The sequence below is a fragment of the Perca fluviatilis genome, chromosome 6, assembly GCF_010015445.1.
Source record: "Perca fluviatilis chromosome 6, GENO_Pfluv_1.0, whole genome shotgun sequence".
NCBI lineage: Eukaryota > Metazoa > Chordata > Actinopteri > Perciformes > Percidae > Perca > Perca fluviatilis.
In genome coordinates this window covers 27416128-27554576 of record NC_053117.1, presented here as the reverse complement: position 1 = coordinate 27554576, position 138449 = coordinate 27416128, and the positions used below count along the sequence as shown (strand labels likewise).

Here is a 138449-nt window from a genome sequence, read left to right as displayed (position 1 = left end):
ATAAAGCCAAATTGGGGCGTATTTGTTACTAGCAGAAAAATGAAAGAGAGACAAAACATTCAAGGGCGATGCCTTGCAATAGTGCATGAAAGTGTTACTAATCTGAGGAAATGGAGTGTAAATTGTAGAAACATTATTCTGAATTTGTGAGTTTAATTCCCCTAAAAGCCCAGCTTCATTTCCACTTGAAATCAGTGCCAGGCCAACCAGGTACAGAATGACTCTAAATTAAATAAAATGAACCAATCCTGGGGGGAAAAAAATAAAATATATCAAAAAATGAACAAGGTTCAGCATATTAATAAACAGCATTGCCTGGCAAAGGAACCTTGTTTGTCATCATTGCTTCATAATTTTGCTAAGTGAGCCGTTAATACATTCCCAGCGTAAAACAATCTCTTTAATTTAATATTCTGTCATCAGGTTTTTCTCCTCATCAGCAGGAAGCTATTGATCACACTCAGGGCTGCTTTCACAACAAGACAGCTGCATTTTCTCTGCGCGTCAGTCAAATCAGTATGTGTATTTACATTTCCCTGCTCGTATAGCCGTGATTTGCTATTTGACTGAGGTGGAGGAAAGTTTGCAGAAAGCATATAGCACATGTAGGAACTTACACAGGTTGTTTTTTTTGTTCAACACAGAACAGTAGACTGAGCCACTGGGGTTTTCTAGGTACATTTATGTTGTTAGAGATGCAGGAGGTCTCTGTCTCACTCTGTCATTTCTGTGTGTTTTACTCCTTCAAGTCAATCTCTGTGAAGCTGCCGCTATCTTCAGTTTCATTTGTCGACAGGTCTGGCAGCAGGGAGGGAGGGGAGGAGGGCGGTGGTGGAGAGATGGATGGAGGTGGAGAGAAGGAGGGAAAGCAGTAATGTAAGAAAATTGGAGGATTAGACGGCGAGCCCTCTTCCTGTCTGCTGCAACCCCCCTCATCCTCCTCCTCCTCTTCTTCCTCCTTCTCATGCCTCCATCCAACCCTCAGACTATAATAACACAGCCTGACATATCCCCCCGCTCCTCTCCTCCCCTCTCTCCGTTACCCTAACAGACCTGTCATACCTCCTCTTTCTCTTCAGCTTCATTTTCCTCCTCTTTTTGCAGGTCTGAAACCTGGACTTTCTCCCTCTTACTTCATCTTTTTCAGTTAAAAGCAGGATTATGCTGTACTTGTGCCTCCCTCCATCTGTCTGTCATTCTCAATTACTTTGCTCCCCTCCTGCCATCATCAGTTTCTCTCATCTTTACCAAGACCTTGTCCATGCTATAAAGGATGTGTAGGATCTGTATATCTAAGTTTGAGGTCGATTGTCATTGTCACTGTGTTTTTACATGCGAGTACCAGAGCAGAGAGATGTGGCGCTGACACAACACAAGGCAAAGCGCTACTAGTGGTGATGGTGGAGGTGGAGGGGGGATGTGAGCAATGAGTTGGAGTTTCAGAGTGTACGTAGAGGGGTCTGAAAGGGCCTAAATGGATCTGCGATTGGACTCTCTGAGGTCGTCATCAGCCCAGATTGGAAGCCATTAGGGCCTATTTAAAAGAATTACTTCCAGGATGCAATCAAAAACCCTGATAGGTAATCAATGGCAACCAGATCACGGCACAAAGGCAGTCCATGTGTCTCAATCAGCCACCATTCAGCAGGACAGGGAGATCAGTACTGGCCAGAAACTGCGTTCACTTTCTGTAGCACATGCACACACATGCTGCGCATAATATACAACACCTGAGACACATGTACGCATGCATGCACACAAATACACACAGTTATAAAAGCGTACACAATCACTTGGACAATACTATGCATTGCCAGAATATCCGCACGCACACACACACACACACACACACACACACACACACACACACACACACACACACACACGTCAGTAAGTTGATTGATTTGCAGATGACCATGTTACTCTGACCTGCTCACAGACAGTGATTTATCAGGAGGCACATAATGCCTCCAACACCACCCCCTGAGCTTTAAAAGAAGAATTACAGGACATAAAGGAGAGAGATGGAAAGAGCAATGGAGGAAGAAAGAGAGAAAAAGGAAGCAAAAAGGCGAGTGGGGAGGAGTAATGGGGTAATAGGTAAGAACGAAGGAAGGGAGGAGGTTGTGGACAGACAGTTTGATGTATTAGACCTTCTAGTTAGCGGAGCCCTCTACACATGCACACACACATACTGTACACACACACACACACACACCTGCAGCATCCAGTGAGAGTGATGAGTGGGGAAAGGTTGGTAATGCTGCTCAATGATGCGTATGGCATTTAGTTCAGTCTGAGTGCGCCCCTTTCTCCAGCCATGCAGGCTCACAATATGTCCCGGCAGGCAGACAAAGAAAGAGAGACAGAAGGAGAAGGAGAAGGAGAAGGAGAAGGAGAAAGAGAATAGAGAGAGAGAGAGAGAGAGAGAGAGAGAGAGAGAGAGAGAGAGAGAGAGAGAGAGAGAGAGAGAGAGAGCACCAAGGCCACAAATTTGGTCAATATGCCTCGTTCATAAACAGAGCAAAACCCTCAAAGCACTCTGGCACAGTGAGGGGCAAAATTAGCACCTACATCCGAGCTGGAGGGACTTCAGGGTGCACGTAAACATGCACATATGCATATGCAAATAGAGGCAGTTGCTCAAGAATGTGCAACAACTTTATTAGATTATATACACCAGCGCATATAAATGCAGAAACACATATACCAATAGGAACAATAATAGTCCTGACATGATAAAACACCATCAAGAAGGGGATATGAAACACACAGCGCTCCCTGCAATAAGATTACAGGCTATCAGCCCTCAGTAGATTTGCCAGCGGGAGTCCCCAGTATAATAAAATCAGATTAAAGGACAATCACATTTATTTCTAGTATATACAATATATCAAGGTTGCTCAGTAACTCTTATTGTGATAGGCTGTGAAAAGGCGAGCCTCTGTGTACTCTCTTTCTTCTAAGTTGACGTTAGGCTGTGTTTAATGAGCTTCAGGTGTCAAGGAGTGGGAAATGTAACAGGATATGTTGGTGAGGCTTATTGATTTATTGTTTTTCAAAGAAGTTTTTGTACTTTTATTATTGCCTGGCTGTCACCGGTAATGTCATTTCACAATCATTTCAGGTGAATAAAAGTTGAAGGACGGTGTGTAATTGTGATTGCTCTGCAGCTAGATACAATATTAGAAAATAAGATGACTTGGAGAGGTTAATGTGACTTCTGACACAAACAGATCTAGCGCTCTGGGAATAGGAAGAGGTGTGTGAGTATATGAAAAGATTTAAATTTATAGATATTCAGAATAGAGGCATGGGAGTGAATTACAAGTCTTAGTTAGTTTTACCTCCATTATTGCGACCAGTGAAACCACAAGTTCTGCTTCTGCTGTCAATGCTACTACCAACACCAATATACAATCACAAGTATGGAGAACATATCATACCATAAAACTACTTATAATGATCTAGCATATTTAGTAGCCTACACTTCCATAAGCTGTTTACAGGGGGGATGTTTTTTGATCATGCACAACAACACAAAACATGCAAGAATTAAATCCCCCTTGCGATACCATGAATATGGTGCCACTCGGCCAGGCATGCCAAACACTTCAATATGCACTTCAATATTCAATGGAAAATACAACGCTTTCAAGCCGGAGAGTGGAGTTCACTTCACGGCAAAAACGTAATACTTTCACCCAGGAGATGGTCGTTCGTTCCTCGGGAATGTCTTAATCCAAACCACAATCTTTTTCCTAAACTTAACTAGTCATTTTGGTGCCTAACCTTAACTATAATCGGCACATGACAATAACTTTTTCTGGCTAAACTCCACTACCATGGCCCCTGAAAGGACCGTCATCTGGCGGTGCCTGCAGCCGGCTCACAGTCACCTATTGGCAGCTAAACAACTGCCGCTGGTAGCCGGCATCCCAGAGCTCTATAGCGGCAAAATACAACCAGCAACTGCCACTCAGATTTTAACGTTCTATCGCACTATAAATTGTTTACATTACAGCATTTTACTTAGTTTAAAATACTTCTATTTTAGGCATATAATGGTTTATTGGTGAAGTAGCATTGATCACTCTGAGGGGGTTACATTTTGTCCCCACCAGGGATAAGAATAATCCGCTACCCGATCTGGCAAACTTGCATAGTGCAGTTTTAGCTGATAAAGGACCACAAAGCGAATGCAGAAGTGCCGTTCACCCTGTTATGAGTTGATGAACCACTTATACGATTTTGGAAACATTATTTTAAGGTACAAAATAATGTTTGGTGTTGCTTTAACTCTCTTACTGTGTGTTTTCACTTCATCAAAGTTAATTGGAACATTTTGGTTGCCTGAATGTCTTGTTCAGTGTTCTACCAACCAAACAAGCTAGCTAGCTCTAGCGTTAGCTGGTAACTGAAAGGAAAGTTTGCCGATTTTCTGTAGTGCCGTACATGCAGATGAACGGCGGAGGTCTGCGTTTACCAGCTGGTAAATCTCTGCTGGATGACTCGCTTTCGAAGGGTTGAAAAAGCAGCAACTCTCCCCCCTTTAGTGTTTAGCTTAGCGCAGCGCCATTGCAACCATAAATAACGCTGGTTTGGCCGTGTCATCCTCCCCAGCTCTACCCTCTCATCAAAAATCGTCCCATCCAGTTGCAAAAAAACAATATGCCTGTATCGCCAAACTCAATGCTTTAAAATAAATAGTAATAGAAGTAAAGTCATTAGGCAACAACAAAGGACTACAATATATATTATAATTTAGAAGATGTATGTGTATCTTATGAATTCCAAAAGATCTTTACAAAAACAGAAATGATCCTGTCTTGAGTTTGAAAGCTGTGTTTGTTTTAATTTTGTTTTAACTTTAAATGCTAGAGTCATTGCTCATTTGGCAGACACTGAATACATAAGCCAAATCACATTTCAAAAAGATATTTTCCTTTAGTTTACATGCTTTATCAGTACATCTCCATTAAAACTCTCTCATGAGCCAGAAGAATAGGCAGTATGTATGCAGTCTTGGTTCATCACTCTCATAGAGGTCACTTTGCACCATAGCATGCACTTAATTTGGTACCTGTCTCTTGACTGAGAAGCTCTTTTCCCTCCATGCTTTTGCCTCCGCTGAACAGAGGCTCTGTGCACTCTGCCCCCAGCCAGCTTTGTGCTTATGCAACCAGCTGTTTGTCTGCTTTGCTCATTCTGTCCAGGGAAAGCAACTGTCTAAACAGCACTTGTATCATTGGACCGTAGAGGTTGTTATCAGAGCCTGATAATACAAAGAAGGTTAAATAGATTTGACTGATTCAACCAGAGGTAGGGGCTGCTTTTTTGCTTTTATGTTTAAGGTTGTTAAAAGAAATTATCTATGCAGTAACTGCAGTATCCTCCAGCATCTTTGTCAGATTTTACTGTCTGGATAAAGGTTGCTTAATAGCTCTCTGTGTGGTCTCGGGGACTGAAACCATACTTTTCTTTTTAAGCTGAGTACCTGACAAACCCAACTATCAAGAATGATTTAACAAAAATGTGAGATAGACTGAATACCAAATGCAGTATTGCGGTCTGTAACGTTGTTTAGTTAATTGGCAAATTAGAGGGCACTGAACAAATTCTAACACACGTCTTTCAAACTTAAATCTCTCTTATGTGATGCCATCCATCCATTCATCTTCTTTAAAAGTATCATGTTCGGGGTCTTAAAGGGCTGGAGCTCTCATCTCTTCACAATGGAAATGAGGTTTTAGAGCTGACTGCTGCTGGTAGAAATGATGCAGATGAGAGCGGTGAAAGAGAAACCAAACAGTAAAGCTGCAGTCTGAAAAACCAAATCAGTGGTGATGCTAAAATGCTCTGTAGAGCTGAGGTGAACTGCTGAGAGGGTGATAATAATCTGTGTGGGTTCAACACTACGAGCGACCCCTTTGACTACACATTGACATTTAATCCATTGTTACTATTGATTACAGCAGCTATACATGTGGATTGTTTTCATGGTGTTTTATATGACACCAAGGCTTTAGTTTAGTTTGCTGCACCTTTAGTTGAAAAGGTTTTTCAGGATTATTTGCAATTACAACAAAAAGTATTGTATTGTATTAATGTCAAAATACAAGCTCCATCCAAGCGTGTATTTATATTTGAACTCTTTTTTTACGATTAGGAAGATTGCAACTGTGCCTAATTATTCTCAAATAACAGCCTAAAATGTAAAACTGGGAGGCTCAGACTTTTCAGCGGTCCACTCACCCACACGACGATATGTCCCTTTCCTCCTTTTCCTTCCTAAATGCCACACAATTATGAGTGGCTCCAGGTTTGGCAGGCCAAGATGGTTGAAGGTTGTTGAGGAGTGAGATTGCATGCGTCAGTGCACAAGCGTTTGTGTGTTTGTGCGTGTGTACATTGTGTGAACAGAGAAATCATCTTATTTACCCACCTTGGTGTTAGGGGTGGTCATCGCCCGCCCAGCTAAATGCCATGCAAATGCTGCCGCTGCCGTCAAGCTGCCAATCACGACGCTTTTGGCATTTACGGCATGCCGCAGGAGCATTTACAGCGTCTGTGATCTTTACTAAATGAGAAATAACCCTAGCCTGTCCAAGCTGGCGACGTTTAAACAACGCTATCCCCAAATTCCCACTGAAAAAAATGCTGTGAAGTGAAGACATCAAATTGTGTCAGAGGAGTGATAAAGAAAACAAAGGGGGTGGAGGGGAGGTTGGTGGATGTGTGGGTGGTAAGGGAGGTGTCTCACTCCCATAGTACAGCCTCATTATGATGATGTGATTTGCTGGAATGGCAGCAGCGGCTCTCGTCACTAATACCAGCTCCCCTGAGCCACGAAACAGCGCTTTATTAAACTTTATGAAAGGCTTAGTTGTCCAATTTATGAGCCTGCCTGCTGAGGACATGAGCGTGCAGAGACAGAGGAAACACTGCAGCACTACATCAGATGAGATTACACAGAACAAAAAGTTTTACCCCTGACAGTACTTTTTCTCTCATATTATTCTGAAATGCAAACACAAGACATTGTGTTAGATTGTGTTCTTACAAGAAGTGAAGGAATCGGATCGGCTCGCTAACTAAAAGACCTTCCTATCATCATGTATTTGTGGAAATACTCCAAATTCAGGCTTTAATTAAACAATTTTAATAAGCTTTTATAGAAGTAGAATCGTAAGACAAAATGTGTCAAAGTCAGCATAATTTATAGGATGATATTATCTGCATTTATTTAATCTAGTAATGATGTTGTGAGACCTTATTTATTCTGCTATTTGGTTTACAATTAGTTAGAAAATGTTCACTTGGATATGTGCTATTTGAAAGTATATAGAAATATACAATATATTGTAACTGATGTTTTTTACTTGTAGTTTTGCCTCACGGTAAAAGGCATTTTATATATATTTTCATGTTTGTAATAAAATCTAACTGACTAACTATTAGCAGAAGTTGTATGACCCAAATTTCACTGTGTATGTAATCTACACATCAGCCCAAATAAGACAAATTAGGATTTGTCTTCATTCAGATGGAGAACGTGAACAAATAATTATTATTTTCTGTTAGCTTCACAATACTGCAGACAACCAAAATTGCACAGGGTAAACATGTACTAAACAGTATGCTGTCATCAGCATAACAATTAAAAGAAATACTGTGATTGTAAATGTAAATAGAAGGGAACCCAATACAGAACTTTGAGGAGCCCCACATTTTACCCTGGACTTTTAGGTACAAGATGAATGCATTTTATGAAATGCCGATGACAAACAAGAAACCTAATATACACAAGTATGATTTGTAAATCCCTAAAGTACAATATGTCCATTGTATATCCATTTTATTTGTAATGATCAACAGTTATTTTATCAGATACACAGATTTTAGTTTTAATGTAGTTACTAATCATACCTTATCAAGCTGTTCTGCGGTGGAGGACAGGTTTTACAAGCAGCTTTTTCAAAGCTTCGTTCTTAAAAACGCAATAATCCCCATTATTTTCATAGTATGGTTACTCCCTATTATCCACCTTAGACACCTAAGAAAACAAGATGGTGATGATTGTTTAATCATGATAAAATGAGGCTGATATCTGGGATTGCAGATCTGTTATTTTTAGCGAGTGGATTGATAGTTTACTGTACTGATGATGAATTTGATAATCTGTTCTGATACTCTGCACGACTGCACAGATTACTCATGTCTCAGTCATGATTATACACAGAAATAATACCCACAGAGCTGTGTGCAACTTGCTCAATCCACTCCTGGTGGCAACTGAAGCCCTCATTAACTCCTGTGTCTTTGCTGACATTCTGTTATCACACACTGACAGACACACACAGATAAACATGTGCATTAAATATTCACTTAAGTGTTTATGTTGGCAGAAAGACAGCCAGGCAAACACACACACACACACACACACACACACACACACACACACACACACACACACATGCACACACTCATGCACAAACCTGAACACAGATCCCCAGGCAGCAATTAGTCCTGCCCCATAAGAGTCCCCCCTCTCATCTCACTGAGCTGTAGGTGCAAATTAAATTTGTCTGCATGCACTGACACTGGTCTCTCATCATACATAAACTTGTCAGGGTCACACACAGGCAAAGGCAGGTGCACTCACTCACACTCACGTACACATTGTAGACGACAAAAAACATAATTAGAGGGGATTTTATTTCTCAAGAAGAGATTGATTTTCTGTGTGTTAAGAGCTGACAAACACTGTCCGATTAATCACACAACTGAGCTTATAGTGAAGCTATAATGTGTAAAGGGCAAATGGAAGATTTTAGATACATTTAGAGCAATAATTTAACCAATTTAGACAGCCTGTCCACAATTACAGACATGCAGGATATATTTAATCAAAATGTAAATGTCTCTTCCAGATAAAAAGCAACTTATATGATTTAGGGAAAAATGCTGAAGTTCATTGCCAAGTATTAAGGGCCACAAATAATAATAATAATAATAACAATTATTATTATTATTATTATTATAAGGTGGTGCCTGCAAAGTTTATAAGGCTACTTTATCTAATCATTTCAATAGTTACTCAAGGTGGATTTTACTTTCAGGTCAGCAATTATTTTTTGAAAGTGTTTAGCAACAAAGTGTTACTTTTCAAACTGATTTTAAGGTGCTATCAAGACAAAATATCAGCCATGATAAAGATAGATGGAGCAAAAACAGACAGTTCAGAGTCTAACTGATAAAATGCACCGAGCAAATTTCATACTGTATTAATAATGTTTACCAGGAAGAGAAACACAATGATGTACTGTTTTATTTTAGAGCTCAAATTAAGCTACAAAGCAGTATTCTCAGCAGTCACCTGTGGGACTGATTCATTGCATTTGTGCTAATGTTATTTACTGGGATCCTAAACAAATTTAACATGTTTAGCATGTTCAGCAATAATCTACTGTGCACTGGCATAATTTTGATCCATTGTTGATAAAAAAAATATTGATTACAGCAGCTATAAATGTAGATTATTTTCATGGTGTCTTATATGAACAAGGCTTTAGGTTGCTGCACCTTCAATTAAAAATGTTTTTTTTTTCAGGATTATCTGCAATCACAACAAAAAGGTATTGTATTATTGTCAAAATATACAAGCTCCATCCAAGCTAGTATTTATATTTGACTCTTTAGATTACACAGGCAACTGCAAAGGTGAATCAAAGAATTGCAAGCACTGTCTCTATCACACTGCAGGGAAAGGAAGAATCATGAACAGAGTAAGCCTTGAGAAAAGTCTTTAGCTGAGCTTAATTTCAATCAGGAGAGACTAATTGAAAGAGCTTGAAGAATCTTTGCGAATTTATTTGACATATTGTGTAAAACAGAATAGACATACTGTATGTGAGGAGTGTTTGGTGATTAAAACCCCATCATGACATCAAATGGGGTCTAATTGATTTGAGTTAAGGATGCAGTTAAAGGATTTAGAGGGAACACAGATTACCCTCAGCTCAAGAGCTTTCTAGGCATATTTGCATTGCAAGACATCTTACATTAACCAGGTTTGCATTTGCATGACCATGCCCATGAAGGGAAATGTTTCCCTGTAACATCATTGGAAATGTTGAGTAATCAGAATAAAATAAATGCAATTACCTGATTTCTTGCATCACTATAACCCAATTCATCGCAGTAATCTGGTTTGTAAATGTAGTCAGTGACTCAGAAAAACCATAAAAAACAAATGTGAAGTGATTCCATGCCATATGGACAAGTTAAGCACACTTGTATCACCGCGGCGCTGAATGAATGAGTGTCAGCGGTGGCAAAATGACAACGTAACACTAAAATCAATGGCACTCTGCTGCTAATGAATGACAAGGCTAATTGCGGGAACGGCTTGTTGCTCTTTGGTTAAGATAAATACTCCGACAAGTGAAGTGCTGTAATTATCCCCAGTGTGTTTGTGCCTGAGCGCCGTCGCCATCGTTGCACTCGAGATGCCTGCCGAATGAGACAAGCTAATTAAGAGTGATTTCCCCGCTCCCCACTCATTAATAACACAACATCAATTAAGAGGAGCTAGCGGAACATGGTGCATTTGGTGCTAACAAGATTAGCCTTGTGGAGCAATGAGTTTACGAGAGAAACAGACACACATATACACACACACACACAGAAAGAGAAAGGTGAACTTGGAAAGAGATTTAATTAAGAGACAAAGATATGAGGTGTTGAAAGGAATTGTGGATGTAAGGATTTAAATGTGAAGAGAAATGAGACAAGAGGGGAAAAGGAGGCAGAGAAAAGAGGTGGTAGTAAGGAAAGGACAAATGAAGTTAAATGAGGAAGAGAAGTACGAGGAAAGTGCAGAGGAGGAAGAAAGAGACAGAAGACAGAATAGTTGTATGCTGTTAAATTCTGTGGTTTAAATACACACAACCTGTTTTTTTTTTCCATTTCGCTGCCTGAATCAACAGAGTGGCCTTTAAATGAGCTGTTGCATAAAGGACATTCAGTTTCATGAGCTCAGTGAATAAAAACAGAGACTGTGCACCTCAGATCGTGGCAGCATTTAATTACTAACAATACTTGAGCCTGTGTTAGAGAGATTATGGAGGCAATAAACAAATTAAGCATGTAAAAAAAACAAAATGCAGTTTGTAGGTTATGTTTACACTCAGGTACCAGTCTATTACATTTGGGTACAACAATCAGTTCATGGAACATTAAGATGGGGAATTAGATCACCTCTACAGTGAGTCACAAGGCTGTGGTTTGCTTTAAAAACCTTCAAAAGTTCAAAGGGTTCCTTTACAACTAAACTAAGGAATATGATAAGTTACATTAGGAGCCTGAGTGATTTGGAGCAGGATATAACTGTTGAAGTTAATGAATCTCATGGGCAAATACTAAGGCTGAATCCCATTTCTCTGTCTTCAGAGTCTACAGCCATGCTAATGTCTTTATGAGGCTGCATAGCGGTGCTTTAAACTAAATGCTAACGTCAGCATACTAACATGTTCCTACTAGCAATGCTAAAGTGGTGATGTTTAGGTATAATGTGTACAACATTCACCATCTTAGTTTAGCATGTTAGCATGCTAAGATTTCCCACTACTTTACTCCATAAACACAAAGTACAGTTGAGGCTGATGTCGTTAGCTTTGCAGGTACTTCATAAACCAAAGTCCTGGACAATTTTAAGTTTACATTAAGTGATCACCAAAGTTATAACAAATCACCCCCTAGCGAAGTATGAATGTCTGATTTCATGGCAGTTCATCTAATAGTTGTTGAGGCATTTCACCCAAAGAAAACTATTTGTCAACCTCATGATGGACCTAGAGGAGCAGTGAGGGGATTACCAAAATCATTGAAATTCAAGTCTGTGTAAATGTTTATGGTAATCCATCCAATAGTTGTTGAAAAAGTCAAAGAAATACCAAAGTGGTGGACTAACCAAGCGACTGACATTGCCATGCTGCTAGAGTGGCTGAAAAAGGAAAATTCCACTCACTTCATCATTATACTTATAGTTATATTTAATTTGCCCAGATTTTGAAATAAATAGAGGTGGGTGGATTTGTTTTATGCCCACAGGATCAAAAATAGATTTAAAAATGAAATTCCATTCATGTCTATCTAAGTGGTGGCAGAAGTCAGAGCATTTCAACACCACCGCAAACAAAACCAAGTGGAAAACTATTCTTTTGGTAAACTATCCCTTCAGCTACTCCAAAACTACAATTTCAGTCTAAAATAATGATAACAATGGTTCTCTGTATATGCTGCTTTTGAGATTTCAAACTTTGCACTTTGTAATTTAAGCATAAATCTGTGTTTTGTGCTAGCCCTGACCTTGTTGTGGCACCGTTGAACAAACTAGCTCATTTACAGTATGCAGAAATTCTCAGGCACAAAAATGTCTTTCCTGCCTGTTGCTTCTGAATCAAACAAACTGAATCAAAGCAGTCTAGTGTGTTCATAAAATAAGGCTTGCAATAAAAGATTTCAAACAAAGAACCATCCTCGGCTGAATATTAATGCTGTGGCTGCTACAAGCAAGTTTATTGGTCTCTTGGTTCCGAAAGAGCTTGTTTGGCCAATTTAAAGCTGCATTCATTAATATTTGTATATTTAAATCAATTGATGCAAGTTTAATGATCAATTCACTAGGAAGCTAAATAAAAATAAAACAGAAATACATACATTTTGGATAATTGATCTATACCAGCAATAATGTCAAACAGGGTACACTTAATCTGCATGTCCCATATTCCACTTTCTATGGAGCTTTTGTATGTAGCAGTTTTGGAGGAGAAACACAATAATATTTTTCTTAATTTTCTGGAAAAGTGTACTAAATGCTCTGTAACGTACACTGAGTGGTTCCAGGGAAAAGGAAAAAAATAGTTCAAGGATAAATTCGGAATTGAGTGATCTTTGAGCAGACAGTATACATTATCTATAGGAAACAGACTCAGAATAGGAAATGCAAACTGTGTGCATGTTGAAATGTGTACACGTGTGTGTGTTTTTTTTTTTTTTTTTTTTTTTTTTTTTTTTTTTTTTTTTTTTTTTTTTTTTTTTTTTTTTTTTTTTTTTTTTTTTTTTTTTTTTTTTTTTTTTTTTTTTTTTTGTGTGTGTGTGTGTGTGTGAAATAGGCTGTATGAGGATGTCAGTCACAGTAACTTTTCATGCTGCAAGCATGAAGCTCTTGACAAGAGACTCAATCAGCAGCACTAAAGCCTGCCTCTGCCTCTTCTGCCTCTGCCACCCTACTTTTGTCTCGACTAATCTCCACTGTAAGATGTAGAGGAGCCATTTGATATTGTCTTCCCCGGTGTTTTTCATTATCACCGTCTTACTGCAGCCTGCCGGTGGCATTACCTTGACATTAGTGGGCTTGACAGGACGAGAATCACCACACAATCCTGTCACAACCTTCCATCTCTGCTGTAACCCTACTCACATTTCAAAGCCCCTCTGCCTCTTCTTATTTTTCACTTGCTTTTTTCTGCTATGAGGTAGATCTGCAGCACGGTCATTGACAATATTTTGGGGAAATTGCTGAGAGATTAGGCAGTTTGTCGGAATCCAAATTGCATTTAGACAGAGCGTAGAGTAAAAGAACTTGTCATAGAGAGACAAGAGCAAAATCTCCATTGGAAAAATTGAAAATACAATGCATAAAGCTCTATACTATTTCCTCATATTTTCTCCACAAATACCCCTCTTCTCACATTGTTAAAATTAATTTAATTTCACCACTATCTTAACTTATTCTAACAAGATTTTTTTCCAAACTGGCATCCGCTTTTTAATTGACCGCCATGAACTCACACTGCACAGCCTATTTCATAGCCACAAGCACAAACAGGAAGGCTTGTTCAACACAGTCATGCACTCACAAACATTCACAAATTGTTGACAGGCTTGTTCCAATTAATGCATGACTCCTATCAATTATTTTGCCCTCCAGTGGCTGTTATAACCCACAGCAGCAGATTTTTTTAAAGGCAATGTACAAGTTCTTCAGCTTCATCAACACTTCTGAGTGATCTGAAATCTAGAAATCTGCAGATATGAATGTAAAGAAATGATGAGGCAATCTCTTATCTTTCTGACAGAAAACTCATTTGGCTTAAAGCAATACCTGAGCCTGGCAGAACATTTTTACCTTTCAGCACACAAACCGCAGCAGGTCCAACATCTCCCGCTCTGGGGATCCACAGTCAACACCAGCATTCAGACGTTCTCCCCTGCTCTTGGTATTGATATTTGCTAACAGCCAAAATTACTTTTTGGAAAGAAGCATCCAGGATGTTATATAAAATAATAACTCCTGGATCAACTTTACCTTGTGTTTCATTACATTTCAAAATGAAAGTAAGAAAATAGCTATTATTTTTTTCAGACTCAAAAAGAGTTTGTTACAGAGGTGACACTTCATGATCACCTGCCATCTATAGTTTTCAAGAGGCATATTAAATACATAACTTAATATCACTTAAAAAGGATCTTGCTTCTACAAAAGTGAGCTGCAACATAATAGCCTACAGACACTACCCTTAAAACGTTTAAAAAAAAGGTATATTCACACTTATTCTACCCATACAACCATTCATGCACTGATAGATTTCTGAAGGATGCTAAAGGATGCAAGCGAAAAGTGTGTGTGTGTGTGTGTGTGTGTGTGTGTGTGTGTGTGTGTGTGTGTGTGTGTGTGTGTGTGTGTGTGTGTGTGTGTGTGTGTGTGTGTGTGTGTGTGTGTGTCTGCAACATGATTTAATCAAAATGTAATGCCATTAAAGCCTCATTGAATGTGGTGAGTCAGACTTGATCACCTCGACATACGCTACTTGATGAACACTTCCACCTAGAGGTCATTTGCAGCAAAAACATCTTCTAGTTTAATTTTTGTTCAAGCTTGTTAGCCAGCCGGTGGTTGAGTCACTACCCTTTTGTAAACATGTTTTTTTTTTTAAACATAGGCCTACTTTTATTTGAAAGTTTATCTTGATTTTAATCAAGCTTTTCTTCTTTCTTTTGAAGGTTCATTTTGGCATTTTTCAACCTGGATCCAATTTCTCAATGATATTGTGTCTAAAGTGACTAAACCAGCTGCCGCGAACCGGGCTGCAAAGTAGCCTATAGAGCAAATGCCCGTATGTAGCCTACGTCTGCATACCATGCCATAAACGCACCGCTAATGTATGTTCACTAAAAGTGCTTGTTTTGCCACTGACATGCTCAGATTTTTATTATAAGTATCTGACTACATTATGGAAAGATGGTAAAGTTGCCGTTATCCTGACCATAGAAATAAAATATTTCTATGATCCTGATTTCATGCCTTGCTGTAACTTACTGGTCCAGGTCAACACAGTAACTTTAGCCAATAGCATTATCTTACCTCCGTTCTGTATATATATACAGTACAGGCCAAAAGTTTGGACACACCTTCTCATTCAATGTGTTTTTTTTTTTAGACTATTTACATTGTAGATTCTCACTGAAGGCATCAAAACTATGAATGAACACATATGGAATTATTTTTTTGATAGCGCTGCAAACCCTTGGTGTTCTCTCAATGAGCTTCATGAGGTAGTCACCTGAAATGGTTTTCACTTCACAGGTGTGCTTTGTCAGGGTTAATTAGTGGAATTTTTTCCCTTATTAATAAAAAAGCAAAGGGTGGCTTTTTTAAAAAAAAAAAAAAATTTTCGTTATTTCACACTTTTTTGTTAAGTACATAATTCCATATGTGTTCATTCAAAGTTTTGATGCTTTCATTGAGAATCTACAATGTAAATAGTCATGAAAATAAAGAAACACATTGAATGAGGTGTGTCCAAACTTTTGGCCTGTACTATATATACACACATACATAAGAAAGTAATCCCTGCTAAAATTGTCAAGGATAGGATTGAACTACACTGTTAGCTCCCACTTACCAACTTCCTGTCTTCTAACACCATAGCAACTTGGAGATGGAAAAATATGAGTGCTGTTGGCAGGTTTGTGGTTGGTCATGACACTCGCATGCAAAGTAGGAGAGAGTCACACAAAAAAGCAGACACAGACCATAGTTCACATGAACCCCTCACAATAGACATTTTCTCTCCGCTAAATGTTCCAGCTATTGTGAGCCAAACCTACATAATAATGTATTTTTAGCAGCCTGTAAGGATAAATGTCAGTGATCCTTGTAATGAAATTCTCATTTTGTCGTTTTGCTTTTCCTCAAGAGAGGTCAAAGGTCAGGGTCAGATACACTGAGTGCTCCTGGAGCTGATACGGCTGCAATGTCTTGCTGAAGAACAACCGCAGCGGGATGAAGGCAGCAGGGAACTGGCCTCTGGACATCCAGATGGAGGACGGTCTCCCTCACCATGAAGCCATCGTGCCGCCCTGCTGATGTTATGTAGACCTGTTCACTCCTACATACTGAGCTGTTTCTGCTGTCAGCGGGCAGTGAAGTAGAAGGAGCGGACTGCCTAACCTCACAGGCAAAAGACTGTGCTTGCAAAGTTGTGGTGCATATTATTATTTAAGAGCAACACCACAACAAAGCTCAGCTTATTGATTCATTACATTTTCATTAACGTCAGCACCACAAACTAAATTCCATTCCCCTCCATTGTTTCTTGGTGTAGGCAGAAATCTCAGACACTGATGTCTAAAAACCTGGACCTGTCTGCGTGGCTAAACACCACAAGAGAAAAATGAGAAAACATGTTTTTTGCATGTTTGGTGAACCATCCTTTAATGGTATATTCATTTATATAACCACTACAGCCAATCAGATTGGTGAGGGTCCATTTATACAGCAGTGAGTCCATGTAATGTGACTATTCTTAACAAAATTCCTCATTATAACAGAAACCAGGCCAGCATCGCACAGGTCAGTTTGGTTGTGTACACTGCCTCTCTGTTCACAGAAGTGATAAATGATAACTCATTGACATTGGTTCATAATGGTTTCAAACAAGAAAATCAAAACAAGAAATAGCACTGCAAAATGCAAGTATTACCAAGTTAGATTTACTGGAATGTAAATATATTTTTAAGGTGTAACAAGAATAACCTACAGTATGTACATTAAAGCACTGTTAGTCAATAAATTCATTAAAATAGTAATTCTATGAAACAGATGTAATTAAGACAATACTGGCAACTGTAGTGGTTAAAGCTTATTAGGAACAATGAACAGTTTTACAAAACGTGTCTACAGGTGCACCTTCGCGATCCCCTGGATCTCAACTAGAGGTAAACCAGAGTTTATTGGTGCTCTTTCAGGAATTCTTTCATATAGGTGGCCAGGGCTTCCGTGTCCTCCAGTGTTACAGCGTTGTACAGAGATGCACGAATTCCTCCAACTGACCTGCAGGAGGAGACAAACCGTCATGTTTGAGGTCTGCAAACAGAGTCATTACAAGAAAAGAAATACATTATGCATCCAACTGCTGGTGTCCATGTCCAACTTTACTGGTGTTAAACTTCAGGACCCAGTATTCTCTCTAGTAACCCATGAAATATAGCAATAAAGAAGGAGGAGTGTGTTTGACTAACCTGTGTCCTTTCAGCGATATCATTCCACGTTTGGAAGCGCCTGCCAGAAACTCCTTTTCCAAGGCTTCATCTCCCTCCTTTTTCCCCACACGAAATGGTACATTCATGCGGCTTCGACAAGTCACGTCTACGGGACACCTGGAAAGGTGGACACAGCAGTAAGTAGTTCAAAGTTACATTTTTTCCCATCATTACTTAAATCAGTTTTCTTCATTGTTAAAGCCATGGTATACTAAATTACATTTAGTTTGGTCTAGTAGTCTAGACACAAGTAAGTTGCTGTTTTTCACATTTATGCATCACATAACTCTTTTCTTTAAGGCATATTTTTTCCCTTAATGAAGGACAACTCTTATTTTGAATGTGACATGCAGGAGGCTTAAATTGAAAAAATGGCAAGGAAAAAATGGCACCTGGTCGATAAGGGCACAAGCTTTGCCAGTATTTGGTTTCATATTGCGTTTCATATTACCATATCATATGACCGCATCTTTCATTTAGTTTGAAAGTTAGTGTGTGTAAGATAGCAAGACTGCTTTGCTCACCTGTAGCCCTCTATCAGAGACATTTAGCCAAGTTAAAGATAAAGAGTGGTACCTTATGACTGGAGTATAAAGAGTAATGTATCATCAGTATGAGGTTTATGATACAGGACCTTTAGGTGTGTGGTCTAATGTCACTTGAAGAATTCTGTTAGGATATTAAATGATGGTAATGCTTTTATTTTTTATTTTTCCTTCCTAAAACCTTGGAGCTACAGTATTTTTGTGCATTTCATTCTTCATACCTTTTGTAAAGCATCAGTTAGGCCATCATTCAGCCAGGGATGCTAGTATTCCATGCTGATACAGGTAGATTCAAGTTTAAAATCTTAAAATAGACTGTGGGCCTGGACTGACGGTTCAGTGTTTAACATTCCCAGGAAGTTTCTTATTTTACCATCTGTAGCTGAAGTTTTGTGATACTTACTCATAGAAACCATTAGAGGCGTTGATGATGTCATAAATCATGGAGGACTTCTGCTTGTTGAGCGTCTCCATGGCAGCGCTGCCGCCGTTGTTCTTAATCCACTCCAGAACCAGACCCATGATGTAGATGCTGAACCGACAAAATTAAGTTAGGAATAATATTTTACATACATTTTGAAATGTTTTTTAAAATCTCTTTAAAAAGTTCAATATTTTGGTAAATGTGATCGAGTGGTATCGGTTTTCTCATCTAACTCTCAGCAAGAAATGAAATAAATGCATTTCCCAAAATGCTGAACTATACCTTTAAAACTTGTCTGGTGGAAAATGCAACCAGTAATTCCAAGGAGACGCATATAAATCATTAAAAAGTCAAGCATGATTTTTAAAAAAAGGTTGTGAAACATGTATATTTTGCAAATGCATTTTACCTAGCTGACAATATATCTTTAATCCTCTATTTGTAGGAAACATAGGTGCTTCCAACAATAAAAACAGAGGCTTGTCTGTACCTGAAACATGGCGGGGTGTTGTAGAGGGAGTTCATTTCAGCCTGCACCTTGTAGTCCAGGACAATGGGACACTCTTTCAGAGCGTGGCCTAACAAGTCCTCTCGCACGATGACCACAGTTACCCCGGCACAGCCCACATTCTTCTGAGCTCCGGCGAAAATCAGACCAAACTACACAATGCGAGAGGACAAATATTAAAATACAACTTATAACCACTTTTTTTGCCCCATTGACTTGTGGGGCAAAAACTGTTAAATTTGGCTGTAGGGTACCAACAAGAGGAAAGGCTGTGTTTTTACCCAAGTCAAGAGGGATTATCCTCTGTAAATGTAAGCATGCTACTAGCAGGTCATCATTTGTCTTTTCCTTAAATTTTCTCTTATTACTTTATCTTTCTAATTTTTTGAAATAATTTAAAAATAATTTTATCTTGTATATCAGACTGATCTCATAAAGTGGCGTATGTATGACACGCCAATTCGTATGACATTTTGGCGTGTTATCAACACTCCGTTTATCAACGCCGTTTGGCGTCCATTGATCTACATTATGTGTGAATTATCGCTATAGTGAGTAGTATGAAAGGACTGAAGTCTGCAGAGGGAGGGAGGTTGGTTGGTTGGTTGGTTGGGGTGGCGGACGGGTAACAGGACTTTCACCTAGGAGAGCCGGGATTGCATCCCGCATGTGGTGTTTATTAACCGTTTATTAACCAATTAATAACCAAGCTCAAAATGCGTACAGATAACACGCCATTTGGCTTTAGGAAAGTGGCGTGTGTGTTTACGCAAAGTCACGATGCCATGTTGTGTATATTTATTTATCTTTTGTATTTCTTGGGTCTTGTTTTGATTAATACATGGGTGCTGAAATAGGAGCGAATTTCTATTTACAGTTTAGGGATAATAAAGGTTTTCCTGACAGTTGATACGATCTACATGGGAATTTGGGGAAGCCAAAGAGCATCATTCTTGTCCTCACCTTTGATACATCCACAGGTCGAGACAGGAAGTTGGAGGACATGTCAGCGACAAGGACCACCCCGTTTGTTTCAGGTGTGAAGCTGAACTCCACGCCGTGGACTGTCTCGTTGCAGCAGTAGTACACGTAGGAGGCTGAGGGGTTCAGGGTCCAGCTGCCAGGGTCGGGGATTTCTGGAGGGAGCAACAACAGAACATTCTTAAATCAGATTAAAGAGTCTGCAGCCACGCTGCATGGCGCCGGTTGAGAGCAGAGTAGTTTGGAAAAATAATTTTAGAATATTTCATGATTTTGAAACAAAAGTGCCACCTAGTGGCTGATTTGCTCCATATTTGAGGAGCATCTTGCTGCAGGAAGGCGCGGTTTGACATCAAGCCCCGCCCACATCCAAGTCAGCCATGTGGGCGACAGTTAATATTGATGACAATGTTTGAATACATTGTCATCAATATTAACAAGCTTTAAAATGACCCTAGCATAGAAATCTAGACGCACCCTAGTGGCAGCAAATTTATTTTGCAGTCAGGGGGGGTCTAGGCACTCTCCATTGACTTGCAAGCTGGAAAAAACAAATTTTGGTCAGGCCAATCACATCGTGTATAGAGTCGGTGGGCGGGGCTTATGGCTGCTGCTGCTGGGAACAGCGGTCTTCTGGAAGACTTGGAGTTAAGCTTTTCTTTGAGGAAAGAATAAAGAACGGCACTGAAATCATTCTTAAAAAAGGAAGATGTGTTCGGAGTTTTGCCGACCGGATACGGCAACAGTTTAATCTATCAACTAGCTTCGCTACCTTCTTCGTTGCTCTGCCTGGTTGTAGCGCTATCCTATTGCGTGCAGAGGGAATTTGAAAGACAACCGTTTATCCCGCCCCTCGGATTGAGCTCCGTCAATGGTGAGTTCCCAGACCCAACATCTTGATGTGGGTCTGGCTTGTCAGGCTAAAATGACCCATTTTTTTCTTCAAATTTGGATATTGTTTCAAAATCGGAAATCAAATGAACAAAAGAGTACACGGGCCCAATTACAGTAACTACATGAAAACTTCACTGTTGTTGCATGAAATGTCATTTGTGTCAAATGTGAAACAAGAGGCTATATCAGCTTCGCTACCAGGCTGTCTTGGTCCGTTCAAGTGTATGGGCAGTGACGTAAGCAAAAAAATAAATAAAAAATGGCTGACTTGGATGTCAAGCCCCGCCTTCCCACGGGCTGCAGAGAGATGTACTTGCCATATTTTGCACAAATCCTCAGTGGAGTCAAGTTTTGTGTTAATCGGAGTAATTGTTGCATTATTTTGAGGAATAGCGCCACCTACTGGGAAATTGGCACCGCACTTTGCACAGAGCCTCAGTGGAGCATGGGGAACAACTGAGTCAAGATTCGTGATAATCGGAGTATGTGTTGCCGAGATACGCAACACTTCCTGTTTTGACTTCAACCTCTAGTTCCTCTAGAAAAAAAATACAGATTGAAAATGAGACTCATCTTTCTGGTGAAGAAGGCACAACATATTTTTTATTACATATCTTTTAATAAATGTGTGTTTAATTCAAATGTGTGTTTTTTGTTGTTTTTTTAAATGGTAAAACTGCGTCCAAACACTACGATGAACAAGAACTCCACTACAATCCCCAAATCAGACACAACCATGTGGAAAAGGCTGCTCGCATACCAGAGTCTTTCATTGGTAGTCGGGCCTTTTGTTTATTATTAGGTAACAGCCTGGGTGCACAGCCAGGTTTCGCAGACTGTCCTACTGCAGCGTGAATGACAATGACCAACTCATAAGAGCGGAAACTATTTTTTGATGTGATAATTAAATTGAACTCTAAAACAAAAAGAGAAACAAAGAAAGCCGGGATTCGTCATGTCATCCTCTGAAATAACGACATGCACACAGACTTACTTGTGTAACTCTCCAGCTTCGGGTGGACAATGTTGACCTTGCCGTATTTCTCCGCTTCTTTTGCTGCCTTTGATGACCATGTGCCGGTCACTAGGTAATCGGCGCACATGCCCTCTTTAAGGCCAATCAGGTTGAGAGGAACAGCACTGAACTGTCCAGACCCGCCGCCCTGTAGGAACATCACCTTGTAGTTGTCTGGAATGTTTCTGTGAAGAGAAAAAGGTCACTGTGTTAAACACAGTGCACACAGACCTTACACTGATCTTACCTTCTTTCAAAAGGTAAAGTAAATGTCATTATAAAACCAAGATTATTGACACCATTTCAAAAGCAGATTAAAATTGACTGGATGTTGTCTATTTTTTTTTTTAAACAAGAATCTGCCATTGAAATTGTCATAAAATGTGTTATCAATTTCTCTATAATTACGATGAGATGAGATGAATACCTACGTTTTCTCATGACCACAAGCGCTAACATGCACGTGCGGCCAGACCGGCTATCAAATCCCATCATACTTATCCCATTAATCATATTTTACTCTGATATTCTTCTGTGTGGCAATGCTGGTTTTATTCAAGTTTCCAATGGTACACAGTAAAGGCCAAAAGTTTGGACACACCTTCTCATTCATTGTGTTTCTTTATTTTCATGACTATTTACATTGTAGATTCTCACTGAAGGCATCAAAACTATGAATGAACACTTAGAATTATGTACTTAACAAAAAAGTGTGAAATAACTGAAAACATGTCTTATATTTTAGATTCCTCAAAATAGCCACCCTTTGCTTTTTTTGATAGCGCTGGAAACCCTTGGTGTTCTCTCAATGAGCTTCATGAGGTAGTCACCTGAAATGGTTTTCACTTCACAGGTGTGCTTTGTCAGGGTTAATTAGTAGAATTTCCCTTATTAATACTTATTAATAAAAAAGCAAAGGGTGGCTACTTTGAAGAATCTAAAATATAAGACATGTTTTCAGTTATTTCACACTTTTTTGTTAAGTACATAATTCCATATGTGTTCATTCATAGTTTTGATGCCTTCAGTGAGAATCTACAATGTAAATAGTCATGAAAATAAAAAGGAAACGCATTGAATGAGAAGGTGTGTCCAAACTTTTGGCCTGTACTGTATGGTGACGTTTAAATAAAAAGAAGTCACCCCAGAATTCCTGGGTATGATGGTATTTGTTTTCAAAAAGTGTATATTGTTGGAAAATATAAATTAACACTCTAGGTTGGAGTGTTGTGATGATGCTACACTACACTATGGAGAAAGGAAAGAGGAGTGAAGGAGGAGGATAATGCAGTAGAAGCCATGTGAAACAACAAAGGCAGCACTTACACCAACTCTCGCAGGAGACTCTCTGTTTTGTTGAGGATTTTGTTGAAGTCTGCTGATCGGTGACTCATCTCTAGTTTGAACAGAATCAAAAACATTTGAAATTAATCTCATTGTCATTGACATTTACCCTCCTTTTAGCAACTGTTGATGATTATTACATTTAATTACTGGCACACCTCTATAGAAAAGATTCCAGTGAGTGAGGAATCAGCACTCATGAGGGCAGATAATACTGTTGATACACTGCTTTGATTTGATCACTGAAGTTATCGTGAATCTGGACACATGTCAAGTGGATATCTTCCAAGGTTACAGTCTTTTCAGTACAACATTCCTCCACTTCAGTTAAACAGGGGAACAAAGAGGGAATGTTATACTAAAAACATTGTAACTCAAGCCTAATATTAGCTTCAGATGAACATTTTTGCACACCCTGAGGACTGTGGATTTTGTCCCTAATCTTTTCCATTTAAAGTACATTATGAAGGGATCTCTTAATGTCCAGTGAGAACAGGAAAAATAATTACAGCAAAAAAAAAAAAACAGTAGTTTTGTGTTGTAATAACTTAAATGCAACTCATCTGTAGTTCTACTTACCGAGAACGCTAATACCAATGCCACTGTAGCTGAGGAACTCCTTCTGTGCTTGAAGCAGCACCTGCAATATAAAGCACCACATATTTAGTATTTACTTAAAAGGCTTAAAACGGTATCACAACTGATGATGGACTGTCAAAAGACGGTTTAAAAGATGAAGTGTGAGCAGCAAAAAAGCAGTTAATCAGTCAGGTCCAAACCGCAGAGGCAAACTGGAGGAGCTGATGTGTTTGTTCTTTGCCAGTAACCAATAGCGACATTTTACCACAGAAAACAATGAAGCTGTATTGTTCCTCTCTTATCCATAGTGCTCTTTATCAAAATAAAGATTATGCAGATTTTAATGTGATTTGTTTATAGTTTCGTGATATTCACTGTGGTTCACTGCAGTTCAAAAAAAGCACTAGCAATTTCTCTTTTGCTAATATAATTAGTGAAAAAAGCATGCACAGCGAATATAAACAGATTATTCAATACTGTAGATTAGTGGGATTAGTTATTATTCTATGTTAAAGAGGTTTACCTGTACAGTTTTCCACATTTATGTTTTTTGGTATTTTGATCACCAAAGAGTCAGTCCTCAATAGGTTTATTGGGATCTACAAAATCTCAGACTCAGCAGTACAAATATACCTTAACAATAAGTTTTATGCAAAGGACGAAACACAAATGACTAAGAGCTGAATGTGGCTGTATTTAGCAGAAGGAGCCTGTCAAACCCAAGTCTGGGACTGCTCTTTTTACTCATAAAAACACAGAAAAGGGAGCACCTTAAATACAACATTGCTTTTATCTGCGTGTTTGTTTTACCATAAAAATATGTTCGATAACTGTGATTTATTTCTCTGACATGTAAGGTATTTTTCTGCCATCTAGAGGCTACGTCTGCTGCTGCCCTGCAGTGGAGCACAAAAGAGGTTTCCACATGAATGAATGAGGCTGATGCAACTCAACGCACAGTTTTCAGCCGACAGCAGCACTGAAACCAACAGTCATCATGTCCAATAACTGCGTGCAAGTCTCTGTCATTACGAGGGGGGAGAGATCATAGATATATGGCCGACTCATTCACAGTGAATATATTATGCTGCAGTTTTCAATGTTGCACTTAATAACACAGCTCGTTTTTGCAGCTTTTTCTCATAGGCTACGTCACAAGCAAATTGAGGATCTAAACTTACGGATTGGGGGAGTTTTGCAGGTCCAGCGCCAAAGTTGATTGTTTGTTTCTGCTCCATGATGTAAACAAGATTTCCTGTTGGGTGTTTGATTTAGCGATGTGAACGATTTCCCCGTCAGCCTCGGCTGTACTTCTGCTCGGTGCTCGCCTCCTGCACTGACTCGGTGTGGATGCCAATCTAGCAGTGTGTGTAAAATGTTGCGTTCACGAACTCCTCGTAAACTCGTATTGTCGACTGACAAAGTTAGGTAGAGTCGTAGTCACTAGTGGGAGAGCGGGGTAAGTTGTCACATGGGTAAGTTGTCACACTGCTCATAACTCCACCACTAGAAGCTCTATCTCAAAAATCAAATAGCCACTTTGTGTGACTTCTTCTTCTAAAGGCAACTTCCTGTTCACATGTGGTCAAGGTCGCTCTAATCTGAGGTTAGCACAATTTTCTTATTTTTCTGCTTAAAAAGTAAAACAATTGCACTTAAAATTTTATGCAATACAACTTTGTTAGATATGAATGTAAAAAATAATTATTTTGCAAAAAATAGAGGAGACAATAACGTTTCTTTTGATACTTTAGCTGAATTGCTATGTTGAGTTTACCTTGAGATTAAGTCAACATTAGCACACCTGTCAAAAATTATACAAGAGTCATCATCAGATGATGAAGAGTGCTTCTGCCTCGTCTGTGTGGAGCCATTTTCAAACAGTCGTCCAAAAGAGACCTGGGTAAAATGTGTAAAATGCAACAAATGGGCCCATAATGCTTGCACCTTAGGCCAGGCAATTTATGTGTGCCAGAATTGTGACTCTAAAGATGAGCCTGATTAGTCAAATACAGGGAATCTGTTTAGTTCAGGTTAAACATGTTAAGTTAAGCAAGTTATCTGCAGCTTTCCATTCAGTTATCATGAATCTGTGTGCAAGCCAGAGAACGTTAGAGTAAGTTCAAAGTAAAATGGTCTTGCCACTTAATGTGTTGATTGAAATGTGTTTTGTTTTTCCAGATTCTCTAGGCATGATAGTTTACATTTCCAGTTCTGGAAATCAATATTCACAAATTAGTTGTGTTCTTATTTTTAGATAATCTAGTGTGACAATTTACCCACCAATGGGGCAAATTGTCACAAGTGTACATTCTCTATTTAACAGTCTACAACTCCATAATGAGATAAGATATGAAAATGTTATGAATACAACATATGTTCCCAAGACTTCCTTCTTTCATTTGATATGACATTTATACTATTGTGATGTATGGTGCTCAGTAAATGTTAGACAGTGTGAAAAGTGTGACAACATACCCCACTCTCCCCTAAATAGGCTTTATACTGTACATATTTGGGCTTATACAATGAAGATAAGATACATGTTAACACCTTTTATCTTGTTAGTGGTTAAATTGGTTAATCTAAAGATTATTGCTTTGATTAGTTAGCAATTTTGCACATTAGCAGATATCTTTATTTTTTTTTAATTACATGCCATTTATCCAGAAATGTAAAAACCAAGAGCAAGCTACGGTCGGTAACACACGTTAAGCCGAATTTATGTTTTATTTTGTTTTTTAATTGTTATTATAAATACATCAACAGATGATCAGAGTGTAGGCTTCTGGCCAAGTTTACACATAGGGAGGAATTCTTGTGGGACATGAGCAGTGTCAGGGCTGCTACACAACAATAAGACAGAGACCATAACCTAGGTTACGGCCACCAGCCTTTGTTATGTGCAAAAATAACATCAAAGTTTATCTGGAGCAACTCAGATTCAGCAGTCTGGGTTAGATAAATCAAGTGGGCGTGTCCAAAGTGACATGATTACAGCAAGAAAAACCTGTTTCAATTATGTTCACATGGGTATACCTTCACTATTCACAGCTGTTCACTTTCTCAGTTGATAATCCAGGCTTGGGTTGTCACATGTTGCACATGTTGGGGTGTCACCATTGACAGTAAATAAAAGGTTGTCACATGTTACACTGTTTATGTGCACTCTACTATGTTTTGTAAATGTTTTCTGCATCACAAGGCCCACATTGTCAGCCAGCCACCCCATTGGCTGGGACTTGTCTGTTAGGTAAACGGCTGTCATTGGTGACCATAAATTTAGCTCTGGACTGATTGGCTCCACTGTCACGCCACACAAATGTGATCGCACGCGAGACACAAACGAGTCAGACAGACGAACACTTTTAGTGCAAAGCAGCTTTACATTGTCAACTATTAATATCACAGTAAGCAATGTAGTATCACTAAAGAATGTTTATTGAACCAAGACTAATGTCACTGTATTACAAATAACTGTAGTGAAGGGATGAAACCCTGCAGCAGATGCACCTGTTTAGACTATAATGTAAGTTGTTTATATTTTCCCTTTATCTAAAACTTTCTTTCTTTTACAAGCAGCCTATGTTTGGGAAAATACAATAGTAATAACATTTGGCTGTTCTTTTTACAATATCTCAGTTAATCAATGGGCCCTGCAGGGATTTGAACATTTCAAATCAGTGATGGTCAAAAAGTGAAATCACTTATTCTCTGATTTAATTTTAATGAATTCTTTTATTCCATGTATATTCTAGGGTGTAAATGCAACACTGCTTCCTACTGCACACATTAACATTATCTGCATAATGCAGACTCACAGACAAAGAAGCATGTTTTGGGGCTTTAGAGGAAAATTGACTGTATCCTATCCCACTCCCACTGAGGACAGATCAGCACAGCATTAGACAATAAAATAAGGAAACAATTTGCTAGAAACAGTGAAAAGTGAATGTATGTGCATGTTGTTCCACTCTTTTCAAGATGGCTGTTCACAAAGGATGCTGTTGCTACAAATGTTGAATTTAACCAGAACTGTTTTACTAGAATAACTAGAAACTGTAGCCAAAGATAAAGCTCCACTAATGGTCCCAAAATAAACAATTCAGTGCAGTGAAACCTGCTGTTACTCAAACACAAAAACAGGACACACTGGAAAAAGAAAAAAGAAAAGAAACAGGAGATAACAGTGAACCATTGAAAACAGAACAGACCAAGCAGAATTTGTATTGTTTGGAAAATGTGTTTAACCCAGAACACTTGTCCTACACACTTTTCTTGAAATTGTGAAGATACAACCAGGAGCTCCAGCAAACTGATTGCATCAGTACAGAAAAAAATGTGACAAAGATAATTGTGTTTCTGCAGCTTGTGAGGGTCACGAGAGGCTCGTGATTGGATTGGTTTATCCTTTTAAGAGGCAGGTTTTGCTCCTCATTGTGTGTGTGTGTGTGTGTGTTGAGAGAGAGAGAGAGAGAGAGAGAGAGAGAGAGAGAGAACGAGAGCAGACTGCTCTCATCTCCAGAACAAACTATAAATAAACAATGAGCGCACAGTGTCCAAATGCCCAGCATGACCTTTAGGACCCAGATGAAAGAAATTGCATCTCTGCTTCTCCCTTGGGTTCCTGGCAATCCGTCTCTCCCCCATCCTCTGCGTCCATGTTTCCCACCCTGACTCTCGCCCTCGTGCGCCACAGATATATGGCGGGGAAGGCGTGCTTGAAGGCCTTTCTGAAGTTGTTGCCCATGAAGGCGTAAACCAGCGGGTTGACGGAAGAGTTGGAGTAAGACATGCAGTGACCCCAAATCTTCAGCTGTGGATGCAGAATTGAGACAGACTTAAATATAAGGCATTGATCTGTAGCACAGTTTTTGAAGCAACAGCATCAATTTCTGTCACCACACCTGTCATTCACTGCCATTGCTGGGAAGAGCTAAACTTAGACTGTAGATCCACACCTTATCTCAAAGAATAATAAAAACTCTAGGTATTTTCAATTTCCGGAAAGTATTTTCCCCCGTTTTGTATTACCATTTCAAGTTTGAGTGTAGCGGGGTTGAAATTTACTGCAAAATTTTGGAATATCTGTGCATATTTATTTGTGTACACCCCCTATCCCTACCCCTACCACCTACCTACCTACAGCATCAAACATAATGGAGAGTAGGTCACCTTGTATAGGACGTAACTGCGGAGGCCAAAAGCTTGCAGGAGGATGCAAACCTGGATGGGGCCCCAGCAGATGAGGAATAGGGCCACCATCACCGCCACCATCCGGGAGACTCGCGCCCGCACTGCTGCTGCTCGCTCTGCATGAGCCTGAAGCTGTAATGATCAGAAACACATTCTGTTCTTAGTGGATTTAATAAGTGAAAAATAAGCAACTCCATATCTTTCTCTTACTTGGTAGCTGCTGTCGATGGGATTCACACTCGATTGCCCCATGCGCTTGAGCATGTAGGCGTAACAGGCGGTTATAGTGAGAAGAGGCAGCAGGTAGACAGCCAGGAAGCTGTAGATGATGAAGGCTCTTTGGAGGCGGGCCGAGGGGAATACCTCACTGCAGTACGTCTGAGGACCAAACCAGTATCCTGCCTCCAGACGCTGGTACATGGCTACTGGGATCGACAGAAGCAAGGAGCCTATAGGGTGGGCAGAGGACATGACTGTGTGACTCAGAGCACGATGTTACACAGTAAGTTTCACGTATTGCCACTAGATGCTGGCTCCAAACCAAAACACAGACAATGTGAAAAGCAACTGGGAAATCTCCAATTGCTCTCTAGTCAATTCTTTCTGCAAATGACTAGGGATGGTTTGTTTTGTTTTTATCACATCAAAAAAGTCTGCAAAATGAACTGCTTCAAGTTTTCTGACTTCAATTTAACGCAGGGAATAATTAACATCAAAGGGAGGGTTATTCAAAGGTAAACAGAGGCAATACGTTGTTCCCACTGTCTCATTGCCAATGTGTGTATAAGGTTATGAATGTCTGTGTTTGTGTGATACCTATCCAGATAGACACAGAGATGGCCAGAGCCATGCGTGGGGTGCGGTGTCGCAGTGACTGCAGAGGATAGACGGTCACGTAGCAGCGGTCCACACTCATAGCTGACAGAGTGATACATGTTGCCTGAGCAGTCACCTGAAACACGAGGAAGGTTTGTGTTCGAATAATTACATTATGAAAGGATAGACGGAACCACTGAAGTTATATCAAAGTTCATTTTTTACTTGTGAACACAACAAGGAGCCAGTCGCCGCACTACAGAAAAGTACAGACAATGACTATCATAAGCCTCAAACACTAGCTTATTTATGTGTGAAATACAATCATAATACAGAGTTTGATGTCGTCAGTTATCTTGTCAGAGTCGATGACGTCTCCCTTATCTAGTCAGGGAGCGCCTGTTCTTTAATAATAACAAGAGAAAAAGGATGTAAATCAAAATTTTTCGAACAGTTTGTTTCTGTTTGACACTTTATACGTTCACTGTGCAAAGGAACCTTTCTCTTACATTTTCAAGTTGGACTTGTGTTTTGTGTGTTGAGTTTATTTTTTGCATTATTTGGGTAGCTGTACATCTAATAGTAGTTATTCTTCAGATAGTATAATGTCCATAATGTCTCATGGGACTTTTTATTATTATTACAGTATTGTAGCATGATGTTTCGGTCACCATGCCATGATATTACTAGTACCAGGAAGCAGTTCCAGGCCTGTTTGTTTGTGTGTTTGTGCGTATCTCACTTGCTGAAGGTAGTTCACCAGTCGGCACATAAACTCTCCAAAGATCCAGCTGGGCAGTGGGTACAGTGTGGCAGTGAAGGGAACGCAGCAGATCAGAAAGAAGATGTCGGTCGTGGCCAGGTTTACTGAAAGAGAACAAGAACAGTGATTCCTAAACAGAGAAATGTAAAACAAGAGATGCATTCAAAGTGGCAAAATACCATAAGTAACTGTATTAATACCAATAACGCTGTAGGTGCTGAGGTTTCTGGCTTTCAACAACTAACCTGTGTTCTCGCTTTTGGACTTTTCATCTGTTTTTCAATGCTTTTTCGTATTTTTTGTCATATCTATAAAGTTACAATGTCGGATGTTCATGTCAAATGTTGCTAAAGCTTTAAATAATGAAGTGAACGTATTTCAGAGAAATCCCCATGAGCAAAAACCTCAGATTTCCCACTGTTCTGAAAGCTCCGGTTTCAACAGTTTTACTTACCAATGGTCCAGATAGACGTCCAGATATGCTGCAATATGCCAGCAAAGGCAGGGAAGAAGACTGCTAGCACGTTATTATGAATCCCACTTGGTTTTTGGAAAAGACCCGCCCTGCATAGCAGCACGATTAGTTGAGGTCAGGCATTGACTCGATTAGTTTAAGGTCAGGATAGGCCATTTGGTCAGGGGATAGGACCTGAACGAATCGGCTTCCGGTACCTCGCATGAGCATGGGTGCCTGGCCTATCCTCGTGCTTGAATGCTAAGCAGAGCGGGTCTTGCCAAGAAACCAAGTGGGATGATTAATAATGTGTAAACATGTATGTAAGATAGATAGATTGATAGATAGATCCTTTAGTAATCCTTTAAAGGAAATTACAGCACCACAGCAGCTTCAAGACAAACAAAACACAACACATTTCCCCAAATATCTTCCATACCTAATAAGTTTAAATACAAAAAAGAAATACTACTGCCATAAGTGCAGAGTTATTTTTGTGCATTAAAAAACCTTATAGCTGCTGGTAAGAAGGACTTCCTGTGTCTCTCGGACTTGCACATTGGTGCAATCAGTCTCTGACTGAAGGTGCTGCTGTTAATCTCCTTCAGGTAAACAATTCTGGATTCAAAATACTCGTGTTTTATGAGGAAGAAAAATCACTCAACACGTTTGTTAGACCCTAACCCTAACCCCCACACAATGCATTTTGGTGAGTAACACCGAATGTAAATAAAACTAAAATGTGTTAGTTTACAAGAAGGCTCCACAGGGCAGCTTTCATTTGATTTATTACATCTCTGTCCTGCAGAAAGAGTCCCTTCATCTAAGTTTTCTCTTTTTTCTTTGGGAAGTCACAATTTCCTTAGGAATTTGTTTTATTGACGTCTGTGTGGGGCATCCTACTTCCCATATTTATTTTACTGGACACACTGAAAGGATTCCAAAAAAAGAGTCGGCCTTATTGCGCTTCAGAAATCTTACCTATGTAAAAGTTGGTGACGGTCTTCATCTGCTGGTGCTTGGTGACCACATGGATGACCAGCGAGTTCCCGACCAGGCCGACCAGCATGATGAGGCCGAAGAAAGTGGGGACCAGCCAGGCGTCGAGCAGCACCGGTGGCCCCTGGCCCTCCAGAGCTGCGGACTCGTTGCACACGGACCCACAGTCTGGACTGTGATTGGCTGCTGGTTCCAGTATCATCTTCACAAATCAGTGCCAGGAAAATGAAAATGGTACATGTAGAATGTATCTGAATTTGGTATCTCAATTAATGTTACTGTAAGTGTCTGTTTTACTGTTAGCATTGTTTCTCTAAGACAATGCAAATCTAACACAAAAAATGACAACATCAAAGTATAAAGACTTTTTTTTAGATACATTTAAATATGTTCATTATTTATAATTTTTTAAGTTATCTAAATCATGACATGCTAGTTTGGATTCATGACATCACACAAAGCCTGGTGAAATAAGTAAGCATTAAGCAAGCTTTTTTTTCCTGTGTAATAAGCTTCTCTTACCTGTGTTGTGTCTGTTTGCCACTGCAGTGTTCCTCTCTCGTCTCTGTAAAGGAAGCGTGGGTCAGTGATGGGCTGCTGTTCTCTGCAGGTCTGAGATGAAAGCACTGTTATAGACCAACATAACTGGGGAGGGGAGGGAGAGTTTGGAGGAGACGGGGAGTCAATTGGCTTTGTGAGCCTTTATGTGAGAGTAAGAGAGAGAGAGAGAGAGACTGAGGTGGCAGGTGCTTTCAAACTAAATCTCCATCATCGCCTATAATTATCAAGGATCTGGTGCCCTGTAAAATGACTGCAGCTTAACATCCAGAAGCTGCAGTCAATGTTAGCTTCAGCTCAAATTGTAGATGAACCTAAGTACAGCTGAGCTGAGCCAAGTCTGGAAGAGTAGAGTCGGAGTGTAACGTATCGTCAGACTTGGATGTCACAAAAATCCCTATTTCTTTTCAATTTTGTATTTTAATTACAGTCCATGCATTTTCTGAGTCCAGCAACTGTGTGTTGTTGGGCAGAATTTAAAAAAATGACTTTCACATGTAACAAGGTCAACGCATGTCAGTCTACTGAAATCATACCCACAGCCCACGTTTTATTTTATCAATACTACTTTTTATCACTTATAATAACTGGAAAACCATGACTGGTTCTTACCTGCAAATCAAAATGAAAATGAATAAACCATAGAGGCAGCTGGGGGTCGTGGTAACAGTACAGCTTGACCTCCCACGCAACAACAACAAATTGTTTTTAAAGCTGTCATTACATCCTTCATGGCATTCGCTGCAAAGTAGCAAGTGGCAAATCTTGCCAATTGCACAGCGTGACACAGGTGAAGATAAAGTAAAATGGTGATGATCGTTTTTTTTTTGCAGTTGCTGATTGACATAATATTCTGGCCATCAAACAGAAAAATCATTTGACTTTCTTTTTTTCCTGGAGGTCAAATAAATGAAAACTAAACTGGTATTTTAGAGGAATTATGCCATGTGTGCAACAAACAAATATATGTTGAGCTTAAATATGCTGAGAGAAAAATCTGATATCTTTAGGATGTGTTCAGGGCTTCTTTTTATTACAGTTGCTCCTGTTTTTCTCTTTTGGTAAAAAGAAAAGAAAAATGGGGGTAAAACAGGACACCTGAACAGGATTTTGAAGCGTCATTGGATGGTTCATCTTTTTTTGATCACAAAATAAATGTTGGTCTTTTCTGAATGCATCACTGCCAATGAGAAGGAAGTTAGATATCCAGACAGCTTGCTAAAAGTGCTCCCAGTTTGGATGTGTGTTTTCAGACATCATTTTTGTCATCTTCTGTATGCTGGCTATCTAATATTTGAACATAAGTGATCATGTGTAAAGAGTCTCTTGTTTGTGTTTTGTTCTTGTCTTTGTAAGTGCTGCAGTTATGATCTGTCACACACGCAAGTGCTATGTAAAAAAAACAGGCAAACTATTTGCTGGTTTCAATTTGATTTTATCTTTTCTGTGTCTTTGTCTTCAACCGAGTGGTAAAGTTGTGGGTTCTGATGAGTTTTCCTAGCTGTCTGAGAGTTTCTTGGGGCTCCCAGATTTCTTTAAGGCACCTGAAAACAGCTTCCTCTGGAGATCCACCAAGTCCTCAAAGAACCATTCACTGGTTGGCCCTGGATCAGGATCAATTATTACAACAATTAGTGAAGGATCCACTATTGATCTACTTATTGGTCTGTCTATGTACCAAAATTATGTCTTTTTCTGTGCTCGACAGTCCCTGTGACCATAAAACATTTAACAAGCTTTGTTAACCATGATCATGAAATTATTACAATGTGATCACATTATTGAGAAGAAACTAAAAAGTGAAGATCTCAACAAAACAAGCAAATTATCAGATCACAAATTAGTTTCCTCATTATCCTGAAAATAATATGTTCTCTGTGGCTTACAAATGTCAGAGCGCCAGGTCAAACAGCTATTGTGCTGCTAGTGTGACATTAAAGGTCCCATGGCATTCACGTTATGAGTTTTTTTTTAACATTAATATGGCTAGAAATGGCGATAGGTGTAAACCGAGCCCTGGGTATCCTGCTCTGCCTTTGAGAAAATGAAAGCTCAGATGGGCCAATCTGGAATCTTCTCCTTATGAGGTCATAAGGAGGAAGGTTACCTCCCCTTTCTCTGCTTTGCCCACCCACAGCATTTGGCCAACCCATGAGAGAGAGACATCATGGCTTTCAAAAGAGCAAAGTGGCAGTTGGTCAAGGCCACACCCCCCCCTTGCCCCCCCCCCCCTCTCTCCTCCTCAATAGCTACAGACACAGAAGTGGCACATACTAAGGAAAGCTCATTGTGGGACTGGCTCTAGTGGCTGTAATTCTGCACCAAGGCTGAATTTCGGGAAAGAGACTTCAGATACAGTATTAGGGGACCACTAAGGTCTATATAAAAGCATCCAAAGAGCACCATGTCATGAGACCTTTAACAGGCACTTCAGCAGGGCAGACATGTCAAATAGGGCAGAAAGTGGTAAGCCATTGATGCCATGGGTCATCATTTTTTTATGTTTTGCTTTCTTGTAAAAATTAAAATATTTGCATATGGGGAATGTATATAAAGAGTTTTAGTAATGCTAATCTATCACTGATTAATGCTTTATAGCATTAATAACGTGGAGAGTCAGTGGTTATACATCCATTTATCCGTCCATAGTTACAACTTGTAAACCTTATGAAGCCATCTAACCTCTTTAAAGTGTGCCTTCTTAAAATCTTAAAATAATTACTTTATTACCACATTTATCAATTTTTCATTCAAATACATCACAAACTAACTACAGCAGTAGAGTAGTAACTGTTAAATAGGTATGGCCTCTCCAGCCTACAGTAGAACCCTGACATTAGTAGGATAGTCTCGCTTTGCCAGACCTTCCTCCACAGCGCTGCGAAGGAGGGTCCACACAGCATTCCAGGATGGGAGAAAAACGTGCTCTGGTTTACTGGCATTTCTTTAAACCAATCACAATTGTCACAGGTGGCATGAGCCGCTGCAAAAATGCCTCGGGAAGGAACTTGTTTTAGTGGAAGATTTACAGTACAACGTACTGTAAATCGTATTACTGTAAATCGTTGTATTAGTCGTGTGAGAGAAAACTCAGATTGGACAGATAGTCTAGCTAGCTGTCTCAATCTACCCTGCAGAGATCTGAAGAGCAGTTAACCATAGTCCTCATAAATCCACCCGAGTTTAAAATTCCAACACAAAGAAAGTGGAAGGAAAGGACATCGGCGAAAAGACAAGCATCCGGCGGAATTTCCTGCGGCACCGGAGCAATCCCGGAAGTGGAACGTCGAGGATATAGACTAGTCGAAGGATGTGTTCCTAATCGTGAGTTTGCTTGCTAGTTGTGTGGAAGGAGAGCAATAAGGTATCTATATGTGTTCATGAATGTAACGTGTAGTTGTTTGTTTACCAGTCTGGGGAAAGTGTTCAGGCAGCGTCCTCAGTGGGTCACAGAGCTGCTGTGTGGTTAAAGCCTGCACACCCAGGATGTGTGGATGCATCTCGTGCTCTCCTACCATAGAGCAGACCGAGTCAGAGGGCTGCATCAGATGTGCAAGGATGACAGGATTTGAGGATGGTACACTGGGATGCAGTTGTCCCTCCTGAGAGGAGGCCACTCCAGTGATAGGGGCAAGAACAGGTACGGAGGCAGGTATGCTTTCCCTTAGGTGATCCCGCCTTTTAAACTGACACTTGGACAACTGGCTGATGTTTTCAGGGAGGAAGGCTCTTGATCTAAAAGTCCCATTAGTGTTAGAAGTGCCTGTCCCCGTGTTCTGTAGGGTGGAGCTGATGTTTCGTGGGTCAATAGTTGGTGATTTCCTGTTAGCCAAAGCCTTCAATAACTCAGAAATCTGAAAGAAGTAGCAGAGACAGGTAGCAGAGAGGGAGTTTCACAGAAAACTGACACAGAGCTGAAATATTTATGAAGATTCTGCCAAACACATCATCCTTCACAGTGACTTTGCTACCACAATTCATACAAGATATGAATCCAGTGGGTAGTTATCCACTTACACTCGTGTTATTTTAGTCAACACTTTGTATACATACTGTACTTTTAGCACAAATTGTCGAAATAAAATCACAAGAAAGAAAAAATGACATAATCAAGGGGAGGCAAAACAAACATGAGCCCCATCCGTTTATGTTTAAAACTGTAATTTGCTCAACACCAATAAATGTAAAGCTGCGATTATCAATATTTTTATATTAGCAGTGGATCAAAAGATGTGTAATGTAAAAGGGGTCACTTCTAGTGAAAAATCCACAGAGAATGAGCACCTGACTCTGCAGTTCCCCTCAGCTCAACAGAGCTTTTTACCATCTTTCAACTCATTGTTTTGGCTTTCCGGCTTCAGCTTTACGGTCTCACCTTTTTACCAGCGAAGTTTCTGAAAGCATCTGTTTTCAACGCAAAAGTTCTAGTAACCCCCACATACACTAACTGCCCCAGCACTAAAACAGCCGACAAAGTTAGTGAACATAGTGAAGCTTTTAGCTGCTATAGATAGAGCTAGATATTTTCCTCATGAGTTTGGGGAGACCAGTAATATTACTCAGTTGCTGCTGTAAATAGGTAACGGTTTGCTAACATGTTTGTCTTCACACCTTTGGGTAATAACATGTCAGTGTTGTATTTACAGCTTGTTCTGTTGCCTCATAGCCATTGAAAGCAGTTTTTATGTGCATTTTAATTTTAATTACTAGTTTTAAATTGTTTAAGATAACTATAGCTACTATAAAAGTCAGTTTGTCCCTTTGGGATATCTTTTACACAGCATTCAAAATCAACTTTATTTCAGAGTGAAAATGTGGCAAATTTGTTCTGAGCTATTTGTAACAATAAATACTGTATCATTTTTCACTACCTTAAGCCCATAAGACTCGCTGTCAGAATCTCCATCCTTGTTTTGATTGTCCATAACCTCAAAAGGACCCTAAATAAAAAAGATTTAAAAGAAAATCACAGTGCCCATTTCAGTAATGTGAAAACCCTACAATATGGATTATTTAAATACATCTTTTAAAATGCATTTACCTCCTTCTGCCTGAACACATCGAAGTCAACAGAAAAGTAGTGATGACAGTTCAACCTGAACTCGATGATGCAACAGCGAATCCATCTGGTTCTGACAATTATGCCATCACCATGACAACTGAGACGACGATTCTAATGACAACTGAGCCATCTCCATGACAACTGGTCTAAGTTTGTCATTTCAGTTATGATGCAACAATCATCCTGGCACAAATCCTACAGTCAATTTGCAAAAACATAAAAAAAAGTGGCCACACAAATTCTTATTATTAGATTCAGCCATTTATTATTTCATATGTACACAGACATATTGCACAGTACAAACACAGAGTCCTGGCTTTGATCAAGAAAAAAAAAATACCCAACATAAACGCCATGTACTCATAAGTGAGGAATACATGTTTTGTGCGTTACTTTTTTTGTGCGCTTGCGTGGTTTAAGGGAGATATACATTCTTTATATTTACACACCGAGATAAATATACATTTTACAAACTAATAAAGCAGTTACAAGACACTCAAACTCTTCTATTTTTGCATACTGCTGGGTGCATGACAATGGGTGATAGCACACTGTCTTACAGTGTGTTTATCAACAGCGATGTTGGTTTATGGATTTTGGTGGATAGATTCAAACTTAAAAAACAGAATACTTAACAGTATCATGCTTCATCCTGGTAGCTTGTCCAACTTAAACCTGAACAACTCTTCAGTGAGCATGTTCCTAGGCCATGTTATACCATTTCTTACTGCATACAAGTCATGGTGAAATTTGACTTTTGAATTTCTGAAAATAATGTGCGTATGTGTGTGTAAAATGGCAGCCAGTCACCAAATTAAAAAACTTCTTGCTTTTGAGGTCCTTCTAAAGTTATTTAGATGCATGGCCGCGTATACAAAAGCAGTTGCCAAGATCAGAGGTATCGGAACTTAAGATCAACATGATGAGATAGTTTCAACTACACAGACTATTAAAACCTTCCTCTAAGCTTGAATTTGCATACTTGGGCTTCACAAGTGCATGTACGCGAGTGGTCTGCAGTAAGAGCTGTGGTAGGAACGCAGGCACGTCCATATTGCAAAGATTTCCCCATGTTCGTCTTCCTCGTCAACATTCAGTCTCTCTGTCTTTACGGATGGGACAGGGTTTGGAGCAGGGAGGTTGAGGGAGGACGGACGGAGGCTCCATGATGCTCACATGTTGAAGCTTTCCCCACAGCCACATGTGCCCTTTATGTTGGGATTGTTGAAGACAAATTCACTGGACAGTTTAGACTCCACAAAGTCCATCTCAGTTCCCAGAAGGGTCAGCTGAGCCTTCTTCGCTATGAACACCCTCACGCCTGCAAGACAGTCACAGTAGAGCGGTCACTACTCCCGAGTTCTCCTAACCTTGGTGTCAATACTCAGCCAGAATATTATGTTGCAAACTGTGAAACAGCCCTTAAACTCCAACAAAAAAATATAATAGTTTTATTAAAGCCACTATGTGTAGAAATCTTTAGCATCCCTGCATGGTAGTATCAAAAAAGGTTGCTGTGGCAGACAGCAATGCATGCTCTGAATCATTCTCAAAAAAGGGAATTCATTTATATATTATTTTTCCTGGTCTCCATATCCCAAACATTCAAATTATTTTTACTACCAGGAAAGCACAGAAATAAGACATAGCTTACCATCCTGCAGCACTTCCTCATCAGATGTGTCTTTATCCTTGGTGTAGTCCAGCGTGTAAGTCAGTCCATTACAGCCACGTGTTCTCACTCCAACCTTCAAACCGATCTATGAAGAGCCAGACGGATATTACAATTCATTGTCACTGGGAACTATGGGCAAATATGGATATGGATGTTACTGTTCAAAATGGAAGTATATGAACAACACTGAAACTGAGTCTGCTGCTATAACTGTTTTTTTGTTTTTTTTGCTGTAGCATTATCAGAAGACACACTGGATGTTAGCATACAATATGTTGCATTATTCTCCTGCCTTTAGATATTACTTAAAAGGTCCCATGACATGGTGCTCTTTGGATGCTTTTATATAGACCTGAGTGGTCCCCTAATACTGTATCTGAAGTCTCTTTCCCGAAATTCAGCCTTGGTGCAGAATTACAGCCACTAGAGCCAGTCCCACAATGAGCTTTCCTTAGTATGTGCCACTTCTGTGTCTGTAGCTATTGAGGAGAGGGCAGGGGGGGGCGGCAAGGTGGAGGGTGGGGGTGTGGCCTTGACCAACTGCCACTTTGCTCGTTTGAAAGCCCTGATGTCTCTATCTCATGGGTGGGCTAAATTCTCTGGGCGGGCAAAGCAGAGAAAGGGGAGGTAAACTTGCTCCTTAAGGTTCCAGATCGGCCCATCTGAGCTTTCATTTTCTCAAAGGATAAAATGAAAGAGCAGGATACCCAGGGCTCGGTTTACACCTACTGCCATTTCTAGCCACTGGGGGACCATAGGCAGGCTGGGGGAATGCATATTAATGTTAAAAAATCTCATAAAGTGAATTTTTCATGCCATGGGACCTTTAAGATTTTCCTTAGCGCACCTTTAAATTTCAGTTCAAGAAATCTGTTGGCTAAAAACAGAGGACGTTAGCAAAGGAAGGACAAAGGTGATTGTGCTGCATAATTTTTTCCCTTAGATATTGGCTTAAGATAACATGTTCTTATATATTGATAAAAGTTAACTTTTTAATAACCCAAAGCAGGATTAATTGTTTTGATGAGATATACCTAATTTATTGAATAGTTAAAACTCAAAACAACACAGCACCGTGATTTAGAGCAGCACTGTCTGTTTGATGACACAGTGTTTTAAGGTTGTATCAGTTACTCACATATTCCGGCTTGCTCTGTAACAGCAACCTGATCTTGTTCACAGCTGCTGGAGTCTAAAGAAAACACAACAGAAGATAAAAAGGTTATGTAAATGCTGGATTCAGGTGGAAGCTATGTATTTTGGCATTTGGTATTTTGGTTTCAAAACACACTGAGCAAAAAATAATGCCAATAGAGAAAAAGACTAGGGTGCTTTTCCCACTGGGAAAAGTTTCTGTTGCAGGGGATAGTGTTGCTTTCGTCAACAAAAATTAAATATCGTCGTCAACGAACCTTTATCACGTGACAACGAGACGAGACGTAAACGCTGGTCATGTGATGATGACTATAATTAAATGTAGAATGCAATATTGTTGAAGAACAAAAACGAGACTAAATGTTGTTTACAAAATGAAAACTAAATGTCTCTTCATTTTCGTTGACCAAAACGAGACGACGTCACTTCCTCAAGCCCGACGCGCGTCATTATTTAGAAGATGCAGCTGCGGTGAGTTAGCGTAAACGACTACTAACAAACTAAATGAATAGTCTGACACAGAAAAAGGGACCGATGGCCGGCCAGCCGGGTTTCGTCTTTGGGAGAAAAAGAAGAAACAACATTACATAGAAGTGGAAAAGAAAATGGAATGTGTTGGGGAGAAATGCGGCCGCAAAATCACAGGAAAAAACACCACGTCAAGACATTAATGTAACGTTACTTTCTATTTTAGAAAGCTCATGCCAAATCATGAGGCTGTGGTTAATGGGTCTCATTTTAACGTTAGCTTTAAACATTAGCCACTGGAGCTGAAAACGACTGAGACAAACGTGTGTGACTAGCGTGTGTGTGTATATAGTTGTTTGAGAGGGAGTGTAAAGTGGGTTAACATGTGACTAGTGCGTGCATGCGTATTTGTTTGTGTGAGAGAGCATAAAGTGGGTTCTTAGTTCCTACCCGACTGACTGACTGACTGACTCCATGTGTAGCCTACTAAGCATCCCTTGTTAAATGGTAAAATAAATGTTGTAAATTCAAACCAGAGCTTGTTTGAAATGGGTTTGGCTAAAAGAAAATTTTGGTTTCGTCTATACTAGGTACTTATACTATATTGACTGGGTTAAATAGAATTGCATTACTATAAAGAGACTAAAATACAATTTTCATTGACTAAAACTAGACAAAATGTCATTAGTTTTCGTTGACTAAAACTAGACGAAAATAGTCATGGATAATTCTGACTAAAATAAGACTAAAATGCTCAGACTTTTAGTCGACTGACAGCTTGACACAAAGACCAGAATAAAACTAAAATTAAAACATGCTGCCAAAAACAACACTAACAGGGGCTAACACTTGAAAGAAGCAATTACCTACAGTATAAAGATTGAACCTGCACCCCTTTAGCTCCTGCTGTTATTGAGTGGATGAAGGTGCAGAAAAGTGTTTGGGCTCTCACATGGAGGCATTTGAGAGACTGAGGTGAACCACATTATCCACATGGTGTTAATCCCTTAAAGCCGGTGCGTTCCTCTGTATTTCTGCAGCTACTGATGCCAAATGTTCAGTTCATCCTAACTGTGTCACAGCCTGGAGTTGTTTCATGACTACACTGTCAACCAAGTGTAAATTGTGAATCTCCTTAATCTCTTAAAAAAAAATATATATATATATATATATATATATATATATATATATATATATATATATATATATATATATATATATATATATATATATATGTTTTACTTGTTGGCCCTTGGAATGTACAGTTAATAGATACATATAGTTAATGTAATACAAGTACTACAAGTATTTTGTACTGGATCTTCAATTCTTATTTCTATTATCTTAATTTATAAAAAAGGGTATGATGGCTATTCTGCATTTTAATATGAACTATTATATGAAGGTTGGGCTGGGCAATATATCAATATAAGTCAACAGACATCGTCTTTAATTTTGGATATCGTAATAAGTGTTGTCTTTTCCTGGTTTTAAAGGCTGCATTACAGTAAAGTTATGTAATTTTCTGAATTTACCAGACTAACTAGCAGTTTTATTATTTACTTTTACCCACTTAGTCATTATATCCACATTATTGATGATTATCTATCTAAAATCTCATTGTGAAAATATTTTGTGAAAGCACTAATACTCAACCCTACAATATCACCACAATATTGACATTGATGTATTTGGTCAAGACTATGTGATATTTGACTTATGTTTATAATTATCCTTAGTCCCTGACAAGAAAGTAACTACAGCAGAACCCTTTAATGACACATCATCTGCTGTTGCCTCCGCCTCGAGCGCACTCTTTATCATCTCGGACCACCATACACACACATTATCTTGCAACAGCACCCTTAGCAGAGCTCGTCAGGCTGATATTCACCATCAGAACAAGTTTATCCCGCCCATAGTAACAATACCACGACTCTGCACTGACAGCTTGCCACAGTGAGAGTGCTTTACCACTAACTGATTCTTTTCTGGTACATTTTCCTCTATTAGACAGCTAAAAGAATATTTGGGAAGAGATGGTGACATGCAACGGATGTCTCAGTACAATAAATGCGACGACATCACAGAATGAGACGTGACAAATTAAAAGGAAAAAAAAACAACACAACGTTTTTTATTAGGCGTTGGACCACAACAAGCCTCCATAATCACCAACTAGTGTTAAGATCTGGTAACTGGGAAGACTCTTCTCATTTTTCTTCTTCATTTCATCTGATCAATCAAATACACCTAGAGCTGTCAAAACTAGCCACAAATGACCTCTGTAATGTGTTCTTGTGTCTCCATTTTAAATTGTTATGTTCTTTTTTAAGTCTGAAACCATGTTAACTGTGCTGCTACCGGCCTGGACCAGGACGCTCTTGAAAAAGATTTTTAATCTCAATGAGTCTTATTCCTGGTTAAATAAAACAACTACTTGAAAATACATTTACAATCAGTCCTGCATATTACAGTTCTTCCCTCATAAATAAAGACCATTTTAACTTGTGTACTGTTTTCAAAATTGTAATAGACGGTTAACTTACGGCTTGACACGGTTGTATGTATTTTTTAATATGCAGTTAACTGTCGTTATTAAGGAACAGAGCAGTCGATGGAACATTAACAAACAGCTGACGTTAAGCCTAGCAACGTGCCTTCACTAGGAGTAACATCTAGTTCAGCCCAGGGCAATTAGAACCTTACGGCCGACCTTGTGTGCATATCAGCTGATACAAGCTCATCAACACGATGAGATGTGACGGGAAAGCGCCGTAAAAGTAGGAACCGAGATGTAATGCGTGTAACGTTCAAGTCCTAGATGATTAACGTTAGCTAGCTTAGCTAACTTTGGGTCACGTAACGTTAACGCTACATAAGGGCCGATGGTCGTTCACAACTAACTTTCCGAGTAAACATGTTCTAAAGGACAGAAAAGTGTTTTATGTGAGTTTATAACCACAGTTTATGACTTACCAGTGTCAGTGCGGCTCTTGTTGACAGTATCTTTCTTTTGCTGACGGCTCGGACGGTCGCTCGCACCACGGAGGCAGACATGTTGCTTCAGTTAAAATCACAACATTGAATTGCGCACGCGTGTGAGAAAATTGGCAACCACCATAAATACTAAGTCTGTTCAATGATTGGCTAATATCACGACGGATGGGCGCGACAGCCAATGGGCTCACGGATAAAAACCTACAAAGATGCGTATCAGTTCCTGTTGCGTAACCCAGTTGTTGCCAAACTTTTTCCACGTCAAAGACCACTAAACTGACACAAATTAGACCATGGAACCCCATTTGACAAGATTTTGTCCCAGGGTCCACCATCTGATAGGATTTTAGCTTTTAGATATTTTATTACAATGTGTATGAAACTTATGACAAAATAGTCATACATTGTCATTGCTTTACTTATAAATGGATTTATAGTCAAACTAAATAATTCCCATTTTTGCTGGGGACCCCCTGACCCCACTTTAAAAACCACTGGTGTGACCTACTTGTAATAATACTCTTAAACCTTACAATAATTAATATATGCTTCTGTAATAACACTTGTGAGGATCATTTTCATTTAATTCTTGTCTAATGTATATAGATTAAAAAAAAATATATATATATAAAAACAAAAAGCACTTCCAGCCCTTTCAACTACATCAGTCAGCTTTGTTGGTCAAACCAAGGTCAATAAAGAACTTTCACGCTCCACTGTGCTAGATTATGTGGGCCATACAGTTCTTATTGTAAAGATAACAAAAACACACACAGCGAGTTCAGTTTCTTATAAAATACTATAGTACAGTTGTTACATTTACTGGCTACTGTATTGGCTAAAATGTATTTAGCAAAGACAAAGAGGGGAATAAATTCTAAATAGTTACCCATAATTTCAGCATTGTCATGTTTATTACAGGAGTCGCACATCACTGATAACCAATACATTGTATGAATGCACCAACAGTGATATCAATAAACATTGTTTTGGAAAAAAACAACACACTGGGATTTGATTCAGTTTAATGAATTATTAGAGACAAAATGGATTGCAAGCAAACCTTTCCTGGCAGGATCGGGGTTCCTCATTAACTAAACCTCCCATTTTAGTTCAACAAAAGAAATGGAAATAAAGCTGGCATTAAAACAAAGCTACTTTAAAATAAGAAATGTGATTATAATACCATCAACAACACATTTAGTTTAATAAAATCCAGCCATATTAGGACAACAATAAAGCCAGACAGTCCATATTCGAAGTTGAATGATAAGCAGGTCTTTGAGACATTTAACTAGCAGCAACATAATTAAAAGGGGTTGTACCCTCACACAGTGCAGCTACAAATCTGTGGCACCATTACAACAAAATGAAGCCTTTGTGGCAAATAAATAAATTTATCTCTTGACTGAGATCACCTCTAGTTTAGGAGTAAATTAACAGTGTTTGCAGCAGCGTAAACTATCAGCTGGAACAGTTATTTGTTTAGTTTTTTTGGTGTGTAAACCTTACCAGTTTATAGTCCAATATTTTCAGCTAAATGTTTTTGTACTATAAACACTTAGCATGTGTGGAGACCCATATAGGTCAGGGAGTGCCATTTCACTGTCCTTCTGTACACACATAGTTGAGGGGCAGTATGGATCTATGAAATAGGGGTGGATCAGCAGTCTCAAAAAAATAATCCTATGATCCTGAAAAAAATATCTACAGGGTGGTTTCTCTAATACAGAGACACACAAACATAGTGTAGGTTGAGCTGCTTTCAAGGCTGAAGGAGAGGCGGACTGCTGGACGTCAGTGCAGAGGACAAATTAAACAGGATTTAAAAGAAATTTGATTTTTTTAAAACAATGTTGGCCATTACGTACACTGCCATTCTAAAGTTTCGGAACTAACTACACTGTCTTTTTTTTTTTTTTTTTTTAAACATAAATTGGAAATTCATCCTAAAAAAATCTTGTAATTATAAAATAAAGACTAAGTGAAGTGCCAGTGACTTCCTGGTTTAATTTGAAATGGCCTTCATGTTGAGGACTCTGCCCTCAAGTCACTTTAAAGTAGTAGACAACACACCATACCATCGCTGCCTATTTGTCTTACAGCTGTAGTAGTGTTTACAAACACTTTGTCTTAACAGAGTTGAGCCAATAGTGTCAAAAAGTAATAGCATCAAATAGAATACAAATATATAGTATGTTGTCTGCAAAAGATACCCTATTATGGTGATCAAGAGCAAAGTTATTAACGAACACATTTCTGAATTACTCACTTTTAGATGTGAGGAGTATTTATAAAAAAAAAAAAAAAAACCTTGACTGGCAGTGTAGGTAAACAAAGACATGTGGTGCATGCATAATCGCTTCTCTTGTTAAAATGAATGCTTTAAAAAGCTCCTCTAATGAGGAGAGCTTGGGAGGGGGGGAGGGGGTGGGGGGAGACAACAAACATAAAAAGGCCCTATTTGGCTTCAAGTCAAGGCGTCCTGGCTTTGGCTTTTAAAAGGCTCCCATTAGCCAAACAGTCCCCATTCAGATTCAATGGTTTCTGGACTTTGGGTTGCTGTCTGCCTGGACAAGAGGAGAACCTTGTGGTTTGTGTAGCCATAGCTGCTGCTCATTCCACTGGGCTCTTCCTGTGACCAGTGCGACCCAAATTTCGGCAGGCTAAACTACCTGAAACGAACAAGAATGCAATTGATTGCAAAACATTTTTAACCTGCAGTGGTACACTTTTATAAATACTACCCATCTTATCAGGCTAAATAACCAAACAGAGCAGACTGCCTCATCCTGATAAACTGACCGCTGTATTTGCTTATTTATTTATTTAAAATCACTCACAAAATGTTTTACTATATAGAAAACAAAAGAAAAAAACAGGAGCAAAATGCTAAACGTTAGCCCTAACATTAGCAAACGTGCAATCCTGAGCCCAGAGAAAGATGGAAGAACCTGAAGCGAACATTTCTTGCTCTCATTCTCTCTCAGCAGCCCTAAGACAAGACAGTTGACGCCCCGAAAAGAAAAAAACATCAACTGTTTTTACCGAGACTAATTATTCTGTACAGAGCAACCCGTCTCCCTGAATTATAGACCTATGCTTGGCTCAAACAAGTTGTTGGGGTTTGGCATATGGGAAAAAGATAATTTAATATTTGTTATGATAGGTGAGGTGCAGTATTTTAAATCACGTCTTATATTCCAGGAAGTCATTTAAATTAAACAATAGGTACTATCAAAGAATTTCTAATATAGGAAGAAATAATCCATGTTGAACTTGCAAAAACTACAATCAAATCTGAGGTTTCTCAACGACAATCAGGCAAAAGAGCCACATTTAGCCGTCTAGCTCCATAAAGTCCCATTCATTTTGCACTGGACCGCGATCACCCCCAGTGGAACTCTGGTGGAACTGCAACCAAATTCGGTACAATGGGGCTGGATAGGGAGTGGAACGGATTTCCATAGACCGGCTTTGGTACTATAAAGTACCTCTCGCCGGCCCCTCCCCCAAAATGGCCATTGTCCAATCACGCATAGCAACCGTTACTATGTGAGCAGGTCAGACAAACATTGACTCCAAGCAAGATGGTGAAGCCAAGGGGGTAAGCTTTGCTTCAGAACTCGAGCCATCTATGGTGCCATTTTGTGGCTACCTGGCCATCACCTCCCGTTAGCATTCCTCTGACCGCCATTTTTCTTTTACGTCACTTGACAGAGAATAACTTTACATCTGAAGCGTTTAAAGACTATTTGTCCGTTGTTTATTTCTAAAGAAACACGACAATGTATAAAAGGCTCCATTACCTTGTACCTCACGTTATGGCTCCGTAGCAGGCGTTTTTGTAAAAATAGGCTAACGATTGTATCATAACCACAGTAGAGGAATTACCGTATAGTACAGGAGAAGCTCGCAGGCAGTTTGGACTTACGTTAGCTGTTTAGGTTTAATTACTAATGTTAACTAGCGTTTTAGTTAGCAATAATTAGCCTGTGCCTATGTTATCTCCTTACATATACCTACACTCTCTGTCTCTGTAAGATTGGGAATGATTGAGATTTCTCTTGGCACAGCTACCAGAAGACTTACAACTTTCAGACACGTTGCTCACGTCACATTTACGTTGTCTCTGTCAGTTGGAGGCTGCGCAGTAAAGCTGTCCATCACCGGAAAAGTGCTTCTAATAGCCTTCACCGGTCTCCGTCCAGAGCAACGGGGTCTATTGGTCCATTTTATATATGTCAATGCGTGAAGCGGTGCGCCCCGTTCTCTTAATACATCCATGGTGCGCCCACGGCTTTTGTAAATCGGACACTAGATACCCCGAGAGATTGTCTGGAGGAGTTGTGTTCTTTCCATTCCCAAAGCTGAAAACACAACGTGAGCGGTGCCTACAGTGGATAAAACAGTGTGGACGGCCCCACTCCCAGTTAAATGTGTCGAACATTACGAAGCATAAATGTGTCGAACATTACGAAGCATAAATACGTCTGCTCAAAGGTAGCTAAAGCTAACAGCTAACGAGTTACAGTGTTGTCTAGATCTACTAACTAGAGGCAAGAATACAAATTGGACCAAAGTTATGATTACCATGGATATCATTGCCAGAATGTTAACCTACTCTCTAAGCTAAGTTTAACGAGCCCTTTAGCTTTAGCCAACAATTAGTTAACATGTTAGCTAACGCTAGCTACATTAGCTGCTGTTGTGTTGGGTCTTTGAGCTCCCCAACTTTATTTTTCGTCAGTTTACAACAAAGTCGAACATAGCGCCCCAACTAGCAACTTTAAATAATTTTGTTTTTATCTTTCATGTAGCATTTGAGGTACAGGTCATGGGGTTTCTCAGATTTTGCTTGAGACCGGTAAGCATTAGCCTCGATAGCAGTCGTGTCTCCTTCATTGCGTCATTCATATATTTTGAATATATCCCTCCACTGCGTACTGTAACCCCTTTTGCCTCTATCTGGAGGATATCGCAGAGGTATTGCTCCAAAAAAGGTCACTGACACGCACGGGTATACCTCTTCCCGTCATGGCAATCTGTCACGCTGGTCGTGTTTGACTATTTGTTTGTCGGACGTAGCAACAGTAACTAAGGGGGGCCGGCGAAAGGCTAGGTACTATCAAAGCCGGTCTACGGAAAGCCATTCCACTCCCTATCCAGCCCCATTGTACCGGATTTTGGTTGCAGTTCCACCAGAGTTCCACTGGGGGTGATCGCAGTCCAGTGCAAAATGAATGGGACTCTATGGAGCTAGACCAGTGTTTTCTCAGCGGTGATTGCCGCCCCGAAGCGTTCAGAAGATGATGGGGGCGTTGGAAGCAATATTTTGGAAAGGGGGCGTTGAGGTGCCGTTGGGGGCGTTTGTTTGAAAGCTAGTTTAAACCAAAGATTCACAATAACAATACATGTTTACACTTAAAAACTACTAAAGAATAAGTAGTCTGCAACATTAAAAGCTGCCAGTTTACAGCACTGCGACTGGACCAGACGGTTATCTTCTCTGTGCTTCTGTCAGCTTTGTTTGGTGCAGCTCCGTGCTGCCTTCATGGAAACGGGCCGTCAGAGTATCGTCTTAAATGAGCTCTGTAGCTACTACGTGAAGCTGCGTTCAGATAAAGAAAAAGCAATCGCTCGCGACGTCCTGTTGTATTCTTTAACTGCCCAATGTAGCACACCACAGTAACAGTTTTTCGTCAGATGGTTTACACAACGTTTCCTACTGTACCTGAATGCAGCTTCATTTCACGGAGAAAGAGAGAAAGAAAAGAGCGTGCGAGAGATATCGACTGTGCTTTGTTGTTTGGCAAACAGTCAGCTGTTCCATAAACTTCGCGGGCAGTTCAGGGCTTATATTTTGTGTTTTAAAACTTTTTATGGAAGCGATAGAGGAAGTGATGTCACTGTTTACTGTACGGGACTCTCACACCTCCACAAAACACACGCGATGTGGGGGTGCGTTTTCTCCAAACGCGTTTTTTCTGCTATTTACTCCCAAGACGAGGCGTAGCAAACATAGCTAGACTCTTCTAAGCATTAAAACACGCCTCTCACTAACTTTCAAAGGTTGTAAACTTATTTCCATTCGGCAGTAGGTGTCGTTCTTTTCAAGTCGTTTGTCATCACCCAAAATGCGGTGTGTGTGTGTGTGTGTGTGTGTGTGTGTGTGTGTGTGTGTGTGTGTGTGTGTGTGTGTGTGTGTGTGTGTGTGTGTGTGTGTGTGTGTGTGTGTGTGTGTGTGTGATCCTTCTGCTTTACCCCCTTGATAAGTGCCAGCTTGTTTTCCGTTGGCACAATTCGATTTTAGATTTGAATGAAAAATAGATTTGAATGTTAAATTGCTAGCTGTTTCTGATTGGCTACTGTTAGTGTTTGTAATAATAATAACAATAATAATAATAAGCATAATACATTTTATTTAAAGCTAATTTCATGACACCCAAGGTCACTTCAAATTATAGTCCTCTTCTAAAGGTGCTGAGGTTCACACCATGCAGCAGGTCTTTTGATAATACCTATTTATAGTTTGAATGTTACATATCTAGTCGTTCTGATTGGCTGCTGTTATTTAATTTGAATGTCAAATGGTTGCATTTGACATTTAAAAAAACCTGTAAATATATATAATTTCTATTCATGTGTTGATTGTCATTCAATGATTTGATTTTTTATTTTTATGATAATAATAGTAACAACAATAATAGGCCTATATTAGGGCGTAATCATTAATATTCGGGCATTTAGCCTACATAATATTTGATGGGGCGTTAGGGACCTGGATAATGGATAGGGGCGCTGGCACAAAAAGGTTGAGAACCACTGAGCTAGACGGCTAAATTGGTCTCTTTCGCCTGATTGTCGTTGAGAAACCTCAGATTTGATTGTAGTTTTTCTAAGTTCAACATGTGTTATAGGTCGAAAGTTGAATGAACGAGTACTTATGTCCTTTTGATTTCTTACAGGGTGAGTCGTTGTTGCCCATAACACGCTAGCATTCTGCTAATGAATGCTGATTGGTCAGTGAAGGAGTGATTACGATCGGAGATCCATCTTGACGGCATCCGAAGCAGAGCCTGAATATCAGAGTGAATATTTCGGTGTGGTCTTTAAAACATTAGCAAACCTCTTTCTAGCACATGTATTGACAGGGAGAGCCTAACCTGTCAGCTGTGTTGTCGATGCCTCGAGAGAACAAAGGAAGTGACTCAGAGGTTGCCGTAAAGCAGTATCTCTGGCCGTATATGTGTATGACGTCATTGACATTTTAAAAGGCTTTTTAGAACAAAAAAGTGACTTTAAAAAAATCTAACACACAGCAGTGTGTATTTTTTTAGCCTCCCCTTTCGAATGCAACATTCAAATTACTAGACAAAAAATTATATCCTGAGAAAAGTGGGTTTTGAGGGGTATAGCTCCATAGAGTCCCATTCATTCTGCACTGGCCTGTGAGCGCCCCCTATATGGAACTCTGGTGGAACTGCAACCAGTTCAGAACCCGGAAGTAACGAGGGAGTGGCACTTCTTGATATATTAGAAGTTCTTTGGTACTATCACAATGAAACATCACCTAAGGATTTTAAATTCAGGCAAAAAAGTACAGTAAATGTACATACCAGCTTGTGGACTTAATATCACATTTTGTTGCTTTCTCTTCTTCTCTTCTTGTATAGGTGAACCCTAAAAAAAAAAAGGAAGATAAACAGGATCTAAGGTGTAGCAGTGTACATAAACGGTAGGGCTGTACAATATGAAGAAAATATTCAAATATGATAATGTTGTTGAATATTGCAATAATATGACATGTGATAAATAAACATTAAAGTGAACTCAGTTTTGCATTTTTGCTGCTTTCAGTATTCTGCTAAAATACAACAAATCGCTTGTTGAATTTAAAACAAATGAAAGGAAATAATTTCCAACATTCTTTTATTAAACAAATTGGACAGTGAATTGAATATAAAAAGGCACAACTAAAAAAAAGAAGAAAGTTACATTTCAAAGGGCAGTTCACTACTGAAATTTTATTTAAACTAACAAAAAAAAAATAAATAAATAAAATAAAAGTGTTTTTCGCGATATGTCACAGCCTTTTGCGGCAATTAATATCGCGATGAAGATAAAAAAAAAAAACATTGTGCAGCCCTAATGAGCGGTGAGATCATACCTGTCTCTCCTTTTCTCTCAAATTCCTCAAGTGGGCTGAAGGGGTGGAAGAAAAGCCATCCATCTTCACATTTCCTGCCAAATGACAATAACATGAAGGAAATAAGTCAGTTGCTTCCTTAATCTTTATGAATAACATCAATGCATAATAACTTCTTGTACTTTATATTTTTGATGCACTAGAATATAAAGGAAACTATGGAGTTAAAAGAAATCTTTAAGAAGGGCTTAATGTAATTGAGAGAAAAAAAGAAAAGAAAAAAGAACTGTACAGTACCTGCAGGGCTTCTGTACAGCTGACAGTCCCTCTTGATGTGGGAACTTGATCCACAAAGGTAGCAGCAGCGCACCTCTAGTGTATCTCTTTTCCTCCAGTGCTCACTCTTGTGTCTGACCTGATCCTCTGCTGTGTCTCGCAAGTGCTCTGGCCTTCTCTCAGAGTCCCGCCTGTGTTTGGACCTGGGCCAAAAATGTAAACAATATGACAAACATGTAGCCCGATACATGGTGCAGAGACTTTTATCTGCAAGTACACACTGCGACAAATTCAGAAATGTATTGTGATTATACTGACTTTTTACGCATGGGGCAGTCTTTCATGAAGTGGCCGATCTTGCCACAGATGCGGCAGCAGCGATCATTGGGAGCCACTTCTCCCTCAGTGAGGACTTCAGGATCGAAGAAATATTCCTGGGACAAGTAAAGACAAATCACAATTGTAATGCTTGGATAACGTCACCACAATGTGCAAATGTGGTGTTTAGACAGCAAACACGAACCATCTGACTGGGGTACACGGGAGGAAAGGCTTTCACTGGTGTTCCAAACACTGTTCTGCCATTGATGAAAGCCTTCATGATGAAGTTAGTCACTGTTTTGATGACAGGAGACAAGAAAATATATTAGAAAAGACACCATGGACAAAGGCAATGAGACAACACAAGATACGGACTAGGGCTGTGCAATTAATCAAAATGTAATCGTGATTATGATTTCGGCTCCCAATGATCACAAAAACAGAATTATCAAAAACTATTATTTAGCTCATTATGTTTTGCAAGTAAACTCTTATTTTCTCTTGTGTTCTGAATGAAAAAATAAAGTTTAAATAGGAAAAGTATTAAAGGCAAATTTCACAGTTGTAGGTGTTTTTTTTTTTTTTTTACTGTTGATTTAAAACTTTTTCCACATTTTTTTTAAGTTCAATAATTGCAACATCTTTCCAGAAGTCAACAAGTAATCGTTTTAAATTATCATCATTTCAATTGACCGAATTAATCGGGATTATATTTTTTCCCATAATCGAGCAGCCCAAATATGGACAGAAATAATCATACTTTTCCTGGAAAGACCAGCACCAAGATTATGATTCAGGTCGAACGGATCTGGAATATGAACAGAGAAGAAAAAGCAAGACAAATTAACAATGACAAATATTTCAGAGCAGCCATACACAGTCATTTTGATTCAGAAAACAAAACTAAACATTAAGAGTGATATACATTTATAAACTGGATGGACAGCAGCATGTTATAGTACCAAAACAATTTTAAAATAGCCTTTGTTGTTAGATAAGTTTAAACCAGGGGCCTGTTTCACAAAACCAAGATAAGGGATTATGCTGGGATTTCCCAGTTATCCTGGATGAATTTAGCCTTTACTCGGTTTCACGAAAGCGGAGGCACATAAATCCTCATGGAAATTTATTCTGTGCAGCTAGCCTGCTCCCGACCAGGCTAACAGACAGGATTTATTTAATCCTGGAGCCTTTTCTGATCACCCAGCAGTGGTTTTACCCTATTGTTATCAGCCTGGATTAAAATACAACAGGTGCATATTGCTGTTCATTTAACTACTAATATTATTTAAAGTTGTGACCATTATTTTTTTTTTTATAATTATTCATGTGACAGTCATTGTTACTGTTATATTGCTGTATGAAGACTGCTGTTCACATATTGTTGTTAGAAGTTTGATGAATATATTATGGCAGTTGTTGAGATAATTAGAAAAGGCTGATAACATTTCAAATGTGTTTTAAATGAAGTCTGTTACTAAGGGCAATACATACAATGCTGTACATTTCTATAGTTGGCCAATGCCCTTGAATTATTTTAGTTGATTAATTTTGTTTTAAATTCTTTAACAATAAGGATCATGTTTGTTCCTCTTCCATGTACATTGTATTTGGCATTCATAGCACACAATTTGTGTTGTCCAGTAAACTGGGACTATAATTTGGGAGGATTGTACAATTTTAAGAACATATACTAATTGTACAATCCTTCCAAATGATAGTTTTAGTTCACTGGACCAGTACCTATCTGGTGATGTAGGCTACTTTACATTCATGTAACAACAGGGAGAGGACACCTCAATGGTTTTTGACCTTCTATATTGCTGGGGGGAAATAACTGATGAATATACTCTGTTCCATTCATGTTTACAGTGTGCACGGAATTTATCACTTAATTATCTTTATAGTTTCTAGATTTTAGAGTCCAATTTCTTCAGTGTCTTTATTTTCTATGTCCATACATATGAAGGAGTAAGGCATATAATATGTAGAGAAGGAAACTCGTCCTCTATAAAAAAAAATAAATAAAAATAAAACAAAGTGTGGCAGATAATAGTGGACAGACTGAATGATAGTCTAAAATATACATTTATGAACTACTGCTCTTAACTGAAAGCATTCAATGAGTCACTGTCATTTGCAAAAATTAACAGTTGTACACTTTGCATTAAAAGCGAGCAGTGGAAGTTAATATGACTTAGGAAACTTATATTTTAGCCCATGAGAGAGAGGGAGAGGAAAAGAGTGATAGAGATATTTACGCATCATATTCTAGCGTTATAGAAAATGTATCTTCATGGTAAATTTCCTGAGTAACATTATCTTCTGCTCACTTTTAAGGCAAAGAGTACAACTGTTAATTTGTGCAAATGATTAGTAGCCTAATCCTTGAATTGAATGATTATGACGGCTTCAATTCAGAGCAGTGGTCAGTTAATGTATATATTTAGGCTACAATTACGCATTCAGTCGGTCCGTGATCGTCTGCTACGCTTTCTCTCGCTGTTCCATTACAGCGGCCGTGTTTCTTTTCTTTTTATACAAATACTGTGTTTCATGTCGTCATACTTCCACAAGAAGCTGCTGCTCAGTCTGTATAAAGTATGTACAATGCGTATTCTCCATTTTGGCATCAGTAAATCTGTGATCGACCTCGCGGTCTTTTGAGGAAAGCTGTGGACGCGCATCTATCTGAATTACTTCAGCCTGGCTCAACCTAGTCGCTCCTCCTCAGCCTGGCTTGGCCTTCGTGAAACACACCAAGCCAGGATGCACAGATTAGACTAGGTCAAGCCTCGCTTTATCAGTTATCCTGGATTTATATATTCTGCTTTTGTGAAACAGGCCCCAGGACACAATTTATTGCATCTGCCTGGTGCAATAATATTTATATGCTTCTGTGTTTTACGAAAGTCTGGAGCCTGAGTTTGTTACACAAGCTGACCTTCAATGACAATGTATTTGGACGTCCACTGCTTGTTGAAGGTGGTGAGGCAGCCATGCAGACGGATACAGACGACATGCTCTCTGAAGTCAAAGTCCTCGGTATAAAAGCGGAGCAGGCCGAGCCACAGCTCCCCCACCGTCTCAGTGTTCTTCCCATAATGTGGCCAGCAACTGGGCTACAGGACGAAGAAGTCAAGATTAATGTGTTATTAAGACAATGTGTGATGTGCATATTTACTAAAAATGTATACAGGGGCACTCATATGTAAAAGAAATACAAAATACTCACAAGGGATTTTAGGTCATCAAAGAAGTACACATTCCAGCCTTCAACTAGCACCTCCGGCTTCTTCTTTCCATCATAAATCTGCAACAAACAGTTGAGACATTCAGAAAAATATGCAAATTCTTGGCAATAGTGTAATTACTTCATCTTTATGAAGTTATTACCTCTATAGAAAAGGCCCAAAATCTGGTGGAGTTTGGGATGTCAAATACCAAAATCAAGATTAGATTAGATTTTAGAAGGGCCTGCATAAAGAGATTCTATAAAATCAATCTTAGTTTGCTTTTACAAGTTTAAACTAAAACGTTGTTCAGACTGGAGGGATAAAATAAAGTTTCTGGGATAGTTTAAAATGGAAACAAAAGATTTAACCTTTTATTTTTTATTTTATACACGTCAGTACCTCTTGCAGCACAGGGATAACTGGTGGGTTTCTCTGCTGGAGAAAGAAGAGCACCATGAGGGTGTAGGCGTAGGACGAGAGGCTGCCACGTGAAGCATCCCCAATGTCACACATCTGTAATGGGACAATAAGAAATAGTATGGTTATACTTAATACAGCGTTTCCCATACATAGGTTTTACTTGGGCGCACCGCCCAGGTAGATTGAGACCCACCCAGGTAGATAACAGCCGAATTACATTCAATGTATTTTATACAGCACACACAGACCGGCGGCCTCCAGCCCCTCCCCCTTGTGAAGTTGCGCTCCACGTGCATGGCACGTCAACGCTTTACTTCAGGCTCAGAGGCTATCGTTAGTAGTAGCATTGCTGCTGATGGTCTTGCCGTGGGATTAACTGTATTAACAAACTTTCTCCCTGAACGTAATTTATCAGAGTTTGGTTGTTACCCCTGTCCGCAGCAGTCTCCTCCACTCCATCTCTTTATAATGGAGCTAACCTCTAACGGAGCTAATCGTTGCCAATTTAGCCTATAGTTCTCGTTTTCCGTGCCTGAATCCATTAACCGTATTTATGGACTTGAGCCCGAATAAAACCAGAGATTTTATTATGTTGGCTGTAAAAGTTTTAAACTACAACTCAGAGTTGTTTGAATGACAGAAATCTTCAGAAGAGATCTTAATGAATGCAACAAGGACATGTATAGTAGCCTACAAAACTGTGTTTACGATTCCCAAAACACTTTAAAAAACGAACAATGATCTAACAAAATTACAGAAAAATGGTTTTAACTTTAGATAGCCTTAGTCTTACATGATTTAACAGAAATTAAGAGGAGACGGAGTTGAGATTTTTGTAACTTGACATGTAACTTTCTATATGGATCATAGTATTAAGGTTAAGTTACATATAATGGCGTATTTGGGCTCCGGGTAATCAGGTATTTTATCTGCTGAACCATAACTTTTGACAAACCAACCAGATTTAACTGACAAAGCTCATCATGGCTACACTTCATCTGTAGAATATTTTAGGCTGATATGTTTAATAGTATCTGTTAGTTATGTAGCCTAGTCACTGAGGTCAATAAATAGTTTATAAACCTTCCTTTGCCTAGTTTTTTACTGAACCCAGCAATCACGCGCCGCCACATCCTGAACCACCCACCACCCCAAGTAAATTCTTAACCTGTGGGAAGCGCTGTAATACAATATATCATATGACACTGAAGACATACAATGACACCTTGAGTGTCGAAAGCACACTCACCTTCGCAAAAACCTTCATGACGTAACAGAGGATCTTCACCCTTCTGTCAATGGCGGCATACGAAGCTAGCAGGTTTGTGTTGTGCAGGGCCTGAAAAAGAAAAAGATTTGTAAAGCATGAAAAGTATGGTAAGTTATTCAATAGCAAATTTAAGACCAAATAAAAACTGGAAAAAAAACAGAGGGAGAAAGAGCCTTACCAGGGTGTTGTAGAGGCTAATGTCTCCCTCCAGGCCGGTGCGAACATGGTAGAACTTCTCAATCGGTACTTTTGCTGTGGTGATGGGCAGGATGTTCTTCAGACCTGGAGACAGGGTGCAGATGCGGAAACAGGTAAAAATGGATGCATTGACATTTTGTGATCTATAAATCTTTACATTTAAATTTTTGAGGAATTTGTCAAATGAAGAGACAAACTATTATTTGACCATTGGCTTTCCTTAAATGACTTGCTACCATGACCTCCAAATGGAAACAAATGGAATGGCTGCAAGCTGAGAAACTATTATTACTTAATAAACCTTTAGAACCTCCTGTGAGCCAGTGGAAATACATAAACGCCAAATGTTCCGTTTTGCAGATGGGTCAGCTCAAATGTATTGTTAAACCAAAGTTAAAAGGGTTCTTTGGGGAGTTTCTCCTTATCTGAACAGAAGGCCTGAGGGCAGAGGGTGTTGTATGCTGCACAGATTGTAATCTTGGCCTACAAAAATAAAACTGCCTTGACTTATTACTTACCTGGATGTTTCTTCAGCAGTCTTGCCAAGCTTTCAATGATGCTGATGCAGTCAACATCCTGTGGAAGACATTCATGAACCGAGTCCAGTTTTAGGGATTAGATTACAATGAATCACACTAACAAATGCCTCGTAATTTAATTCTCAAAATGATTGTAGCAGAAACACGGAATACCAACAAAACTTGTTTCCTGTTTCCATACAATACTCAAGTCAATAAACTAAAACACATTCAAGTTTCTGAATTAGGTCATGTTGCAGAAATTATATTTCAACAACAATTACGTCTCAGTACTTGCAATAAGTTTAAAATGTTACTTACATCTATGGTCTCCTGTCCCTCAAGCACCATACAGATGTCGAGGTCACTCTGTCTGAAGCCAAAGCCATTTTTGGATGATCCAAACAGTTGGAGCTTAGCTCCTGTCCCATCACAAAACATGATGGGTCAGTTTCATCATAAGTGTGCACTATCATGCATTATCATCATGCTAGTTTAAGTTTGGAAATACTAATGCTAAACAGTGAAGATGGTGGTTTACTTTACCAGCAAACTGTCGTCTGACAAAGGTCTCCAGGTCTTGAAGGATGTGCTCTCTTACACCCACTTCCAGTTCATCTGGGGCGAAGTCAGCTAAAAAAAAAGAAACAGACCCATCATCAGATCTGACCAAAGTCATACACTTTATTTTAATGATTTCAACTGTAATGATTTTAAATTACACCACACAATAGTGGTCAATATGAGAGACTGAGAGGATGTCCTTGGAAAGAAATGTGCACGTTATGTAAAACAGGTTTTAAAAATAGTACTCATCACTGCTGTACACTGTTGGTACATAGCATATGGTGAGTAAAAAATACTTTGATTTAAGTAACTTAACCGGTGCTCTGGTTTATTGGCATGTCTTTAAACTAATCAAAATCGTCCGCAGAAAACTCAGATTGGACAGAGCCTAGCTAGCTGTCTGGATTTACCCTGCAGAGCTCTGAGGAGCAGTTACCAATAGTCCTCAAATCACCCGGAGTTTAAAATTCCAACACAAAGAAAGCGATAGGCAACGGAAATCCGGCCGAAAAGGACATACGGCGGAATTTCCGGCGGCAACGGGGCTATCCCGGAAGTGGAAAGCCGTGGATATAGACTACATGTAACATTGAGGTCATTAGCTCAAGCCCTTTTAATACACATTGGGACTCATGCAAGAACCACTCAAACTTCTTGTTTAAGTGGCAAGTACAAGGGGTTTAAAAAACTCTGAAGTGGGCGAGACTGGTCATATGAGCCAGGTACAGGTAATCTTGACTTTCTTTGGAACACTTGTGAATTTGGATTTAAATATGTTACTAAAATCTAAATAAATAAAATTAAAAAAGAATTGAAAAAAAAAAGTTTTTCATTAGCCCCAATGTTCAAATATGTTTATGACACATTTAAAAAGATAATCAAATGCCTTGAAAGCTTAATTTAAAACTATGTTTTGTGTAAAAAGAAAAAAGCATACATGCTCTTTATATCATTTCTCTTGTAATACCTCTTTTCAAATCAAATTAAAGCAAAATTAGCATAATTTAGAAATCTGATATTTGTAAGATACAAGTGGGTGGCATTTCATTTCATTGCTGTTAATGTATTTACAGTGGGGAGAACAATTATTTGATACACTGCCAATTTTGCAGGTTTTCCTACTTACAAAGCATGTAGAGGTCTGTAATTTTTATCATAGGTACACTTCAACTGTCAGAGACTGAATCTAAAACAAAAATCCAGAAAATCACATTGTATGATTTTTAAATAATTAATTTGCATTTTATTGCATGACATAAGTATTTGATCACTTACCAACCAGTAAGAATTCCGTTTCTCACAGACTGTTTTTCTTTAAGAAGCCCTCCTGTTCTCCACTCATTTATGGTATTAACTGCACCCGTTTGAACTTGTTACCTGTATAAAAGACACCTGTCCACACACTCAAACAGACTCCAACCTCTCCACAATGGCCAAGACCAGAGAGCTGTGTAAGGACATCAGGGATAAAATTGTAGACCTGCACAAGTCTGAGATGGGCTGCAGGACAACAGGCAAGCAGCTTGGTGAGAAGGCAACAACTGTTGGCGCAATTATTAGAAAATGGAAGAAGTTCAAGATGACGGACAATCTCCCTCGGTCTGGGGCTCCATGCAAGATCTCACCTCGTAGGGCATCAATGATCATGAGGAAGGTGAGGGATCAGCCCAGAACTACACAGCAGGACCTGGTCAATGAGCTGAAGAGAGCTGGGACCACAGTCTCAAAAAAAAAAAAACATTAGTAATACACTATGCCGTCATGGATTAAAATCCTGCAGCGCACGCAAGGTCCCCCTGCTCAAGCCAGCGCATATCCAGGCCCGTCTGAAGTTTGCCAGTGACCATCTGGATGATTCAGAGGAGGAATGGGAGAAGGTCATGTGGTCTGATGAGACAAACATAGAGCTTTTTGGTCTAAACTCCACTCGCCGTGTTTGGAGGAAGAAGAAGAAGAAGGATGAGAACAACCCCAATAACACCATCCAAACCATGAAGCATGGAGGTGGAAACCTCATTCTTTGGGGATGCTTTTCTGCAAAGGGGACAGGACGAGTGCACCGTATTGAGGGGAGGATGAATGGGGCCATGTATCGCGAGATCTTGGCCAACAACCTCCTTCCCTCAGTAAGAGCATTGAAGATGGGGGGTGGCTGGGTCTTCCAGCATAACAACACAACAAACCAACACAGCCTGGGCAACTAAGGAGTGGCTCCGTAAGAAGCATCTCAAGGTCCTGGAGTGGCCTAGCCAGTCTCCAGACCTGAACCCAATAGAAAATCTTTGGAGGGAGCTGAAAGTCCGTATTGCCCAGCGACAGCCCCGAAACCTGAAGGCTCTGGAGAAGGTCTGTATGGAGGAGTGGACCAAAATCCCTGCTGCAAACCTGGTCAAGAACTACAGGAAACATATGATCTCTGTAATTGCAAACAAAGGTTTCTGTACCAAATATTAAGTTCTGCTTTTCTAATGTATCAAATACTTATGTCATGCAATAAAATGCAAATTAATTACTTAAAAATCATACAATGTGATTTTCTGGACTTTTGTTTTAGATTCCATCACTCACAGTTGAAGAGTACCTATGATAAAAATTAAAGACTTCCACATGCTTTGTAAGTGGGAAAACCTGCAAAATCGGCAGTGTATCAAATACTTGTTCTCCTCACTGTATCTCTAACCCAAATGCAATTACATACTGTATCACTCACTGTAGCACTGCTCACAGACTTTGTTAAGGACACTAACAAACTCTGGTGTTATTGGGGGCAAAGGATCCAGCAGCACTTTCTTGAAATCTTCCGGACAGTCTTTCTTCAGATGTCCATCACGCTTGCACAAGCTGCACACCACCATGTGTGACTAAGAGAGATTGAAAGGAATTGAATTATGAGGATTCACACAGGCTTATTTGCAACAGTTTCTTGTCTGTTTAACTTCCAGTAACCTACAACTTAAATATTAAAAACCCAAAACGGATTTAAAATGTCCACTTAAGTTTGAAATATGTTATTCCTTTTTTTTTTTTTTTTTTACATATTCATAATAACTGGGGAATTACTTTCCAGAGGAGGTATTCATAAAAACTGTACATAAAGTGAAAACAAATAGGAGGCTACACTTACCTTGCCTCTGGTGAAAGCTTGCCTGGTGAACTCATAAGACCGTCTCTTCTGTTGTTGGCCTTTATTTTCTGGGCCCTCATACTTAGTTGTATCCTTTAAAGGTTGAGGTGAGAGACTCACAGGTGCCAACTCCAACTCTTCCTCATCCATTGAACCAGGTGTGTCCAAATCTGGACCCTCCTCATCAGACAAAAGCTCCTCCCCTGAGATCTCGTCCACTGGGAAAATGTCCTCATCCTCTGTGGTGAAGCTGTCCAAGTGATGTCTGTTATGGGTGTCCACATCAATATCCTCATCCTCCTCATCCTCAGACACACTGCTTTTGCCCAGGTCCACTTTCTCCTTCTCTCGTTCTTCATCTGAGTCACTATATTCTTCAACTTCCTCCTCTTCCTCAATAATGCAATCAGAGTCTTCAGGACCGTTTTCTACAGCTTTAGGTTGATTTGCATGTTGTGGCTGAAGACTGAGCTGGCTGAAATCTGACAGGCATGTAGTCTCTTCATTCAGAGACTCGTCCTTTGCCCCTTGAATGGGTCCACGCTTTGCCTTTGTCTTGTGATTAGGAGCTGGCGTGTTGAGTGGCAGTGCAAAGTACTTGTATGTGTTTTTGAGGCAGTGGATGATGTACTCGTACATTTGCTGGCTGTTCACTGTGCGAGCCACATTTCTCTTTACAGCAAACGGGTCTGAACACAGATACAGACAAACAGACATTACTTTCAGTTAAAACCATTTAAGAGTAATTCCTCTCTATGTATTCAACAGAAATGTAGATAGGTTCATTTAAAAATCTGAAAGACAAGGTTGGGTAGCATTTGGAGTCAGCCCATCAACAAAACCTCAAATTCCACTTGCAAAATCAACAGTGTTCCATTAATCATACCTGCAAACTCAGAAGGGCTGAAAAAGGGGACACATCAATCAGTGTTTAATCCAGCTGCTAGCTAACGGTAGGCTAACGTTACCTGCTGTCGAGTGTAGGGTTACTGTAACTAGCGTCCCGTGCGGCGAAGTTTCAGTTTCCTCTAACGTCCATTTTCGGAGCATCAGAGAGAAGCGGAGCCATCTAAATAAGGCACCGAAATCAGAGTTGCTATTCGGACCGGTAGATAACGGTCGTTAAGGAACTGGTGCCGTATTAGCACCCCCCCCAAAAATAAAAACTCTTCGGATCTACACGATTCACGTGGTTGACATTTTCCATTCAAAACTGCGATTTTCACCGAAAAGCGACAAGTTTGCAGGTATGATTAATGGCTGGGACAGAATTAAACTCATGGAACGTGAAATGGCAAATGTGGCATTTCATTTCATTGCTGATTGTTTATTTCAACCTGGGAATTAGCAACCTTCAAATTCAGTCTATAAAATGAGAAAGTTTCGCACCCTCCACAGCGATGCGTTTCTTTGGCCAGTCTTTCATCTCTCGGGAGAGGACAGGACTGGTCCGTACACTGATTACATTGTCAGCCAGGTTGAACTCCAGCGAGTAGAAGCGAAGCATTTCCACCCAGAGAAGCCCGACTTCCACAGGCGGGTGAGGGCTCTGAAACACCAGCGGAACCTGCAAGGACACACAGACAGTAATTAAACTACATGATCATTCCAAGGTTCCATGTCTCTGAAAGTTTTTTTTTGGTGAAAATAAAAAGCATCTAATCTAGAAAAAGCACATTAGTCATAGAAAACTATAAAATCAATATATCAAACTGTCAAAAATAAGGACCCAACACGCTTTCCTAAAAAAAAAAAAAAACGAACTACATCAGTGTCATGATTACCTTTCCCTTTATACATGAGCCCTCTGCTGGCTGTTCTTTGGAGGAAGGGGTGTAAGCCCAGTGTAAATGTCCATCCTCTGTATGCGTGAGATTGTAGTCCGACAGCCTGCTATTCAAAAACACCTTAATCCCAAAACAATCAGATGATTAGATTAGTTTCAACCTATGACCAATGCTTTACAATACTTTATACTGTATATTTTCTTTCAGGTTAAAACACACCTCTTGTTTCAGGTAGGTAGGCAAGAGGGGCTTTTTGCGCTGCTGTAAGAAGTAGATAACCATGAGGGCGAAGACATACGGTGGCAGCCCACCTTCCTCTGCACGGTCAATCTTACAGATCTAAACCAGAAGCAGTAAAAAGACATTAAAAACAAAATGTGATGTTTTAAAAAAATAAGGATGTACTGAGCAGGTTTTACCAGTTGCCTGACTAATGTGAGCAACAGGTCAGGGTCTCAACTGGAAACATACCTGGGCCCAGCGTCTAAGGCCCAAAACCAGTGGGAGGAGGAGATCCTCCCGACTGGATAGAGCAGAAAGATAAGAGGTGGTTTGGAACGCATTTTCATTCCCTGCGCTCACTCTGCACATCAGGCCACTGTTGAGAAAAATAACAGTTTTAGTGTACTTGTGCATGTAGTAATGTAACCCTGATATGAATAATTATCTTTCTTCTCTAAGGATGCAATCACCTAACCCTGACCCATTCTGGTAGTTTCCTAATGTCTTGATTAATGACTGACCTGAATATTTCAAAAGATAATTTCTTTAGTAAATCACAGAGTTTGATTCCTAAATTAGAAATGCAAATAATCCAGGAAGTTAACAACCCTTAGAGATACCCACCTCGCTTTTTCTTTGCAGATGACCACAGGCACCCTGGCATGAAAATCAGCTTCCATATCAACAAAAATAGCTGAGGACACAACAAGACTTGTTAAATTTAAAACTTCCATGACAGTCTAACGACTGATTTTCCTATGGTGGAATTGTTGGGTTTTAACAATTACGGTTAAATGAAGAAGAGGTGACTTACGGCTCACAGAGAGGCTCTCCTTGACCAACAACAGGACGTCTGGCTGATGCATCTGTGAATGCATTCCATTTCAAAGTCTTTATATAACATAAATGATATCAAATGCAAAATAATTGCAATGTAAATAACCATAACTGTCCCTTTCTCTACTTAAAGATTGCCATGAAGTCATACTGGTGTGAAGGAATAACAACAATATGAACAACTTAAAAGCTGTTTATGTTGTATCGTTTGTTGGGTTTTTTTCCACTGAGGTGGTGTGGGAATGTTATTGAAAAATTGTGTGAAAACAATTAAAAACAGTGTTCAAAAAAAATTAATCAACAAAAAATAAAACCGTATTCACACTATCGAACTCACACTGGGCTACTCACGTGAGGTGGATACTGAATGTCAATGTTGACATCCGAATCTTTAAATCCAAACTTCGTGCAAGATGATCCATATAGCCTGAGCCTGATCTCTACAGATGAGAGAAAGAGATATGGAATAATGTTATTAACATTAGAACATAAAGACACATAATAATGAACTGATATAAAGCCTAAGAGCCAACATCCTGTTTGCTACAAAGCAATATCATGATCAGGATGAATTCAGATCATGTCTCTGTGCCCAAACGAATATTTCGTCCATGGGTGACTTACCAGGCAGGACGGACAGAAGGAGGTCTTGCATCATGGAGACAACACATTGTCTCGTCTCAACATCCTGGTCATTCATCCCGTGTTCCCGGACAACAGCCTCTAGTGCAGCACTAACTGCACTGACCTGCTCTGGACCAGGAGGCAGAATCTCAGTCAGCATCACTTGCTCTTGCTTCTCCTATAAAACACAGAAACAAGCAAATAGGGTTTCAACACAGTTTTTAATGCATAAAAACTGTAACTGCACAATGGCAGTATGGTAGCACCATCAGTCTACAGACTGTTACTGTAATCATCTAAATAGTGTTTTGTATAAGAAGACTATTCCTTACCCTGGCCCTTCTCTTGTGCCGCTTGTCTCTAATATGTCTGTAAGCGTCAGACACAGACTCCAGCAGAACATCACACAGAGCGCAGGTGTAAAGTGCACCAGGGTTGCTGTGGGACCTCTGAACCAATTGAAAAAGGAGGAAAGTGCAGACATCAGACAACAGCTGCAACAATTATACTGTTACAGATCTTCTTAACTCCGATGTACCTCAAACAACAGCAACTTTAATTAAAGAAAGAATGCCTAATCAGGTTTAACTACTCTTAAAAGACATATCAAAGTAAATTAGGTCTGCAACTAACTATTTTTCATAATTGCTTAATCTGCAGATTATATCGCTTGGTCTATAAAAAACAAACAAAACAAAACAAAAACGATTAACTGAAAAATGATTGGAGCAAAAGCAACTTCTACATAAGGCTGTATACTTGGGCTACCACACAGACAGCCTGTACCTTCTTCAGGCTGTAGATCTCATCTCGGTTAAGCCGCCTCTCTGCCTGCTGTAGGCTGTGCAGCTCTTTGGCGGAGAGTGTGGACTCTTCAATCACTGGGCCCCTGTTCTCTTCAGCATAAGCTTTATTCTTGTTTCGGTTTCTCCTTCTTCTCCCTTTTGGAAGTAAGAAATGCATGTGTCAAACATGTGTTGAAATGTTTTTTGTGGAGATAGAGTTAATCAGTTATATGTATGTCATGGATGATGGAGTTCAAGTACCAGTTCTTACAGTCAGACTCAAGCTAGATTTTAATATATACAGTACATCACTGTGATCAGGATTGGAGTTGTAGGGGAGTAACAAATCATGATGCAACCCATTTTTAAGGTGTCCATTAAGACTTAAGCATACTTTTTGTTTTTAAGTGGGAATAATCCTGTAAGTGTTCCACTCTTTCCCAAACGTCTCATTTCCAAATCCTCACCTGATTTATGACCATTTCCATCAGTGTCCTCTCTCCCCCCCTGCTCCCTGTCCTCCTTTGGACCTTCTCCCTGGGTACTTCTCCTCCAGTGCTGCTGCGAGCTCTCTCTCCAGTTATCTTCACGACTCCCACCACTGTTCTCAGGACCGGAGAACCACCGGAGGTCATCCTTCTGCGAGGGGCTGTGACCACCTCTGGATCCACCAGGGGAGTAGCTGAGTGGCCCCAGGCCTCCCTTCTTGGGACTGGCCCGGTAAGGCCCGCCCGGGTTCTTGCCCTGCTGACCTCCCTCTGATCTGTAGTTCTGTCCTCGACCCTGGTCCTGTGTCCTCCAGCTTTCCGCTCTCTCTGCTCCTGCTCCCCTGTCCCTGCCACCTTGCCTAGCCCAGTAAGGCCTGCCCGAGTTTTCCATGGTTCACTTATGCTAAAACTGCAGAAAGAAATGTTCTGTTAATATGGAAATAGTCCACATTAGGGCGGCACAATATATCATTTTTTTTTTATCTTCATCGCAATATACATATTGTGAAAGGCTGCAACATACCGCAATTGACACTACGAATTTTTTTTGCGTTAGTTGAAAGAAAACTTCAGTAGAAATCTGCAAATTAAAATATAACTCACGTTTTTAAGTGGTGCCTTTTATGTTCAATTTGTTCAATAAAAGAATATTAGAAATTATTTTCTTTAATTTGTTTCAAATTCAACAAGCAATTTGTTGTATTTTAGAAGAAATCTGAAAGCAAGAGAAGGGCAGAACTAAGTACACTTTAATATTGGTTTGTTTATAGCAAGTAATATAATTATCGTGATATTCAACAACGTTATCACATATGGCATATTTTCCTCATATCGTGCAGCCCTAGAAACATCCTTGACATAAACTGTATGCCAACAGGATCATATGTCTATTTTTGACTTCGGAAGATGCCCTTTATTTGGAGCAGCAGCATGCGTTATCAGATGCCTGTGTATTTGTGCATAAACTTTCATTAGCTGCAACTGTTCAGTTTTCACCGCTCATCATGTAATTCAGACCTGACCGTTGCACAACTTTGATAGATAGATAGATAGATAGATAGATAGATAGATAGATAGATAGATATATATATATATATATATAAAAAAATTTATTTATTTTTTGTTTTAAACAAAAATTTTATTATTTTTTTTTTGCCCCCACCCACCCGTCTTTTTTTGTAATTTTATCCCCATGTAATATAGTTGTCTGACTTCTGCAAACTAAGGTTAACCGACTTTTATTGGCTTTGAACGTTGACGGGTCTAAACTGTGGCTCTAAACCGTGGACAAACTAACGTTCAAATTGTTGCTTCTAATGTTACCAAACCTACTAACCTCACTAACTTTCGTTAATATAACATCATCGTAAGGTTGAGGGGACTGTGTATGCACAAATGTAACGTTAGTCAGAGACTCAAGATCCCTGGCTAACGTTAACTTTAACGTTGGCCAACTTTAGGAGCTTGTTATTGCATGGTGTTAGCGTAAGCTAGCTTACTAGCTTATGCGGTCTGATGTGCCTCTAACGCTACTTCTTCCTCTTCCTCGAGTTAATGGTGTATAACTTTATCACGCATGTAGCCAACACACCGTCAACAAATTAGTGTAGCTAAGTCAACCAATTTAACGTTAGCTAACTTGCCACATATAGCCCAACCAGCTAACGTTACTGTTAGCTAGCTAACGTTATTTCTATTTAGCTTACTAGCTAGCTAACTACAACACCTAAACGAACGTTAGCTACCCAGCTACCTTAGCTAGCTAGCGTTATTGTTTATATCAGGGGGGGTTTTCAAGCTGCTCAGCCTTCAGCTGCGTCAAATGCAGTCATCGATAAAATGTTAGCAGAATATATCAACCAGGAGTATTATATTCAATAAAATACCTTTACAACGTGTGCAGAGAGCATACTTGAAGCCTTGCTCAGGTCTGACTTGGCATGATCGCTCGTCTTGCACTGGAGTTTGAAAGATGACGTCTGTTTTGTAATCGTCAGTCTTAAAGTGCCGCACACCGCAACGTCACGACAGGTCCCTCTGATTTATTAGACAATTAACCTTTTTGTGTATTTTTGTTTATATGTTCTTTATGTGTATGTATATTTTAAGAGATTAGACACAATCATTTTAACAGTACAATAATGATTAGTTACTAAATATATTATATCATTAAATAACTGCACACTAACGTTAGCGATTTGAAACGTCAGTAGGGCCTAGAACTTCTAAAACTAAAATTGGAGATGTTATGTCATTATTATGGATAAACAATGACATAACCTCAGTCAGAGGATCTTTGCCTCAGTCTCCACCCATCTTCACCTTTTAATGTTTTACTATTTTCAGACCTTCCTTAAATTTGATAAAAATAAAAATAATTGAACAATTATGCCGTGTTTTGTTTTGGTGTTTTATTTTTAAGTCAATAATAATAAATTTTAGTAAAAAATAATTAGGAAATAACCTTTTATACCCTTACAAACAATAGGCCTATACATTTTTTAATTCATCACTCCATTTTACATGTAAAATAAATCACATACAGGCACATGTTGTGTTGGGTTATTTCTTTTCTAACATTTAATAGCCTATGTAAACTAGCAATTTCACATGTTCAAACAGCAATTTACATTTGATGAATCCATTCATTCACACACTCTTTTAAGGAAGGATATGTTATTTTGTCTCATGAAATAGGCCAGCAGACAGAAAAAAGTATAACATATGGTTCAAGGTTTAGGTTAATTAAGTCCTACGTGGGACAAGTGATTAGTGTTTACCCTCGGTTGCCTCGGCGACGGGAGAAAGGTGCGCTGCAGGAGCGGGGATAACCCCGGGAAAACTGACGTATCCAGACGGAACTCCCCTCACCCACAACCAACATCCATGCAGGAGACTTAATACACAGCCGGTGGAGGCTCCGGTGAGTGATAATAACCTACCGGAGATGGTGTCATTTGTGAACGGTGACTGTGGCTCCGAGACTGTTAACAAACGGAGACGGACAACCGGCGCTTCACCTCCAACAGAAGCGCACACAACGGTCCAGCAGCGGCAGACTGCCCGGCACAGAAAGCAGACACTCATGTCCAAGTTGAGTGACTCCGGTTTTGAGGAAGACTTGGGGTCCTCCCCGATTTCATCCCCAGCGCGGATAGATGTGTCCCCGCTCCGTTCAGACGATCCTCCTGCAGGACAGCTGTCCAACTGGTATCTCCAGTACGGGGACATCGGTTTCAAGATCCAGAAGGAGAAAGAGGCGCAGTTTCATTCCTGCAAAAGCTTGGCACGCCAGCCACAAGTAGGCTAAGACACGTTATACAGTGTTAGGTCAGGTCTATTGCACTGAAATGTAGCCCTAGCCAGTTTCTGAATGGAAAACACAGTATCCTATATGAAAACATGTTTAGACTAATTTAATTTAATTTAATTTAATTAATTTAATTAAAGGATGTTAGGTCACTTGTTTTTATTTTACTTATGACTACCATTTAGCCTATACTTTTAACACTTAACATTAATTAAGAAAACAACTTCTTTATTATTTTGTCATCTAACATAATGGCTCATTTGTATTTTATTGGTACATTGCCTTTTGGTGTTTCAAGGCAGATAGTTAGATTACCCAGTACATTGGATAGTTTCATAATTTATTATGGCATCAATTTTTCCAATAGAGATGACCTTTTCATAACTAACCATATCACTATACCTCAATATCCTCTTTAAATTAAATATTGCCATTGTGGAGCTAAAGAAACACAGGAGCAGTAGCTGAATGCATGAATACTTTGGGATCAATGACATGAAAATATTTGTGAAACTGCTATAAAAATCCAATCCCCCTCCTCCCCCCTCAAGTCTGATGCCCCTGACTGTCACTAAAATACTCCTTTCTACTCCTCATCATTTAAACTTTCAATCTGCAGCTTATACTAATTGAGACTGTGTTTTACATTGCAGCTCACTGCAGAGGCCCGGTGTAGGCTCGTCAGCTGGCTCATCCCTGTACACAAACATTTCCGTCTGTCCTTTGAGTGCTGCTGCTTGGCAGTCAACATCATGGACAGGTTCATGGCATCCACACCGGTGGCTGCTGACTGCTTCCAGTTACTGGGTGTAACTGCACTCCTCCTAGCCTGCAAACAGGTGCGTCTTAGGATGTGGTAGAAGCTTGAAGAACAGATAGTTTGCATGTTTGGATTTCATTCATTATAACTTACTCCCTTTCTCTGTCACCCAGGTGGAGGTGTGCTCACCACGGATCAGCCATCTCTTGTCATTGTGCTGTGAAGCCTTCACTAAGGAGCAGCTCTGCAACCTGGAGTGTCTCATCCTCCTCCGTCTCAACTTCCGCCTCGCTGCACCCACCCTGTCCTTTTTCCTGGACTATTATACCAACTGCATTGAGGCTGCCCAGCGTGAGACTGAGAACACAAGTGGTGACAGGTTTACAATAATGAATCCAGACACAAAAAGACAACAGCAGTGCAGCAACCTGGCACAAAAGGTGTGCGAGTTGAGTCTAGCAGACTATGCTTTCAACAAATACCCACCATCTCTGACTGCTAGCTGTGCACTGAGGATAGCCAGTGAGTTACTGAAAACTGAACAAGGGCTTGTTGAGCATGCAACCATCCAGTCACAGGAAGACCAGTGGTGCAGTTTTGTGGATGAACAATGTACACAGCCATCTGAGAGCCATGAGATTTCTGAGACCGACTCTCTGGCAGTAAAGGGCCACTTACTGTCTGTGAATCAGGTGACCTACAACCACAATCTGGCCCAGGAATGCAAAGAGAACCTGAGTCTGTTGGTGTCATTAAACCAGGAGACATTGGAAGTGATTTATATGTGACTACAACTGTGCCACTATTCAGATGTTAGCAAAATGCCAAATTCCTCTCAACTGGGGATTTTATTCTTGGGTTTATTTAAAGGTGATGTTCAGAAGTTATGTCTGGTGCAAACCCATCTAGACCTCATTTATACCTCAGAGACAATCAGTTGGTTGAACTGAGTGAATGTTTTACAACTTAGCATACTTTTATTTATTTTACTGATAGCTATTGTTTATCACTGAAGTACATTAATATATTCTGTTTATTTTAATTAATTCTAAATTAAATTAATTATTTACTGTTTATGCACTGACTTGCTGCAAGTTTACGAGATATGTTACTGTTGCAACCTCTTTAATGAAGGACCTGGACAAATGTATTGTAATTAATTGATTGCTTTTATTATGAAATAAATAATCAGTAAACAACTTTGTGTTGGTCTCTGAATGGATAATAACATGTAAAGCCATAATTCCAACTTGATGAAAAACAACAACACAAAGGCTTTTATTTGAAATAAATCTGTCCAGATTACATGGAGACTGGATGACATGAACAAGAAATCATGAAATTTAACAAAATGCACCACCTACAGTTCAATGTTGTTAATGTTGGCACATTTATCTGGATTGGATGGGCATAGCACTATGGCATTAACGCTCACAATGGCATACAGTACTGCTCTGTTAGATTGCTTAACAGTACAAGAGCCCATCATTTCAGACTGACATATATCTAAATGTGAGGTTATGGCCCTCTTTATGGATAATAGCAGAAACACTTTTCTCCCAGTTGAAGTGCTTTTTGTGGCTTAAAGGCTGGTGTAGCTGTTTGCCCGGAGGTCAGTTTACCCACATCTTTAATTACCGTTGTATCACTATTTGAAACGGATCTGTGCAATTAACACAGACAATTGACACAGTCTGGTCAATTGAGGGGCTTTCTCCGATAATCCATTACGCGTGGCATCTCGACCTGCTGACACAGTGTCGACCACACAGGTGCATTCAGCGCTAAGGGTCAGCTAGGCTTAATCTTGTTTTTTTTAGTAATACAGGCATTTGTCACGAATGTTTACTCAGCTGTCTGCTGTAATTGCCCTTTTCATTTTTTCACTTCGCTTTAAATGTGGCAACAGGCCTTGACCTAAATATTTTTACGCACAATACAAATTACGCACAAGATGATATGGCCGTATTGAACAAAGCATTATAGTCTGGACTGTGCCAACGGGTTGATCAGCCTTATGAAGAATATGAAGACAAAGGTTAAGGTGGTTGATTGTATAAAACAGACATGGTTGGAAGAAGTCATGCCAGGCAACATGCGCCTCTGGCAGGGTGCAGGGAATATTTGGCTGCAGGCGGAGGGAGGGCAGGTCTGAAGCAGAGAGCACCTGCTGTAATGGCGCCGTTATGCGCGGTACCACTTTACATTTCAGAGAAAACCGTTAGTCTGCACCAATTTAATCTCCGAGGACGCTGTCACTCCCTGGAGACCACATAAGTGCATTTGATTGGGCCAAAACTATGAGGCCGCGGCACGGAGAGACACAAACCGGGAGAATTTCCTCTATATCAGCTCTAAATCAAACCACGCTCCTTCAGTGCTGAAGCCAGAACTGTGCTGATGAAGATGCAAAGAAACAGAACGGTGTTTGGTGCTATGTGCCCAAACCAAATGGGCCAACAGGGGAGGAGACCTGCAGGAAACAAAAAGGTATTTGACTTCTTTCTCTTTACAATGATGCACACAATGCAGCTCTGTATAGCGGCGGTGACAGACTTTCTACCTGCAGGATAAACTGGTGCCAAGAAGCAGCAGTCCAGTCAACGTGTACGTTGAGCTTCCCTGCATAATTGAACAAGGTATGCGCATCTCGGACGTTCTGTTTGAACTTCATGGACCACCTTAAAGCTTGTATAAATATAGTACTTGTAAATAAATACACTTCAAGGGTTTAATCACATATACACACTTTTCTTGTGTTACAGCTTTTTCAACAATTGCATGGGATGATTTGGAAGACTGTGCGTCCGTGGTGAGACGAGAGAGCGACTCCCTCGGCTCTCAGGTGAGGAAAAACCTCGTCAGTACCAAAAATAAATGTCTTTTTCTAATTAAGACATTTGATATTTTCGTTGACACCTTATTTGTCATGTAAATCCACGCATTTCCAACAATTTATATGTACCAGAGAGAAATAATATGGTGGCAGATCTGCATCCCTATAAGGTTGTTAATGTTTAACACGATGTGCTGGAATTCTGCACGAATGAGATTGTAGTTTACTCGTGACACGCAGGCTACCGCTAATTGGCTGGACCTCCCAAGTTTAGTCCACAAGGCAGCCTCTTTGGCACTAGCTCACCGTGCGTCATTACGCGCCAGCACACTTGAAATGGCTGGCAGCAATTACATGTCCTGCCATACAGCCACATCACCCTGATTGGTCTGGGTGGGACTTCCAGGTCTGGGACAGTTATGCTTATTTTGTCAGCAAAGTTTTAAATACATAGCCATATATATGTCTTTTAATAGTCAATTGTAATCTAATCGTCCACAGCTGAATGAATCTGATGTAGATGACCAAGACTTTGGAGATTATGCGCTGGATTTCATGGCAGGTGAGTGAAACTAACCTAATCTTCTACTGTGTAGTAATAATAATAATAATAATAATAATAATAATAATCTCATCATTATTATCATCATCTTTTCAACATTGAGGGAATCCTCAAAACTAACACATGTTGACTGAAGCCCTGGGCGTTTTTCTCCTCTGTCAGATTCTCCTGCCACGTTGGAGAGCAGTCTGTCTCCAGCTGAACTGGTACCATTTCAGGGATGTATCATACCTCTCCTCACCCCTCAGCGGTACTTCTCTTTGGAGGACAGGCTGGTTCACTCTTCCACAGAAGCAGGCAACCTTTCTGCCCAAGATGGAGATCACTGGCAGGGCTTTGCCCAGTGCCAAGGCAGGGTGTTGGGAGATTCAATGGAAATCAATAATCAGGTAAATCCTTACTGTCAGATTTATGACCAATGTATGGTTTTTATTGAATTTTTTCTGTTGGAGTTATCCAAGACACCCTGAACGCTTTTGACAAATTAATTGACATGTTTGGACTCAGTCATGGTCCTTCTGTTGTGAAAAGACTTTATATCTCCAAAATGATGCTCGCTACTGGAGAGTTTGTCTAAACCAGTGCAATACAATTTACAATAGTAAACATCGCTAAAAGTGGAGTTTGTGGTTCTAATGTGACTGGTGCTGTAGGGCTACATTTAAAATAACTTTGCATATGCAAACAGTATCTAAGCACAAAGATGTACATGAATTGGACACACCAAGGTAGTTTAAGTTATGTGTCTTCTGTTAGCACGACTGAAGATATTTGTCTCTGTGTGTCTGCAGCTCCATGAGACTCTACACCGAAAACAGGAAGAGATTGACTCCCTTCAGGAGAGAAACCTTCACCTCAAGCAGCTAGCCAGCCGTGCAAAGCACCTGGCCTCAGTGCTTGAAGTAAGTACATGGCTGAGACAAGCATAGCTAAACGGTACACACAGTTTCATCACAATATAACCTCTTATGCATTAATTATAAAATGAAAATGAAGCTTTATTTCTGTTGGTCTTCAGAAACTGATGACAGTCAGAGATCCAAATGAACCAGTGATGCCTTGTGGTAATAAAACATCCCTGAGTCCCTATAAGCGGCAGCGACTGGATGAAGGATATGAAACCGAGTCTTCTGATTCAGTGGAGGACATGCTGAGGGACGTCAGCACACGCTGCAATGCCGTCCTGCACAGTGCTGCTCCTGGAACAAGACTACCGCAGGGACCAGAGACTATATGCATGTACGGTGCATTCTCAGGCCTACAGACTTCTATATCCAAAGACAGCAGCATGACGGTGGACGGAGCAGAGCCTGAAGAGAGCGTCTCATCTTTCAGAACTTCTATTAGAGAACACTGCACCATAAGGACTCAGGTGTTTCCTCACGGACATGCCTTCACCTCGAGGACTCAGCAGGGAGGATACCGCTTCCGCTGGGTTCCTAACCACAGCTGAACCAGAGTTAACAAATGTCAAATTGGATCCATTAATGCTTCTTATACTAGTCAAGACTTGAAGGAAGTATGGGTGGGCAGTCGCTGTTAATGCCTAACTAATAATCTATAGTGAGATCTGTAAATTATTAAATGATGTCTTCCTCAGGTAGCTTGTAAGCTAATCAGTGGTGTCTGACAAAGGAAATGATACTGCCATAGCTTTTGTTTTCATTGTGTTTCTGTTTACATGCCTCAAAATGTAATGATCATATAATGTAATGTTAATTTTCACACAATATGTTTTGTCTTGGAAAATAGAAATGATTTCACAAATAAAAAGAAATGAAAGTTGTGTTTTATAAAGCTGACTTGGAGAGATGTTTTTTTTTTTATCATGGAAAGAGGATTCAGGTGATATTTAAACAAATGGAAAGAAACTGTTTTCAAAACGTGAACTTTTGTTGTAGTGAAACAACCCTGTGACCTTGTTGAAGAAGAATTTGTCACTGTCTGAGTGACTTTGTAGTTTCAAAAAGACCACTGAGTCATGATGCACTGCAGCCAATATCCTTGTTTATAGCCTTCCTTTTGGAAATTGAAATAGTTCTTTTTTTCAGATTGCATGCATGCTCTCCTAGGTTGGTAACACTTCAGCTGTATTAGTATTCCCCAGTGAAGAAAGTCAGATCTTTCCCAAAAACTGTTTTTAAACTTGGATAAGAAAGGAAGAGGAAATCAAAACAAGAAGGAGAGATTAACTTACCTTAAGAGGATGTGACCTTCTGGCCTTTGGGTATCTGTCTTCCTTCAAACTCACTGTTGAGGGGTTTAGCTGTAAAAAAGAAAAACAAAAAAGTGTGTAAAGCAGGCCTGTCTAGAGGACAATGGACAACAGTTGGACAACTGTTTAAACTCTCCAAACCTGGGCCTGTTTACTTTATAGCAGGGAAGGCAGCACTGCACCCCCGTGGGCTGGCACAATTTGCAGTAGGCTACTGCTGCTGCATGAACACTGGATGTAACAACATCAACAAAGATAAGAATAACCTGGTAAAGAGACGGAGGTCTGACAAACATAGGCCTTTTTTAAAAGATTTTTTTTGTGGCTTTTCTGCCTTTAATTTGAAAGGGCAGCTAGGTGAGAAAGGGGAGAGAGAGGGGGAAAACATCCAGGAAATTCTCACAGGTCAGATTCGAACCCTGGACCTCTGCGTCGATGCATAAACCTCTCAGTATATGTGCGCCTGCTCTACCCACTGATCCAAACCGGGCCACCAGGCCTTTTTATTTTAAGATTATGGCAAGCTACATCACAGAGGGAACCTAGGTATCTATCTGATTCAACAATCAGCTATAGAATTATGAGAAGAAAAAGCTGATGGACTGATTTTAGGCTTGCAACCTGTTATGTGGCGTATTACTGATAGCCTATTAATCATATCAAATGATCTTATCAGATTTTTTATTTTTTTTTAATAAACAGGGCAAACTAAATGTAATGTCTCTGCAGAATTGAAACACCTGTCACGTGTACCATAGTTCATGGTTCTTTATTTGTCATGTGCACAACAATAACAGAAGTAGTGATTGGCGATCTTAGGCCTCAACAACAGTACAGAGCAGTGGTGGAAGAAGTACTCAGATCTTGTACGTAAGAAAAAGTAGTAATACAGTGTAGAAATACTACAAGTAAAAGTTCCGCATTAAAATAAAAAAGTAGCCTACAAAAGTATTAGCATAAAAAATATACTCAAAAGTTAAAGTACTCATTATACAGAATGTCTCATTTCATATATCATTGGATTATAATTAGTGATGGATTTATGTTTGGCTATAGTGTTGCAGCTGATAAAGGTGGGGCTATTTTATTTTATATACTGCTGGGAAGCTCGTGAATTTCCCCCAGGATCAATACAGTCTAATCAAGACTAATAGTAAAGCCTACCATTATATTTTGTATTATTTATCTGAATCTGCAAAGCAGTACAGTAACAGTAGGCTATGTAAAATGTATTAAAGTAGCCTATATGTAGTGGAGTAACAGGTATTGACTAACTACAAGTGGGCTACAAGTACCTCAAAATAAGTAGGCTACATTAGGCTACTTGAGTAACGTAGTTACTTTCCACCACTGACATCTAAATGAGGTATACCTGACTCACCCTGACCCCATTGGTTGACCACAGACTTGATCATCGTTCCTGCTGCCAACGTAAATCAAACAGGACGCTTGTTGTCACATCTCACATATAACCGCACAAACCTTCACAACCAGACGCGCCTTGAGCCACTTTTACTGCAAACAAATCGGTTTGTCACCGACCAGCAGCGCCGTGGAGAGCGAGCACAGAGGGCGAAGCTTTGTTTAAGCTGGTTGTGACACATTTGACCGGTTAAGCTACCGCCAAACTGCGGGGGACAATGCGGGAGGGGAAAGGAAAATACAGACACAATGAGTTTCTAAGGTGACTGAAGCCAAACCTGGAGGGAGGCTGCAAACCAGACAGAGTCCCCGCGGGAAAAAGAAGAAGAAAAAAAACTGTTCCTGTGAAGGGATGCTGAGTGGTGCGCGGCCTCTGGGCAAATATAACTTTTATATTTAGGCTTTTTTTCTTATGCAAGTGAAGCGTCATAAGGGCACATTGTACACGTATATATGTACAGTAATAAAATGAGGAAAACATGAGGGACAGACGAAAGCTGAAACACAAAAGTGCCTATTAACCACACACACACACACACACACACACACACACACACACACACACACACACACACACACACACACACACACACACACACACACACACACACACACACACACAATAATAAAGCAGCCTGATAACAGTTTAATCACCTGCAATTAATAGCACAAAAGATTACCAGGCTAATTGGCCTACAGCAATTATGAGAAAGCACGTGGTTTATTGTCATTTTGTGAATGTGAGTTGGAGAAGACCTTTAATAATCGATTAAAATGACCACAGCAAGGATCAAAAGTCCGATCGATGTTTGTTGATGAACTAAAGGGACTGAAAGCGAGTTTGTTTTGGTGTCTGTTGGGTCTACACGGCTGCCTGCTGAAGGAGCTCTGATGGAGCTGCAGTCAGCATGTAGGCTACATGTGTCTGCTGCTGCGTGGCGTTGAGAGCACGCAGCTGTCGCCCAGTGGCAGGCTCGAGCTCGGGGTGTAAGCGCATATGGAAGTGGCAGGTGGCAGGAACATAGACAGGGCAGGAACGGGAGCTACTCGCGCCGTTCAGCCCACTTATAGCGCCAGTGCAGCTCATCATTAACACGATGTGGCCCGCGGACGGAGTTAGGCCTACAACGTTATCCAAAATACGTATTAAATTAGGCCTAAATTTATGTCTTTTATTTTGTTGGGGTTCGTGTGTTTGTTGATTTTTATTGTGAAAATTGTAGGCTATAACGCCTATATTTGAACAAGGCTATATTTAGTTAAGTAGCCTAATACTTTATTTTTTTTACATTTTTAATTTCAGATAATTGTTTTTAATTAAAATATTTTAACTAAAATAAAGAATCTTTCATTTTATTCCTATTTTGTTTATTTCTGTTAAGTTGTTAATACAAATGTTAAACCCTAAAACATAGGCCTATAGCCTTTTTGCAACTGTTGAACTTGTAACTGCTACAAGGGCTATATTTTGTTTAGGCTATATCATGTAGGCTATAATCTGACAAAAAAGAAAATACTAGGATACAGAATTTATTATCCATTCATGGGTTTGTCTATCATTATTAACATTTCTGCCCATTATTGAAGAAACAAATAGCCTAACTATTTATTTAATAATAAGGCTTTTTTCCTTCTAAATGTTTTAACGCTGTTGTTGTTGTTTTAATAGCTTTGTTATGACACAGGTCACATTCCTTTTAACTGATATTTTCTTCAGACAAAGGACAAGGGCCAGCTAATAGGCTGGCAGTTAAATGCTAAACTGTGTTATACCTCCATAAGAAATGAAAGTCTGTCCTTGTCTGGTAATTTGACTGATATCATGTTGCCGCCTCAATGTAAAACATTACCGCGTTGCTCTTTTTTAACTGTGTCTATTTGTTTCCAGTATAGAAACCATGGACGCGGAGGGAATCCCTTTACATGACTACTTAATTAAAAAACAAAACAAAACAAACTCAACAGCCAATAGCAGAGCGGAGGACGGTGCTTCCCGCTCCGCCGTCCGCCCGGGGACAGTATTTAGAAGCGGAGTCGGTCCAGGAGAGCAGACAACAGGTGCACCAGGCATGAACAGGCGCAGAGGGAAGGCAGTGGTGTTTTACGCAAGTAATGGAAACTGGAGATGCAACTTACAGGTGGAGAATCAAATGACTGGGTGAGTAATTTATAAAGTAATGTTAAAATAGCCTGATCAGTGTGTTTCCTTAGTATTATTATGAGGTGTTGCTGTTGCTACCAGGCAACCACTTCAATCTCTAAACATGGCTGTCTCTTTGGTACAACACTAACTGCACACTGTGGCGAAATTTAGCTTATTTCACTGGTACATGTTGATAAAATAACACACAGTTACTGCGATTCATTATGGCATTAATAAAAGAATCCCCAACTTTCTAAATAATCATTTGACAATAGATTCCAGTCTTCCTTTATCCTGTAAGAAATGTGTTTTCAATGATATTGAGCATCACCTTGACTAAACTCGTTTTGTATTCATAACTAGGACAATATGAGGGGACTGCTGAGAGGTTTCCTAGGAAAGAGAAGACATTGCCCCTCCAAGGTAAGAGGGGAAATAAAGGGAAAATCAGCATCAAAAGGTGAATTGTTGCATGCATCCCCCCCCCCCTCAGCCTCTGAGCTGGTGGTGACAGTGTGGCAGTGTACTGCTGCTGGTTGTGTATCTGATCGACAGCTGTCAGCTGCACTCCTCACTGCTGCAACCGACTGACCTCAAACATGCTGACGCTGTCATTTATCACACTTCATTCACCTGTAAAACAAAAAGTCAACAATCGATTAAAGTCAGGAATGATAAACGTAAAAAAAAAAAAAATTGTACATTTAGTAGCCTACAACTGAAAAACATTCAGCTCAACATCAGTTCAAAATAGTCAAATCCATGCATTTGCATTGACAGCGGGCCTGAGTTGTGGCTGGTTGGGAGGCAGTGTAATGTTAGCTGATGTTTCTCTTTTGCCAGCTCACACTGCTCTGCTACCCTAACAGTTACATTTGACTACTTATTCCCCAAATGCTTAGACTTGTGCACTTTATGTTGGCTGATCAGGAGATACAAGCATCCTTATATCAAGCATCCAGATCTCGAGATGTTTAGGCGGAGAGCTTTATTTTGAAGTAAAGGTTGTCCAATTTAGGCAGCTGGTCTTAAGGTGCTTATTTTTTATGTTTTTAATGTATAACAAAGAGCTAAAAACAAAAAGAACAATTTAGAAAGATATATTACAAATAGTTTTTCAGCTCTCTTATCATGGGTGGCTGGTAGGCAGTGTCTTGTTAGCTGGTTGATTTTCTGTGTGCCAGCTTACCTGCTCCTGCCCTCCAACTGTCCATTCAAAGCTACACCAGCAAGCCAGGAGACTTCTGCAATGACCATGTACTTCTATCAATTAAAAACAGCAGGTTGGGTTTCAGTGCTCAGGTTGCACATTTGATAAAAGAAGCATTTTTTTTCTTCATTCATCAGTTTTAGAGGTGACCTGTACCAAAGACACTGAAATAACGGTTATAAACTATGTCCAATATCAAAATCAGCTGCAGAATGTCAGCACCAATATGCATTTCTGTTGCATTACTTGCAAGTTGGCATCAACATTCTGCATTTCAAATGTGGATTAATTTATCTGTTATCAGCATTTTTCTTGCATAAAAAAAAACCCTGAGCTCATTAGGTTAATCAAATAATTATGAAATCATTTTTCATGTGAGATGGATGTTTCACAATTTGCTGGGCTCAAATCAGTCAATATGGGCTAAAAAATTAGGCTTCACCATAAGAAATCGATTTTAATGTAAACATTAGAAAGAGATGGTACAATGTACAGACTAAGCCGAAATGAACACTTGTAAAAATCCAACACTTCAATGATGGCTAAACAATCCAATCAGCTGCAGCAGTGGTCATTATAAGGAATGTTCAATATGATTGTCATTATTAACCACAGGATGGTCCCCACACACGCAGACAAACACACACACACACACTCTCTGACTAGCCTTGAATGACTTGAAGTGGATCTTTTCATCCTGCATGTTTCTGAAGCGAGACACCACCCGGCAACCACACTCACTCTAACAGTTCAGAGTTGGCATTCCTTGCGGTCAAAGCACAGGGAACAACCAACATTACACACACAGATGTGTCCAGTATCTATGAACAGACTCCATCATAGCTCCACCCGTTTCTTCAGGATTATTTCTCGCACCAACGCCGTGACCTCTTGTCGAACGCTCTCCATGGGCTCGTCCTTTCGCCAAAACCGGACCACTTTCCCCTCTGGATTCACCAGAAACTTCCAGAAGTTCCACTTGGGAATTTTCTGCACAGAATCTGAAACACAACACATTAGCATGTAGGGCTGCAACTAACGATTACTTTCATTGTTGATTAATCTCGGTTATTTTCTCGACTAATCGATTAGTGTCATATTTGGCATCATATTTAGACCCGCTAGGTCGGGACCCTTGGCGTCACTTTTTGGCGCTCTGGGTCGGGACATACGTTTAACTGACGTGCGGCACAAGGACGGGACGGTTAGGTTAAGTAAAAAGATCGTGGGTGGGGTTACAAAATGTATGTTTCAGTGAAACAACAAGATACACACTCTCTTGGGTGAAAGTCCTGTGTTGTTGTACATCCACCACCCCAACCAATCTCCTTACGCAGATTTTCAGTCTTACAGCGCTGCGGTCGAGCTGCTGCTCTGCCGGTGCGTACGTATTTTACGAGTTGGGATTACTGGTTCAAGTTGATGCAAAAATCAAAAGATAATTGTGACAGCTACCACAATATAAACGATGCACATGATGGTATGCATTGTCATAATGGCGATATAACTGATAACATAAAATTAATTGTTATTTTGGCAGAGCTGTGAGCCCGCTAAATTGAGATGTCACACCAAAAGTAGGTACTTGCTAACAGGTATAAACCTTAATTCAAACCCTATTTTGGTGCAAGAACTACACACAGAATCAGGAGTCAACAAAGTCCATTCAGCGTGTATAACAACGTACCAGATCTCCACAGTTCACAGACTAGTTCTCCAAGTTTTCTTTAGGATTCATGTACATACATATTAATTTAAACATTTTGGAACACATGAATAAAGTGGACTTTTATAGTGTTTGCTACCCCCTTCTACATTCACCTAAACAACTATGTTTTTTTGTCTGAGGAAGCATAATTATGTATTTTGTGTGTTGTGGTTTATTTTGTTTGGGGCATGTTACTTCTGGGAGGCAGGTGTTAGTAAAACTTTTAATCAAGTAATTTATAATTTACTGGTTACAGCTTTACAAATGCAAATACCTTTCATTATAAACTGAATACTATTGACCCGAGATTTGATAGATCATAAAAAATAACATTTAGCTGCAGCCCAATGGGAAAGTGTTCAAGTTAAAGTTTGGTCCAGACTGCACTTCCTGCCAGACAGCTGCCTAAGTTTAGCCATAAATCATCCAGTTATCATTTTAACTTAAAGAAAATGCAAATATCTAGACAATAAGCACAGTAATGGTATACTGTCCCTGCAAATAGTCGTGCAGTCCTGTCTTGTTGTACAATAAGGTGCACAGCAGACAGATGTTGTTAAGATGCCAACCTGTGAGGAATTTGAAGGCAGGGTCAGCCTCTGAGCCCATTATTTTGATCCTGCTGAAGAAGGGAAAGGTGACACCGTAGATGGACTTGGCGAAAGCCTCAATGTCCCGGCTTGTCCCGGTCTCAGTGTCCCCGTACTGACCGCAGGGGAAGGCCAGGACGTTGAAGTGAGAGGTGCCCAGCTCCCGGTGAAGTTCCTGCAGAGACATGTAGTTCGCCTCCGTGTGCTCGCAGTGACTCGCCACGTTTACAACCAAAGACGCCTGTACAGGAGGAGAAAAACAGGGTTTAATAGCCTATTTGTGAAATGCTACGTCTTATGTAATAAAAACACACCGTTATCTGACGCTGGATAATTATGACAACGTTTGCATAGATTTCTTTTCAAACTGACTGACATGACTGGTGATGATGTGGACTTACTTTTCCTCGGTACTTCTCCAGAGAAACTGTCCTCCCCTTGGCGTCTTTGACCTCGAACGAATAAAAATCCGTCGGTTTTCTCGGCTTCGCCAGCTGAGTCTGCAGGAGGAACAAACACCCGACCCCGACTGTCATGCTCAAAAGGACCGTTAACTTTTTCGCTTTCGGGTTGGAGGACTTGGTAGGGTAGCCCCCTAAGGCCTCCATCTTGGAGGGGGAAGAACAAACCGTGGTCAGAATTGGGGGGGGCTCCTGCATAAAAAGTCTTGGGGCGGGTCGGTGAAAAGGAGCTGAGTCAAGTTTGCTACGGAAGCTAAGCGCTACTTCCTTCAAAATAAGAGGACCTCAAAAAGCACTGGCCTTGTAGCACTCCTGTTGTGTAGCCTACTAGATTTGAGTGCCAATAGTCTATGGTGCCAATGCTTTTTTGAGCACACTCAGAGAGTCATCTTATCTTTTTGAAATATTTCCATGATGCTATTAAACTCTTATTTATCTATTTCTAAAATGTTGGTAAAAGAAATAGCCTACAGTGTTGCTGTGTGCAGTTTACCCTAAAATATGAATTGAAAAGCCATGTTTCATCAGCATTTAAAACTTTAAACACAAAGTGTTCCGTAACCGTTTGATATATATATATATATATATATATATATATATATATATATATATATATATATATATATATATATATATATATAGTAATAGTGAACATAATTCAACCAGGCTTCTCTAATTTCATGTAGTCAGACAGTATTCTTAAAATAAGAGACAGAGAAATTCAACCCTTAACATCACAGCAACCTTATCAACCACTTAGCAAACCAGTAAGCAGCATTTTAGCAACCACCAAAAACAACATAGCAAACCCATAGCAACACTAGCAACCACCTAGCAACAATTCTAAACACCTCAGCAACAAATGAACAAACACAAATGACCTTGTAACTTCTTTAGCAACCACTTAATAGCATTTTAGTAGTTATAGCAACATCTTAGCTCCTTTAAAAATGTAACTATCCACCTAGAAAGTTATTAACAATAATCTATTGAGTTTTGCTTATAGAAAGCACATTTAAACAATGTCCATAACACATTTGTTTTGTGTAATTGTTGTAAGAGTATACTGGTATCAAAATAAAATGTACAGTATATGATAGTTTAATATCAGTCCTTTAGACTGGTACTTTAAAGAGGGAATAAGAAATTGAAAAAGGCATTTACAATGCTTTTGCTTTGAAAGTTTTAACCGGAAGTTGTGTTATTTATGTTGCTTTCTTGGCACTAGTGAAGTTATCATAAGTTATATGGTTTGAAGTTTAGTGTAGCAGAGGTATAAAAGTTTGTCTCCGTTTTCACTATTTGTAGTCTATTGAGAGTAATCTTATTTTTTTTGTGTGTGTGTCTTCAAGGGACAAAACGACACCCATCATGTCTCGTACAAGGAGTTTAGGAGGCGGATCATTCAGAGGAGCAGCAGTGAGGGTCCTGCAGAGAGTACACCGCTGGACACTGGGCGGCAGTGTGAGCCCAGCTTTGAGTTTGATACAGTCTGTCAGAGACTGGAGCTGGATTCTCCACCGAGACACCACGAACAAGCACAGAGAGTCCTACATGGAAACCTTCAAGGTATTATCCCACACCCATCCTCCCACCCAAACACCCACACATAACATCCAAAACAGTTAGGCCTACCTCATCAAAACTGTGATCAGGAAGGAATTACCCAAACTCTCTTTAAATGACTTTGCTGTCCTACTGTAAAGACAGATTGCCTAATAAAGGCTTATTTTCCCGGTATATAGTGTACTGCATTATATTTAATTTTTCTGATTTATTTGGAAAGAAATGCATTAGGGCTGTTTTTGTTTTTATCGTCATCACAATATCAACTAGCGCAATTTACACATTGCAAAAGGCTGCAACATATCGCGATATAGCTACACTACGAGTTTTTGTGTTAGTTGAAAGAAAATCTATCAGTAGAAAACTGCAAATTAAAATGTAACTCATTCCTTTTTAAAGGTGCAGTAGGTAAGACTTATAAAACTAACTAACTTTCTGTCATATTTGCTGAAACTGACCCTATGTTCCAGTAGAACTACATGAAGCAGGTAATAAAAAAAGAAAAGAAAAAAACCGGGCTCCTCTGGCACCACCTACAGCCTGTAGTGCAATTTGCAAAAATCCACCACTCCCTGTTCAGATGCACCAATCAGGGCCGGGGGGGTGTCTAACTGCATGTCAATCACTGCTCATGCACACGTATTCATTCTTTCTTGTTTTGGGCTGTAGCAGAAAGGGGGCAGGGACTGAGAAGTTGTCGAACTTCAATTTTTTGGCTAAGTCCTGGATCTTCACAATCCTACCTACAGCACCTTTAAGTGGTGCCTTTTATGTTCAATTCAATGTTCAATGTGTTCAATAAAAGCCTGATTTCTTTTTATTTGTTTTAAATTCAACAAGCAATTTGTTGTATTTTAGAAGAATACTGAAAGTAACAGGCAGAATTGAGTACACTTCTATTTATCGCAAGTAATATCGTTATGGCAATATTCAACAATGTTATTGCATATGGCATAATTTCCTCATATTGTGCAGCCCTAAAATGCATACTGCTACAAAAATGATTATGTAATTTATGTGTCAATACATTACCGTATATGTTCTGGAGCATGCTTCAAATGTTACACCTATAAGTGGTACTGTAAGTGTTGCATATCACAGCTGAGCAGGCGGTGTTGTAGAGTAACATATTTATGGTTAAACTGTAAAATACCTTGCCTTCAATATATATGTTGTTCATAACTGTTATACCACCATATTTAAGGGCTAAATTCTATATACATTTTTATTGAAATAAATGAACATAGGCTGATAAATCACTGCCAGAATTAATTTTATTTCCTAAAATGGTATCAACATTTGCCCCCCCATTCCAATATCAGTCCAAATTTAAGTCTGATTTATTTTAATTTGAATGTACACAGAAATGTAGCCTGACAAGCCAGGCCCACGTCAAGATGTTGGGTCTGGGAACTCACCATTGGCAGGGCTCAATCCGAGGGGCGGGATAAACGGTTGTCTTTCAAATGCCCTCTGCACTCATAGCCAACCAGAGCAGCGCTAGTTGATAGATTAAACTTTTGCCGTATCCGGTCAGCAAAACTCCGAACACATCTTCTTTTTTTAAGAAAGACTTCAGTGCTTAACTCCAAGTCTTCCAGAGTCGTTGCCAAAGCCGATTCGAAAGACTGCTGTTCGCCAGTAGCAGCAATCATCTTTGTTTCCAAGTAGCAGGGAATTCACGCGGAACCGTCGCAACTCTACCGTCCTTATGTTAAGCCCGCCCACCGACTCTATACACGATGTGATTGGCCTGACCAGAATTGGGGTTTTCCATCTCGCAAGCCAATGGAGAGTTTCTAGACTGACCCTGGCTGCAAATTACATTTGCTGCCGCTAGGGTGCGTCTACATTTCTAGGCTAGCAGAACTGTACTCTATTACTAAACAACTGCAGGTAACATTAGAGCCTTAGCCACAAACCTTTTTTTGCAGCATTGTTTTGTGATGTAATGGTTTCTGTGTTATCATCTCTCCTAATCAGAGAAAGCATTGGTGGGAGGCATGTCCCACTGTGGGGCTGTCACACCAGGCACCTTCACTGCCAGGGGACAGCTTGCCACAGAAAGCCCCCAGAACAGGTTTGTTCAAGGAACTTGTACCTGTGCCACTGTAGTTAGATTTTTTCATTTGCCCACAAGAAAACAAAACAAAAGCTGTTTCAGCAGGTTTTAGACTCTCTTCTGCAGGCTACTTTTCTTTCTTAAATGATCATATTAATCGTAATAGTGAGAAGTTTGTGACAGTAAAGACAAAAAACACAATAAACGATCTGGTTTCTTTGGAAGCATTATTTAAAAATGGCAGAGAAAAACATTTTGTTTGTTTTTTTATCTGTGGTTTATTTATGCAAGATTACTTGAGATTAAATAAGAAAAGATGTGAGATCACTTAAGGTAAAAAAAAAGCCATAACCCAGTTGTACCCACATGTAGCTAGAATAGGGATAACGCCAGTTATTACAGAAGGTTAGTGTCATTATGCCACAAAAGAATCAGAATAAGAAAAGATGTGTTTGAAAAATCTATATAAACATCATGTAAGAAAAAAATTTAAATAATTTCTTTTTGGCAGGGATGGGTGTGGAGAGCTGCAGTTCAAGAACATGAAAATGCTCAACAGGCTGGTACAGCATGAATGTTTTTTTCTTTCACTACATTCTTTACAGCGCTTCAGGACCCACGCACTAAAAGAGAAACGATTGATTATCTGAATGACATGTTGAGCGATACTGCATGCCATCATAATAGGAAACGAGAATTAATTTCTTAAACAATCTGCAGAAAAAAACAACTTAACACGCTTGAGGCCTGTGGGGGTTTATGGGGGCTGTTCATGTTTGTTTGTTTGATGGTTTTGTAGAGTTATTTTTTTTTTTTTTGAGAAAACAAAATGTCTTGCTTTGGATGTGTTTTATTTAACTGTGTTTTTGTGTAATATTTTCTCATTGCAGGTTCTGATGAAAAAAGACATATTTTGCAGCCGTTTGCTATTCTGGACAAACCTTCCTTCAGTCAGCAGGGAAAATCTGTGATAAAGTTGGCAGCACCGTCACTGCTGAACGACTACTGTAAGAGAAGATACTAATCCTGCAAAATGAAATTGAGCCATTATTCTTTTTCTGTCTCTGTGTTTAAAGGATAAGGGGGGGGGTGTTATTCTGGGGTTATTTTGGTCAACAAATCTCAGGAAAAGACCAAAGTAAATCTTAAAAATGAAAAAATTGGATTTGGATTTGCTTTTTGTTTACATTTGACTACTTTTAGGCCAACAAAAGAATAAAGCCACCAGCATTTATTCCCCAGAAGTTTATCTGTGGCTCCTACAATGTGTTTTTCCAACCCCTATAATGGTCACAAGACCCCTGTAAAAAAAAAAATTAAAAAAAATCTAACATCATATGTAGCAGAGCAGGCCAGCAGAAAAATACAGCGTCTGATTGATATATTAAAAGTGTTTATAAGTATATCTAGTGTAAATCTGTAATGAAAAAATCAGTTAAGACACATTCTGTTTGTAGTACTTGACTCAGTATAGCTTCTGTAGTCCTTCTCTCTTTTCCATCTCTTCCCTTTCAGATGCTAATCTTCTCGACTGCAGTTGTAATGGTATGATTGCATTAGCCCTTGGCTCTTGTGTTTACCTTTGGAATTCAGAAACTCATGGTCTGGCGGGATATTTGGACCTGAGACCACGACCAGGGCAAGCGTACCATCAGATGCAGTCCATCTCGTGTCTGAGCTGGAGCAGAGATGGCAGAGCTCTGTGCCTTGGGACCAGGCGAGGGGAGATACAGGTAAATGCTCTGGAGCCTAAAGTAAATGAGTACAAAGAAGATGGAAACTGATTCATACAAACTGTGGTATGGGGGGCCTGTGTGAGGGGAAATGTAACCTAGTTGAATCAGCAGAATGACGGTTTGTGGTGTCTATTTCTTGACTTGACTTTATAGTTGTGGGATGTTGAACACAAGCAGAATATGAGGTGTCTGCCATCACACCTGTCTGTGGTCAGAGCTCTTGCCTGGAAACAGCAGTTACTCAGCAGGTATGTATCGTCAGTTCACAAAATGAAAGTTATAAAGAATTCAGAATCAGAAATCAGCAAAGGTTTTATTGCCACAATAAGTACACTTATGTGGAATTTGCCTTGGTGAAGGTGCATACATAAATAAACAAACAAACAAACATTAATATGAAATGAACAATAAATACAGAAAAACAAATATATACACACACAATAACTGTTGCATAAGAAAAAAGAGGTTGAATGGGTTGAGTGCAAAATTGCAAAGAATATATAGTATATGCAGATGTAAAGTTCCAGTATCATTCTTAACTGTATAAACTTCATTAAAGAAGAAGAGACATCCACATCCAAATCTATATTGGTTTAATGTTTTAGCAAAACGAAACGTAGCTTTTGTAAAAAAAAAAAAATAGGGCATCACAGTTAGTATCAATATGAAGTGTGCAGTATTCATGACAGTTTCCATGATCTTACAGCGGCTCTGTTCTCGGACATATCCATCACCTTGACCCTCGGGCTCCTACACCTCTGGTGGGCGCAGCCGTCCAGAAGGAGGGGATCTGCAGCCTCCAGTGGTCACCGGGAGACGACTGGCTGGCCAGCGGCTCCACAGAAGGCCACCTCCGTATATGGGATAGTGACATCACAAGGTCACGTCAGCCAATCAGTACGATGAAACAGCCCAGCGCTGTTAAGGTCAGTGTATGCTTCGTGATAGGGACTTCAAATCAAAACACTGCTTGTGTGATTTTTATTTAGATTTGTGTCTGTGAAATGTGATACAGTGACATTAAAGTGGCATTTTCCTGTTGTCCAATGTCAAAAAAGCCACTTTAAATCTACTTTGATTCAATGTTGTCAAACAATTAAACATGAATACTCTTTATAGGCACTGTATCTTGAACTCCACCGGTCTGACTTTAATGAAATAGGGAGGGAAAACCCATCCTTGTACTATGTTGTATTGTGTAGTGTTATTCAACCATTCACAGGGGGAAGAAATGATTGGTAAAACAACAATCATTAATTGCAAGCAACTGTGGGTTCTGCTGTACGACTTATGATGACTACTCTCAGCTCGTGCAAACTTGAGTGGCACGCTACTGGTTGGTATGCTTAAAAGGTTTAGCTGTTGTTATACAAAGGTTTCAGAAATACTGTTAGTTGATCCTGTGACTATTCACTGGGCGGTCTGCTTAAACAACCAGACAATCTGCTGACCATTGTGTGTGAGCTCTTGTATATATTGACGCTACTCACACACTGCACAGTCACTATTGTCTTTTACCTTCAGGCCAGAGATACAGATCACTTATATTCAGGACCAAGAGAGCCATGACAAGTTTTGTGCCTACATCTATCAGAAATATGAATGATTGACACATTTACTAGTTTAACTTTTGTAATGTAATTTATGTAACTGTTTTTTTTTTTTTTTTTTTTAATGCTTAATGCTTATTTATCATGTATTTATCTACTGTACTTTGCAAGCTTTGGTTACTATTTATGTTACTATTTATTGGTAACTATTTACAATTTGTCTATATGAAACGTGTGTGTGTGTGTGTGTGTGTGTGTGTGTGTCTGTGTGTGTGTGTGTGTGTGTGTGTGTGTGTGTGTGTGTGTGTGTGTGTGTGTGTGTGTGTGCGTGGGGCGCGTTGATTATGCTGTGTTCGTGGTACTGTACATGCACTGATGCTCAACACAAATGAAGTTCCTAACGGATAAATAAAGTTCTTTGAATTGATATTGTGTGTGTGTTGTGTGTGTGTGTGTGTGTGTGTGTGTGTGTGTGTGTGTGTGTGTGTGTGTGTGTGTGTGTGTGTGTGTGTGTGTGTGTGTGTGTTTAGGCAATGGGATGGTGTCCATGGCAGAGAAAGATGATCGCCACAGGAGGTGGATGGAAAGATGGAGAGTTGAGAATCTGGGACACAGATTCGGGGACTTGTGTGACTTCCGCCAACACAAATTCTCAGGTGCTTAAGACTCAAAGTGTAGCAGAGGTATTTTAACTGTGTATAAATATCGGACAGACTATGCTTACTGACTCCATTTGCAGATCTGTTCTCTACAATGGGCTGAAAAGAAGAAATATCTGGTCACAGGTCACGGTCTTCCTCATCACCAAGTTAACTGCTGGTCCTGGGAATTTCCCTCTCTCACCCCCATCTACCAGCTTGCAGGTTAGAGAACTGGAACTATGATTAATGTGCAACTACATCCCTCAACACACCCATAACAGCCTCATAGGATTAAATGTATTGCATCATGATACATGCTGAGTAATAGTAGAGCAGCATCAGTGTGACAGTTGGAACTGCAGCTGTGTCATTTATCACTGAGATATTTAATAGCTCGTTTGTGCTGACTCATTCATGCCCTGGGCTTCAAGTCACTACGTTTGATATGACGTGTCACAGTTTCCGGAGCTATTGTGAATTGTCTGGGGCAAAGAAAGACTTACATGTAAAAATCATCCTTTAAAATTCCTATAAAGATCATTTCAGATATGTTTAATACTTTCTAAATGTTCAGTAATTTTTATTTACTGTGCCTGGGTAGGTCACCTGGTAGAGCATGCGCCCATTTATAGAGGTTACTCCTTGACGCAGCAGCCGCAGGTTCGACTCCGACATGTGGCCCTTTGCTGCATGTCATTCCCCCTCTCTCATCCGTTTCATGTCTTTAGCTGTCCTATATAAATAAATGGCCAAAAAATAATCTTGAAAAAAAGAAAAGAAAACAAAATTGCAGTTAGTCTGGTGGTTACTCTGGTGGTTAGCTTGAAAATGAGGATGAGTTTCCATTCTGTTTCACTTAATTATTCGGTCTGATATGTTCATCTTGGCTGTTTCCTGTTTTGGAACTCATCAGTAGTGGGGGGTGTATCTGGTGTGCGGTTTTGGCCGCTCTGAGAAGTTGACTAAAGATGTTTCACATCAATCGAAGAAATATGACGCTCTTTGAGACTCTTTTTTTTAATTATTTGTAATGTCCTAAACTTCTTGTATTTCTTTGTGATTTACTGTTGTGCTGCCTTAACATTTGCAGTTTGCAAAAACTTTGTATTTTGATGTAACACAAATTATGACATGCAAGTGAAACTGAACCCTTAAATGACGATGACAGATTAGCATCGTGGTCCAGGTGTTTATCTCTTTTCAATATGAATTCTTTGTCAAAGTTTGAACTTCTTTATTACTCTCTATCGTAGTGCTAAAATTAAACATTGAGACGCCTGTGTGTTATATGGTAATGAAGGTTATTTAAAAGGTAAAAGTTGAATCATGTTGTTGTTTTTCAGGTCACTCTCATCGAGTCCTGCACTTGGCCATAAACCCTGACAGCACACACATTTTCTCTGCTGGAGCGGACCAGCAGTTTCACATCTGGGACATGTAATTATCAAACTGAACGGTGAATGTTGTTGAAGAAGTTACTCAAATTCTATACAAATATTTCTTTATTATTATAATTTCTACTACAGATAAGATTACTCATTTATATGAAAATAGTACGGGATATACCTCAAATTACAGACAGGAAAGTAATCCTCTGGTCATACAGTTCAGGCTGATAGAGTAGCTCAGTCACTAGCATTAACATTAAAAGACTGTCAGCAGGGAGGTTGTGTGTGGAAATAGTAATATGATTTGAATAGCACCTTTCAAGCAAGAAGCAAATATTGCTTTCCAATGTAGAGAAACAGCATAAAAAGACAATCACGCCTATAAAATCAACAGCATAAGAAAATATACTGTCCATCCGAAAAATAGAAGGGCACTCAGAGAGCACAGACCTTGGCCAAGGCCAATAGTCCAGTCTAGTATATGACATGCAAATCTGCAAGCTACCACTATAAAGTATATGTCTGAATATATTTCCAAAACTTTTAGAATTATGTTAAAATGTTTTTTTTTTTCATCATCTCAGCTGTGCATTTATATGTACTTCTAAATTGGAAACGTGAAAACCAGAAAACCAGAAGAACCAGCAGATAGGATCATCATTAAACTTACGTTGTATAATGCACGATTTGAGGGTTACGCTGTGTAACGCTAATACAATAAACATATTGTGATAATATATTGTGATAATCAATCATACAAACAAATAAATGAAACTCAGCATCTAAATGTCGCCACTGTGTATCTGTCTGCAAACATCCGCACGACCAAAATCCATAAAGCTAGCGCCTTTTATATAAAGGGCGCTACATAAAGCTAAGCCAAAGCCACACCTAGTGGAAAAGTCATGCCACGACACTGGTTACTAATGCCCATGAAAACTAATTTGTGTATCCGTGATTCGGATCCGCTCCAAAAGTCATTGGGTTCTTCCTTGGCCAATTCTACACCCTTTTACCAAGTTTCATGAAAATCAGGCCAGTAGTTTTTCTGTAATCCTCTAAAAGACAAACAAAGCAACAAACTTCCTTCTTAGCACAGGTTATTATGTAAACTAATACGTCTAGTGGTCAGACAAGGAGGCAAGTCTAAAAAAAAATTATTTTAAGGCATGATTTAAAGGAACACGCCGCTTATTGGGAATTTAGCTTATTCACCGTAACCCCAGAGTTAGACAAGTCGATAATTACACTTCTCATCTCCGTGCGTGCTGTAACGCTGTCTGACGTCTCCAGCGGCATCAGCCCATCACAGAACAGGCAGGTGAATAGTTCCAGTAATCCTTACTGCTCCAAACAAGGGATAACGCCAACAAGTTCCTTTATTTACATGTTGTGATTTAGAGTCATTGAAGGCAGTGTTAAAAAACGCGTAAAATGATAACCCTCTTCTAACCGTAAACAAACCGGGAACTATATTCTCAGGCGGAAGAATATACTTGGGCGGAGGATATGCTCCGCAGCAAGCCTGTCTGAGAATATAGTTCCCGGTTTGTTTACGGATAGAAGATGGCTGTGTCTCATGTTACGTTGTTTTTTGTACACGCTGTGACTCTACAAATCACAACATGTAAACAGGAACATGTTGGCGTTATTTTGTCACTTTTGTCACAATTCGGAGCAGTAGGCTAGTTGGAACCAGTTACCTGCAGGATCTGTGCTGAGCTAAGCTAATGCTGGAGCCGTCAGACAGCTTTACGGCACGCACAGAGATGAGTAGAGTATGTATCGACTTGTCTTACTCTGGGGGTTACGGTGAATAAGCTAAATTCCCAATAAGTCGACTTGTTCCTTTAAGCTGAGACAGTGACCGGATACTAACTGGAGGGCTGTTCTAAAGCCAGTATTATGACTTTAATCTGAATTTAAGCAGCCTTTGTGGACAGTAAGCTTTCAGAAATTCACTAATGTACTCTGGCGCATGGTCCTGTAAAGTTTTGTATATAAAGAAAAAAAAAATTATTTTGTATATAATGTATATTGCTAGTGCAAAGAAGCTAGACTTGGTGTTCAGGCTCAGGAGAATGGTTAATGCAATTTCTCAAGTTATAATTTTGAAAGAAACGCACTTTGAAATCAATTACTGTGCATGTGGAACTAATTAACATTTATGTATTTATTTATGCAACTTGTAAAAATGATGTTAATGTTTTGTTTCATGTAGGTTATGTTATTTCTTTCTTGCCTACACCTTAAAGCTAACATAATGGGATATGTACAGTACAAAAACTCTAGGGGAAACACTGTAGAGAATAAACCTTTTTTATACGTGGAACAGTTAAATTAAGTCTGGGGATTTTATTCTCTCTATTTATCTATTATCTCTATATATGTGTCACTTCCCACAGTGATCTAACAGATAAAGAAATTGTGCGTGTTAGGGTTTATTTAACTATACTATATTAACTATTAGGTAGTGACAGCACTCCGCTAAAGTTAACCGTGACTAGATGCAGACTAAAGTCCTGGCAAAGACCTGTGTGTTGAAAGATGTCTCACATGCAAGGGACAAGACTAGACTTCAGAGAAGAAGTGCAAAAGTACTTGCGGTGAGGACTTCCTTTAAAAAAGAACAGACAAAAAGACCCCCGTCAAATGTGATACTTCTGGTTAAAATGTTCACAGATACAGCAGTGTAGAGATGGTGCGATATATGAGGTTTGACACCACAAACATCTGATTCTCAAAGACTACACAAGAATGCAGTACAGCAATAGCATTAATAGAATAGAAAACACAAAATAGAAACATTTAGATGCATTATCTCTCCAACAGTATAACATACTGTACAGTGTCTAGTCTGGCTAAAACACTGACTTTATACACCAACGTCTTTAGTCCCAAGGCTGGTAAGTCTTTTTTTGATCTTGTTGGCATAATGACATGCCATGACAGTGCTTTATGTAGGGCTGTATTCAAGCAAAGAAAATCTTTGTCGACTGAAATTCTATTTACTCTTCAACCAATGGACTGGTTGAGTGCACTCTTTCTGGTAGCATTGTTTGTCCATCAAAGTTGTTTTTTTAAGTTTTTAATGCTTTGCAATGGGAGCACTAAATATTCACACAATGCTAGAAACACCTGGTGCTGAGCGTCGATTTGGCGCTGTACATTTTTGAGTTTTTTTCTGGTCGCCGAGAGTTGAAGAATATTCAACTTTGGGTAAAATGCGGCGTTACTCACTGTCACTTTTTACCCGGCCGTCCAATAACAGTGGAGAAAGGGCAGGACAAATACCACAAAGACCTACTGTCGCATCCTACATGTACAAGCGCAGAACAACAACAATGGAGGAGAAATGAATACTGCTGGACCGCATACTTCTGTCCTCTCTACCTATGTGCTTCAGCCTTCCCTTTATCCAGAGCAAGTACTCGGCCTTGTGCCGATCCATATCGTGTGGATGTCAATTAAATAAAACTAAATATTGATTAGGATAATCCCTGCAAATGACTCTACGCTAGTGTGGTTGGTCTGTTTGTTGGTGGGTTGGTCCACCACTTTGGTCCAGACTGAAATATACTGAACAAAATTATAAACACATGAGTACTTCTCCTTTGCCGAGAAAATCCATCCACCTCACAGGTGTGGCATATCAAGATGCTGATTAGACAGCATGATTATTTTACAGGTGTGCCTTAGGCTGACCACAATAAAAGGCCACTCTAAAATGTGCAGTTTTACCAATCAGTATCTGTGCAACACATCTCCTTCGCATAGAGTTGATCAGGTTGTTGATTGTGGCCTGTGAAATGTTGGTCCACTCCTCTTCAATGGCTGCGCGAAGTTGCTGGATATTGGCAGGACCTGGAACACGCTGACGTATACGTCAATCCAGAGCATCCCAAACATGCTCAATGGGTGACATGTCCGGAGTATGCTGGCCATGCAAGAACTGGGATGTTTTCAGCTTCCAGGAATTGTGTACAGATCCTTGCAACTTGGGGCTGTGCACTACCATGCTGCAACATGAGGTGATGGTCGTGGATGAATGGCACAACAATGGGCCTCAGGATCTCGTCACAGTATCTCTGTGCATTCAAAATGCCCCTGTGTCTGTTGTCCATGACATACGCCTGTCCATACCATAACCCCACCACCACCATGGGCCACTCGATCCACAACGTTGACATCAGCAAACCGCTCACCCACACGACTGCCATCTGACCTGTACAGTGAAAACCGGGATTCATCCAGGAAGAGAACACCTCTCCAAAGTGCCAGACGCCATCGAATGTGAGCATTTGCCCACTCAAGTCGGTTACGACAACAAACTGCAGTCAGGTCGAGACCCCGATGAGGACGACGAGCATGCAGATGAGCTTCCCTGAGATGGTTTCTGACAGTTTGTATGATTTTGTTCAGTGTATCTCAACAGCTATTGGATGGATTGCTGTGAAATTTAAAATAGACATTCATGTCACCCTCGGGATATCACTGTAACAACTTTGGTGGTCCTCTGACTTTTCCTCTACCACCACCATCAGGCCAATTTGTTCAGTGTTTAGGTTTAGGAAAAACTAATAACATTCCCATCAACATCAGCTGAACTAAGGTAATTTAGTTCAATTGCTAAATATCTATAGTTAAATACAGTAAATGGGCAAAACAATCTACAAATCTACTGTAAATAAGTGGGTGTCCTTACTGCTACTGTTTAGCGTAGAGTTGCCATTACCTTGTATCTCACGTTATGGCCCCGTAGCAGACATTTTTGTAAAAATAGGCTAACGATTGTGTCATAACCACGCGACTTACTGTCGCATAGTAGAGGAATTACCGTATAGTACAGGAGACGCTCGCAGGCAGTTTCCACTTACATTAGCTATTTAAGTTTAATTACTAATGTTAACTAGCATTTTAGTTAGCAATAATTAGCCTGTGCCCATGTTATCGCCTTACATATACCTACGCTCTCTGTCCCTGCAAGATTGGAATGATTGAGATTTCTCTTGGCACAGCTACCAGAAGATTTCAGACAGGTTGCACACGTCACATATACGTTGTCTCTCTCATTTACGCAGTAACGCTCAGCCATCGCCGGAAAAGTGCTTCTAATAGACTTCACTGGTCTCCGTGGAAATCTACGGCGTCACATTGTCCATTTAACTGTCTATGCTCCCAGACCCTGTTTTGTGAGAAAATAATATGATCAGCAATGTTTGAATGAATGTAAAAAGGATTTATAGTAATCTGAATGCGGTAGTATGTTTTTTTCCAATGTACAACATACTAAAAACTCCCTAGCTCCCATAACGTCTTGGCCTACTGCCAAATCAACCCATATGTTTCACTTTCTCATGATTTCCTCTGAATCATTACATGACATTATTACCACACACTCATAAGTGTAGCTGAAAGGCTTGACAACTGAACCGTCTGCACCCTGATGATGTGACCTGCATCACATAAGTAAAAACATAAAAAATGGTAAAATGACAAAACCTGTTACCACAAGGCTTCTAAATGTAGATTGGACACTTTGATGATTGGATCATTTCTCATGTCATGCTTGCATTCATTGTGCTGACTTGCATTTCCATGGTAAGACCACATCCTTCGAGCTGAACACATAAAGACGTGTGTGCATCGAGGTGGGTTTCAGAGCATCACATCAAACAGAGAGATAAGAAGAAATGGTCTTTCCGAGGGAGTTCAGCGTTTTTATCGCTTGTGTGGTTCTCCTCATTGTCCAGTCGAGTGAGTAACATGTTTTTTATATCCCAGTAATTTACTTTGTGATATCTTGCTGATTCATGTAAACATGCTGAGAAATGCTAAAAGTAATGCTGCAGCCGGTGAAGAGTGATGTGTTTTCAATTATTGACTAATTGATGTAGCTACTTGATGTAGCTACTTTTTTTGTTAAATTGATTAACTGAGTGTATTCTGTTTTAGGTCATGGTTCTGAGATTATTGGTGGGAAAGAAGTGCAGCCCCACTCGCTGCCTTTCATGGCTCTGATGGAGAGTCCAATTTGTGGAGGGATCCTGATCAATCCAACATGGGTCCTGACTGCTGCCCACTGTGCTAAGTAAGAACATACAAACATTTCTTAAATTGTCAAATTTCAGAATATGCACAAATCACTCACATGAAGAAACCAGCCCAAGTAGGGAAAAAAGCACTATCCTGACATTATATGTGATCATGCACATGACGCAAACGTGATAAAGTGATAATTTTTTCATTCATTTATGCACTCTTGCCTGTTAAACTCTAGTCCATGTGAACTAATAACATCTTGTGTTTCCTGCTCTTGCAGCATTAAAAAGGTGTTTCTGGGGGTGCACTCCATCAAAGAAATGAAAAAAGATTCCACGCAGGTCAAGGTTAAGCGCCTTTTTCCTCATCCCTGCTATGATGCAACAGATAAGGTCAATGACCTCATGCTGCTCAAGGTACGGTGACATTAAAAAGTAACGGAGTGTCTATTTGCACCCCCGGTACGAATAGCCTCGGCCACACAGCTGAGCTATTCACACCCTGTGACGTAACAACAAAAAACGTTGCTCGCGTGCACCGAAATCATGGCGGACGTTCATCTTCCATGACCGCAGAAACTGGCATATTAGGAAAGTTTTGTCTCTAAAGTTTATAATAATTGATTTTCTAGCGGAAAATGGATACTACAGTTGCGCTTTCTGTCTTCAGTGAAAGCATACAACCGTTAGTTTGTTAGTTAGTACCATAGGTTAGTACCTATTTTTTGTATACAGTATGGTTACCTAGCAACCGCGGCTTGAAGACACCAAGTCGTAAAAAGTTGTATAACCTTCTGTAAGAGTTGCTAGGTTAGCGGTTAGGACCGTTAGAACACTGAGCTTTGGTCTGGGAGTCAGGAGTTCGATTCTCTAGAAAGGCGGTCTTGTTTTTTTCATTTTGGATTAGATAATTTGCATGCAATTGCGCAAGTCAGGGCCCCGCAAATTAGTTTTTGGTTTGGTTCGAACTAACCTTTAGAAAACCAAAAACTAACATTCCCCAACGTTCCCTAAACGTTCTGTGTTAGTGGGGAACGCAAATTTTTTTTGCAGGGTGGTAGGGGAAGACTCATGAATATGCCTGCTCTGGTTGGGTTGGTTAGGTTTAGGCAAGAGAAGTGGGATTGGTTATGGTTAGGGTAAGAATGTGAGGGCGATAATATTCCAAAAAGGTGTAATACATGAGTAGTATGGATAACTGTGTGTAACTATATGCCAAGGTACTGTAAATGCACAGGGGTGCAAATAGCATACATTGATATTTGTACCAGACGGGGTATTAATAGAACACATTGCTGTGTGCACCGGCTGGGTACGAATAGCATTCATTTCTAATTGCACCAGGGTACGAATAGCATACACTGCTAATTGTACCAGGGGTGCAAATAGCTTCACCCTTAAAGTAACCAGTAAGAAGCAAAGATGCAACAATCTGCAATCTAGGAAAGTGGTTCAAGATGATTGAGAAACATATTTGGAGCATTTTGTTTGAACTCAATATGTGCTTTTTGAATATGTTTAGGCAGGAAAGAAAGTTGCCAAACCGCAAAGCAAATTTGCTCTAAATCAAATTATTGCCAATGCAAAGTCAGGCCGCTGCTTATCTTAACAGCTTATCAGTTCCCTCCAAACGTGGATAATATCCAAAATCAAATCAAAGTGACTTGACAATCTGCCCTCTAATGTCTGTATAGCTATGAGTTTTTGTTTACCCATAACAATAAAAATGTTTTGAGTGTCCAATAGAAGCATTACATTCGATACAGTACATTTTTGTGAAAGTGGAAAGATTTTTACAAGCAGTAATAGGCTGCTGTAAGTACAGTATATGAATGACAAGTACATGATAAAAGGTACAAAAGATTTAAACAAAGAAAGAGCACAAATACATAAGAAAAAGGATACAAGCTTTCAGTCTGTCCTATTTTGAGACAGTCAAACAAATCCAGGATGGGCTCGACATGTGAGCTGGTCAGGGACAGGCAAAGGCAACAGGTCATAATCAAGGAACAGGTAACAGGGAAAACAGGAGCCGATCAGGCATATGAGAGCAAAAGGTCTGGTTATATACTGCAGGGCTGATGGGAAAGTGGAAACAGCTGAGCAGGTGAATGAGAGAATGACTGGTGGAAAGGTCTGAGGGCATTTGGTGGATGGATGGAGGATGGCAAGTCTAGAGAGATCTTTGGAAATGCATGGGCCTGGGGGAAGTGAGATGTGGCTTGAGACTTACTGAGTAACATGAAAACAGCTGAGGCAGACATTGTGACACGCATTCATGGAAACCTACTTTTCTTGTGCCGTGACTAGTGCTGAAGGCAACGTACAGACAGTCAGCATCAATAAATCCTTTTTTTTAAATTTCAGCTGGACAAACCGGTGAAGCAAACCAACACAGTGAAAGTTCTCAAGTTGGGTAACACCGTCAAAGATCCAGCAGCTGGCACCAGCTGTCTTGTGGCTGGATGGGGAAAAACAAACAACGGTAAAATGTCAGATGTCCTGATGTCTGTCAATGTGACTGTGATCGACAGAGTGAAGTGCAACTCTCCTGAATGCTACGGCCTTAAACCTGTTATCACTAGCAGCATGATATGTGCTGGATCAGATGGCAAAAAGAGTGCTGATACTTGTCAGGTACGTACTATACATTTTGTTTTTTTTTTTTTTGTGCAGGAAGTAAACAGCCTGTCACAATCTTCACTGCTATGTATGTGCCTAAAAATGACATGTCATGTATTTATTCTTTAGGGTGACTCAGGAGGACCACTGCTGTGCAATGGAGCGCTCATTGGTGTCACTTCATTTGGAAAGAAGTGTGGCGACAAAGAAAAGCCTGGAGTGTACTCTTTTCTCTCAGAAAAACAACTAAATTGGATCAAAACAACAATGAAAAAGTCTGAAATATAATGAGACTTCTCTATTAATTATTCAGTGTTCTTGACCATGTTAACCATTTAAACCACATCTCTCTTTGTACTTTATGCTCCATTTACTTCATCCTCATTTGATACCAGTATATGAAAAGCATTTACATTATAATGCTGTACACCAAAGAGCTATCTCTTTTAAGATGAAAGAAAAACACAAAGTGACATTATTCAACCTGTCAACCAGACAGATTTACCACTTCCTGCATCAGAAGCTTGAATTGACATCGAGGCGTCAGCTAAAGTCTTGTGGAAAGATTTTGTGATGAAGGTTTATTCTCGGGCAGGCCTCAGTATTTGCTCATATTAATCCATAATATTACTGCTTGAAAATTACATTTTCTACTGTCTTAAAGGTTCCATGGTATGACATTTTCACTTTATGAGGTTTTTTAACATTAATATGCATTCCCCCAGCCTGCCCATGGTCCCCCAGTGGCAAGAAATTGCGATAGGTGTAAACCGAGCCCTGGGTATCCTGCTCTGCCTTTGAGAAAATGAAAGCTCAGTTGGCCCAATCTGGAAGGTTACCTCCCCTTTCTCTGCTTTGCCCGCCCAGAGAATTTGGCCCACCCATGAGAGAGAGACATCATGGCTTCCAAACAAGCAAAGTGGCAGTTGGTCAAGGCCACACCCCCACCCTCCACCTTGCCCCCCACTCGCCTCCTCAAAATCTACAGACACAGAAATGGCACATACTAAGGAAAGCTCATTGTGGCTGTAATTCTGCACCAAGGCTGAATTTCGGGAAAGAGACTTCAGATACAGTATTAGGGGACCACTAAGGTCTATATAAAGGCATCCAAAGAGCAGCATGTCATGGGACCTTTAAGGGCAGAGACAAACCTATTGATTTAGTTTTATTTGTACTATTGGGTCTCTCACAAGGCATCCTCATTACAGTAACTCCTATTTTCACACCTTCATGATATCACAGATTTGTGTTTCAGTTCTCTGGTTTCAGGTTGTGTGAGATCAGTGTTCAAATTAAAATCCTTCGATGTCTCAGTAAACATGAGAGCACGTTTTTGTTGTGTTTTTCTTTCTTCATGCTCTTTAGGTCATCTGTATATGTTACACTTCCTGCATGATACAGAGACTGTAATGTCAACTCAGAATATGAAGTTCTGAACCGTAAAGAGAAAAAAAAGAGCTTGCTGATCGTGTACTTACTCAGACCAGACCACAAGAGACACAATCACATGTTGTATCTTAAGACCCCCCTACAGGAAATAAGCAAAAGGTTGCATGATTGTTGCATAAGTGCCTTTATTCAATACTAAAGGAGACAATGAAACACACATCAAACATGTCCACATCCAGGATAAGGAAATGTTTGCCACTGTAATCAAAGTTGGCACAGTAGCCAATCAAATTCCCTTTCCAACGGCGTCCCTCCTCTCAGAGCCCGTTTTGTGTTTTGTCAGAAAATAATATGATCAGCAACATTTGAATGAATGTAAAAAGGATTTATAGTAATCTGAACGTGGTAGTGTGTTTTTTTGCCAATGTCACAGAAGTGCTTAACAGCCCAATTTGGTCACTTGAAGAGGTTTCAGAGAGTTTTTTGGGACACCAGTACAGTGACACCACATACTATAAACTCCCTAGCTCCCATAAGGTTAGGCCTAGAGGTCTGAAACTTTATGCAGGTGTTGTTAATAAGATGTAGAAGGTCTGTGTGGTGTTTTACATAGCGTTGCATAAAGCATGTAATAGTTATTTTTATTAAAACTGGATTTATTGTATGGACCAGGACCAAAAATCAGTTTTGAACCAAGTTTGAACATGATGTAGTGTATTTTTTTTATCACAAGCTAAACATCGTTGTTTTTTTTTTTTTTAGAAACTAGATGAGTTTCATTTTCAAATGCAGCCTCATACATTCGTTTGTCCTTGCAGTTCTTCTGTTATAAGCTTTTCCATTTGGGTATGGCAAATAGGCAAAAAACAAAGAAAGGTGGATTTCAACAGGCTCAAAAGGTACTTTGCCTGGCCAAGAAAAAGCTTGGAAATAGTTGGGTTTACATTTCAGTGTTTGTACACATTAAAAACAACCAATATACTGTATAACATGCTAATTAGTAAGCTTTCGAGGTGCTGGTAGTCAAATTGTTACCTTTAGACAGAGCCAGTGTATGTAGTCTTGGTGCTAAGCTAAGCTAACTGTACTGTAGCCTAATACAGTATTTAATGGACAGACATGAGAGCCTTATCATTCTTATCATCTAAGTCTTGACAAGAAAGAGAATAAGCGTACTACCCAAAATGTCCAACTATTGCTTTAAGGTAACATAACATATAGCATCCAATTCTTCCAGCAGTAAACTCTTCCTCTGATTTATTTTTTTCTCATTTTTTGATCAGTCACCTCCACCAGCCTGCTGCCACATCAACCCATATGTTCCACTTTCTCATGATTTCCTCTGAATCATTACATGGCATTGTTACCACACACTCATAAGTGTAGCTGAAAGGCTTGACAACTGTCTGCACCCTGATGATGTGACCTGCATCACGTAAGTAAAAAAAAAAAAGTGGTATGATGACTGAGAAATGACAAAACCTGTTACCACAAGGCTTCTAAATGTAGATTGGACACATCATTTCTCATGTCATGCTTGCATTCATTGTGCTGACTTGCATTTCCATGGTAAGACCACATCCTTCGAGCTGAACACATAAAGACATGTGTGCATCGAGGTGGGTTTCAGAACATCACATCAAACAGAGAGATAAGAAGAAATGGTCTTTCCGAGGGAGTTCAGCGTTTTTATCACTTGTGTGGTCCTCCTCATTGTCCAGTCAAGTGAGTAACATGTTTTTTATATCCCAAATTAATAATTTCCTTTGTGATATCTTGCTGATTCATGTAAACATGCTGAGTAATGCTAAAAGTAATGCTGCATACTTACAGTGCAGCCGGTGAAGCGTGATCAATTATTGACTAATTGATGTAGCTACTTGATGTAGCTACTTTTTTTGTTAAATTGATTAACTGAGTGTATTCTGTTTTAGGTCATGGTTCTGAGATTATTGGTGGGAAAGAAGTGCAGCCCCACTCGCTGCCTTTCATGGCTCTGATGGAGAGTCCAATTTGTGGAGGGATCCTGATCGATCCAACATGGGTCCTGACTGCTGCCCACTGTGCTAAGTAAGAACATACAAACATTTCTAAAATTGTCAAATTTCAGAATATGCACAAATCACTCACATGAAGAAACCAGCCTTGTAACTTTTTATTTTTTTTATTTCATGACAACTTTTTAAATTTTCACAAAGAACCTAAGAAACAAACATGCATCAAGCATCAAAAGAGAAAAGCAGTTCATTAACTGATGTAGTTTCAGTGAATTTCAACACAGCACATTTTGTTACTAGTTTCCACAATATTATTCATGGTAAAACAAGAAAAAGATATACGATATACAGTATGATACTACTCGTTTTGAATAAGTTGACTCTTGTTTGTTGCACTCCCAAAAAAGAACAGACTAAAGGAAGCATACACCGAAAATTAAGTGTGAAGATAAACAGTTTTACATCAATCAACACCCATGAAAGTCAATTTGACACTTTCAGCAACTAGCAACTATCCGCTCTGTTTGAGGACAAATCCTCCATTTACCACGTATTAACTACCACTGAAGTCCCAACACTGACGGTGAAAAAAAAAGACTATCCTGACATTAAAATGTGATAATTCACATGACACAATTGTGATAAAGTGATCATTTTAGCATTCATTTATGCACTCTTGCCTGTTAAACTCTAGTCCATGTGAACTAATAACATCTTGTGTTTCCTGCTCTTGCAGCATTAAAAAGGTGTTTCTGGGGGTGCACTCCATCAAAGAAATGAAAAAAGATTCCACGCAGGTCCGCAAGGTTAAGCGCCTTGTTCCTCATCCCTGCTATGATGCAACAGATAATGTCAATGACCTCATGCTGGTCAAGGTACGGTAACTAGTAGTAACCAGTAACCAGTAGTGAATTACAAGAAGCAAAGATGCAACAATCTGCAATCTAGGAAAGTGGTTCAAGATGATTGAGAAACATATTTGGAGCATTTTGTTTGAACTCAATATTAACTTTTTAAATATGTTTCGTCAGGAAAGAAAGCTGCCAAACCGCAAAGCAAATTTGCTCTAAATCAAATTATTGCCAATGCAAAGTCAGGCAGCTGCTTATCTTAACAGCTTATCAGTTCCCTCCAATCGTGGACAATATCCAAAATCAAATCAAAGTGACTTGACAATCTGCCCTCTAATGTCTGTATAGCTATGAGTTCTTTTAAAAATGTTTTAACATGAGTATCCAATAGAAGCATTACATTCGATACAGTACATTTGGTGAAAGTGAAACATTTTTTACAAGCAGTAATAGGCTGCTGTAAGTACAATATATGAATGACAAGTACATGGAAAAAGGTACAAAAGATTTAAACAAAGAAAGAGCACAAATACAAAAGAAAATACATAAGAAAAAGGATACAAGCTTTCAGTCTGTCCTATTTTGAGACAGTCAAACAAATCCAGGATGGGCTCGACATGTGAGCTGGTCAGGGACAGGCAAAGGCAACAGGTCATAATCAAGGAACAGGTAACAGGGAAAACAGGAGCCGATCAGGCATATGAGTGCAAAAGGGCTGGTGGAAAGGCATTTGGTGGATGGATGGAGGATGGCAAGTCTAGAGAGATCTTTGGAAATGCATGGGCCTGGGGGAAGTGAGATGTGGCTTGAGACTTACTGAGTAACATGAAAACAGCTGAGGCAGACAATGTGACACGCATTCATGGAAACCTACTTTTCTTGTGCCGTGACTAGTGCTGAAGGCAACATACAGACAGTCAGCATCAATAAATCCTTTTTTTAAATTTCAGCTGGACAAACCGGTGAAGCAAACCAACACAGTGAAAGTTCTCAAGTTGGGTAACACCGTCAAAGATCCAGCAGCTGGCACCAGCTGTCTTGTGGCTGGATGGGGAAAAACAAACAACGTTAAGCAGCAAATGTCAGATGTCCTGATGTCTGTCAATGTGACTGTGATCGACAGAGTGAAGTGCAACTCTCCTGAATACTACGGCCTTAAACCTGTTATCACTAGCAGCATGATATGTGCTGGATCAGATGGCAAAAAGAGTGCTGATACTTGTCAGGTACGTACTATACATTTTGTTTTCTTTTTTTGTGCAGGAAGTAAACAGCCTGTCACAATCTTCACTGCTATGTATGTGCCTAAAAATGACATGTCGTTTATTTATTCTTTAGGGTGACTCAGGAGGACCACTGCTGTGCAATGGAGCGCTCATTGGTGTCACTTCATTTGGAAAGAAGTGTGGCCTGATAAAAAAGCCTGGAGTGTACTCTTTTCTCTCAGAAAAAAAACTAAATTGGATAAAAACAGCAATGAAAAAGTCTGAAATATAATGAGACTTCCCTTTTAATTATTCAGTGTTCTTGACCATGTTAACCATTTAAACCACATCTCTCTTTGTACTTTATGCTCCATTTACTTTATCCTCAGCTAAAGTCTTGTGGAAAGAATTTGTGATGAAGGTTTATTCTCGGGCAGGCCTCAGTATTTGCTCATTTTAATCCATAATATTACTGCTTGAAAATTACATTTTCTACTGTCTTAAGGGCAGAGACAAACCTATTGATTTAGTTTTATTTGTACTATTGGGTCTCTCACAAGGCATCCTCATTACAGTAACTCATATTTTCACACCTTCATGACATCACAGATTTGTGTTTCAGTTCTCTGGTTTCAGGTTGTGTGAGATCAGTGTTCAAATTAAAATCCTTTGATGTCTCAGTAAACATGAGAGCATGTTTTTGTTGTGTTTTTCTTTCTTCATGCTCTTTAGGTCATCTGTAGATGTTACACTTCCTGCATGATACAGAGACTGTAATGTCAACTCAGAATATGAAGTTCTGAACCGTGAAGAGAAAAAAAAGAGCTTGCTGATCGTGTACTTACTCAGACCAGACCACAAGAGACACAATCACATGTTGTATCTTAAGACCCCCTTACAGGAAATGAGCAAAAGGTTGCATGAGTGTTGCATAAGTGCCTTTATTCAATAATAAAGGAGACAATGAAACACACATCAAACATGTCCACATCCAGGATAAGGAAATGTTTGCCACTGTAATCAAAGTTGGCACAGTAACATTTTTGGAAGGATTAATCATCAGCTCCTTAGTCTGTCTTATCTTAAATACTGTTGTTGTCTTTCATTCCTGTGAGCTTAAAGAGCCCATTTGTCTCCCTGCAATATTTGCTCCACACTTTAAATTCTTGTGGGTTTATCACAAAAGCATGCTTGGCCTACTAATTACATCTGTATACACCCAGCCAGTCTTTAGATCTGGGAATGTGGCCCTGATGCTCAGTTCTCATGCTACATCACTAGGTGGTGCTCTCTGCTGTAGTTAGTGGTGCAGTCATTTACATTTCACTCAGCTGGTGGTCAAGATAATTTCACTCAGCTAAAACAAAAAAATAAGGTCTGTCATCTGACATCATCATTTATTAGTTGATTATGTTTTGTTTTAATAATCCAATAAACGTAACTAAAGCTGTCAAATAAAGTGAAGTGAAGTATTTGCCTCTGAGATGTAGTGGAGTAGAAGTATAAACTAGCATAAAATAGAAATACTCAAGTAAAGTCCAAGTACCTAAAATTGTACTTAAGCACAATAGTTGAATAAATGTACTTTACTTTCCACCACTGCATACCGTAATCACAAATAAAAGCCTAAAAGCACTGCAACTCTTTCCATCACATGTTTTAAGATCAAAACCAGTCCTATTTCTTTACTCTATTACTTGTCAAACGTGTTAAAGTGCTCATATTATGCTTTTTGGCTTCCCCCCTTTGCTTTATTGTGTTATATGTCTTTTTGTGCACGTTATAGGTTTACAAAGTGAAAAAAGCCCAAAGTCCACCCCAAAGGGACTTACCATCTCCAACAGAAAACACTGTTCACAGAATGCTCCAAACAGCTCTATTATAGTCCAGCCTTTACTTCAGAGACAAACGTGCGTCACTTTGTAACACACAATGCAATGCTCGCCTAGCTGCTAGCATGGCATTCCCTCATGCTCTGCAACTGACTAGCTAGCAGTACTTACTGCGCATGTGCGACTCCCAACAAAGATGGAACAGAATTGAGATGCCTCACTCTGTAGCTAAATCAGAGAGCTCAACACACAGGGTGAAAAGAGGAGCTGCAGCAATGTGCAGTACAAAAAAAATATGGTGTTTTTTTAAATTTAAACCACATAAACCTATCCTGGTACAACCTCTAAATACAAGTATGAACCTGAAAATGAGCCTAATGTCTCATAAATGAAGAAAAATACATATGTACTGGTACAAACTTCTCAACAGAATTGGGTGTGATGGTTATTATTCCCAATTACACAATATTATAATAAAAAAAAAGACCTAAGAGTCTCCAACTTTGCACAGTGGTGCTGTGAGATGCTAATACTTCTTAATGTACTGTGTTAGCATGCTAACATGTGCTAATTGACAATAAGCAAAATGTACAGCTGAGGCTGATCAGAGTATCATTAGTTTGGCTTCTAGTTGGTTATACCAATTGGAAAAAAATAAACATTTTAACTAATGCTGCCCCCAGAGGAAATGTTATACAGTTCCCATCACCTGTGGAGAACATGACAGTTTATTCCACATACAGCAATCCAGCAAAAGTTGTTAGCACAAATGTACACCTCATGGTGGCGCTAGAGGAAAGGACAGGGGGTCACCAAAGTTAGTGGGATTCATCCTCTGGGGACCATTAATGTCTATAAAAAATGTCAGAGAAATCCATGCAAGAGTTGTTGAGATATTACAGTCTGGATCAAAGTGGTGGGCCGACCGACTTTACCATCCATAGAGCCACGCTGCAAGCATGACTTACTATCGGCTTGACAACCTGTGTCATTTTGCTGAAATAGAAAGTGTGTAGGAATGTGTAGGAAGTTAAAAAACAAAAAAAAAGATAAAAAACTTGCCTTGTCAACTTACCTGCTCTTTTGTAAAGGTGAAAGGGGAAAAAAATGGTACCACACCCAGGAAATTCCAGCATGTCCTTTATTTGAGCTGTAAGTTAAGTATCACTGACCAACCATCTGCCCGTTTGTTTACTCTGTTTCCATGGCCACTCACAAAAGCTCACGGGCCCACCTAAGTGCCACCGAAACTATTAAACTCACCACACCCATATAAACTTATGTTGTCGAATGGATGAATGCACAAGAATTTATGAATGTTTTTGATGTGTTTAAATTTCAGCCATGGTGATCACCGTTTCTCTCTCATACACCAACACACACACACACACACACACACATGCACACACACACACACACACACACACAGTGTAGGCCGATTATGTTTACCTGGCTTGCATCACCTTTTCTCTCGCTCAATGGTGACGCAACACCACACACACAAACACAGAGTGAAAACTTGTTTTATAAAGGCGACTGGAAACGGTTGTATCCTGTTGAGTCACATAATATCAGCCTTGTACCAATATACTGTAAAAATACTTGTACCATAGTGACCTAAATACAAGATATATATATATATATATATAGTATTAGGCCTATATATATAGGGCCTATATATATATATATATATATATATATATATATATATATATATATATATATATATATATATAGTATTAGGCCTATATATATATATATATATATATATATATATATATATATATATATATATATATAAGAAGTAACTTCATTTTTCAACATTTGTTTTCGGATAAAGACTTTTAAGAAAAAAAAAAATTATTGAATAATACACTTTGCTTGTTGGCACCTCTAAAGCTCGTTCAAAGTTGGTCAGACAATGTCGCCACAGGTCGGCCAATTTTGACATGTTGAATCATCAAGTCAGACCTGTCGGTGAGCATTCACTCTGACTGGCTGTTCAGCTTAAGCAAATTAGTGCATTTGAAGAAAAACGGAGAAAAGTAATCCATCCATCTTTCCATCCATAGTTTATTTTTTAACACCCGCCAGCCATCTTTGGAGATGAATATTTCTCTGGTAATCACTCCCATGCCGTTCCAGGAGTCAAGTGATGTACTTTCAAACTGCAGTGCTGTTAGTAATGTTAATAAAACTCTTCTTTTAAGGTCAACATTAAGCTTGAAATCTAGTTATCTACTTCTTGTAGTTATGGCCTTTTTTCTTGCTCCTGATTTCACTTTGTGCCGCACTTTAAAGTGCTCATATTATGCTTTTTGGTTTTTTCCCTTTCCTTTTTTGTGTTATAGCCTACACATATTTTTCGTGCATGTTATAGGTTTACAAAGTGAAAAAGCCCAAAGTCCACCCCAAAGGAACTTACCATCTTCCAGAGAAAACACTGTTCGCAAACTGCTCCAAACAGCTCTATTGTAGTCCAGCCTTTACTTCCGTGAAAAACGTGCGTGACTCTGTAACACACGTTATAATGCTTGCCTAGCTGCTAGCATGGCACTCCCTCATACTCTGATTCTGACTGGCTGGTAGTCCTTACCTAGCTACTGCGCATGTGCGACTCCTAACAAAGATGGAACAGAAGTGAGATGTCTCACTCTGTAGCCAAAACGGAGAGCTCAACACACAGGGTGGAAAGAGGAGCTGCAGCAATGTGTAGTACAACAAAAATATGGTGTTTTTTGAAAATTAAACCATGTAAACGTATTCTGGTACAACCTCTAAATACAATTTTGAGCCTGAAAAGGACCTTAATATGAGCACTTTAACAAACCTACGTCTCCCTGTGTTAATATGAATGTGATGCATTCTTTGTGCACCTGTCTGTTCTAGGCTCCTTTGTCCTGAACCATCTAATTATGTTCAAGTCTTTGTTTGTATTTGTTAGGAGATAACTTCCAAGTATTCCCAAAATAGCTCAGACCAGACATGCCCCACTTCTTTTCCAAGTACACCTGTGCAACTGGCAGCTCTCTCCACTGCTGAAAACGCTGCAGTGCTTTAGTAACACAGTGGTTGGTGAGTTTGTGCATGTGTTGTAATGACAGTGTAAATATTTTTCTTAGAAGAATAAGATAATTAATCTTCCAAGAATCAAACCCTGAAACAATATAAATTCTGCTTGTCACGCACACACACACAAAGACTTTCCAGCCTCTCATGCTTTTGTGATGCTCTCATGATTTTCCGAATTCCTCGCTGATGTCAGAGAGAGCTTCTCTCAGGGTTATTCTCGTCTGCTGAATCTGTTTGACTAAAAGGCCGAGGTGTTTGTGTGAGCAGGCTGTAGAGGTATGGGATGCATCCACAGATGGGAATGTAAACACAAAAAGAGGCAGAGAGAGGCATACATAAATAACTCTTTCACATAACACTGAGACACTTTATTGGTGATCAAATTCCATCCCTTTTCCAGAGTGAGATGAAGAGCATTTCATTGACCTATAACAACAGCAGTGTAATAAATAAAACCGAACCGCATATATTTGAACATAATAGACATCAACAATAGTTCAACATACCGGTACAAACACTCATACAGACTTTAGCAATAAATAATCACACTAAATAAATTACATTCTAACAAGTTCTGGACAGTGTTTTTTTGCACAGCATCTAATGATACAGTCTATTAACTCTACTGCTTTCCGTCCTCAGACGCCTCTGCTCCGCTTCGTCTTTCAGTCATGCAGCTGGCTGAGGATAGATGGAGAGAAATCAAAAGTCGATAAGCATGGGAACATAGAAACAACGAGCATTTTGTGTGAAAGCAAAACAGTTTTTTAAGAAATCACAACTGCTTAAAAGAAGCACACAGACAAGGTGTAAAGTATATAGTTATTTTGCCAATTTTAGCTGTAGATTCTGTTTGTGCACTTTTTGGTTGCTTTCTCCAAAATAATCAGGACAAAGACAAATAATTTACTCAGATACCGTTTTTATCTTACAAATGATTCTAATGGAATAATGTGTTTGTAGAAAAATACACATTTTATCAACTAACTTCCTGGTTCAACTTTGACCTACTGTACCCACCCATGGTTTGATTATTGACATTTTGTGTGTGTGCACTTTCGGTTTTACCTCCAAATAAAGTTAAATAATCTAGTTAAACTGTTGGCTCGTTTACAACCCATCTAATTGACTCACCTTCAATTCAATTTCAATTCAATTTTATTTATAGTATCAAATCATAACAGAGTTATCTCGACACTTTACAGATAGAGTAGGTCTAGACCACACTCTATAAATTCCAAAACCCCAACAATTACAGTAATTCCCTCAAGAGCAAGCATTAGCAGTGGCTATTGCGACAGTGGCAAAGAAAAACTCCCTTTTAGGAAGAAACCTCGGCAGACCCAGACTCTTGGTAGGCGGTGTCTGATGGGCCGGTTGGGGGTGTGATGAACAGTGGCACATAATAGTCACATTAAAGGTAATGCAACAGTGACTTTGGAGGTCATCACCTTGTCCTTTCTTGTCATTTGTTGTAGCAATGTCGCTGAGTTCCCGTATCTCGGATGTGGCTGGAAGGGATACAGCTACGGCGTTTAGCGACGACAATTAGGTTTAGGCACCAAAACGACGAGTAAAGTTTAGGAAAAAGATTGGTTTGGACAGAAACACTCCCGAGGAACTAACACACTTTTCATGGGTTAAAGTATTAATATTATTATACTCTATTCGATTCTGCAAGATTTTGCGTAACTTCCGGCCGTAGCTGTATCCCTTTTAGCCACATCCCTGTAAGCAATTGCTTTGGTGAATACAATCTTATCATAACTGATTGACAGGATGGCTAAATAGGACCCAAGACATATTTTTTTCCCATTAATAAAACTATTTATAGCCTGAAAAACACCATGCATACAGTGATGCCTACTTGGCGACTTTCTTGCTAGATTTAGCGACTTTTCAGCCACTTCTTCAATTTTTACTGTATGTGTGAGCCTGATTTGCATATCTCAGGGTGTACACTGATTGACACGCAGGCTATGAGGAGAATGCTGCACAGCCGCATTGTTTGTCTCGAGGTTAAACTTTTGTGTAAACAGATGAAGTCTGTTTGTGCGTGCGTGTGTTGCTAAGTCAGATATGACCACATGTAAGTGGAGTAATTAAACTGTTACATCTGTATCATTATATGTAGAGTGAGTGAGTCAGTACTGTTAATGTTTGGACACACAGGTGAATGTGTACGATCGAGTGTGTGGTTTTACTTTACGCTGGTATGCAGTGCAGAGATGGGACAGGCTGAGACACCCCCCAGGCTAATCCAGACTAATTCCTGTAGTGGGGATTCCTCTTTATGTGATGCAACTCGCTGTGTTCAATAACAACAACAACAGGCATACAGGCTCCTATGTCACTCTCTGAGCCCACTCTTTCCTGTTTGGCTTAAGGCTCACGTGAGCAGAGGCCCGACACCGCCCTCTGAGGACTTAAGCAAGGCGTTTGGATGAAATACATCATTAAATTAAACACCACCAGAAATTCAGGATCGTCTGATTGCATGTCCTTCTTACAGCGTTACAATATTGCTTGCACAAATGGCATTAACACAGCATCAGCTTGGTGAATTGGTTTGAGTTTCCATTTGGAGACCCAGCAATTGACTGCTCCATTGACTGCCCCTTAGTTACTGTACGGCGGTCGAGCGTTCCATTCTGGAACTGTGCTTTGGCAATTACAACGAGGGCAATTAAACGTAGAAATCTGTAAGTAATTTTCAAAACAATGGCTCCTTGATTTTAGACAGAGGTAGACAAAAGCAGGCTGCTCACTTCTATCTGGAAAAACTTTGATCTTTCTGCTGAATTTACAATTGCCGCCATTCGATTTTAACAACTATAGCTAACTAGCAAGTTTAGCTAACGTTAGTTGGATGAAATCTTACTGAAACTAACTGACTGGTTTCAAAAAGAAAATTCTTTAAAATGGGTCTTAAATATGCACTTGATGGGATAGCATATTGATGATTGTTTATAAGATATTGAAATAAAGAAAAAGCATAATTCTTGTATTGCATTGTACTGTAAAGTTATACAGTAGATAGTCCCAGTTTAACATACATGTAACCCTTTTTGGCATTTAGGCCTTTATTTTGACAGCTTAGACTTGAAGGGGGAGAGAATGGCGCAATGACATGCAGGTTGAAATTGAACCTGCGGCCGCTGCGTCGAGGACCAAGCCTCTACATATGGGCGCACACTATACCACTAGGACACCCAGGCACCCCTGTAACTCTGTTTAATAATTGAACAAGCAATACTGAGGTTAGATTTATGCTTTAATGTGTTTATTTTTAAACAGGAGGTCTCACTTTAACTCTACAAGAGAAAATCTGTTAAATGATGATCTCAAATAACAAGTTTGGCTGGTTGCTGCTAACGTTAGCCTACACTCCGATAGTGTCCGACAGTCCACACAGCAGGGAAATAGTAGACACGGTAGTTTAGGTAGTTGGTTTTCGTTTTATGTAACTACCTGTAACCCCACAAAAACTGAGTATGAAATGTCCCTGGTCTTTGAAGTACCGCTAGCCTACCACTGTAGAGTAATAAGCTTGTTAGGCGGACATGCTAACAGTTGCAGCTCATGTTAGAGCAGACAACTACACTGTTCAAACACTACACCTTAGTTTTTGTATTTCTGGTTTTAGAGATGATAAAAAAAAGGAAATTACCATCTAAATTCTTTACACATAGAGTATCGCCCAATGCACACTATTTTAAGAGATCCAAAGCTTGACAGCTTTACGGTTGCTAAGCTATGATTGGACAATCACTGTTCAGGGGAGAAGTTTAGCGAATTGAAGTTTTGAAGTTTGGGGGTATCAACATATTTATGAATGGCATGGAGTCAGAGTTTAAATGCTGCAGTATGAATTATTGAGCTGTAAAGAAGTACAGTGAGAGTGTCAGGTCAAAACCTCAGTGAAACCTACCTCGTAACTTGACGCTCTCACACCACAACCTCGCCCATGGATTTCTGTAGCTTCTCCTGCTCTGTCCCAGTTCCCAGGTAGGATGCCAAGAAGTTCTTATGTGACCTGTAACTACAAAGGACATTCAGCATGAGTATAAAAGCTGATTATAGTTCTCGTGATTATCAGATGATCCCAGTGAAGTTATTTTGAGGTAGGGCAGGTGTCAATTAGACGGCTTTGATCTGGACAAATTAAATTCACGGCGTGTTGTTGTTTGGATTTTGATGTATGTGTTATTTTAAAAAATGACATAACTATTGAGTTTCCAGCTGTTTTGATCAGAAATGCAATTGGAGGTAGTTTCACTCTCACAGTAATACATTTTACTTTCTCTCCACCTCCCCACTTAACTACTTTCGGCTATGGGCTGTAAGGAAGTGGACTATTGACTTTGTACCACATTACGACAAGAGCTGTGATTCACTTACATACTGATAAGGAACTGTGATTATAGGTCATCAGCAAATGACTTGTTGCACAATAAAATAAAAAGAATAAAAAAAAGAATGAGGAACACAAACATTCATCGGCGTGACACAATTTACGATGAAATGAAAGTCTACAATAAAAGTAAGAATTAGACAAGAAAGTTGTTGAAGTAATTGAGTCCATCTTGTGACGGTGGTGAGCAATATCTGTATAGTGTGGGCGTGTTTGGGTGTGTTAATGTGCTTTTGATGTGTCAGTGTGTTCGAATGCCTAGAAGTGTTTCTGGGCAGGATGTGTGGATTGTAATGTGTGTAATGTTGAGATTTGCTGGGGTGTTTGCCCTCAAGTGTTTGTGTTTAAAGCTTCAATAACCTGTCCAGTTTTAAAGAATAAAGAAGAAGAAAAGGTCTTAGTACACAGCATACTGGGTTCCCTGGGTTCATGATGCTTTATAAATAAATAAATAAATAAAAAGGATGAGACAACCCAAACATAATATTGGTGAATCCAGTTTTTTTCTGGACACATTTGTTTTACTTTTGGTTAGGACACACTTTGCATATTTCATTAAATTTATTTACATTTTCCTTTTCTATAAAGAAATATAATTTTGGGTAAATCTAGGCTTTCCTGTTGCCACCACGTAAAATATTACAAACATTTACAAAACAAACATTAGAAATGAGCCAAGGGAAACGGGAAATGTTGCTAACTGTTGGAAACTGAGAAAGAGATACATCATTAAATGGCTGCACAGACCCCCAAAAATAGGAAATAAATTGATCTAGTAAAAGATAAATAGAAGAGTAAAATTTGTATTTTGTATTTTATATATGATATTATCATAAAAGATGTAACACATTTTCATATATTTTATCGACTGACTAGTGGTCAAAGGAAAAGTACAAAGCTTTATGTTTCTTTTTATGCTCTAATTATTTACTTAACAATATTATTTATTGATAGATAGTTCAGGGCTCTGTATGATTCATATGATTCCCCCCTCCCTTATCTTTATCTCTTTATCTCTCAATTCTTTGAAATTGGCAAAACTACATGTGTACAAACATGCGTGCCATCTTTGTTAGCTTAAGCAGGATTTAGACTGCCATTAAGGTAGACAGGAAGTCAGTACCAGCAGCTTTGTCATTAAGGTGCTTGTATCAGTTTTACCACAAGCTCCCTCAAAGGTTTCCCACCCACAAACACTAATTTTTCTCTGGAAAGCCATACCTTAGCCTTTTGTTCAGTTTTAAATAAAAATATATGTGTCAGTGTGTGTGTACATGGCTGTGTGCCACTTGCATACTCACTGAGCACATGTCATGAGCAGTATGGCGGTGCAGCTGATGACCGACAGGACCACAGCGATAATCACTAAGACCGTCTGCACCAGCTCAGTATTGTTGATCTGATCGGGCTGGGTTTTCATTGTCTCCAGAGATTGGATCCCACAGCGCTCTCCGTCATAACCCTTCATACATCTGCACAGGGAAGAGTTAACAGAACAAATTCATGAGCTAGTGAGGAGATGTGACATCAGATACTGGTGCACACGTACAAAATGTACTGATTCTAGTCAAAATGACGAAAAGGAGGTTCTTTATTTTAAGATTATTTTTTGGGGCATTTTCAGCCTTTATTTTGACAGGATGCCTGAAGACATGAAAGGCAAGAGTGAGGGGGAATGACAGCAAAGGACCACAAGTCGGATTCGAACCCTGGCCCGCTGCGTTGAGGAGTAAACCTCTATATAGGGGTGCCCGCTTTACCAACTGAGCTATCCGGGCAACCTAGTCATGTAATTTTTATTCTTGCTTTTCAGAAAGTTCAGCAAAATGAATATGAATAATTTATTCTGGTGATTATTTTTTAGGAGGGTTTTCCTTTCCTTGACTTGCCTTGCGCTAACCATGGCGCTCATATTCACACACACACACACACACACACACACACACACACACACACACACATGCAAACATATAAAGTAAACTGATTGTGTACTCACATACACACTGGCTCCTGTAGCCCTTCTATGTACTTGCAGTAACCGTGAATGCAGTAGCCCAGGTGGGTGGAGGTGCAGGGATCCTCCGTGGTGCTGAGAGTCGATGCGTGTATGTTGGTGAAGAACGTGTGCTCGGGGTTGAGCGGAGTCGTGCTTTTGTGCTTGTTCCTCTTATTGCCTTTGCCTTTCCTTTTCTTCTTATCATCTTGGCTGGGATGTAACTCTGTAGCAGGAGAAACTGAAGGTGAAACTCTAGCTAAGGTTTCTGGCATAATTTAGTTTCAACTTAGAGGAGTTTCTAGACTGAAGGTCCTGATAAAAGACGAGATTTCAGGCATACAGACTCAGAGTCTTCGGTGTACTTTCATGTAATCAGTTTTTACTTTTGTTACTAAGACAAACATTTTTAAACAAAAGATTTATAAGTTAAGAAAATGATTATATGGTCAACAAAGCCATCCTGATAACTGTAGCTGTAATTGACTATTTGTTTGTACTACTTTTTTTTTATACTGTTTTGGGCATTTTTAGGCCTTTATTTGACAGGGCAGCTGAAGACATGAAAGGGGAGAGAGAGGGGGAATGACATGCAGCAAAGGGCCACAGGTCGGAGTCAAACCCGGGCCTGCTGTGTCAAGGATTAAGCCTCTACATATGGGTGCCCACTCTACCAACTGAGCTACCTAGGCACCCATTTGGTTGAATTATTTAGAAGACAAGTGTCTTTTTTTCTGGACTTCTTGATAAAAACAATTTGGACGAGTCTTACGTGTACTCTCTAAACTAAAACTATTCCTTACAATGTACAATAGCTGGATATTCTTTTGGAAAACGGAGCTATTTGATATTATCATCTTTAAACTGTCAACATTCCTGCATTCAGAAAACATAGATTTCCCAATCACAGATTTAGTTATTATATTAACAGTGTCATCAGCTTCAACCCTAATTAACCAGTATTTGAAGTGAAATAAATAAATAATAAAGGCCAACAAGAAAAGAGTTTGTTTTGGCGGTCGTACCAATAAGGCTGACATTTCCGTTGTCTGTTCCTGAAACTTCCTCATCTACTTCCAGCTCGTCATCATCGCTCAGCAAACTCTGGAGGCCCTCCCCGGAGGCTGAACCCCCGGTCACTCCAGCTAGTTCACTGGAGAACGTGGCCTCAGATCCCTGAGCACCAGAGACTACTGTAAAACCAACAGGACACAAAGATGATGAAAATAAAGAGTGAGATCACATCAAATCTACATAGAGATATGAAAATGATAAGCAGCAATTAGGGTCAAAGTTTACATCAGTTTAATGTTGGTTTTTATGTCTACACTCAGTATTTGGGAACATGATGAATGTTCTTTCAAAGCTAGAAGCTAAACTAAACTAGAATATGTTGCCATGAAGAGATTAAATTAGTTATAATTATCCAGGAGGTTTCCTTTCCTCCTAGACATAAATAAAGGCATTTATTCTTCTTCTATGGTGACCAGGAACTTAAGGTTGCGTAGTTACTTCCTATCCTGTACTGTATAGTCTTGGCACATTTAAATCTGACTCATCTATTCATCTTAAAAAATATTGAGAGCTTGCAAATTAGACACCATATCCTCACTGAAACCAGTACAACCAGTCTACATCCAGCACTGCACTGTACCTGAACACATCGGTCACACCAGACAGGAACAATGATGAATAATACTCAACCAAGTTATTTTCTCTAAAACACCAAAATATCTCTCTCCTGCCCGACAAGTCTTAACTTGCAGAGACATTTCTTCCTTCATTCGCCCCCTCCTCCTGTCCTCACTCCATTCTACATTTCTCGTCTCTCCTTTTCATTGATTCACATTCTCTGCACACACACACACACACACACACACAGAGAATACAATAAAAGTTCAGACTTACCGAAGCGCAGGAACACACACACACACACACACACGCACACACACACACACACAGAGAATACAATACAAGTTCAGACTTACCGAAGCACAGGAGACAGGTGAGGATGAGAGGGTTCATATCCCAGGAAGAGTGTTGTGTGTATGACAGTCCTGCACTAATCTGTGTGTGCAAGTTTGTGTGTTGGAGTGTGTGTTTCTCCCCTGCAAATAGAGATCGCTCTCTTTACCTCCACTGGGTGCAGCTTTTATAGACCTAGACCAACGCCTGCCTCTAAACTCCAAGGGAAAAGAAGGGTGTGTGTGTGTGTGTGTGTGTGTGTGTGTGTGTGTGTGTGTGTGTGTGTGTGTGTGTGTGTGTGTGTGTGTGTGTGTGTGTGTGTGTGTGTGTGTGTCTAATGATTAATCAGACTCAGGCAATAGATATTGCATCTCATGTTCTCACATAAGACCAGGCATAAATAAGTTGGGGAATAAATAAGCCTAACTAGTTAGAGACAAAATGATGTATTCTGACTGGTTTCTTGTGATTATTAAAACACACTGAGAAACATAGAAACGTTCTTTCCTGCTTCTTAAACTGTTATTGCTTCCTTGCGTTTCCCTCTATGATCACAAATTAGGCCATAATTACAGTGTCATTATATTTTTTACATACATGCGCACACACACACAACATTTTTATTTTTACTTTATTTTGGGATTTCTCCAAGTGTCATGGGACATGGGTTTATAGTGATAGAAAATGTACCTATTGCTTTGTCGCTGAAAGGTGTCTTTTTTAAAAGATAAATGATCTTTTAATCATGTTTTTAACAGTAAATAACTTACACTCTTAAAATTACATTATTTTATTTCTAATTTTATTCAGTCACTGGTATCTTATTGTCAAATATTCCATGTATGCTCTGTATTGTTCAACAGGGTGTCTTTCTGTGGCTGAATGAATGTGTGTGTGGTTTGATTAAATGATGTTACTATTTCAGTACACTCTTACCAACAGGAGACATTAAGGCTTGGGTGGAGGTGCTGCACAGATGGGTGTGTTGTTGTAATGTTGTTGTGTCTGCACGAAGAGGCAGACCCATCATTCGTGCTCATTCGTGGAATCTAATAGAAATCTTCCAGGAATGTTAGGAACTTCATTCCTCGGCCTCAACAATCTTCTGACTCGTTTTGTTTATAACGGCTGTGGAATTGAATTGTTTGGATTATGTGTAATGGCATTGGGGATATGTGATATGAACGTTTGGAAAGTCTGACACAAGCCTGGAGAGAAGCACCTCATAACAGCCGCCCACTGTAAACACACTGCTACATAGCTAACGGCAGGATGGAGGAAAACCTTCTGACACGCAATTACAACAGTATCTATTTGGATAAAACTTTGAATCACGCATTGTCACAAAACATTTAAAAGCTCGGGATTAAACCGTCATTTCACTATATGTGTTCTCAGGTGTCCTTTATTCCCCTCTTAAGTTGGTTGCCCTGATTTGTAACACCTGCCCCGGCTGGTATAAATGCCTTTCAGGTGACAGCTGTATTTTATCCTAAGAAGGCAGTTTCTGTTGTGTTCCCATTCTTTTTTGGGGGGTATTGCTAAATGCTAATATTAACATGCTAACATGCTGATGTTTAGCATGTTCACCATCCTTAGTGTGTAAGTAAAATTTGGGCTGATGGGACTGTCAAACCACCACAAAGTCAAATGTTGACATGATGGTGCTGGAGGAAAAAGTCAGGGGATCATTAGGTTTTCTCCTGTGCCAATTCATGTAGTAGCTAGATGTTGAGATATTTCACCAGATAAGTGGAAACTTTGACCTTTTGATAACGCTAGAGGCAAAGGGATCACCAAAGTCATTAGTTTTGGGGATCATGACTGTCTGTATTTCATGGCAATCCAATAGCTGTCAAGATATTTAAGTCTGGTGGATCGACAGACCAACATGGCCACCCCTGGAAACATGAAGAAACATGCTATGAGCGTGGCTAACAAAATAACAGTAAAAATATAAAGTGAATGAGCCTTGAGCTGCAAAACAAATGTGTACAGTACGTGGTACACGTGCAAGTGTTTGTTTTCTTATTAAAGGACACGCAAGGATGCAGCTTAATGGGGCTTTGACCAACCACATTACTCACTGCATGAGCAACCTACTATTCGGATATGTTTATCCACAGGTTCTATATTTAGAACAAAACGGATCACACAGAGTGGGTGTGTTTGTGGGTCTTTGTGTGTGTAAGTGTATGCTTATGTGTTTTTAAGTATGTCTTAAGTTAAGTAAGTTAATGTTTATGTGTGATCATTGCTGTTCGTTAGCATAAAGAACATATAAAGACGCTGCAGTCGGGTATAAAAATGGGTCATTGACTCTGGTTGAAGCACTAATGAGGGTGCAGAGAGTGAAATGGACTTAACTCGACACCGGAAACTGCACAGCACTGAAATCTTGGTCATGAATTCCGTAAAAATCCTTTGCAGTAAATGCTTTTCACTAATCAGATAAAAAACTAAACTGGTTTAACACTGAACAAGTTAAGTTTAAAGGACCTGCCATGGTTTTTGTTTTGCAGAAAGTGTCTGTACACCACTGTGAAATGTGAAAGTGCAACAACACAAATAAAAGTACAACCATAAAATACTACTTGTAATGTAATTGTATGTAAGGGTCAGTAAAGGTGACTCTGCTAAGTACCCAACGTAGCACACTGAAGTCATCATTTTCTAATTCTTCCATCCATTCTTATGTCTTATCAAGTGTGAGTCTTGACATTTTTGAGTGCGTACAGGAATGTATTATGTGTTTGCAAAAAATATGGACCAACTTTGAAGGCAAAATGTGTTTTCAATGTTCCCCTGATTTTATAGTGACTTCCAAATAAACCCTTGATCTCTGTTATGATATCACAAAGTATAAGATTTACTTAGGTTGAGGAATGATAGGTGCTACATTTTCCCAGTGCTACCATCATGTGTCAGTCTTATTCGAAATGTAACGGGTTAGTTATTGAATCAAATGGAATGCTAATAAAAGGTTTCCTTTCTGTGTTTTTAACCAGTGGTAGTCATACATGTTTTTCCCTTTACATTTTAGCAGCAAAAGCACAGGTGGAACTGGTAACATTGATGATGGTTGACATCCATTAAGTACCAGAGGTCTCATTTATAAACGTGGCGTACGCACAAAACGGGGCTGAAAATGTGCGTACGCTGCTTCCCACGCAAAGGTTGTGATTTATAAAAAACAAACTTGACGGGAGAATGTGCGGTCTTCCACGCAAACTCTGACCCATGCGTACGCACATTTTGGAGACAAAATAGGAATTGGCGACGCAGATGGTGAGGTGGTGAACTGAAGTCAGACTGTAGAAAGTAAATGTGGGAATAACGGATACTCGTAATATTTTCTAGTAATGATGCCTCACGCACATTTTTTCACTCCATATCATCCACATTATCATGAAGATTAAATCCAGCAGTGTTATTTGCGCTTGTAGTGAGTGATAACTCTTCCATAAACACCTCCAACTCAAATCCTTAATACAAATTCGTTCTTAATATTTAATCAGCGCTGTCTCCCCATCACATTGTCTGCAGGAGGAGGAGATGGCCCAGATGCATCGTCAAATACCCTACAATTAGATGACGGCAGAGCACAGTATAGCCTAAATAACTAAATATATGTCTTTAATACTGTGCATATATCATCAAATGTCAAAGTCTGGAAATACAGCCGTTAAGCTCTCGCGCAATCGTTACCCTTAATGTCCTCGTTATCAGTCCGAACTTTAATACTGTTTGTGACAAAACCTGCATGAAAAAAGTGTGTTTGGGCACCCAGATGGCTCAGTTGGTAGAGCGGGCGCCCATATATAGAGGTTTATTCCACGACGCAGCGGCTGTGGGTTCGACTCCGGCGTGCGTCCCTTTGCTGCATGTCATTCCCCCCTCTCTCACCCCTTTCGTGTCTTCAGCTGTCCTGACTATTAAAGGCCTAAAATGCCCAAAAAATAAATAAATAAACTGTTTGCCTAATACACTTTCTTTGGTCTTCAAATTAGAAGGTTAAATCCCCAGACCGACAGGATAAAAGGGAAAAGTGAAAGAGCAATGCTTGTCCCTCCCTCATTACCACCACTGAGGTACCCTCGAGCAAGGCCCTTAACCCCAACCGCTCCGCTGCTCAGTGGCCAGCAGAGCAGACTATGGTTGTACTGGGCAGCTTCCAGGTATGAATGTGTAACTTCATATGAATGTGTAACTGTGTGAATGTGATCGGTGCGTTCCTGCAAAAGAGAGGATGCCACTCAGTGAACCTTCCCTGAATAAATAAAGGTTAAATAAATAAATAAAAAAATAGTATCACTAGTTGATGCTGTGATTTTGGCAAGGTGTTATCAATCACTCTAATTGTTGTAAACATATAAATACAGCTGTGACCCCAGTGCGTAATGATGGTACTGCTGGTCCTGCAGGACTACGCCAAGAGAGAAAAAGAGACTTCAGGGACCATGACAAGGACTGGCTAATATGCCGATTTAATTATTATTATTTTATTTATTTATTATTAAATAATAATTTAATTCCCTAAATCTGTGCTCTTGGATCTATGTACTGAATTGGGTCCAGTAGAGAGGGCAACGGACCGGAACCGTGCCATCCCGGTCCAAGTACAAGTGATCGCCACTCTGGGGGCAACCGGCTGTTTCCAGAGGGAAATGGCAGATAGCTAGTGTTTTTTTTATTTTTATAAATATTATATATAATCTTCAACTTTATCACTAAAGCTTGTTTGGATATAATATAGTTCTGTTAAATGTGGTATATCGAAGCTGTCCCCGAGTGTCGTAATGTCTGCCGTTTTGGACGGTATTATTAATATAGGTAGTCTCGTTTACATACACTGTGCAAGAACAGGCCGAAATTATAATTCAATTTGCAGCAATTCACCAACGTCTGAGAAGTTTTTTGTCATCATGATTCGGCGATGAAAGAACAACTACCAGGGTCATTGACATACTTACCAGCATTCATAAGGTGCTTTGCATTGAGTATTTATGGTTAAAAATGGGCGTGTAGAGGGCGGGATAAGAGGCTGATCCACCTACTCACGCTTGTGGGTAATCTGTGATTTATAAAGGGAACATTGCTTACAGATGTGCGTATGCATGGTTTTTTAAATCTGAATTTTTTTTTTGGCGTACGCCATTTTTGGCTTTTAGACGTGATCCTATACGCACAGTTAACTGTCAATCAAACGCAGCTGTTGTTCATTTAATTAGTTAAACCTGTCATAATGTGCACATGTGAAAAATATATTTTTTGAGGCTTTTAGGGTACATGAAGCTACACCTCGAGTTTCTAAGTAGAGCTCTAAATAAAGCAGCTGCAGTCAATGAAACAGAAAAAAGAAAATGATACAGGAGTTAAAAATTCAGTCAGAAGTCATTCAAAAGTTCAAAGTTCTTTCAAAGTTGATTTTTTTAGCAGTAACAGGACTTCCAAAACAAGACAAGGTTCCAGTGTATACATTAATACTTTATAATAAATTATCAAAATGAAAATACTTTCTGACTTAACAAAGATTCAAATAAAACACAGAACTATTACACTCAGTGGCCACTTTAATGACAGTAATGGCTATTTTTACTATTCATAATAGCTACAAAAGGCAAAAAACCCCAACAATAAATACAAGCTAAACCAGGCAAAAGTGTTAGAGATAAATTAAAAACTATTAAGAAAAAGTGCAGAACTGTACTGTAGGCAGTCAGAAGGCAGCTAGATGGTTAACACTTTATGATCAATAAGTTTTATGCTTTGATCTCTGAGGCTGATTTAAAAGATGTGACGAGATCTGCAACCTCGCCAAACCTGAAAAATTTGCTCTCTAAAAATTTTAAATGAATCTCACATTTACTGGCAACAAAGAGGGTGTAACACACAGCATGACTGCTTTGGTAATGATCATTATAATGTACTGCACGTTACTGTCAGCTAAGCTGTGTATTATTGCCGTTTTTAAAAAGCATGCAATTTGGTTGACTTTGTTTTACAGCCCCTGGATCGCAAGGGGTTAGAAATGTTTGACAGTCGCTTACCCCTAATATTTGTTTAGACTTTCACATTTCTCCATGAATTTTCCATTACCCACCATCATCGTCACCCATAGAAACTGTCTTTGTGTGTCTCACCATTCATCTTTTCAAACATGAGGGCAGCAGGTGCTGTAACATAAGAACCAGTGCAGCTAGAAACAACAATCGCACCACGCTCAAAGCTGTTTTTTGTTTTTATCTCTTTGTGCCAATTTGCCTGCTTGATAAAGTGATCCAAAGCTGTGTGACATCCAGTTAACCAGCCACTGAGTGTAAGCATGTCAGGTAACGTCATGGTATGTTGAAATCATCTTTTCAGAATCCTGGTTTGTCTTTTCCAGCGACGGATGCAGTGGGTGTGCGTCTAAGCTGTCTGGACTCCTTTGTAACCCTGATGCTTCTGCTGACATGGGATTCTGTTTTTCTTATACCTATAAAAAGAAAAACAGAACATTTATTCAGTCTAAAAAGGTGCCAACCAAATCATTAACTTTGTATTCTACCATTATTAAATACAAATCATTGGGATGAACAGAAAAGTGCAGGGTGACCAGGTTTAAATGTCCAAAGAAACGACTTTGAAACGGAGCTCACGTTGTGAGAGCTTAAAAATAAATAATAAGATTTGTGCCGTAATGTTGTAATTTATTTTTGTTTAATAAAATTGGTATCGAAAAATTGTTTAGGAATCGGTATCGAAGTCCCGGTATTGGTGTCGGTACCGGTATCGAACATTTTTGAATGATGCCCAGCAAATGAAAATGTACAATTAAAACAAAGACCTACATTGTACAATGTTACAACTACCTACAGAATCAGGGGCAATTATCATATTTAATCTGCACTGTGTCCTGGGAGAGTGAAACACAACACTGCAGCCGGACAATGAGCTGAACAATGAGCTAAAACTCACCATAAAGCTCAGAAAAGTCGAGGTGAGCTGCAGATTCAGGTGATGATGCTCTCAAGTGCATCACATTACGTAGGCCTACAGTACTTGAATAAATGTGACTTTCCACCGCTGGTTATGATTGGGTTTTTGGTGTATCTCAGTTATGTGTTGCTTATGTACACAACATATCCTGTTTTGAGCAATCTGAATTTGCTAACTGGAGTACTCCAATAGAAACTGGGCATGTAATTGCTTTTTCCAGGTTTCTGATCATTTCTGACATCCAAGGAAATTGTGGAGAAACAGCAGAGGGAGTCAAAGGTGGCAACAAAGCCAGTGGCCCTGGCCAGCTATCCCAAAAATACAGGTATTGATAGCAACAGCTCACATCATTATCAACGTCAGCAATAACAGTGGTTATTACCCTTCATATATTAAACTCTCAGAAATAGTGAATTCATATCAAAAGTAAATGCTATTGCCAACGCACGTACATTCATTCACAGGCTAAAGCCTTACCATTTGCAGCAGAAGTACAGAGCTCCAGCCAGACCTATAATCAGCAGAGTCACACAGAAAATGGTGACAATTATCTGCTCTTCTCCCATTGGCTTAACAAGGAGCTCCGGGTTGCTACACCTGGGGCCGTAGAAGCCCCTCCCACACCTGCAACACAAAGAGGCGAGTCATAGCCTACATGATCACACCTGATGATTAAAAGCAGCACACACACACACACACACACACACATACACACAGACAGACAGGATCGTACTTGCAGTGGTGTTCATTGATGTCCACCAGCAGCATGCACTGGCCGTTGTTCAGGCAATAGCTGTCAAAAGTGCTGTCGCAGTTCTGTATTGACCGCTTCACCACATGAGGGCGCTCTTCCCCGTGCCCTGAAACACCAACAACAAGACAGCTGATGGAAACCGTTTTCTAGACCAAAAAATGTAATTATGGGGGGGGGGTTATTTTATTGTGGTGTATTTTATAACATTTCATTTTCTGTACATCTATTTGCCTAGTTTTATGTAATTGTAGAGCTCTATTGTAAAGCAAAGGTGCTGTATAAGTACAGTATGCCTCTTGTTTCTTCTGACCAATGGTCTAAAACACAGTTATCTACAATTATCAAGACAAGAATAATAACACTTTGAATTACGTTTTTGCACTATTGTTTAAAAGCCAAATTCTCCCTGCACATTTCTTATACTTGAAAAATACAGTGATTTGTTGCAGTTGTCTGGGTGAATACCGGCAGATAGAGAGGTGCTGTCTGCAGTCTGCAGTCTGGATGAGACGCTCTTGGTGAGAACATACGGCCAGAGCAGCATGACACCTGTTGAGCAGAGAAAATGTGTCTCATTGATTTCACTAGAAATAAGGTCAATAGGTCAGCTCTATGTGGACATTGAGTTTAACCCCATTTGTTACTAGACTTGAACACTCTTTTAGGGTCCCTACAGATCACTTAAATGCTTTTTAGACATGTTGGTTCATTTTTCACATTTGATTTATTTATTTATTTTTACGTGTTTTTATTCAAGATGAGGACAAACCCTAAATTCATAACTTTAAAGTGTTTCCTGAACACTTTGATATAATTTTATTTGACTTTATTTGTTGTTTGCAAAACCTTTATTTGACATGCAAACAGAGAACGTTACAGGTGAAAATGTCATTTTCACATGTCAAGCATTTTTTTTTCTCCAAAGATTTACAATAAAAAAATTGAAAAAATACATGTGCTTTGAATTTGCATTTGTAACATGACGTACTGTAAGTGAGAAAGGGGATCGTTATCTTAATCATTTAGTCCACAACACCCCAAATTCATTGTAAGTGTAACTTACTTTGGTGATAAACCTTATTCGGAAAATGTTTTATGTTTGTTGACTGTCTTTAGATAAGGCACCTACCTTGTACTTTTTTGACAAAAATCAGAAATCATATGTTAAAAGTAAAACATTTTGGTGACAAAAGTCAGATTTTCTGCCAAGTTTTTTGTGTGTAAACTTTGCCAACTAGGACATTATGTAGTGTAGCTCGTGTTGCCTATAGCCAAGCCTGTTCCAGCCTGCACAACCACATTCTTGGAGGCAGGAGAGGAAAAAAGAAAAACATGAACCTAGATGCAAGATGTGTCTGGTTTTGACTGGTTATGAATCTGGTTACACCCGCTGTAAAAGCCTCGCCATCGCGCCCTCTCTGGGTTTCTGTTCCTGTCTGTTGTTATGGCTGCAGAGATATTTTTCTCTGTTTTCTGTGAGAAGACTCAGCCTGGTTGTTGGGTGTTTCTGACGTGGCTGATTGGTCTAAAGTACACAGTGCACGTGAGCTGGAAGTACTGACGAAGCAACTTTTCTGTGTTAGTATTTAATCACTGTCCAGTCAGCCCATATCATCAGTCACTGACGCTCATCTGGCAGGAGTGGGATTCTGATACCCACCTCCTCGCATTCATTGGGATGATAATTGCACCTGTATTTTACCAACAGTTTGCACAATAACAAGGACATGATTCTTTTGTGAGAAGTTGAACATGAACAGAAATGCGTATAAATCTAGGGCAAAGGTGAGCAGGGCCACAACTACATTGCTCACAACTCACATGTGGCTACACAGTGAAAATTAACAAAGAGAGGAATACAAATTGCAGTTGCATGGAGTTACTGCCAAACTCTGAAGTGGTTGATTTTAGGAGGCAAAACAAGTTATCACAATATTCCTATCAGTACTCACCGCGTTGGAGAATGAGTATTTACTCAAGTACTGCACGTAAGCACAATTTTGAGGTACTTTTACTTTACTTGAGTATTTTGATTCTACTCCACTACACTTTTAGAGGGAAACATTGTACTTGTACTCGTTACACTACGTTACAATTACTGGTGAGTTTGCAGTTCACAACATTTTTGGCTTGTGAGCTCTTATGAAGTAGTAATTTGGGGCCCTTGTCACATTTCAGATGTCTGTGAGTTGCCAGCTGTTGATTTCCCCTCTTAACTTCTTAGTGGTTCCTTTAATATATCTGCTCGATGCCCAGTGATGTAGAATTATTCAATATTTCACAAAAAGCAGAGAGAACCTTAGGTCGGGAACCACTGGGCTAAACGACCAAACGACTGTGTATGAAGTATTTCAAACTAGCTCCACCTCCACCAGCTACCACAGTACATCTGTTTATGCTTTAATGCATCCGTATTAACAATAATGTGAAATTTGGTTTAGAGTATTTTTTACACTATATTGGTACATTTATTTACGCGAAGGACCCAAGTACTTCCTCCACTACTTATCAGCTTACACAAGCTCGAATGTTACATGTCTTTTTATAGATAAGAATTACCCTAAACAACAAGCAAATGACAGATTTAATCAGACCACATGTGCTTTCAAATAATAAATCTTCCATTCACGGTTTAATTGCCAACATCATTCAGCATCCCTCAGGCTCTGAGCTCAGCATGTGTGTCGGCACAGGTATGTGTCCTTCACCGGACTCCAACAGCTTTCTGAAATTAGCCTACTTATAAAAGTAATATATATATATATATATATATATATATATATATATATGTATATATATATATATATATATATATATACTGTCTGTTTATATAAGGTTGTTTATTGTGTAAATGCGGTTGTTTTATTACTATTATTATGATCACTAATTCTATTCTATTTTTCCATTTCCTATACTTTATGTATATGTTTTCTCCTATGTGTACTTAATGTGAATTTGTGTTATTATGATGTGTGTACATTTATTTCTATTGAGCTGCTGTAGCACAGGAATTTCCCCAGTGTGGGATTAATAAGTCTATTTTATCTTATCTTAACTATATATATATATACCACCACCATCTACACCACCACCATCTACTGTTACCTCATACAACCCTACTTTAAAAAAATCCGAACTATCCCTTTAATGTGAAAGTAGGATGTTACTGTTATCGGTTAAAATGGAGCTACTGGAATTACTGTTGGGTAGTTTAATGTACAACGTTTCGTAGTTTATAAAATTATTTAGTTTTGTAACAAAATCTTAATCTCAAAATACAATATTTAGATCTGAAGAAGCAAGCAAAAGTAGGCCACTATAAAGTATGTAGCCTAAACAATGTAAATAGGCTACTCAAGGGCCTTAAAACTCCACGGTATAACAGCTACCTGCATAAATGTAACGTTAGTTAGTGCATTTATATTTATCATAACATATTAATCAACAGATGTTAATGCATTTTCCTTACTGTTCCCATTGCTACATTTAGTTTTGTGTGGTTTAGGCTACACCTCATGTTTTTGACCTGCTTTTACATGATCACTTAAACTCAGTCCAAACCTGAGCCCCACCTTCCCTACTCCACACGTCAAATAAATGTGTGAACTTGACTTCTTTCTATCAAACGTAAAAAAATAAATAAATAAAAAAAGCACTATTTACCGATAAGTGAGAGGAGCGCTGAAGGTTTGCTGTTCCCCATTTCAGAGCCGACAGGTCGCTGACAGGAGGCTCGGTGGGCGCGCAGGTAGATGTGGATTAGAGACGCTTCCGATTTGTCAAAATAACTATTTGATGAAGGGGGCAGGCGATGCCTCTCCTGGCGCAGACAAACTGAAAACCAATGGGCTTAATCCTGTGGTCTGGGTGTGGTGACAGACTCCTGTAATTTAACACATCAAAAGTACAAATAAAAAGACAGATCCTGAAGGCACCGTCTTAACCAAAAACAAGGAGGAGCTGCTTCTATCACTGATGGACTTCTTTAAATTCAGATGGAAATTTACTCATATTTTGTACTTTAACAGATAACCTACTACGCATTCAGATTCCTAAGAAAAAGTAGTTGTAGGCCTACCAAAATGTAAAACATACTCCATTAGGCTACAAGTAGGTAAAAGTCCTTGATTCAAAATCCAAATTAATTAGCCTAAAACGTAAAATTATCAGCAAAAATATAATTATTATGGAGCTATTATTATGAGTTATTATAGAGCAGAATGTCTACTGTCTGAGATGTATAATACATTATATTAAAGGGTTAATATTACTGATGCAACAAACATGTAAGGAGCATTTTACTGTTGTAGCTAGTCAAGGTGGTCTATATTTTATATATCTATGTTATTCTATTTTAAGAACATCTTCATAATTAACTTAAACAAGTGAATAGACCAAAATACATGATTGTTTCATCCCCCTCCTCTGAACACCTGTTTTATGTCATTTTATAAGATGAGATAAACGTTATGGTCCCAAAGGAAATTTCTTGAAATTAGTTTTGTGTAAGAAGTGCTGACAACAGCTGCATCCAAACACATATCAATCTATCAGTTTGTAACAGTAGACAGTACAATACATACAATACAATACATGACAGTAGCCTACATAACATGACAACAATGTACTAGAGATTGTCCACTTGGTGGAGAGGAGATTGCATGTGCCATATTATAAAATAAAAATAAATTACGGGTAATAAAAAGAATAGCAATTAAAACAATGCATATGCTAAAAGAATTTAAAAGGAAATGACCCATGGTGAAACAAATTTAAAAGGAATTACCCTGGGAAAAATAAATTGCACAAGATTTAAAAAAAAAAAGAAAACCCGCAGGTATGGTTTGATATTTTTCACATCTTAACTTGATAAAATGTGGGCACCCGGATAGCTCAGTTGGTAGAGCAGGCGCACATATATATAGAGGTTAACTCCTCAACACAGCGGGCCGGGGTTTGACTCCGACCTGCGGCCTTTTGCTGCGTGTCATTCCCCCCCTCTCCCCCCATTCATTTCTTCAGCTGTCCTGTCAATAAAGGCCTAAAAATGCCCCAAAAAATTTTCTTTACAAACTTGATACAATGTTATTTATTTGGATTTATGGGAGGCTTTAAGGGTCAATAAAGGCTCCTTTTGAGTTTGTCTGTGGATCTTTAACTCTTTAAGGGAGTAAAATATGAAACTCAAACAGGCATAAATCCATCTTTAATTATTAGTTGGTTACCTATAATGTGTAACAGACACGTTACTATTCTATTCCTATATTTATTCTGAAGTTTTATATTCCAAAATGGTAACTACAGTATCTCCTGCCAAAAAAAGAAATGCTTGTTGAGCCTCTCAATTAGATAATCAATTAATAACTAACACAATTACCATCTCCTTAAGTAATAAGTTAATAATGTGTTTGTATGTTTATTCATCTTTTACCACAGTAATGTCAGCAACACATACATTTTAATACATTTATTACATTTTAAATAAATTGAACACTTTCAATAAGTTAATTGCTATATTACAATAAATAGTCATATTCATTCTCCCTCATTCTTTACCAGACAATGAAGTGATTAATATCTTACTCCGTTTAACATAAATAAACACAGTTTAGTCTTTCCTCGCTTGTTTGAATGACAAACTGAAACTGAATAGTGGTCATCTTTATGCACATCAAATGTCCAATAAAGAAAAAAAAAAAAAAAGTCCATACAGTCTCTTAATTGCTTTTTAAATCGTTTTCCAACGCTGCTGATTATACAGTAGGAGGAAATGTTGTGGCTTGTGTTTGATAAATATTAAAAACGGTGGTGCCGCTGAAGAAGATGATGGTGAACAGATGAGTTGTAGGGGTCACACTGACAACTCAGATGGTGCAGGTTTGATTTGTGGTGCCCATTTTATACACCTGAAGAAAAGAAAACATCGGAATTAGAACTTATTCTATTATTCTTGGTAACAATTTCCACACACAGTGAAATGCCCCAAATCTGAACTAAATGTAAATAAACCAATGCTACCAATTTAAATATTTTTTTTTAAATAATTTCATCAAAGTGTAAACCACAAGACTGAAAAAAAAAAAACCACTGGTAATTCTACATTTTGTTTAGTACGTAGACATATGTGTCAGGACTTGATGAGTGAGCTCTTGAACATGTTTGACTGATTTACTACAGAGAGTCCCACTTAGCAGGGAGAGACCTATAAAATATGTCCACAGTGAGAGGATTTAAAATGTTTTAATCAAAAATGTTTTGAGGCTTTATAGCTATATTTCCCTCGCTCCTACATGCTCCCATTCCTTCATAGAAGTACAGCATTGTTAAGGGAAAGCCTGCGGATACTCACCTCTTATAGGCAAAGCAGAAAATAATGATGGCCAGGACAATGATGAGCATGGCTACCCCAAAGATGATGGCAATCACTTGCTCTAACTCAGGCAGAGTGCGAGTGCGATCGTTGAAGAACAGGCAGCGAGGCCCGCTGTAAGAAGACGTGCAGCTGCACAGCAAACAGACAAATATGTGAGTGCATTTCAAAGCTGAACACGAACCAACATGTGCATGTGGATAAAAAGCAGCGTTTCTACTCATAACTCAAACATCATCAGGGTGAACAGGGCTGGAACACTTCTTACATGCATGAAGGTTTGTCGCTGTCTTGGGGGTACATGCACTCTCCACCGTTTTCACAGTATGTTTCATGTTCACTTCTACATGATCTGTGTAAGCCCAGAACCCAAGGTTTCTCCATACTGCCTGCAAAGACAGAGAGGGAGGGAGAGGGAGAGAGAGAGAGAGAGAAGCTTAGTAATCAATTATCAACTTTTTAACAAAACATTTTTAATCAACTGACTAATTGATAAGGGAATCAATTAATGAATCAATTAACAAGGGTCAATCAATAAAACATGTTTAAAATCAAATGGAAATAACAAAAAATTGACTTTATTGACTAAGTGATTTGTTGAATAAAAATAAAACATTTTAGTAGTGAGTGATTATTGCATCATTCATTTGCAATTTTCCTTGTGTCAGCAGGTGGGAACTATACTGCTGTTAATCATTCATCATTTCATGGATTCATTAATCAATTGATTACCGAGTGGCACAACTGGGCCCCCATTGAGACTAGTGCTCCCCACACAGATTTTTTTTTTTCTCCATTTTTGCAAGAGATGGATCGTTAATCTGAAGTGCACAAGTTAAAAATTTGTGTTGACAATAAAAATGTATAACTTTTTTTACCTAAACAGTGATGAAAACACAATTGACACAAAAATCAGCCTCCACTGAAGACACCTACTGTCGTTGAGCTGTGTGAGCAGAGATGAGTTTAACAGAGCAGGAGTTGCTGTGGTCTGGAGCTCGTTGGGCAGTATTGCCGACTGTCCTGCTGTGGTCAGAAGAAGCAGCGCTGCCACTGCTGAGAGGAGGGCTGGAATACACGATTAAGGATACATTACAGTAAAATATGAATCCAGATTCACCAAAACACCACATTTCAATAGTATTGATATAATCAAGGATTATAAAAGTACCTTTCAACTAATTTAAACAAACTACAATCTCCCCTAATATGACTCATTTTAAAATTTGACCCCACAGATCAAACCAGAAACTTACCGTTCCCCAGGTATTTCTGTCTTTGTGTAACCATCTTGTCTTCTGTCGGTGTGGTGTCTGTTGCTCTCAGCTCAACTTCTTGTGTGTGATCATCACCAGGCTTTTACAGAGTTTATATACTGTGCTCCCAACCACTGAAAATGCCAATCATCAATGAACTGAAGAGCATTAAAAAAAAAAAAAAAGCTTTTCTTTCATGTGCACTCTCTGCATGCAGAGGCAAAGTCTGATGGTGGTGGTGTGTGCACGTGTTTGCCCAGAAGGTTCTAAAATGTGGTGTTATTTTCTTTGGAAGTTTCTGAACCCACGCAATGCCTTGGCAGATTGATAGTTTCACTCAATGCCTCCTTTGCAGTTTTGAGCGGTTGCTTCATTGACGATTACGGGTGTTGTGAAAGCCTCAATTTCTTCAGAGGGGTGATTACAGAAGGAAGGTTTTTACAAGATTTTTTTTTTGCGGCTGCCTCTATGAATTAGCATCTAGTTGTTATTTGGCAAGCTCTTATTAGGGCCCGAACAAAGACATCGTCGGTTGGCGAAGGCCCTATTGAAATTTCTCCGTTTATTCTTTTTCATAGTCTAAATGAATCGCAATTTTGAGAGCCTAAACATGCTCTGAAAGTTATGAAACTTTGCAAAAACGTGGTAAAAAAAAAAAAGGGGGGGGGGGGGGGGGGGGCCCCTTGCAATTTTGGCGACCCCCCCCCAAAAAAAAAAAAAAAAAAAAAAAAAAAAATTTTTTAAAAAAAAAAAACCCCCCCCCCCCCATATCCTAAATGCAACAGGAAGTCAGCCATTTTGAATTTACATTGCATTTTTGGAATGTTTTTGACCATTTGCAATAAATGAAAATAAAAAGCATAGTGGGCGTGGCAAGGCGTCAAATTACAATGTAACGCTGTGAAACAGGAAGTTGTTGCAATACAGCGCCCCGTACTCTGCGTACTGTCCCATTATCGTGCAAATGCACGGCCATGTCAACAGGCGTCCCGCCAGTACCCACAACATGCTGGGCGATCATCGCTGCTTGCAGCTTTAATTTTTTGCAATCTCACTACCAGTTTCTAAGGTGCCCTTTACAAAGGTTTTATGAGCTGTAATTCCTACCTTTATTAACAATAAATCATCTAATGTATAGAACTTTTGGTTTGCTTTGACACTTTTCTTTAGCTACCTTTATTGTACTGTTCTCCAAGTAATGTACAATAGTTCAGAACAATTAATCTACTAAACTAAAAACTAACCACAGGCTATGTTATTATGGCAGACAATCTTGCCAATAATAAAGGCTTACTAAGTGCATTAGAGGAGTCTTTCAGAGGAATTATAAAGCTAGCTAAAAGGACAATGCAAGGGTCATGCTGGAGGACTATCCACAACCTGGCAACCCAAAAGCTTAACATCCGATGTCGATGAGGCTTAGAACTATGTGATGCAATTAATGTAATACCTCATGTCCAAAATGTCACATGGTTTAATTCCAGCTGAGGACCTTTGTTGCATGCCATACTTCTCTCTCTCCCCACAGTGTTGACAGAAAAATGCCACAATCAATAAAAGGCATCTGTAAATCAGAAAAAAAAGACTAAGAAATTGAAGTACTGGCACAGCATTGATTTGTATTTAATCATCATTTTCCAGTGAATCTGGAATGTTCAAAAAAAGAACCAAAACAACTTCAGTAGAAAAAATATTAATCTAAATTTTTAAAAAGTGAACTCTGAAATAAATAACTTAAATAAATAAATGAACAAATCAAAAAATATAGACAAAGTATCATATCAAGTAAGTTTCCCAGCAGGTATGGAGTCTTGAGCTCATGGATTTTTAAATGAAAGTATCTTCGATGTTTGGTAAAGTGTGTGTAAACCTAAATGAACTGATGTATATATGTGTGTATGCATACACTGTTTGTACTGTATATCATTCAAGGAGTGTGTTTAATGCATGAGTGCATTTCTGGCAGCGGTCACAGTGTTCTTCATCAGCATTGCAACGGTCATCGGACCCACGCCTCCGGGAACAGGTGTGATGAAACCTGCCTTCTCCTTCACTCCTACAAAAAGTCAAACAAATTGACAAAGAGTTAAAGCTATAGTGCGTAGTTTTTGTCACCCCCATGAGGAATTCTAAGTAATGACAACAAAACTGTCGGCGCGTCCAGATGATACAAGCCTTAGGTGATCGCGCACGCGCCCCCACCCCTCCTACATGCAGTTGCTAGTAGCCAAGGAGGACACGGAGGATTAAAAAAAAAAACATGATGGATTCTTCAGAAGAGGTAATTATCTTCACTCAAGCTTCTACGTGTGAAATCACCGGATGCCACAATCTTCTGAACATAGTCATACTGAGAAATACAGAGAGCTGTGTGGAGCTGATAGTACTAATTAGCTTTGTAGCAACTCATTTGGCAATGGCTTGAACGTAACGGACGTTCAATAATATCAAAATGTTACGCATTAAAGCTTTAAGTTCCTGTTTCTCAAGATTTTTTTTCAATTGGTTTTGTTGTGCCCCTTATGAACAAAAAATGTTTTTACTGCGGTGCTAAAAATTATTTAAAAGTTGCAGCTTTATTCACCATATACAACACAATTTCACAGAACTCTCCATTTCTGATTAGTCAGAAATGGATTTATTTTGATTATTTACCCTCAAAGTCCACGTCCCCGA

The 138449-nt window shown here is 39.4% G+C and overlaps 15 protein-coding genes across 16 annotated transcripts in view; 5 read left to right on the top strand and 10 right to left on the bottom strand.

The window, feature by feature from the left end:
* Positions 1-16755: 16755 nt before the first annotated feature.
* Positions 16756-25327, bottom strand: psat1 (phosphoserine aminotransferase 1). The gene is made up of 9 exons (XM_039803550.1): positions 25082-25327; positions 23901-23961; positions 23304-23373; positions 21957-22162; positions 20051-20223; positions 19070-19239; positions 18559-18687; positions 17590-17727; positions 16756-17401 (listed from the first exon to the last, which is right to left on the bottom strand). Exons 1-9 carry the CDS (start codon positions 25136-25138, stop codon positions 17299-17301), a joined length of 1107 nt encoding a protein of 368 aa, XP_039659484.1. The 5' UTR covers positions 25139-25327; the 3' UTR covers positions 16756-17298.
* Positions 25328-26693: 1366 nt separating this feature from the next.
* On the bottom strand, positions 26694-33255 carry kiss1rb (KISS1 receptor b). Its single transcript, XM_039803548.1, has 7 exons — positions 32651-33255; positions 32111-32330; positions 30655-30779; positions 29913-30048; positions 29307-29545; positions 29076-29228; positions 26694-28716 (listed from the first exon to the last, which is right to left on the bottom strand). Exons 2-7 carry the CDS (start codon positions 32328-32330, stop codon positions 28480-28482), a joined length of 1110 nt encoding a protein of 369 aa, XP_039659482.1. The 5' UTR covers positions 32651-33255; the 3' UTR covers positions 26694-28479.
* Positions 33256-34136: 881 nt separating this feature from the next.
* Positions 34137-37787, bottom strand: LOC120560745. The gene is made up of 4 exons (XM_039803551.1): positions 37728-37787; positions 37558-37626; positions 36096-36540; positions 34137-34290 (listed from the first exon to the last, which is right to left on the bottom strand). Exons 2-4 carry the CDS (start codon positions 37609-37611, stop codon positions 34184-34186), a joined length of 606 nt encoding a protein of 201 aa, XP_039659485.1. The 5' UTR covers positions 37612-37626; positions 37728-37787; the 3' UTR covers positions 34137-34183.
* A 200-nt stretch (positions 37788-37987) lies between these two features.
* On the bottom strand, positions 37988-44151 carry isca1 (iron-sulfur cluster assembly 1). The gene is made up of 4 exons (XM_039803552.1): positions 44026-44151; positions 40562-40615; positions 39403-39508; positions 37988-39069 (listed from the first exon to the last, which is right to left on the bottom strand). Exons 1-4 carry the CDS (start codon positions 44104-44106, stop codon positions 38921-38923), a joined length of 390 nt encoding a protein of 129 aa, XP_039659486.1. The 5' UTR covers positions 44107-44151; the 3' UTR covers positions 37988-38920.
* A 790-nt stretch (positions 44152-44941) lies between these two features.
* tut7 (terminal uridylyl transferase 7) lies at positions 44942-68875 on the bottom strand. Its single transcript, XM_039803647.1, has 29 exons — positions 68755-68875; positions 66848-67277; positions 66382-66536; positions 65928-66044; positions 65596-65773; positions 65323-65411; positions 64949-65000; positions 64759-64828; positions 64384-64510; positions 64132-64251; positions 63910-64032; positions 63515-63692; positions 62126-62814; positions 61712-61862; positions 58981-59067; positions 58756-58856; positions 58435-58492; positions 57897-58000; positions 57698-57787; positions 56428-56541; positions 56028-56105; positions 55737-55914; positions 53553-53600; positions 52995-53086; positions 52790-52905; positions 52493-52674; positions 52217-52290; positions 51666-51729; positions 44942-46721 (listed from the first exon to the last, which is right to left on the bottom strand). The coding sequence occupies exons 2-29, from the start codon at positions 67257-67259 to the stop codon at positions 46663-46665; spliced, it is 3906 nt and encodes a 1301-aa protein (XP_039659581.1). The 5' UTR covers positions 67260-67277; positions 68755-68875; the 3' UTR covers positions 44942-46662.
* An 876-nt stretch (positions 68876-69751) lies between these two features.
* LOC120561292 (cyclin-O) lies at positions 69752-71807 on the top strand. Its single transcript, XM_039804344.1, has 3 exons — positions 69752-70169; positions 70832-71017; positions 71112-71807. The coding sequence occupies exons 1-3, from the start codon at positions 69816-69818 to the stop codon at positions 71724-71726; spliced, it is 1155 nt and encodes a 384-aa protein (XP_039660278.1). The 5' UTR covers positions 69752-69815; the 3' UTR covers positions 71727-71807.
* A 1537-nt stretch (positions 71808-73344) lies between these two features.
* Positions 73345-75991, top strand: LOC120561434 (multicilin). Its single transcript, XM_039804556.1, has 7 exons — positions 73345-73428; positions 73508-73577; positions 73704-73783; positions 74276-74336; positions 74499-74725; positions 75128-75238; positions 75355-75991. Exons 1-7 carry the CDS (start codon positions 73345-73347, stop codon positions 75787-75789), a joined length of 1068 nt encoding a protein of 355 aa, XP_039660490.1. The 3' UTR covers positions 75790-75991.
* A 4098-nt stretch (positions 75992-80089) lies between these two features.
* LOC120561054 (cell division cycle protein 20 homolog B-like) lies at positions 80090-93924 on the top strand (the record flags this gene model as incomplete). The annotated part of the gene is made up of 13 exons (XM_039804020.1): positions 80090-80131; positions 80480-80539; positions 85438-85654; positions 87635-87762; positions 88225-88276; positions 88604-88720; positions 89229-89446; positions 89603-89697; positions 90156-90375; positions 91530-91655; positions 91739-91862; positions 92984-93077; positions 93613-93924. Coding segments are annotated over 13 exons (1530 nt in total), but the record flags the coding sequence as incomplete, so codon positions are not given.
* gpx8 (glutathione peroxidase 8 (putative)) lies at positions 81758-84321 on the bottom strand. The gene is made up of 3 exons (XM_039804557.1): positions 84026-84321; positions 83604-83865; positions 81758-82327 (listed from the first exon to the last, which is right to left on the bottom strand). The coding sequence occupies exons 1-3, from the start codon at positions 84281-84283 to the stop codon at positions 82164-82166; spliced, it is 684 nt and encodes a 227-aa protein (XP_039660491.1). The 5' UTR covers positions 84284-84321; the 3' UTR covers positions 81758-82163.
* Positions 93925-98634: 4710 nt separating the features above from the next.
* On the top strand, positions 98635-102428 carry LOC120560053 (granzyme A-like). Its single transcript, XM_039802159.1, has 5 exons — positions 98635-98785; positions 98984-99119; positions 99351-99486; positions 101437-101706; positions 101821-102428. The coding sequence occupies exons 1-5, from the start codon at positions 98722-98724 to the stop codon at positions 101977-101979; spliced, it is 765 nt and encodes a 254-aa protein (XP_039658093.1). The 5' UTR covers positions 98635-98721; the 3' UTR covers positions 101980-102428.
* Positions 102429-104425: 1997 nt separating this feature from the next.
* LOC120560052 (granzyme A-like) lies at positions 104426-107811 on the top strand. Its single transcript, XM_039802158.1, has 6 exons — positions 104426-104518; positions 104658-104808; positions 105018-105153; positions 105817-105955; positions 106882-107157; positions 107270-107811. The coding sequence occupies exons 2-6, from the start codon at positions 104745-104747 to the stop codon at positions 107426-107428; spliced, it is 774 nt and encodes a 257-aa protein (XP_039658092.1). The 5' UTR covers positions 104426-104518; positions 104658-104744; the 3' UTR covers positions 107429-107811.
* A 4569-nt stretch (positions 107812-112380) lies between these two features.
* Positions 112381-120582, bottom strand: areg (amphiregulin). The gene is made up of 6 exons (XM_039802087.1): positions 120436-120582; positions 119473-119640; positions 118451-118673; positions 117756-117926; positions 115972-116082; positions 112381-112721 (listed from the first exon to the last, which is right to left on the bottom strand). Exons 1-5 carry the CDS (start codon positions 120470-120472, stop codon positions 115989-115991), a joined length of 693 nt encoding a protein of 230 aa, XP_039658021.1. The 5' UTR covers positions 120473-120582; the 3' UTR covers positions 112381-112721; positions 115972-115988.
* A 5304-nt stretch (positions 120583-125886) lies between these two features.
* Positions 125887-132040, bottom strand: LOC120559995 (proepiregulin-like). The gene is made up of 5 exons (XM_039802078.1): positions 131811-132040; positions 128613-128696; positions 128127-128253; positions 127871-128017; positions 125887-126890 (listed from the first exon to the last, which is right to left on the bottom strand). Exons 1-5 carry the CDS (start codon positions 131848-131850, stop codon positions 126824-126826), a joined length of 465 nt encoding a protein of 154 aa, XP_039658012.1. The 5' UTR covers positions 131851-132040; the 3' UTR covers positions 125887-126823.
* Positions 132041-133859: 1819 nt separating this feature from the next.
* On the bottom strand, positions 133860-135868 carry LOC120560091 (epigen-like). Its single transcript, XM_039802202.1, has 5 exons — positions 135774-135868; positions 135454-135585; positions 134786-134906; positions 134497-134649; positions 133860-134053 (listed from the first exon to the last, which is right to left on the bottom strand). The coding sequence occupies exons 1-5, from the start codon at positions 135805-135807 to the stop codon at positions 133999-134001; spliced, it is 495 nt and encodes a 164-aa protein (XP_039658136.1). The 5' UTR covers positions 135808-135868; the 3' UTR covers positions 133860-133998.
* A 1504-nt stretch (positions 135869-137372) lies between these two features.
* The window catches only part of mthfd2l (methylenetetrahydrofolate dehydrogenase (NADP+ dependent) 2 like), a 22788-nt gene continuing 21711 nt past the window's right edge, over positions 137373-138449 (bottom strand). For both annotated transcript variants that reach the window (XM_039803935.1, XM_039803936.1), the window contains exons 7-8: positions 138429-138449; positions 137373-137829 (exon numbers count right to left, since the gene is read on the bottom strand). The exon at positions 138429-138449 is cut by the window's right edge and continues 105 nt beyond it. In XM_039803935.1, coding sequence (XP_039659869.1) covers positions 137714-137829; positions 138429-138449 — 137 coding nt within the window. In that variant the 3' untranslated portion in view covers positions 137373-137713. The remainder of the gene's footprint in view (positions 137830-138428) is intronic.

What these genes read in the sequence shown, in the direction of transcription:
- LOC120560053 (XM_039802159.1), top strand. Translation starts at nt 98,722, where the DNA reads ATGGTCTTTCCGAGGGAGTTCAGCGTTTTTATCGCTTGTGTGGTTCTC. An exon ending in ACTGCTGCCCACTGTGCTAA is followed by an intron (nt 99,120 to 99,350) that starts GTAAGAACATAC and finishes CTGCTCTTGCAG; the next exon opens with CATTAAAAAGGTGTTTCTGG. An exon ending in AGAGTGCTGATACTTGTCAG is followed by an intron (nt 101,707 to 101,820) that starts GTACGTACTATA and finishes TTTATTCTTTAG; the next exon opens with GGTGACTCAGGAGGACCACT.
- psat1 (XM_039803550.1), bottom strand. Translation starts at nt 25,138, where the DNA reads ATGGAGCAGAAACAAACAATCAACTTTGGCGCTGGACCTGCAAAACTC. An exon ending in AGTCTCCTGCGAGAGTTGGT is followed by an intron (nt 22,163 to 23,303) that starts GTAAGTGCTGCC and finishes TTCTCTTCACAG; the next exon opens with AAACATTCCAGACAACTACA. An exon ending in AACACCCCGCCATGTTTCAG is followed by an intron (nt 18,688 to 19,069) that starts GTACAGACAAGC and finishes TTGTCGGTTCAG; the next exon opens with CATCTACATCATGGGTCTGG.
- LOC120560052 (XM_039802158.1), top strand. Translation starts at nt 104,745, where the DNA reads ATGGTCTTTCCGAGGGAGTTCAGCGTTTTTATCACTTGTGTGGTCCTC. An exon ending in ACTGCTGCCCACTGTGCTAA is followed by an intron (nt 105,154 to 105,816) that starts GTAAGAACATAC and finishes CTGCTCTTGCAG; the next exon opens with CATTAAAAAGGTGTTTCTGG. An exon ending in AGAGTGCTGATACTTGTCAG is followed by an intron (nt 107,158 to 107,269) that starts GTACGTACTATA and finishes TTTATTCTTTAG; the next exon opens with GGTGACTCAGGAGGACCACT.
- LOC120561434 (XM_039804556.1), top strand. Translation starts at nt 73,345, where the DNA reads ATGCAAAGAAACAGAACGGTGTTTGGTGCTATGTGCCCAAACCAAATG. An exon ending in TCCCTGCATAATTGAACAAG is followed by an intron (nt 73,578 to 73,703) that starts GTATGCGCATCT and finishes CTTGTGTTACAG; the next exon opens with CTTTTTCAACAATTGCATGG. An exon ending in TGCGCTGGATTTCATGGCAG is followed by an intron (nt 74,337 to 74,498) that starts GTGAGTGAAACT and finishes CTCCTCTGTCAG; the next exon opens with ATTCTCCTGCCACGTTGGAG.
- gpx8 (XM_039804557.1), bottom strand. Translation starts at nt 84,283, where the DNA reads ATGCAGGAGCCCCCCCCAATTCTGACCACGGTTTGTTCTTCCCCCTCC. An exon ending in TGGAGAAGTACCGAGGAAAA is followed by an intron (nt 83,866 to 84,025) that starts GTAAGTCCACAT and finishes CCTCCTGTACAG; the next exon opens with GCGTCTTTGGTTGTAAACGT. An exon ending in TGCCTTCAAATTCCTCACAG is followed by an intron (nt 82,328 to 83,603) that starts GTTGGCATCTTA and finishes GTTGTGTTTCAG; the next exon opens with ATTCTGTGCAGAAAATTCCC.
- LOC120559995 (XM_039802078.1), bottom strand. Translation starts at nt 131,850, where the DNA reads ATGGGGAACAGCAAACCTTCAGCGCTCCTCTCACTTATCG. An exon ending in AGCGCTCCTCTCACTTATCG is followed by an intron (nt 128,697 to 131,810) that starts GTAAATAGTGCT and finishes TCTGCTCAACAG; the next exon opens with GTGTCATGCTGCTCTGGCCG. An exon ending in ATCAATGAACACCACTGCAA is followed by an intron (nt 128,018 to 128,126) that starts GTACGATCCTGT and finishes TTTGTGTTGCAG; the next exon opens with GTGTGGGAGGGGCTTCTACG.
- LOC120561292 (XM_039804344.1), top strand. Translation starts at nt 69,816, where the DNA reads ATGGTGTCATTTGTGAACGGTGACTGTGGCTCCGAGACTGTTAACAAA. An exon ending in GCTTGGCACGCCAGCCACAA is followed by an intron (nt 70,170 to 70,831) that starts GTAGGCTAAGAC and finishes TTTACATTGCAG; the next exon opens with CTCACTGCAGAGGCCCGGTG. An exon ending in TCCTCCTAGCCTGCAAACAG is followed by an intron (nt 71,018 to 71,111) that starts GTGCGTCTTAGG and finishes TCTGTCACCCAG; the next exon opens with GTGGAGGTGTGCTCACCACG.
- LOC120560091 (XM_039802202.1), bottom strand. Translation starts at nt 135,807, where the DNA reads ATGGTTACACAAAGACAGAAATACCTGGGGAACG. An exon ending in ACAGAAATACCTGGGGAACG is followed by an intron (nt 135,586 to 135,773) that starts GTAAGTTTCTGG and finishes CGTGTATTCCAG; the next exon opens with CCCTCCTCTCAGCAGTGGCA. An exon ending in TTCTGCTTTGCCTATAAGAG is followed by an intron (nt 134,054 to 134,496) that starts GTGAGTATCCGC and finishes TCTTTTCTTCAG; the next exon opens with GTGTATAAAATGGGCACCAC.
- kiss1rb (XM_039803548.1), bottom strand. Translation starts at nt 32,330, where the DNA reads ATGATACTGGAACCAGCAGCCAATCACAGTCCAGACTGTGGGTCCGTG. An exon ending in CTCTGTGTCTATCTGGATAG is followed by an intron (nt 29,546 to 29,912) that starts GTATCACACAAA and finishes CCCACCCTATAG; the next exon opens with GCTCCTTGCTTCTGTCGATC. An exon ending in CCATCGACAGCAGCTACCAA is followed by an intron (nt 29,229 to 29,306) that starts GTAAGAGAAAGA and finishes TGATCATTACAG; the next exon opens with CTTCAGGCTCATGCAGAGCG.
- areg (XM_039802087.1), bottom strand. Translation starts at nt 120,472, where the DNA reads ATGAACCCTCTCATCCTCACCTGTCTCCTGTGCTTCG. An exon ending in CACCTGTCTCCTGTGCTTCG is followed by an intron (nt 119,641 to 120,435) that starts GTAAGTCTGAAC and finishes TTGGTTTTACAG; the next exon opens with TAGTCTCTGGTGCTCAGGGA. An exon ending in CGGAAATGTCAGCCTTATTG is followed by an intron (nt 118,674 to 119,472) that starts GTACGACCGCCA and finishes CTCCTGCTACAG; the next exon opens with AGTTACATCCCAGCCAAGAT.
- tut7 (XM_039803647.1), bottom strand. Translation starts at nt 67,259, where the DNA reads ATGGAAAACTCGGGCAGGCCTTACTGGGCTAGGCAAGGTGGCAGGGAC. An exon ending in CCTTCTGTCCGTCCTGCCTG is followed by an intron (nt 65,412 to 65,595) that starts GTAAGTCACCCA and finishes TCTCATCTGTAG; the next exon opens with AGATCAGGCTCAGGCTATAT. An exon ending in GACTGCCCCATGCGTAAAAA is followed by an intron (nt 52,675 to 52,789) that starts GTCAGTATAATC and finishes TTTTTGGCCCAG; the next exon opens with GTCCAAACACAGGCGGGACT.
- LOC120560745 (XM_039803551.1), bottom strand. Translation starts at nt 37,611, where the DNA reads ATGGACAATCAAAACAAGGATGGAGATTCTGACAGCGAGTCTTATGGG. An exon ending in GCGAGTCTTATGGGCTTAAG is followed by an intron (nt 36,541 to 37,557) that starts GTAGTGAAAAAT and finishes TACTTCTTTCAG; the next exon opens with ATTTCTGAGTTATTGAAGGC. An exon ending in TGAACACTTTCCCCAGACTG is followed by an intron (nt 34,291 to 36,095) that starts GTAAACAAACAA and finishes ATCCTGATCCAG; the next exon opens with GGCCAACCAGTGAATGGTTC.
- isca1 (XM_039803552.1), bottom strand. Translation starts at nt 44,106, where the DNA reads ATGTCTGCCTCCGTGGTGCGAGCGACCGTCCGAGCCGTCAGCAAAAGA. An exon ending in CAAGAGCCGCACTGACACTG is followed by an intron (nt 40,616 to 44,025) that starts GTAAGTCATAAA and finishes TGTTTTCTTTAG; the next exon opens with ACTCCAGCAGCTGTGAACAA. An exon ending in TGAGGAAGTGCTGCAGGATG is followed by an intron (nt 39,070 to 39,402) that starts GTAAGCTATGTC and finishes ACTGTCTTGCAG; the next exon opens with GCGTGAGGGTGTTCATAGCG.